The sequence below is a fragment of the Kogia breviceps genome, chromosome 18 (assembly GCF_026419965.1).
Source record: "Kogia breviceps isolate mKogBre1 chromosome 18, mKogBre1 haplotype 1, whole genome shotgun sequence".
Lineage (NCBI taxonomy): Eukaryota > Metazoa > Chordata > Mammalia > Artiodactyla > Physeteridae > Kogia > Kogia breviceps.
Window position 1 is genome coordinate 14,623,704 of NC_081327.1, and position 128,962 is coordinate 14,752,665.

The 128,962-nt window shown below is 52.6% G+C and overlaps 11 protein-coding genes and 1 pseudogene across 25 annotated transcripts in view; 4 read left to right on the forward strand and 8 right to left on the reverse strand.

The window, feature by feature from the left end:
- Positions 1-8,657: 8,657 nt before the first annotated feature.
- Positions 8,658-22,297, reverse strand: ARHGAP33 (Rho GTPase activating protein 33). 3 transcript variants are annotated; one of them, XM_059046245.2, is made up of 22 exons: positions 22,157-22,297; positions 20,048-20,145; positions 19,884-19,968; positions 19,450-19,530; positions 19,203-19,340; positions 18,679-18,771; positions 17,623-17,745; positions 17,458-17,535; positions 17,306-17,372; positions 17,163-17,222; positions 16,920-17,072; positions 16,734-16,836; positions 15,403-15,547; positions 15,243-15,325; positions 15,051-15,158; positions 13,504-13,649; positions 12,725-12,878; positions 12,496-12,641; positions 12,341-12,415; positions 10,611-11,288; positions 10,126-10,517; positions 8,658-10,041 (listed from the first exon to the last, which is right to left on the reverse strand). In XM_059046245.2, exons 1-22 carry the CDS (start codon positions 22,160-22,162, stop codon positions 9,262-9,264), a joined length of 3,792 nt encoding a protein of 1,263 aa, XP_058902228.2. In that variant the 5' UTR covers positions 22,163-22,297; the 3' UTR covers positions 8,658-9,261. The 3 variants fall into 3 exon arrangements, with proteins under 3 accessions (XP_058902228.2, XP_058902227.2, XP_066875112.1); XM_059046244.2 differs by having other exon boundaries at positions 8,658-10,517; XM_067019011.1 differs by lacking the exon at positions 18,679-18,771 and having other exon boundaries at positions 8,658-10,517.
- A 3,930-nt stretch (positions 22,298-26,227) lies between these two features.
- On the reverse strand, positions 26,228-36,164 carry PROSER3 (proline and serine rich 3). 5 transcript variants are annotated; one of them, XM_059046202.2, is made up of 12 exons: positions 35,948-36,164; positions 35,453-35,555; positions 34,914-35,083; positions 34,488-34,690; positions 33,380-33,507; positions 33,170-33,270; positions 32,427-32,509; positions 32,184-32,293; positions 27,842-28,023; positions 26,751-27,726; positions 26,569-26,650; positions 26,228-26,413 (listed from the first exon to the last, which is right to left on the reverse strand). In XM_059046202.2, exons 3-12 carry the CDS (start codon positions 34,917-34,919, stop codon positions 26,272-26,274), a joined length of 2,013 nt encoding a protein of 670 aa, XP_058902185.1. In that variant the 5' UTR covers positions 34,920-35,083; positions 35,453-35,555; positions 35,948-36,164; the 3' UTR covers positions 26,228-26,271. The 5 variants fall into 5 exon arrangements, with proteins under 5 accessions (XP_058902185.1, XP_058902183.1, XP_066875135.1 ...); XM_059046200.2 differs by having other exon boundaries at positions 32,184-32,326; XM_067019034.1 differs by lacking the exon at positions 35,453-35,555 and having other exon boundaries at positions 35,948-36,090.
- A 658-nt stretch (positions 36,165-36,822) lies between these two features.
- Positions 36,823-39,745, forward strand: HSPB6 (heat shock protein family B (small) member 6). 2 transcript variants are annotated; one of them, XM_059046235.2, is made up of 3 exons: positions 36,823-37,378; positions 38,376-38,531; positions 38,610-39,745. In XM_059046235.2, the coding sequence occupies exons 1-3, from the start codon at positions 37,181-37,183 to the stop codon at positions 38,781-38,783; spliced, it is 528 nt and encodes a 175-aa protein (XP_058902218.1). In that variant the 5' UTR covers positions 36,823-37,180; the 3' UTR covers positions 38,784-39,745. The 2 variants fall into 2 exon arrangements, with proteins under 2 accessions (XP_058902218.1, XP_058902219.1); XM_059046236.2 differs by having other exon boundaries at positions 36,863-37,378; positions 38,376-38,498.
- Positions 39,746-39,801: 56 nt separating this feature from the next.
- Positions 39,802-44,753, reverse strand: LIN37 (lin-37 DREAM MuvB core complex component). Of its 2 annotated transcripts, XM_059046228.2 has the most exons (9): positions 44,542-44,753; positions 41,902-41,977; positions 41,690-41,740; positions 41,342-41,371; positions 41,175-41,260; positions 40,923-41,089; positions 40,179-40,319; positions 40,017-40,090; positions 39,802-39,930 (listed from the first exon to the last, which is right to left on the reverse strand). In XM_059046228.2, exons 1-9 carry the CDS (start codon positions 44,573-44,575, stop codon positions 39,849-39,851), a joined length of 741 nt encoding a protein of 246 aa, XP_058902211.1. In that variant the 5' UTR covers positions 44,576-44,753; the 3' UTR covers positions 39,802-39,848. The 2 variants fall into 2 exon arrangements, with proteins under 2 accessions (XP_058902211.1, XP_058902212.1); XM_059046229.2 differs by lacking the exons at positions 41,342-41,371; positions 41,690-41,740.
- Positions 44,754-46,252: 1,499 nt separating this feature from the next.
- Positions 46,253-47,601, reverse strand: PSENEN (presenilin enhancer, gamma-secretase subunit). 2 transcript variants are annotated; one of them, XM_059046240.2, is made up of 4 exons: positions 47,512-47,601; positions 47,227-47,344; positions 46,706-46,810; positions 46,253-46,521 (listed from the first exon to the last, which is right to left on the reverse strand). In XM_059046240.2, exons 2-4 carry the CDS (start codon positions 47,285-47,287, stop codon positions 46,382-46,384), a joined length of 306 nt encoding a protein of 101 aa, XP_058902223.1. In that variant the 5' UTR covers positions 47,288-47,344; positions 47,512-47,601; the 3' UTR covers positions 46,253-46,381. The 2 variants fall into 2 exon arrangements, with proteins under 2 accessions (XP_058902223.1, XP_058902224.1); XM_059046241.2 differs by having other exon boundaries at positions 47,227-47,382.
- A 163-nt stretch (positions 47,602-47,764) lies between these two features.
- U2AF1L4 (U2 small nuclear RNA auxiliary factor 1 like 4) lies at positions 47,765-49,988 on the forward strand. 4 transcript variants are annotated; one of them, XM_059046230.2, is made up of 9 exons: positions 47,765-47,851; positions 47,996-48,083; positions 48,221-48,271; positions 48,478-48,544; positions 48,628-48,677; positions 48,752-48,850; positions 49,024-49,157; positions 49,268-49,363; positions 49,720-49,988. In XM_059046230.2, the coding sequence occupies exons 1-9, from the start codon at positions 47,808-47,810 to the stop codon at positions 49,802-49,804; spliced, it is 714 nt and encodes a 237-aa protein (XP_058902213.1). In that variant the 5' UTR covers positions 47,765-47,807; the 3' UTR covers positions 49,805-49,988. The 4 variants fall into 4 exon arrangements, with proteins under 4 accessions (XP_058902213.1, XP_058902215.1, XP_058902214.1 ...); XM_059046232.2 differs by lacking the exon at positions 49,268-49,363; XM_059046231.2 differs by lacking the exon at positions 48,221-48,271.
- A 661-nt stretch (positions 49,989-50,649) lies between these two features.
- Positions 50,650-52,692, forward strand: IGFLR1 (IGF like family receptor 1). The gene is given in 8 exon segments (XM_067019221.1): positions 50,650-50,914; positions 51,395-51,471; positions 51,473-51,572; positions 51,874-51,904; positions 51,907-52,044; positions 52,047-52,262; positions 52,347-52,616; positions 52,619-52,692. Coding segments are annotated over 8 exon segments (1,062 nt in total). The 5' UTR covers positions 50,650-50,758.
- Positions 52,693-53,118: 426 nt separating this feature from the next.
- Positions 53,119-73,371, reverse strand: KMT2B (lysine methyltransferase 2B). The gene is given in 38 exon segments (XM_059046199.2): positions 53,119-53,679; positions 53,770-53,899; positions 54,018-54,101; positions 54,219-54,326; positions 54,631-54,808; positions 54,913-54,987; positions 55,072-55,209; positions 58,172-58,281; positions 58,359-58,448; positions 58,535-58,728; positions 58,730-59,832; positions 59,915-60,142; positions 61,222-61,382; positions 61,484-61,562; positions 61,640-61,760; positions 62,007-62,165; positions 62,902-63,039; positions 63,120-63,211; positions 63,307-63,422; positions 64,024-64,097; positions 64,231-64,335; positions 64,423-64,512; positions 64,587-64,771; positions 64,944-65,057; positions 65,554-65,671; positions 66,145-66,240; positions 66,340-66,486; positions 66,608-66,721; positions 66,863-66,961; positions 67,242-67,336; positions 67,637-67,915; positions 68,143-68,198; positions 68,360-68,639; positions 68,924-69,074; positions 69,169-69,282; positions 69,518-71,538; positions 71,778-71,850; positions 72,988-73,371. Coding segments are annotated over 38 exon segments (8,160 nt in total). The 5' UTR covers positions 73,357-73,371; the 3' UTR covers positions 53,119-53,403.
- Positions 73,372-74,321: 950 nt separating this feature from the next.
- ZBTB32 (zinc finger and BTB domain containing 32) lies at positions 74,322-78,020 on the reverse strand. 3 transcript variants are annotated; one of them, XM_059046210.2, is made up of 6 exons: positions 77,984-78,020; positions 75,898-76,880; positions 75,568-75,641; positions 75,382-75,450; positions 75,094-75,258; positions 74,322-74,907 (listed from the first exon to the last, which is right to left on the reverse strand). In XM_059046210.2, exons 2-6 carry the CDS (start codon positions 76,779-76,781, stop codon positions 74,624-74,626), a joined length of 1,476 nt encoding a protein of 491 aa, XP_058902193.1. In that variant the 5' UTR covers positions 76,782-76,880; positions 77,984-78,020; the 3' UTR covers positions 74,322-74,623. The 3 variants fall into 3 exon arrangements, with proteins under 3 accessions (XP_058902193.1, XP_066875239.1, XP_066875240.1); XM_067019138.1 differs by lacking the exon at positions 77,984-78,020 and having other exon boundaries at positions 74,564-74,907; positions 75,898-76,954; XM_067019139.1 differs by lacking the exon at positions 77,984-78,020 and having other exon boundaries at positions 74,564-74,907; positions 75,568-75,704; positions 75,898-76,954.
- Positions 78,021-88,759: 10,739 nt separating this feature from the next.
- Positions 88,760-91,548, forward strand: LOC131745353 (tigger transposable element-derived protein 1-like; annotated as a pseudogene).
- Positions 91,549-99,616: 8,068 nt separating this feature from the next.
- UPK1A (uroplakin 1A) lies at positions 99,617-108,614 on the reverse strand. The gene is made up of 8 exons (XM_059046225.2): positions 108,606-108,614; positions 108,104-108,195; positions 106,390-106,590; positions 102,929-103,003; positions 102,688-102,795; positions 100,993-101,172; positions 99,741-99,824; positions 99,617-99,661 (listed from the first exon to the last, which is right to left on the reverse strand). The coding sequence occupies exons 2-8, from the start codon at positions 108,185-108,187 to the stop codon at positions 99,617-99,619; spliced, it is 777 nt and encodes a 258-aa protein (XP_058902208.2). The 5' UTR covers positions 108,188-108,195; positions 108,606-108,614.
- A 13,346-nt stretch (positions 108,615-121,960) lies between these two features.
- Positions 121,961-128,962, reverse strand: part of COX6B1 (cytochrome c oxidase subunit 6B1) — an 8,170-nt gene continuing 1,168 nt past the window's right edge. Inside the window, exons 2-4 of the mRNA XM_059046242.2 lie at positions 128,043-128,159; positions 126,757-126,857; positions 121,961-122,152 (exon numbers count right to left, since the gene is read on the reverse strand). Coding sequence (XP_058902225.1) covers positions 122,099-122,152; positions 126,757-126,857; positions 128,043-128,148 — 261 coding nt within the window. The 5' untranslated portion in view covers positions 128,149-128,159 and the 3' untranslated portion in view covers positions 121,961-122,098. The remainder of the gene's footprint in view (positions 122,153-126,756; positions 126,858-128,042; positions 128,160-128,962) is intronic.

A 128,962-nucleotide genomic window follows, 5' to 3' on the forward strand; every position in this document is an offset into this window, starting at 1 on the left:
TCTGGTGCCACACTGCAGGGTATCGACTCTGTCCCAAGGGCACTGGGGAGTAAGGAGGCTTTGAAGCGGGGGAGGGACAGAGTCAGGTTGGGCTTTAGTGAGAGTCCCTTGGCTGCAGCACGGCCAGTGGACCTTGAGCTTTCCACCTGAGAGCCCAGAGGAAGCTGGGGTGGGGAATCCTGGCAGGTGGGCAGAGCAGGGCAGGGTGTGGGGAAGGGAGGAGGGGGCTGCTGAAAAGAACAGTCAGGAGACTGAGCGGAAGGGCCGTGGAGCCGATAGGCTGGATTTGAGGGAGATATTCAGGGCCAGGCCCAGGGCTCTGGCTTAAAGAGGGGACAGTGGGTCCAGCTCTGAGATGGGCATCTGGGAGGAGATGCAGTTTGGGGGAGATACTGAGGCCAGTGTGGGACCCAGTGGGTGTGAGGGTCCCAGGGCACGTCCAGCGAGAGGTGTCCAGGACATTGTGGAGCCCCAGGTGTGGGGCAAAGAGGAGAGGCTGGGGCTGAGACAGAGGAAACCGCCCGTGGGCGTGGATGAAAAGCATGGAAAGACAGCCAAGGGCAGGGATCATAAAGGGCCCGCCAGCCTAAACAAGAAGGCGGTAACATTAGGGAGCCGTCAGTGGCTCTGGGGTGGCCATTGCTGTCTCTTCTACTGGGTCGCCTCAGGGCCGCAAGGGCGGCTCTCAGGGGAGGGCGGCTACTGCGCAAGCGCACAGGTGGCCAGAGACAGCTGGTGCGCATGAGCCTAGGATTCCCACTCAGATCGCCAGAACTAGGGCACGGGGTCACGTGGCAGCCACGTGGGGCTCACTGTCGGAGCCCAACGGTAGGTACAAAGCTGCAGGGACCGGGCCCTCAGCTGTCCACCAGGCCCCTTCCCCAGCCCACAAATCCCCGCCCTCAGACCTCCCCCTCCCTCATACTCCTCCCTTCTTTCCCGCCCCTCCTACGCCCTCAGACCCCACCCCTTTATCAGACCCTGTCTTCATTACGCGCTCCTTTCCCTCAGCCCACAGGTGCAGTCCTCAGACCCCTTCCTTCCCTCCGTCCCTTCTCATAATCCACCCCATCCTAGCACACAGATGCTTTCCTAAAACCTCAGCCCATGCCCCCAACCCTCAGACCCTCTCCCAGCCGACAGACCCCAGCCATTACCCTCAGACCCTGCCCTCAGACTGTCCTCCTCCCTTGGACGCCTCCCTCTCACAGCCCGTAGACCCCAGCCCCTCTCAGGTCTTAACCCTCAGACCCCTCTTCCTTCAGCCCCTAGGTAGTCTTCAGACCCTCTTCCCAAGCCCCCAGACTCCTTTCCCTGGCCCAAATCCTATCCGCGTAGCCCTTACACCCTCTCTCCCAGACGCAGCGCCCAGCCCTCAGATTTCCACAGATCCTCTTCACTCCCAGACTCCCTTGGACCCCTGACCTGTTCTGTAGCTGTCCCAGAGCCCACCCCTTTTCTCAGTCTGATGCCTCTCTCCAAAGCAGACGCCTCCCGAATTGCCTTTTTTTTTTTTTTTTTTTTTTTTTTTTTGTGGTATGCGGGCCTCTCACTGTTGTGGCCTCTCCCGTTGAGGAGCACAGGCTCCGGAAGCGCAGGCGCAGCGGCCATGGCTCACGGGCCCAGCCGCTCCGCGGCTCGCGGGATCCTCCCAGACCGGGGCACGAACCCGTGTCTCCTGCATCGGCAGGCGGACCCTCAACCACTGCGCCACCAGGGAAGCCCCTCGAATTGCCTTTTTTTTTCTCAGTCTGCCCCCCTGGACTCCCAGCCAGCTCTGTCTTTATTGGCCCCCCAGAGGTCTAGTCCTTCACTTCCTCAGGCCCTCATGAGACCCGCTAGCTGATCCCTGGCCAGGAGCTGAGTCCAGAGCCCACAAATGCCCTCACTGCGTTCTCGCTTCCCCGTGGAGCTGGGCTCCATTCGGGACCCAGGAGGCCAGGTGGGCCGTCTGCATCGCCTGGCTGTGGCCAGGGGCCCAGGCTGGGGCCTCACCCGGCTCCTGCAGAGAGAGGTGAGAGTTTGGCTGCTCGAACTGCCTGGGGGGACAAGATCAAGGGGCAGGATGAAGGGTGCGACTTCGGTTGGCCAGTCAACAATTGTGTAGCAGGCACCTATTGTGTGGCAAGGGTCTGTTGTCTGAGATGGGGATTTATGGGTAAACATGACCTTCTGGGTCATTGTGAATGAAATCTAATATGAGAATTTAAGAGGGTGATGAGAATGACGTAGAAAGGAGAGGTAAAGAGGATGGCCTTTCGGATAGGGTGATACTTGGGTCCCACAGTATGAGTCAGTCATGCAAACAGCTGGGGGAAGAGCACTTCAGAAAGATGGAATAGCCAGTGAAAAGGCCCTGAAGTCAAAACACACTAGGTATGTGTAAGTAGCAGCAAGGAACAAGGGGACTCAGGGAGAGACCTGAAGCTGAGGGGGCAGCAGGTACAGACAGGAAGGGGCCTTAAGAGGGGTGTGAATTTTGTTGGATTTTGTTCTGTGTGTGATTGGAAACCATCGGAGTTGTAGGCAGGAAATTAACACTATCAAATTTATACTTTCTGTTTTTCATTGATTTTTTTTTTTTTTTTTTGCGGGACGCGGGCCTCTCACTGTTGCGGCCTCTCCGATTGCAGAGCACAGGCTCCGGACGCGCAGGCGCAGCGGCCATGGCTCACGGGCCCAGCCGCTCCACGGCATGTGGGATCTTCCCGGACCGGAGCACGAACCCACGTCCCCTGCATCAGCAGGCGGACTCTCAACCACTGCGCCACAAGGGAAGCCCCAATTTTTGTAAGTTGATTGTGTATCTAGCCACTTTCTGAACTTGCTTAATAGTTGTAATTGTGTGTTGATTCTTGTACTTTTTTGTTTTATCTGCAGACAGTGACAGTTTGGTCTCAGCTATTCAATCTTTAAACTCCAATCTCTTTTTCCTGTCATAAGGTATTGGCCAGAACTCCCAAACCTTGTTGTCAATGGACATCTCTTTCCTCGTTCTTGATATTAAAGAGAAGAGCCTATGTTTCTGCACTAGGTACCATGCTTGCTCTTTGGGTTTTGGTTTGTAATTTTTATCAAGTAAGGAAGTTCCCATCTATTCTTAGTTTTCTGCGGTGGGTTTTTTTTCTCCCTAATCATAAGTAGGTATTGAATTTTATCGAGTGCTTTTTCTGCATCTACTGATGCAGTTATACGTGATTTTTGTCCTTTCATTCATAAATGCGTTTTGTTACATTGATAGATTTTCTTTTGTTGAATCATCCTTGCTTTCTGGGAATAAATCGATTGGGTTACCCTTTTTACTTTATTTAGGGGCTTTGCGTATACGATCATAAATTGAATTGATATATAGCTTCTTTTCTGATTCTGGAAACTCTTGTTTGGTTTTGGAGTTAAGGTCGTACTAGCCTCATAAAAATGAGCCTTGCCCTCTTTTTCTATTTTTCTGTTTTGGAACAACTTGTATAAGGTTATACGTGAAATGAAGTGATTATCGTAATGATTATATTGTGAAATGATTTGTGTTTTAAGATGATCCCTCTGCAGGGCATGACAAATGCAGAAAACTAGTTAGGATGCCATTGCAAAAGATGGTAGGCTACTGAGTAAAATAGTATGCGGTAAATGTGATATTCAGAGGTTCCTGAAGGACCACATTTCAAGGGATTTTGCGGCAGAGACCAAGCTAGGTTGGACCAAGTACATGATTAATTAGCTGTGTCTGCCAGTTACAGAGGAATGCAAGGACAAAGACACCATGGGTAGATAGAGTCTGATAGGAAGAGGCTCCCAGGGATGATGGATGCAGAGAAACAGGTCTTGGGACGTGATGGGTGTGGAGATGAAGGGTTGGGAGGGGGGCTCTGAGCAGGATGATGGTGAGTAGGGGATTGGCAAGGGCATGGAGGCTGAATCCAGAGGAGGTTACTACCTGGATTCAGCTCTTAAATGCAGTGTTCAAAAATAAACTTGAGAGATTTCCCGATAAAATCCAGAGAGTTTGCTTTTCTTGAATTTGGTGCTGACCGCATGGGACCTGTATTCATATAGTGAAGCAGAGCTGGGTGGAGGCTGCCTGCCCTAGACAGTGCACGAGGCTCCTATAAGCCCAAGTGCCCGTGAAGTCCACTTCCTCCTGGCCCCTGGGTACCTTGGTGTGATTTTGACACCTCTGGGATGGGGGATGGATACTGGCATGGCAGGTAGATGTCACCTTGTTCCAGTCCTGTGGACTTAATGGTGAGGACTGTGTTGAGATGGATTCCGAGGCAGAGTCCCCAGTGGCTGGAAGGTGGGCGTTCCAGGACATAGAGACGGAACCTGGAGTCAAGGATCACCCAGTCAAGGAGGGACTGTGGGGGCAGGGAATTGGGAGAGGACCTCTGCCCCCAGAGTAAGGGGCAGGGGTAATCCTCAGCCTTGCTGCCCCTCCGTTGTCCAGGTAGATGGTGAGACTCTGCTGGGCACACGGCGCCCTTCCTCGCGGTGCTGCTGGGCCACAGCTCTGCCGTGCAGCTCCCGCTGGCCTTTGGTGCCAGCCCCAACCAGTGAGTGGACAGGTGGTGATGCCCCACACTCCCAGCACCCTGAGTCTGAGTCCCAGGGAGCCTGAGAGCCAGGGCTGTCTTCCCCAGAGGCCTGGCCTCTCTCCCTCAGACCCCATTCCATCCCCTGATGACCCTCCCATCCCCAGTGACCAGCCCCCACCTTGTTCTCTCAGTTCGCCCCTTCTTGTCCTCCAGTGACTATTCCCACTCTCCCAGTGCCTCCCATGCTCTCCGCGATCCTCTCACCCTCTCAGACTCCACTGTGTTCCCAAGTGAGCCCCCCATCTTGATAGCCACCTCCCATGATCGTAGTGACCCCTTTATCCCTCGGTCCTCCCATCCTGCCACCTCCTGTCCCTGTTCCGTCCCTTTCCTAATCCATTACTGTTCTCATCGTTCTGCTGCAGCTGCTGCCTGGACGGCAGCACACCTGTGCATGCGGGTGCCTTCTCGGGCCGCAGCCTGGTGATGCTGCACGTGCTGCAGGCGAGGGGTGACCTGCATCTGCATGACCAGCAGGGTCGCACCCCTTGGGAGTGGGCAGAGCAAGGCGGTGCCAAGCAGAGCTGGGAGGTGAGCCGTGGCTGGGGTGGGGTGAGGGCGTCAGGGCGGGCACCCCATCCTGCTTCACCCCATGTGCCACCCCCTGTCCGGGTGCTGGAGCCGTTACAGCTCTGCCATGCCCACACATCAGCACTGGTGCATGGCAGTGAGTTGGCACCCACTGCACCCCTGGGCCAGTTGCAGCCCAGCTCTGGACGGAGCCTGTGTGGTGGTGTGCGGCTGATGCAGGCCGACAGGTAACAGCCCACATCCCGAAGCCTGCCCACCCACCACTCCCAGCTACCCTGGACTTACTCTCAGACGGCCCTTTACCCCAGGGCACGGAGGCCGGAGCAGATCAGGAGAACCCCCCAAATCCCAGCCTTAGGGTTGGGCCAGGTAAGCGGGAGATGTTGGAGGGAGTGGGGACCACTCCGTCCTCTTCCTTCCTCATGGCCCCGCTCCCCACCCCCAGCGGAGCAGCCTGTGGCCACTGGGGCCGGTAACAGGTGGACCCCAAGGAGCTGCAGCCGGCCCGGGGCGAGCCCGACCGCACCTACGAGAGCAGCTCCCACACCCTCATGGCCAAGTGAGAGAGAGAGACCCCTCCCACACCCCGCCTGGCTGTCCAGCAGAGCTCGGGGGAGAGTCCAGCTCTCCTCTCCCCTTACAGGAAAAACCCCTTTGTCTCAGCCCCACACTCTCTCCCCCTCCCCGTTTCTCCAGCCTCCTGTGGAGGGGCCACCCCGTGACCGTGATCGTGACCGTGACCGTGTGGCAGCTGAAGGCACCTGGAGCCCAGCCTGACGTGCTGTTGCCTGACCTTCAGCACTGCAGGTACGTCACCCCAGCCTTCCCCCCAGGCCAGCGCAGTCCTGCAGAGCAGTCTCCTGCCTGCCCTCCCGACTCAAGTGTTTCAGAAACAGAAGCCCAGGGAGTGTGGCAGTGGCCACGGTGACAGTCTTCGCCTCTGGGCCAGCATTTGGCATGAAGCCCTCCTACTGGAGTGACCCCTCCCCACAGGCAAGTGGGTACCCAGTTCTGCGCACTGTCTTGTAGGCCTCTGAGAGGAGGCGGGTGTAAGGAGGTGTACCATGGACAGGGTGCTGGTTCTACCACTGCCAGGCTGTGTGACCCGGGGTCTCGGTTTCCCCTCCGTCTGGTGGCTGAGGCAGATCGTCAGCCCCTGGTCCATGGTGATCTGTGCCCGAGGGCGGCCCCCTGCCCCGTGTGGGTTGGGACCTCCTCACGAGTGGCCTGCTCTCCGCCTGCCCAGCGCCCTGCACCACCCCAGCCTGTTGCTGCTGATGGCACTGAGCCCCTCGGCCGACCCGTCGGGGCTGTGCCTTCTCTTCGAACCCGTGTGGCCGGGACCGAGGGTGGGGGCCCTGCCCTGTGCCGACCTGCTGCCCGGCCACCTGTCGCTGCACGTGCTGGAGGCCCTGCTGTTCCTGCAGGCCTGCTGGTGTGCTCCTGGAGGCCTCAGCTCCCATGCTGTGCAGCTGATGCGTCCAGGCCTGGCGAAGGTGAGAAGCCTGGAGCACGGGCTCCCACGGCACCAACTCTGGCTGTGGCCAGGTGAGCGCCTGCCTCACTTGCCTGCCCCTGCGTCCCTGTCCGACAGCCACTGGCTCACCAGGTTCCTCGGCCTCCACAGGCCACAGCAGGGCTACCTGTGGGGAGGCCCAGGCCCAGGGCTGCCCCCACCTCCCGAACTGTGCCCGTGGTTGACACTTGCGCTCATCTGGCAGGGTAACATGCCTGCCGCCACCTTAGACCTCTACACCTCTACAACTTCTACATCCTGGCCCAGGAGGTCTTCACTGGTCAGCGAGTGACCCCGCTCCCTGCCCCAGTGAGGCCCCCCACCCGTTTGGGTCCCCCAATCATGCTTCCTCACAGGAGAGCTTCCCTGGGCTGGAAGAGAAGGGCCTGAACTGGAGGCCGGTGAAGGCTGAACCGGAGGCCGGTGAGAGCCCAGTCCTGGACCCCCTGGTGCCAGCCCCCTACCAGGCCCTGGTTCGGGCTGGGCTGGGTCTAGGGCCTGCTGACCGCTGGGGCAGCCTGCAGAGTACACAATACCTGCTGCAGAAGGCCATGGCTCAGGTATAGGGCAGGTTGGCCAGGGTGGGTGGTAGCCCTGGAACCTCAGGCAGGGCCGTGTCCCACACCCGGCCTCCTCTCTACAGGACTGAGCCTCTGAGGTGAGCTCCCCAATGCATTGGACCACAGTGTGCCCTTCACCCCAGGGTTCTCCACCAGGTTAGAGGGCAAGGAGGGGATGGTAGCAGGTGCTAAGCACAGGTCAGCTGTGCCCCCACCCCATTCCAACCAACTGGTCTGTTCCCCCAGAGCCAAGACTGCACTCAGGCCTGTGCCCCCTGTGATGTCCCCAGGCCCCTCCCCATCCCAGGTAGGAGCCAGGACAGGCATGTGGAGGACCAAGGGAGCTGTGGGGCACCTGGGCAACCATGCCAGCTCTCTGCCATCGCTCTCTGCAGGTCATGGGCCACAGCAAAGTCCAGAGGGGTGCAGCCTGGAACTTGGGCAGCAGCTTGACTCTAGGCAGCAGCTCGAGTCCCAGCCCCAGCCTCTGCCCAGGGCACAGCCCCACAGCCAGGGTCAGCCTGGACTGCTGCCTGGAACCCAGATCAACAGTATGGATACCCTGAGCCCTGTGCCACCATCCATTTGCTCACCTGTGACCCCTCCCTCCAGTTGTCACCAACCCCAATTTCCCTGGCTGCCTCTCCTCTGACCAGGGACCCCCTGGGACCCCCAACTGTCCCCTCGATGACCTGTGACCCCCAACCAACCCTGCTTCCCCCAGGGCCCTGCCCTGTACTCCAGCCTTCAGGATTCAGCCTCCCTGCTGGGGACTCAGAGCTCTGAGGAGCAGTTTGAGAGGAAGTTCTCAGCCAAGATCCAGGCCCTGCAGGGGCTGCGACGGCACACACACAGGGCTGCCCTGCTGGACCCCCAGCCCTGCGAGCCCACCCTCTGCCTACTGACCCACAGGGAGGCTTCCCACACTCTGGAGGCTGCTGGCAGGGAAGGCCACGAGGGTAGGTGAAGCAGAGGACCCTGAGCCCCGCCCCTGCCCCACCCCACCCTCCCAGGGCCATCCTGAGCTCCGTGGCCACCGGGTGGCAGCTCTAGTTTTTTACTCCTGCAGGCGCCCAGCCCTGAGCTGATTAGAGGAAGTCTCTTCTTCAGCCTGCAGAAGTGAGAAATGGGGCACTGGTGGGATGGCCACAGGCCCTTTCCTCATCCTTGAGATAACACTCAGTCCACCCCTACCCATCTGTCCCCCAGGATGGATCTGCTGGAGGAGATCATAGCAGAGCTACAAGGTGGATGCCAACTTGAAGACAGGCCCAGGCTCAATCCCACTCCTGACACAAACTGTGAGGGCACCCATGGACCCCTCTCTGCAGATATCGCCCCTCAGAGCGTCCCAGGAGTGACTCGCCACTTAGCACCTGCTGAAATGATAAAATGAGAAAGCAACCCATCTGTTACTGCCTCTTTATTCACTGAGCCTGGCCCCAGCATGACACTAGCAGCCACATTTTCACCATTTTTATTCATTAATTTTGTCAAATGGTTTAGTGGGGTATGTGGGGGGAGATGGCAGGAGCTGTCCCCCCACCCCCTGTGCACAGGACAGGACATGCTGGGAACTCCTGGAGAGAAAGGGAGGACAGGGAGTCAGCCTAACCCTCTCAGATTTGTGCAAGAGCCCCCAGAATGGAGGATGGTGGGGGGATGAGCATGCCCTTCAGCCCAGGGTAGGTAAGCTATGATAACAGGTTAGGGACCCACATCAGAGGCAAGTTACAAAGTTAGAAACCTGGGGTAGGGGTCAGGAGCTCAAGAGAATACAAAACAAGGGATTAGGGCTTTCCTGGTGGTGCAGTGGTTGGGAGTCCGCCTGCCAATGCAGGGGACACGGGTTCGTGCCCCGGTCCGGGAAGATCCCACATGCCGCGGAGCGGCTGGGCCCGTGAGCCATGGCCGCTGAGCCTGCGCGTCCGGAGCCTGTGCTCCGCAGCGGGAGAGGCCACAGCAGTGAGAGGCCCACGTACCGCAAAAAAAACAACAAGGGATTAGGCTGGACCAAGATCAGTGAGGGAGAAGAGAAAGGAGGAAGGTCTCTCCCAGCTCTGGCTCAACAGTAGCTTCGGGTCTGGCCCTCAGAGTGGAAGGACCAGCTGGGAGTGGGGTAGGGGGGTGGGGGACCAGCCCCCTCCCTTCCTTGCCCCCCATTCCTGTACAAGGACCCTCGGTGGTGCTCGCCCCCCCTCCCATAGGCTGGTGGGGCTGCCCTGTAGGGGAGAAAGTCTGGAGGGCCCCAGGGCCCAGGCACCCTGTGAGGGGTGTGGTGGCCCCAGGGGGCCCGCTGTTTCTGGGGGAGGCGGGGGGCTGGGGGACCAGGATCAGAGCGGCTTCTGGGGTGGGCCGGAGGGGAGGAGGAGCTGGAAGAGGCAGGTGAGGGACCCCTGGGCCCTAGGGCTAGGTTGACATAGAGGGGCTCAGGTCGGGTGGGGCGCCGGACAGGGTGCTGGGGGGCTGAGTAGCCAAGGTGGTCATGGGGAAAGCAGGAGTGGGGTGGTGGGTAACTGAGCAGGAAGTCGGGGGACCTATGGAGTGGTGGTGATTGGCCAAGCATGCCATACGAGGCATTGAGCCTATCTGGGGGCATGGAACGCAAGGGACTCCAGGACCGGGTGGGACCAGAGTAAGGGGACCCCTCGCCTGCCTCGATCTCATAGTACAGGTTCTCTCCTCTGTCCAGTGGTGCAGGGGGACCCAGGGGGCTCCTCCAGACTGGGGCCGGGGAGCTGGGCTGGAAGGATGGGGAGCCGAGGGGGTACAAGCCTGGTCTGGGGACCCCGAGGAAAGATGGTAGGCACTCCCGGGGGGCTGAGGAGAAGCCAGGGGTAGGAACCTGTGGGGGGACAGAACACAGTAAGTGGGCTGCCATCTCTGGCACATCCCTGCACCTCCCACCTGTCCTGAGCTGGGCACTGACCTGGGAAGGGCCCCTGGGTCCCCTCCTTGAGGTCCCCGTGGGCCGCTGGCTCCTCACCAGGCTCCCGTCGCTTTGTTGTCTCGGTAGGGAGGGTGGGGGTCCCAGAGCCCAAGCACCTGGGTGGGCTAGGGAGTGGGGGGATGGCCCACTCCCTGAGGTCCCTGGGGGCTCACTGCCCACCTCCAGGGACAGCGAGCCATGGAAAGGGGAGTGGGGAGCAGACGGGGTGCTCCCCTGCTCCTGCTGACTCTGTCTCTGAGCCACCTGCTGAGCCCGCTCAGCCAGGGCCAGGGCCATGAGGCGTGCTGGGTTTTTGGGAGGCGGGGGCGGGGCCCCCCCAGGGCGAAGGAGGGACAGGGGTGGGGGCAGCAGCGGTGAATCCATACCAGCACCTAGGAGAGGAGTGGGAAGAGGAGTCAGCAGGGTCTTGGGCACAGCCTCAGGGCTGTGAGGGTGCGGGGTCGGGTGGGCTGGACAGGACTCACCGTGCTGGCCTTGGGCTCCCCGGGGACCAGGCAGTGCCAGCTTGCTGCAGATCTCCTGTTGGCAGGTGTCGCTCAGCTGGGCCTCAGCTCCACGCAGCAGCAGGGGGATGAGATGGGGGCGCAGGGCTGGGCTGGGGCTGAGGGCTGGCGCTGGGGTGGCCGAGGCAGGTGTTCCCCCAGCCCCCAGCAGCTCCAGGACAGCGGGTGGCACCGATACAGCCAGGGGCTCTGAGATGTCCAGGGCAATGGGTGAGGCAGAGCTGGTGGGCCCACGGGGCGAGAGGGCCTGGGGGGTCACCCTGGGTGGAAAGGCAGAGGCGGGGGCCGGGGGTGCCGGGCTGGCAGGAGGTGCAGGGTCCCCTGGGGTGGGGCTGCTGCATCGAAAGGTAAGGGGATCAAAGTCAAGCCCCCGGAGCCCCTCCAGGCAGCGGGGTGGGCTGAAGTCCAGCTCGTCACCATCATCTAGCCAGGCTGAGGCTCGGTGTGAGGGGGAACCGGAGAGTGCCCCCAGCCCAGCTGCTGAGGACTCGGAGGAGGACTCGGAGGACTCGGAGGACTCAGAGGACTCGGAGGACTCAGAGGATGATAGGCTCTCGCAGGAGCCAGCAGGTGCTGGGCCCACAGGAAAAGTATCACTGCTGGAGTGGGGTCGCCGTAGCCTGTGCAGCCTCTGGAGGCCTGGAAGGGCAGTATGGGGGGGCAGTTAGGGGTCAGGGGTCAGAACTTTACATACCCATATACATCAGTGAGAACAGGACACACCACCCAGTAAGCTGGGGAAATAACATGAAGATGCACGTCCCCGGATAGGGTCACAATGGCTGGAAATCCAGGGAGAGCTGTTCAGACTCATGGGTGATAAAGGAAATAAATGGCAAGTCCATGAAGAGAATCTTTCCAGATCCAAAGGCAAGAATGAAGTCTGACGACCCCACTGGCTGTGAGCATGAGACCAGCAAGATCTCATACACAGTGGCTGGGAGTACAGCGTGGGGCGACCACGTCTGGGAAATACTTGGGCCTTGTCTTGTACAGTTGCACGTGAGCATACCGTACAGAATGCACCTCCACTCCCGGGCGAGCTCATCAGAGGCCCCAGATCCATCAGGAGGAGGATGAACAAGCAACTCCCAAGGGGATACCCACACATGGAACACTAGATTGACGGAGAGGAAGGAGGCTGAGCTATACTCAGCAGTGAGGACGGCAGCCTATAATGTAGTGGTGAGTGAATCCATATATAAAACAATACCGCTTTTAATGATACCCTTTAATTAAAGTTTCAAAACAACTAGAACTTCGCAGTATGTTATTGACGCCTGCACCTGTACGTGATTAAACTGTAAATGCAAAGGGATGAAGACTATCAAATTTAGAGGACACCTGTGCTGGGGAGGCAGCAGGTGGGAGGGGGAGGAGCTCGCAGGTAACGTAGTAGTGGCGCTCCTTTAGTTCTGGCCAGTGGGTTCATGGGCGTTCATTATACTATTTAATTTTTTTTTCAAAAGGGATGAATAAAAGACTGTTTGAAAGGACGCTGAATGGACCAGTGATCACAGTGCATCATGAAACAAGGGTGAAGCTTTATCCAACTTATCGTACCTATGGTCCAGATTAAAAACGAAAAAAACCCAAGACCCCCAAATCTGAAAACACCACTTGGAGGACAGCTCAGGGCCCCAGTCCCTCCCAGCTCCACCTGGGCATAGGCAGCGCTGCCCTGTGCTCACCAGCCCCGCTGGCCTGCGATGACAGAGACTCCTCACTCTTGGTAGACCTCAGTGTGACAGTGTCAGGTCGGCTGCCTGCAGGGAGAGGAAGAAGGGTCACGAGGGGCACTACGCAGTGCCTCTCTGACCACCACGCCAGCTGCCCGGCCTCTGACCTGAAGGCGGCGGTCGGGCACGGGTGCCCCCTAGCCAGGGAAGAGGCTTCTTTCGGGGGATGCTGGGGCCCCGGCCCAGGGCAAAGAAGGTCTTCCAGCTGCTACCCCCAGGCTTCCGCTGTTTCTCGCCTCTCTCCCCTTTCCTCCTGGAGTTTGGGTGAGACACAGGAGGCAGACTGAGAGCTGGGGCCCTCAGGCTGGCCCCTCCCCTTCCAGGCCTCCCACTCACCTTTCCACAGGTGAAGCTGGGGCCTTGGAAGTTGTGGGCTCACTGGGCATCCCCAGCCGGCCCTGGGTGCGAGCCTGGGCTTCCTCCAGCGTCAGCAGGCGAGTGGAGGGGCCGCTGCCCGCAAGGGACTTGGGCCTGGGGAGGAGGCAGCGGCCTGGGAAGTCGGGAAAGGGGGCAGCTGTCAGCCCTGGGACCATTCAAGGCCACAGGCAAAGCCAAGCGCTACAGCCCAAGCCCCGGCCCAGCAGCGTGCCCACCCGGGCTGGCAAGGCAGGGGGCCAGGCGGGAACGGGTGGGCAGCAGGCAGGTGAGGAGGAGGCGTGAGGCAGAACGAGCTGATGAGGAGGCAGCTCCCAGCAGCCAGCGAGGACAGCGGCTCTGGCTTCAGTTACCTCGAGCCAGAGGGCCCTCCGACGTGCTGAATCCTGACTGGGCTGGGGTCCCGGGCAGGGCGGGGAGTCTGGGTGGGGCCGGGGCGGGGTCAACTCTGGGGACCTCCCACCTCCTCCCAGGTGGACCCAAGGCCCCGAGCGCCCCCAGGAGCTACAAGGGGTGAAGGAAGAACGATGTCCGGGCCAAGAAGTGGGGATCCTGAGCGTAGGAGCTGAAATGAGAAGGGGGGGGAGGGGAGGGAGAGGCCGGGGCGGGGTCCTCAAGGAGCCAGAAGGGAGGTCCAGCTTCAGTGGGATAGGGATGGGGCTGGGAGCCCACCTGCCCTCCCGGTGCAGCCCGGACAATGAGGGGGCAGTAGTCAGGACATTGGGGGTGAATGGGCATACCTGCAGGGTCAAGGCCAGCAGAGGTGAAAGTGTCGCTGAACAGGACGTCCACGTGGGTGAGCAGGAATTCCACCACCACCGACTGCACCCGCACCTCCCGGAAGGCTGCTGCCCCCCCCAGCCCCACTGACTCCAGCTCCATGGACCTGGATGGGAGGAGGGGGAGGGTGGCCGGGTGCCTCAAGCCCCAGCTGGTGGGTTCTGGCCAGGCGAGGTAGGGAGCCTTGGAAGCAATGACTATCATTCAATGTCTCCAACCCTGTCAAACTAAAACTGCATTCTCAACCCTTCCCCAAACCTGGTCCCTCCCTGCCTAACCCATCTCGGTCAGTGTACTTCTTCTAGTGGCTCAGGCCAAACACCCTAGAATTGCCCTTGACCCCTCTTTCCCTCACACCCACATCCAATCTCAGCAGACCCTGTGGGCTCCACCCACAAAGTCTATCCAGAATCTAAACTCTGCTCCTCCACTGCCCCCACCCCGGCCCAGCCTCCATGCTCTCCCTCCTGGACCATCACACAGCCTCCTCCCTGGTCTCCCAGTCCCATCCCGCCCCTACAGTCTGCTCCCCACACACAGCCAGAAGGAGCTTGTGAACCCCTGAGTCAGACCAGGGCCCTCCTGCCTCAGAGCCCTCCTCTGGCTGCATCTCACTCCTGGTAAAAGCCAAAGTCCTCACTATGACCCACAACCCATAAGTCCCTCCCCTACCTGGTCCATCACCTCTCTGACCTTACCATCTCCTCCCCCTCAACTCCTCCCTCACTCACTCAGCTCCAGTACCACTGGCCCCTCTGCTGCTCCTCCAAAACACTAGGCCCTGACCCAGCCCCAGGACCTTTGCACTTGCTATTCCCTCTGCCTAGTTTGCTCCTCCTCACATATCCACATGGGTCCTTCCCTCACCTTCTGCAGGTATCAACTCAAATGTTACCTTCTCAATGGAGTCTTCCCCACCCATTTCATTTAAAATTGTAAACCTCTATATTACAGGTCTGTCTTTATTTTTTCCCCTGTAGTTCTTACACCTACCATGTACCTTCTATTTTATTTATTTACTTATCTGTTTCCCAAGAAGAACTGAACTCCTCCAGGACAGAGAACTTGCCTGTCTTGGTCACCATCAAATCCTCTGGGGCTTACCCTGCTGCTGGCCATGGAAGACTTCTTCCTGAAGCCTTCACTGCCAATCTAAACATTTCAAATGCCATGGCCCTGCAGATCTCCCTTCCCCACTTTGTAATCTTTCTCCTTGCCACTCATCACCATCAGACAGTGCTCTGTGTTTTTCTTGTAATGGTTCACTGTCATCTCCCGTGTGAGAATGTGAGCCCAGAGCACAGGTTGCTGCTCACTACTGTGTCTCCGGTGCTGAGAACAGGGGCTGGAGTACTGGCATCCAACACTTAAGAAATATGTGAAATGAACAAGAGAGCAAAAGCTGGGTGGGTTCCAGCTTTTTGGGGTGGGGTAGGGGTAGGGGGAGACTCAAGGCCCAGCCTGTGGGAGGGAGCTAGGGGGGCAGGCTGGTGAGCTGCCAGCTTACCGTAGCAGGTTGGGTGCCCAAACGATGGCCAGGTTGCGGGCATGCATGCTGGTGTTGGCACTGTGTCTCGCCATGCGGGCCAAGTGCCTCAGCAGGTACTCCAGGGTCCTGGGGGTGGAAGCGGAGGGGGACGCCTGAGCCTCAACTCCCTTGGGAGCCCACCACAGCCCTTTCCTGCCCCTCCTGGTTTACCTGTAGTGCGGCGGGGGCAGCTGCTGGATGACGTCATGGACCCGCACCAGGCGTTCCTCCTCCCCAGGCACTGACATGGCTTCCTGAGATTGTGCGGGCATGAATGAGGGGGGCCGCATGCCTCCCAGCACCCTCCAACCTTGCCAGCGCCCTCACTCACGCTGAACTTCCCGTAGAGCTGGTATGTGAGCAAGGGGTTCGGCAGCTCTCGGAAGTAGAGCTTGCAGAGGGAGGACACGCTGTGGATGTCCTGCAGGAAGGCGGGGCCAGACAGTTCAGGGATCCTCTCACTGTCAAACTCATGCCTGAGGCCACCAGGTCAAGGAGGAGGAAGATTCGGGTCAGAGCTAGCCCACCTGGCCGTGTCCTTTCCCCGCCCCCTAAAGTGTCCACAGGTGGATGCAATCCTCTTCCTGTGCTGGGCTCTTCAGAGGCTCTCAGAACCTTCCTGAGCCCCCTTCCCCCCAACAACCCTATGTGCCAAAGACAAGGGCACCCCACTTACAGAGAAGGACACTGAGGCTCAGGTGGGAGATGCCCTGCTTGTAGCTACCCAAGGCTATCTGCTTCCACAGTGTGACCGGGCTCTGTCCACAAAGTTGTGCCATTTTCCTGGCTCCAAGAGGTCCCACTGGGAAATGCAGCTGAAATCCCAGCGGCCCCTGCTCACAACCTGGCAGTGTCCCACCTTCTCAGGTAAAAGCTCTATGCACGTGACCTCAGCCTCATCTCTCACTACCCCAGGCTCCACCCTCCTGTCAGCTTGGAAGCCCATGCCTCACTGCTTCCCACCTCTTAGACTGTTGTTATGTACGCTGCCCCTCCTGGGCTCAGAACCCATCCTGTGGTTCTCCTCTTACTCCCAGTAAAAGCCCAAATCCTAACAGTCATCAAAAAGGCCCCGCATGCTCTGCGCCTAATCACTTCACAGACATCATCTCCTGCTGCTTTCCCCTCACGCTGGCTGTTCCCTCCAACGTGGATAAGCACAGGGCTTGCTCCCTCACCTCCTCCACAGCAAGCTCTCCCCCAGGAAGTCTTCTCCGCCCACCCTACTGAAACCGCAATACCCCTCCCTGATTTCTTATTATGATCTTCCTTAGGCCTGTCTTTTTTTCTCCATACCACTTGTCACCTATTGTGAACTCTCTCATTTCCTTGTCTGGCTCCTCCTCTAGCACGTGGGCCCCGCGAGGGCAGGAGTTTCTGGTTGTCTCCTGCACCACTGCGTCCCCAGTGCCCAGTGCTTGGCATGCGGCAGGTGTTCAGTGAAGGCCGGCCCCTCTGCTTTGAGTGCGTGCTCTGCTCTCACCTTTCAGACCTCAGCTGGGGTGTCATTTCCTCAAGGAAGCCTTCCCTGCCCCCACCCCGGTCCAACCCTGCCCTGTGCCCTCCCAATAACTGTGTCCCCAGCACATGGCACAGGGCCTGGAATAGAGATGATGCTCAATAAATGTTTGCAGAGGGAAGGGGTTGGTGGAGGGTCCTCACCGTAGCCTCTGGATGTTGGATGACACACCCGAGAGCCGATAGATTCCATCTACCACCCCATGGGCCTCGATGAACTCAGAGCAGCAGCGAAGCACCTGGGGCACTGGGAGAAACAGCGGGGTCAGGGCTGGGCAGGCTGCAGCCTTGGTGGGAGGATCTGGAAGGGCAGGTGGGCCCGGGCCTCACCATCCTGGCCTGAGTTGCTGAGGTGCTCTCCAAGGTCACAGCCAAACACCCTCTGCCGCAAGATGCCCCGCTGCCGCAGCCGCTGCCGGGAAGGGCGGGAGTGCATGAAGGTGCGGAGGAGGCCGGCCAGCTTCCCACGTGGCCGGGGCACAGCTGTGGGAGTAAAGGCGGGTCACACAGGGTCAGTGCAGCTCCCAGTCTGGTGGGGTGGGAGGCAGGGGCCTTGCCCCTCGTTTGCATTACCTGAGGTCAGAGAGGAGATACCCTGGGGAGCTGGGACACCACCCGGGGGACCATCGGCATCTGTGGGGCGAACAAGGGGTGGAAAGGATGGATGGCAGGCAAAGGATGCAGGAGGGCCTCCCCACTTTGCCCAGGACACTCACCCCCCTTTAGTCCTGGACCCGGCCTCTCTGTGAACAGCTCCACACACTCGCTGGGGAAGAATCCGACCTGAGGAGGGTTTCGGGTCAGTGACTGGGCCATCTGAGCTGGTGCGGTGCCCCGACCCCACCCGTCCACCCCAAGCCAGGCTCACCTGGAAGCCCCGCTTGCCCCGCCACCAGCTCCGATCCTCCGTGGGCGGCATGTCGATCACTGAGACAATGTCTCCCACCTGGGAGTGGGCAGGTGTGAGGAGGGAGGGTCAGAAGGCGCAGGGGAAGTGGGGACCCAGCTGGAGTCTGCTCCTCCACAGCCTCACCTCAAAGGACAGCTCGTCTGGTGCCTGGGCCGTGTACCGCTTCACCACGTGGGCAGCGGCCACCGCAGGAATATTGAGTGAGGCCTCCTCACTGAGGAGCAGTCGCCGGCCATGGTTGTCCAGCTGCGATGGAAGGGAATGTGGCAGGGAGAGGCCAGAGGAAGGCAATAATAAAGACAGAGAAGGTTCCTCCATGCCCAATGGAGGCCACCACCTGTCCCCCACCCAAAAGCCCCTGTCACTCAGAGCTATTGGTCAAACACCTACATTCTTGCACCTCCCCAAACAAAGCCCTTTCCATGTCCCAGGACTCCCCTGCCCGAAGTCTTTCTGATACACCCCTGCACCCTCGTCCTCCATAGCAGACACTGAACACCTGCTATCTGAAAACCTGCTGCTTGGGGCTTCCCTGGTGGCGCAGTGGTTAAGAGTCCGCCTGCCAATGCAGGGCACACGGGTTCGAGCCCTGGTCCGGGAATATTCCACATGCCACAGAGCAACTAGGCCCATGAGCTACAACTAGTGAGCCTGCGCTCTAGAGCCCGCGAGCCACAGCTACTGAAGCCCGTGTGCTACAACTATTGAAGCCCACGCTCCTAGAGCCTGCCCGTGGTCTGCAACAAGAGAAGCCACTACAATGAGAAGCCCGTGCATCGCAAAGAAGAGTAGCCCCCGCTCCCTGCAACTAGAGAAAGCCTACATGCAGCAACGAAGATCCAATGCAGCCAAAAATAAAATAAATTAATTAAAAAAAAGAAAACAACCCCACTGCTTTAAGCCACTCTTGGCCTGGCATTCTGTGAGCTACAGCCAAACCTATTTCTAACCAATATACCTTGAAATTCTCACATCCCTACAGCTCAACACCTGTGCGCGCACATGCGCGCACACGTTTTTCCCTCATAGGCAAGCGCCCACACAGACACTGAAATACCAGCGTCTCCTCCACTCCTACTCGTTTCTTTCCTGTGCCCACACACACCCTCCCAGACTGGTTCTTGCTCCCCAGACATCCCTCACTCACTCCCAGCTCCAAGCCCTCCTGCCCGGGCCCACCTCCATCCAGGTGAGCACGGGCCCACAGTTGAGGTTACTGTCCACCAGCCCTGACAGGGTCTCCAGGTACTGCAGCAGCAGCGGCACCAGCATCTGGGGGCAGGTTGTCAGAGTGGGCTATGTGAGAAGACCCCACCCAAGACAGCCCACTGCCCTCCTATACTGCCCTAGCTCGCCTCTGGCAGAGCCAAAATTCAACTGGTACGCATGGGTGCTGCTCCGCTCGCTCTGAAGTACTGAAATGCTGTCATATCAATTGGTTAAATAGACTATGCCGAGTCCCTGTGTGCCCCCATTGGTCTGGCCATTCTGACCCTTCCATGGAACCCCCGGGAACTCCCTATGATCCTACAACTAAAGGGAGTCTCCAGAACCCTGCTGCAGTTCTAAGGCCTCTGACTGGCTGGGACTCGGGCCATACCAGTGCTTAAATATTTATCTATTCCCCTGCCTTGGTGGTTTCACACATCTCTGATGAGGACACACCTTGGCTGAGGTAGGGGCTGGGACAACAAGTAGTATACCTGGGCAGCCCTGGCACCCTCTGGGGGTGGGGGAAGCTCTGGGAGGCAGGAAAACCTCCGGTCAAATATGCACCGGTGGAGGTGGGCATCCAGGGAACGGAAGTCATCATAACTGCGGAGAACTGGCCAGGAACGGCCCTGTGGGAGTGGGAAGCACAGGAGGGAGCAATAGTTCCATTACCCTGAGCTGAGGACTGTGGCAACCAGTCCGCCAGGCTCGATAAGAGGCAGGGGTGGGTGGCCTCACCTGACAGGTCACCTGCACCCCAAACACCAGTTCATTCTCTCCAGAGAAGCTGGGACCTTCACGCTCTGGAGATAGCAGGAGCTGTAGAGGGAAACAAAGGTCCAGGTGAGGGTCTCACATTTTTCCAATCCTGACCTCTCCAGATCGGCATTATCTAAGGATGGGTCTGTGTCCCCCTCCTAAGCCTCCCCAAAGGCAGGGCCTGATGATGTCTCAGTCAGAGTATAGAGTCCTGGCACAAAGCATACACCTAACAAAAAGTTGTTGCTGAATGAATAAAGGAACAAATGAATGAATAAACAACTCTCCCCTTCTGCCCTGCAGCTCCTGCCACGGAGCAGCCAGTCCCAAGGGTAGGTTTCAGGGGTAAAGTGGCTGATACTGCTTCAGGGTTGGGTGGGATCTTGCCTACCCACCTGGTGCAGCCCCCATACCTGAATGTGGCCGAAGTCAACATTCTCGTAGTGGAAATGGGCACAGTCAGCCAGCCGGGGAAAGGGACCTCGAGGAGCCGAGAGCCTGGGGGACAGGTGACAGGTCACTAGTAGCTCCTGCGCTTGGCTCCCCTCCTAAGTTGAGCCTCTCCCTCACCTCTCACCTCTTCCCAGCCTTGCCCTTCACACTGGGCCCCCCAGCTGGGGGCAGGGGCTGCACTGAGCCTTCCCCTGGGCCATCCAGGCTGTCAGTGCTGCGAGCCTGTAGAGCAGAAAGAAGAATCAGAGGCCCCCAGAGATGGGAGCAGAGAGACAACGGGAGCATTGTTATCTGTCAGCCTGGGCCCGCAGCCCCGAATTGCTCCATACACTGCCCTGAGCAGGGAGAAGAGGGGTAGGTCAGGGGGAGGTAAAGGCTGGGCTGAGGGTAGGTCTGCTTCTTCGTGTGTGGTCTGGGGTGAGGGGGCTGGCAGAGCAGGGCCCACGGGTGAATTAGGGAAAGAGCATGTTGGTACCATCTCTCCCCATTTAAAACCCTCCTGTAGCCCCAGCAGAGTATAGTCATCTCCCGTATGTGCCTCTCCACGCCTTTCATAGACATCTGGACAGTCACTGCTCCCATCTTATCAGTCTTCCTGCTTCCACCTCTCCCTTCCTGCCAGCTTCTTCACAGCAAGAGCCAGTATAACTTTCACAAAACACAAATCTGCCTCTGTCTCTCCACAGGTCATGAATCTTCAATGGCTCCCTGTTGTCTTTAAGATAAAGTCTAAATATTCTGGTCTGTTTACCTCTCCAGCCTCATCTCTTCCCATTGCCTCCGCTCTCAGAGCTCTCAAACTTCTAAGAGTCCAACAAAAGTACCGTCTTCTCATTTCCTTCTAGGGCTTTGCAAAGGCTGTTCCTGCTGCACGGAACACTCTTCCCCATCCTTTCCCTGTCCTTTCACTTATCCCTCAGGTCTCAACTCTCATGTTCCCACCTCTTGGAAGTTCTCCCTGACCCTTCAGGCTGTGTCAGGCCCCTCTTCTGGACTCCCGCATCCCCTGAGCCACCCCCATCCCAGGCTTGATGATGTTGCCTGAGCTTCCCTCATTACAGCCTTGAGCACTCTGAGGTGTCCCTGTCTGGTGACAGTCCAATGGAGGAGTCCATCTCCCCCATTGGACTGGGGCTGAGTCCCTAGTCCCCCAGCATTGCCCAGCACAGAGCTGGGCACAGAATTGATGCTCCTCACAGGTTGGGTTGTGCCTGATTCCTCCCTGGGTCCCAAGGCCCAGTGCCAGCACAGTCACACAGCGGGGGCTGGGTAAAATCTGATGAATAAATTAACCATCTGCCAGATGAGGATTCCTCAGACTGGGCTCTAGCCTCTCCCTCCTTCATATCCCTACAATGCCGACTTCATCCTTTGGGTCTCACTCTTGGGTGGGTCCCTCTCCAGCCCATGAAGCTCCCCAAGGCAGGACGGGATCTGACTTTCTCTGTGCCTGGAGCAAAGGGGCTACACAGAGGTCTCAGTGAATGTTAAGTAAGCGAATGAGGGAATGAATGGATGAATGAGCAGGAGCAGCACGGTGGGAGAGGGAGACGGTGGGGGAGGGGGGATGAGGCCAAGAAGATGGAAAGGACCCAAGGATCACATCGGGGTACAGTGCACGCTTGGGATTAGGGTGGAGTAAGGAGGAGGGTAGCAGCTGGAGAGGCTGAAGTAAAGGTTCAGGCTGATGGGGCATAAGGGAGGGTTGGTTGAGAGGGACTGGGAAGGGGTGAGAAAGACGAGAAGGAGAAGAAAAGGGTCAGGCTGAGGATGGAGCCGGGTGGGGGTGGGGCTCAAGAATGAGAAACCGGCTGATGGTAGGAGGAGGAGGAGGGGTCTAGGCCAGGGAGGGCTGGAGGCTGGGATGAGGACGCTGAGGATGGCGCTGGGATAGGGGCTGGTGAAGGACCCAGAGAGCCTCAGCAGGCCCCTGGGGGGGGCAATTGGAGGATGCCGGGTCCTTCCCTGGACCAGCCCTTTTTCCTCCCAAGTCTGGGTCTTCGGTCACCGTCACCCCCATCCAGGGCGTGGAAGGGATGCGCGCTGAGGGGGCGGGGCTCGGGTAGGAGCTAGGGCCCAAGACCAGGCCGGGGTACGAGAGGGACCGCGGTGAGGGGTGAGGGGCGGTGCAGGCCGCGGGCTCGGGCGGGGCCGGGGGCGGGGCGCGCGGGGCGTGGCCCCGCGCGGACAGACTGAATTCGCCGACAGATTGACGGCCGCGTGGGCGCCTCACCACCATGGTCGCGTAGCCTCCTCAGGCGCCGGCCGCACTGGACCCCTCGCTCGTCGTCCTCGTCGCCGATGCTGCCGCCATGGCGACACAAAGGGGAGGGCGCGAGCTGCGCGCGGGCGGCTGCAGGCCCCGCCCCTAACGGCTGCCCGTGGCTCCGGCACTAGCCTCACAGGGGCGGGAGCAATGGGGGACGCGGCGCAGCGTCTCATTGGCTCCACCCTTGGCCTTAGGACGACGCCCCGCCCACCTGGCGGATTTTCATTGGCTTGCGTCTCATTTCTGGCTCGGTCTCTCCGGTCCCGCCCCGCGAAGTTTGACAGCGCCACGCCTATGCCTGCTTTTCATTGGCCATCATTCCCCTCCTGAGACACACCCTCAGGTTCTTTATGCTTTGCTTCTAACATTTCTAACGCTAAGCAGTGGACCCTTCCCTTAGTCCACTGTCAGTGACCGCTCCTCTGCCACTCTCAATTGGCTTCTCCCATGGCCTCAAGCTTTTCTCCATCCCCTAAGCAGCGCTTCAAAGTCTCGATCCTCTGACCCCACTTTGCCAGTCCTTGACCCCTCCCCTGCCCACAGAATACTAACAACATTGGCCCCTGGATGTTTTTCACTGGCTCAGATGCTCTGCCTGGGACATAATCCTAGGCAATCTGAGACTTAGCCTCCCCCTACTCACTGAACATTTTCCTTGCCTCCTCCTCTACTGCTTCTTACAGGCTGGCCTCCAGCCTTGATTCCTTTTTCCTAGGAATAAATTTAGCCTGCATGCCTGAACATGACCACGCCTCCCATAAAGCCAGTCCCAATTGTTCCCGCTGTAGACTGAGGCTCAGAAAATACTCTGTAGGGACTTCCCTGGTGGCTCAGTGGTTAAATATCCGCCTGCCAATGCAGGGGATACAGGTTCGAGCCCTGGTACGGGAAGATCCCACATGCCGCGGAGCAACTAAGCCCGTGTGCCACAACTACTGAGCCTGCGCTCTAGAGCCCGCAAGCCACAACTACTAAACCTGCATGCCACAACTACTGAAGCCTGCACACCTAGAGCCTGTGCTCTACAACAAGGAAAGCCACTGCAATGAGAAGCTCGCTCACCGCAACCAGGAGTAACCCCCGCTTGCCGCAACTAGAGAAAGCCTGCGCGCAGCAACAAAGACCCAACACAGCCAAAAGTAAATAATAAATAAATTAGTTAATTAAAAATAAATAAATAAATACAGCTCTCTGATCCCTGAACCAGGTATGTACATTACAAGAAAAAGAAAACACTCTGTAACAACACCCTTTCCAAGAGAATTTGCCATTGGTCATGCCGTCAACAAGGCCCTCGAAGGTACATCCTTGATCCACCCATTCATTCATTCAAAAACTCTGCTTAATTTGTGGATATATCAGTAACCAAAACAGGGGAAAATATACCCTGCCCACATGGAGCTCAAAAGCTAGTGGAGAAAGACAGTTTACAAAATAAGTATTTTAAAATATAGAATATTAGAAGGTGATAAGTTCTATGGATAAAATTTAAGTCGAGATTGGGGAAAGGGAGTGCTGACGGAGGGGTAAATTTACAGCTACTTATTTCAGTTTATTGAACTTGCTGACCTCACTTCCATAACAGGGATTTCCCACATGAATTTCCCTCTGCCTGGAGTATTCTCTGCGCCCCCCCCCCCATTAAAACACGACTGCAAATTCTTTCACACTCCTCTCATGAAAAGGTAGGGTCTATCTCCATCTGGGCAGGATTGTGACAACTTCAACCAATAGAGAATAGGAATGAATAGGAATTGACACTATGTGATTTCCAAGGCTATGTAGTAAAAGGCAAAGGCATTCTTTGTCCACTAGAATGACTAGCTCTGGAGCCTTGAGGCATCATGTGAGAAGCGCAACTCTGCTGAGGTAGTCGTGCTCTGAGGAAGCATAAGCCCCATGGAGAGACCTTGTGTAGGCACTACAGTCTGTAGTTCCAGCTTAAAGTTATCTGAGCCCTGATGTCAGACTTGGGAGTGAAGAAGCTCCAGAGGTTCTGCCCCCAGCTGTCAAGCCACCTTTGTCTTCACAGTTGAACCCCTAGACATCATGGAGCAGAGACAAACTGTCCCCAACTGTACCCTGTCCAAATTTCTGACTCACAGAATCCATGAGCATAATAAAATGATTGTTTTATGCCACTACGTTTTGGGGTGGCTTGTAGCCCAGAAATAGTAATTAGGATGGCCCTTTGTTAGTTATTAATTCCTACCTGTCTCAGCTCAAATGTAACTTCCTTAGGAAAATTTCTAGGTCCCACTCACCCCCCAAGATCAGATTCTGCTACTATATTCTAGGTCCCACTCACCCCCTCCAAGATCAGATTCTGCTACTATAAACATCTTTTTTTCTCCTTATATCTAAGCAGCTATTTCCTTCTTTTGATTTTGTTTAAATGTATGGTTTGTTCAAAGAGACTGAAAACAAATATTTACCATGCCTGTGACATTACAGAAGCTACTTTTTACAGAAATCTATCCTATCTTGTTTTTTGTAAATACAAATACCAAAATAATTCTGATAGATTCTCTAACATTTTATTATAAAAATTTTCTAACATATAGCAAAGCTAAACAATTTTACACCCATATACCCACCACTTAGATCCTACCATTAGCATTTTACTATATTTGCTTTATCTCACATCTACCTATTACTCTATTCATCCATTAATCTAAGTTTTGGATGCATTTCAAAATAAATTAAAGACATTGTATACTGTCTCCTAAATACTTCAGCATGCATATCCTTCATTGGAGTTCAAGTTCAAGTTTTTCCTTTTGAGGTAAACCTTACATACCATGCAATTCATAAATTTCACTGAATTTTGACACCTTTGTAGTCAAAATCCTTATCCAGGATGGCAACTGGACTTTTCATATGGCATCCCAGGGCTCCAAAAGGAGGGGGACAGGGAGAGACGGAGAGAGAAGAGACACTGGGAGAAAAACAGGTGGAAGTTATATCATCTTTTCTAATCCAATTTAGAAAGTTAAAGTAATATCACTTCCTCTGCATTTTATTTGTGGAGGCAGTCACAAAGTTCAACCCAGTTTCAAGAAGGGACACAGACTCTACTTTTTTGATGGGAAATGTGTCGAAGTATTCACAGATAAAACAATAGGTTTTTCAATAGTCCGGACAGGTGATGATAGCCTAGACTGGGGCGAGGCAGTGGAATGGGGAGAAAGGCAGGGTTAAATTCTGGAGAGATTTTAAAGGTAGAGGTGATAGAACTTGCTGGTCAACTGACTGTGGGTGTGAGGGAACGAGAGGAGTCAATGACAGCTGTGAGGCTTCTGACCCGAGCAAGTAGAAGGATGGAGCTGAGAGCCAGGGAGGAGCAGGTTTAGGGGGAAGATTAAGATCTGTGGAGTTTGAGACATCTCTTAGACCTTTTTGTGTGGATGATGAGCAAGTAGCAGGGTACAAGAACCTGAGGTTCTAGGCTGAAGATAGAAATTTGTGGACTATCAGAAAAGAGATGGGGTTTAGAGCCCATGAAGCCAGATGAGAGCACCTGGGATTGACTGTAGATAGAAAAGTCAAGGCCAGGGCCCTGGGACACACTAAAGTGACAGGTGTGAGGCGTAATGAGAAGGCACAACCAGAGAGGTGAGGAGAGGGCTGGGGTTCTGGAAGCCAGGAAAAAAAGTGTTTCAAGGAGAGCGTAGGGATCAGAGCACCAAATGCTGCTGCTGGGTCAAACAGGATATGGACTGAGGCCTGACCATTGTCCAACACTCTGATGACTCTACAAGCTTCATACCCAGAGGACAGTTCCTTTGGTCTCATCTGAGACAGGAGGATCCACTCCTGAGTTGAAGGTCAGATAAGGTGAGTCCCAGTCTTTCCTGGAACCCCTCTCTTGCCCTCATAGGGGATGAAACCAGAAGAGACTTTGCTTCAGTGGTCAGAAACTAGGGTGAGGTGGGGCAGGGCAGAGCTAGGGTGTGTGTGGGGGGCATGGGAGCTATTTCCCTAAATTAGCATGACCCCTGGCCTTTCCAAAACAACTTCTCAGAGACAATCAGTAACCTGAAAAAAACATTTATTAGGAAAAATAGAATCTGTACAATTCAAAGTCGTCTGGCCTCAAGAGAGGCTCCTTCCCTCCTCAGCCACATCCTTGGGGACCCGGGAGGCGACCTGGCTGGGGGAGACCAAGACTCTGGGTCTTCAGTGTGGCCCAGCAGGCGGGATATCTGGGCATCCACTTTCCTGGAAAAAGGACAGGGGAGTAGAGGCTGAGGTTTTGCTCAGGATTGGGGTCTGGGGCTGTGTATGTTCTGGGAAACGGGCTCAGGAGAGGTGGGTACCAAACGGCGGTCTCAGAGGATTCGGGGGCTGGGTGTCTTAAATCCTGGCATGGTCACCTTTTCTGCAGCCGCAGCTCCGCCCTTTGAATCCTTAGCACCTGCAGTATAGGGTCGTCCTGGAACTCGCTGCCGTCGGAGTCTGGAGGGAAAAGAGTGAGATTCAGGGGGCCGGACTCGTAGCGTGCCGGACTGCCATCCAGATTCGAGGCAGCCACGAGCGTCGGTGCGCATCAGCTCACCTTCCGCAGCCTGCAGAAGTCTGGCAGCCTGGGAGAGGATGTCCTCTGGGGGGGCGTGGCCATCAGCGGATGAGGGAGTGGCCACAACTTCAAGAGCCCCCTCCTTGAATGGACAGGGCGGGGCCTTAACACAGGTGGCCGTCTCCTCAGCTGGAGGGGGCCGGACCTTGGGCGGCTTACACCGGACTTCAGCCAAGAAAGTGTCTCTGTCCTTCCTAGGCACCGATCCCACTAGGGGGAGCATGGCCTTGGCGTTCCGAGACTCGGCCTTAGACCGACCCTGCGGGGTCTCTGCCTGGGGACACCATGATTCAGATGGAGGGGCCGTGACCTCTGAACGAGGGCACAGAGTCTCGGTTTGAGGGCGTGTGGCCTTGACTTTCTGAGATTCAGCCTTGGGTGGAGGCGGGCCCTCTTGGCGAGGGGGCGTGTCCTCCAGGCTGTCTGGAAACAGCCGAGCCGCCACTACTTGGCCCAGCGCGCCTCTGAGCTGCGGGCCAGGGCCCTCGTCCGCTGCCGTGATTCGCCCAGCAGACTCCCGGAGTTGGGCTCTGCTTCTTCGAGGCTTGGAGCTCTGCCTCTCGAGCTCGCCTGGGCTGCATGGGGCAGGGGTGGGCGGGCCCTGGGGGGCGGCAGGGGGCGCGGGAGTGGAGGCAGAGGGCGCAGTGGTTGAGGCTGGAGGCGCAGGAGTGGAGGCTGGGGGCGCTGGGGTGGAGGCCGCGGCCGTGGGAGGGATGGCCCCAAAAGATACCCAGGGACCGGGCTGCGGGGCCCAGAAGAATCCATGGGGACTGGGGCCCCAAAAGATATGTGGAGAGAACCCTGGGGGAATAGGAGGCCTCTCCAAGTGGAAGCCTTCCCGGGGACCAGATGGAGCCACACTGCCCCAAAGTGGGATGCAGTTAGGCTGGGTTCCCAGGGAACCAAGGGTCTCTGCAGGGGCAGGAGAGGTCTGTAGACAGATGGGGATAGGAACCTAAGAGGGAGAGAAAGGGTAGAGGGTCCTCAGTCCCCCTCAGCCTCTCCCTCCCTCCAACTTCCCTTAGGATCCCCGCTCCAGCCCCCTCAGTCTCCTCCCTCCCCCATCTCACCGTAGGGGTGAGGGCAGGGGTCTGGGGCAGCACCCAGGTTCCATCACCCTGGCTTCCTCGAGCCTGTTCAAGCTTCCGCCGCTGCCGCCACTGGTACAGAATGTCATCCTCTGGCCGCAGAGGTGCCCGGGAGGAGACTGGGGATGGAGTAGGGATGGGGGCAGGGGCAGGTGCTGGGGTTGCTGTGGAGTAAGTAGAGGGAAGAGGGGTAAGGCAGGGCCTGGGGGGATGAGCAAGGACAGCCTAGCACACACCCCTCGACTGTACCAGAAGGTTAATCAGACAGGCTCTCCAGATAATGTCCCAACTCCCCTGCAGATTGGGAAGTGGGGAAAGGGGCAGAATCAGAGAAGAGAGCCCTCAAGGGCTTCTCAACCTGTCATCATTCAATTCTTCATTCATCAGCAAATATTTACTGAGCTCTTACTATTTGCCAGGCACTGTTCTGGACATGGTGGTTACAGCAGTGACCAAGGCGGATCCTCCAGAATCTGCCCACTTCTCCCCACTTTACTTCCCTCACCTGCCAAACCCAAAGCACCCTTCTTCCTATCCTCCCAAACTGTCCCTATCCACAGCCAGAGGGAGCCTGTGAACACCTGAGTCAGATCAGGGCCTTCCTGGGTTAGAATCTTCCTCAGGCTGCACCTCTCTCCTGGTAAAAAGCAAGTCTTTGCATTTGTGGTATCCTCTGCCTGAAAGGCTCTTCGTTCATGTAACCACAGGGTTCACTCCAAGTCTTTCCAATATTTGCTCAAGTATCACCTTCTTAGTGAAACCTTCCCTGACTACCCTATTCAAAACTGCAACAACTCCAGCCCTACTACTCTCCATTCTCTTTCCTGTTCCATTTTTCTCCTTAGCACTTTATCACCTTCTAACTACTAAATATTATACTTCTTTGCTTATTTATTGTTCATCTCTCCCTCCACATTGCCAACTACACAAGGGCCTTCTAACTACTAAATATCATACTTCTTTGCTTATTTATTGTTCATCTCTCCCTCCACAATGCCAGCTACACAAGGGCAGCAATTTTTGTCTATCTGGCCATTATCATATCCTCAGTGTCAAGACCAGGACCTAGTGTCAGTATTGGTGGCATAAATGCAAAGTGAACTGTTTATTGTGTTCCATCCCAGTGCCCAGCCCTGTGCTGAGTATAAAGCAGTGACTAAAGGCAGGGCCACTGGCTGTCCTCAATCCTGTGGGGCAAAGAGACACCATTCCCTACCACCCAGAGCATCATTTTGTCAGTTAGTATGTCTACCATTATCTCTCAGAAGCCCCACCTACTAATGCTGCACAGAGAAGGTGGGGGTACATCATGTGGGACCTCTTCTTCTCTCCCTTCTATATACTGTGATTCTACTTCCAAACCTGGCCACTTCCCTCTACTCTGCTCCTCAGGCTCTGGCCCAACCCAAACTACCAGAGTCTGTCTCTCACTAGATGTTGATAGCAGCCATAGGGAGCCAATAAAGATCCCGTGCCCTCCTTGCTCAGAACTCTCCCGTGGTTCCCTGGTAGATTATGACCAAATGCCTCACATGCTTATATAGCCTATGGAATCTGACCCCTGCCAATCTCTTCCACCTTATCCCACACTACTCTTACTCCTGGCTCTTGCCTTTCCTAGTTCATTGTCTGCATTGTGTTCCTTCCGACCTCAGGTCCTTTGTGCAGGCTAGAGGGCTATTGTCCCCACCTGCATCATTCAGGTCTCCACTTAGATAGCACCTCTTCCAGGAAGGCCTTCTCTGACATCCCAGCATCGCAATTCTCTCCTGCATGGCCCTCATTTCTGCTTATATTTCACATTTGTTTGTGGAGTTATGTAGCTATTCTTTGTCCCACACTCACTATCCTGTGTGAAATAATGAATACATTTAATCTGCAAAACAACTCATGAAGTAGGTAGTAGTTTTATCCCCATTTTAAAGATGAGGAAACTGAGGCTCAAGGAGGAGGAGTGAATAAAAAGAGAATAAAAAGAGAAGGAGCAAAGAATCAGACAGGGGAGTGCTTGGGCAGGATCACACAACATGCACAAACAACACTCTGTTCTCTCTGCTTGCCTGTCCCCACTCACGGGAGTCCTGTGAGACATGGAGAGCATCTGTCCTGTGCACCACTGCATCCCAGGACCTGGGCACAGAGTAAGGGTAACAACGATGACCGTAACAGTAACCCAGGTCCTTAATCCAATCTCTGAAATCTTGGGGGCAGAAATTTGAGAGTTCAACAGTTTACATGTTTTAGCAAAGTTACATGGTATGTACAGTGTTGACAGGGGTCTGGGTCAGTACACCAGACTCAAACACATTGGTATTTAGTTGAACAATATGAAATTACCATTATTCAACCATTTTTCACTTACAGACAAAAGTTTCATATGGTTCAATGTTATATATCCATAGAAAGAAGCATGAATATTTACTCCCTGACTTCAGACTATACTACAAAGCTACAGTAATCAAAACAGAATGGTACTGGCACAAAAACAGACAAGTAGATCAATGGAATAGAACAGAGAGCCCAGAAATAAACCCACACACTTATGGTCAATTAATCTACAACAAAGGAGACAAGAATATACAATGGGGAAAAGACAGTTTCTTCAATAAGTGGTGCTGGGAAAACTGGACAGCTACATATAAAAGAATGAGATTAGAATATATTCTCCCACTACATACAAAAAGAAACTCAAAATGGATTAAAGACCTAAATGTAAGAACTGAAGCGATAAAGCTCCTACAAGAAAACACAGGCATAGAATACTCTTTGACACAAATCATGGCAATATTTTTGTAGCTCTGTCTCCTAACGCAAAGGAAACAAAAGCAAAAATAAATGAATGGGATCTAATTAAACTTAAAAGCTTTTGTACAGCAAAGGAAACCACCAACCACACAAAAAGACAACCTACTGAATGGGAGAAAATATTTTCAAACAGTATGACTGATAAGGGATTAATGACCAAAATATATTAACAGCTTATACAACTCAACATCAAAAAACAAACAACCTGATTAAAAGATGGGCAGAAGGCCTGAAAAGACATTTTTCCAAAGAAGACATACAGAAGGCCAACAGGCACATTCAAAGATGCTCAACATTGCTACTCATCAGAGAAATGGAAATCAAAATCACGATGAGATATCACCTCATACCTGTCAGAATGGCTATCACTGAAAAGACCACAAATAACAAATGTTGGTGAAGATGTGGAGGAAAGGGAACCCCTGTACACTGTTTATGGGAATGTAAACTGGTGCAGCCACTGTGGAAAACAATATGACGGTTCCTCAAAAAACTAAAAATAGAACTACCATATGATCCAGCAATTCTACTCCTGGGTCTATATCTGAAGAAAATGAAAACAGTAATTCAAAAAGATACATGCACCCCAATGTTCATAGCAGCATTATTTACAATAACCAACATATGGAAGCAACCTAAGTAAGTGTCCATCAACAGACAAATGGATAAAGAAGATGTGGTGTATATATACAATGGAATCCTACTCATCCATTAAAAAGAATGAAATTCTACCATTTGCAACAACATGGATGGACCTGGAAGGTATTATGCTTAGTTAAATAAGTCAGAGAAAGGTGAATACCACATGTTATCACTTATATGTAGAATTGAAAGAATAAAATAAACGAATGAATATAACAAAACAGAAACTGACTCACAGATATAGGGAACAAACTAGTGGTTACCAGTGGGGAGAGGCAAGCAGAGGAGGGGCAGGATGGGGACAGGGGCTAAGAGGCACAAACTACTGTGTATAAAATAAATAAGCTACAAAGAAATATTGTGGAGCACAGGGAATATAGCCAATATTTTATAATAACTTTAAATGGAGTATAATCTGTAAAAATTTTGAATTACTATGTTGTACACCTGAAACTAATATAATATTGCAAATCAACTATACCTCAATAAAAAGAGTATGAATATTCACCCTAAATAAGATAGATATATGAATATTCTTCATATTGTTTACATCAAATTTTGTTGGCAAATCAGCTGTGGTGCCAAATCTGCAAAAAGCCTTCTGATTTGGGGGCTTTGTGTTCAGAACTGCAGACAGGATGCAGAGAGAGAACATGCATACTCCTGATAGCTACTGTTAACAGAGCCGTGCTAGGTGTTCCATGTATTCACCAACTCATTTAATCCTCACAACACCCATAGCAGAGGAGTACAATTATTTCCCCTGTTTTACAGCTGGGGAAACAAGGCCCAGAGAGGCCCAAGGTCACAGAGGTGGTAAGTCGAAAGGCTGGGATTTGCACCCAGACTGCCCTCACCCTTGCCTCCCAGAACCTACCTTGTGCCTTGGGGTCAGAGCCCTTGCTGGAGTCAGGAGTGAAGGTCATGGAGAAGGGAGAGAGGCCATCAGAGCTGATGGGGAATGAGGAGATGCCGGCATTGCTGGGGCTGAGGGAGGAGGAGGAAGAGATGGAGGTCTTGCTGTAGGGAGAGGCAGAAGTAAGGCAACGGGGGTCTCAGAGGCAGTGGCCCAAGCCTGGAGGGGTAGGAGTGGGGAGGGTGATGGGGACGGGGGAGGCACCTGCGTTTGAGCAGCCTGGCAGCTCTGCTTTGCAGGCTCAGTGTCTCCAAGTCCAGCAGGGATGAGTTCCACGTGTTGAGGCTCTGTAAGGTGAGAGGGGTCAGAGGCCAGTCCCCATCCCAAAGGCTACTGGGAAAGGGGCTCGGGACAGAGGGCCTGGATGCAGGTCTACATTCCACCTGGTGCCCTCACATGCTGGCTTAGAATCTGCTCTTCCTCCTCAGGAAAGAGAGACCAGGTTTTCCTCTGTGGATCCATATCCCTCAGTGCAGTCATTGTTATAGAAGGGTTGACCATGCCTTCCTGATCAGGCCTGGTTAGTCATAATGTTCTGTCCTCTGGTTCACAGTGATTGGCTCAAAGATGAGCGAATGAGAATATGCCCTGGGGTTTAGGATGGAGCTATTGGAAAAGCCTTCTCTTTCCACTGGAGTGATCAAGTACATTAGAAGCCTAGAGTTAATGGGGCCATCTTAGCTATTTTGAGGGGAAAGCCTACCTGAGATTGAGCCAAACAAAGAGGAACAGAGAGCCATGAGAGTCAAGTTCCTCCCAATATGGTTCAAACACCTGGATTCAGCTATGCCTGAAAGCAGCTTCCTTTGGATTTCTTGATTGCATTAGCCAGCAAGACCTCCCTTTTTTGTTTAAACTTCCTTGAATTGGGAGTTGACTCTAATTCTATCCCAGGGCTGGTGCTGCCAGTTCAGGCAAGTAGGGGAAGGAGTGGATGGGGATGTCACCTGCTTTATTTCCTGAAGGGGGGCCATAGTCTGTGATGTACTGGCCACCTTGGCACGAGTCAGGACTGCTGTGTTGGGTCTTCCTTCTGGTTCATTGGCTCCTGTTGAGAAGCTCCAATTGATTTAGGGGGGCGGGCAGGAGGAGTGGCTGCTGGGGGTATCGCTCAGGAGAGGTTATAGGCCAGGAGTAGATGAGACTGAAGCATGTACCTGCTGCAAGTTGACTGCTGGGGTCTGGTGATTCAGGCCACAGCCACCAAAAGTCAGCTGGGGTTGGGCCTGCAGACTTGCGTTCCTCTCGGCTTGTGGGCTGAGCCTGTCGGAACCGGTTTATGTACCTGTGAGCATCAGAGAATTGCAAGGTGGGTGGGATGAGGAAAGCCTAATATTTAATAATAACAATAATAATCACAATAGCCAATGTTTACCTAGCTCCATAGCAGCACTTGGGAGTTGTCCCTCAACATCAGTTCTCCTTTTTTATGGAGTAATGCAATTTTGGTTTTTTTTTGGTTTTTTTTTTGCCATGCTGTGCGGCATGTGGGATCTTAGTTCCCCAACCAGGGATTGAACTTGTGGCCCCTGCATTGGGAGTGCAGAGTCTTAACCACTGGACCACCAGGGAAGTCCCCCAGTAATGCAGTATTATATAAGATGATATAATCCAGGGCACATAGCCACTCTTCTATAAATACATTTACCAGGTGCCCCTGTAGCTTTATGGCCATGTAACTCTGTTCTTGACCAATAGGTACGAGGAGATGTGATTCTGGAAAGTGGATGTGGCTGGGAGCCATTATGGGCCATTAAGGAAAGGGTAACAGCCTAGGGAAGTGAAAGGGACAAGAGAGAAGGAAACTGTGCCTCTGACACCTCAATTAGGGGCTGCCATATCAGGCCTGGTTGCTTCTGTCTGGACTATTAGGTGAGGAAGAAATAAGTACTCTCTTGTTTAAGCCACAATTAATTTGGGACTCTGTGTTATAGCAGCTGAACTTGGATTCTACAAATCCAAGTGCTCACTATGTGACAGGCATTGTTATAGATGCTGTACAGACAGTAACTCATTGAAAATTTAAAACAGCCCTAGAGCATACATGCTATTAATATCCCCAATTTGCAGATGAGGAAACTGAGGCCAGGATCATATACAGAGTTGGTGACAAAGCTTGGATTTGAACCTTGCTCCAGATGGCTTGCTAACATGCATGAAGTGTGGTCCTAAAAGTGCAGATCTGGCTGTGATGATTATTATGGGATGTCTGCCCCCTCCCACTGATCCAAACCCTTCTTTTCCCCCAGGGCTACTGCTACTTACTTGGCCACCACAGAGTCCCCGCTGTCAGTCACGGTGGGTGGTGGAGAGGCTCCCATCTGTCCCTCAGTGGTGCTGGGTGGGGAAGGGGTCCCTGAACTGGATGGCCAGGACTCCTCAAACAGCTCAGGGGATTCGGGACCTGTGGCCAGACCCCTGGGAGCTTCTGGGAGCCTGGATCTCTGGGACCTGGATGAGCTCAAGGTCTAAGATAGAGGAAGCGAGGAGAAGAAAAAGTGAGGCTGAGGGTTTATCCCTGTAGGGTAACGAAGACACATACGAAGTCTCAGTCCGGAGGGGAGGAAACACATCCCACGACTGCCAACAACTCAAAGTGATTGGGGCTGTGATGAGGGATTTAGGCGGTAGAGGACAGGATAAGGGTAGGGCCATAGGGAAGAGAGGAGGGACTGTCTTTTGATCTCTCACCCCCATCTCTCATCATGTCTTCCTTCCCTCTAGTCGTCACTCCCTTGCTACTGGGCTGGAACACAGCACTCTCTGTTGGGTGTCCTCACCTTGGAGTGCCAGGCCAGTAGTGGCTTCGACCCAGGGGGCCGTCCCCAAAAGTACTGTCTTGGGTGGAGAAAACTGGCAAGCTGCAAGGGGAGAGGGGGGTTGGCAGGCAGAGCATAGTCACTGCAGCCCTGCTGGGAGGCTGTATGTGGGTGGGGTGAATGGGAGAATGGTAAGAGGGCAGAACCACACAACGATTCCCATGGATTCCTGGAAGAGATGGACTATAATTCCCATGAAGCACCACTGCACATTCAAGATAATGATACGGGAGGCACGATTCCCACCAGCCCTTGGAGCAGTCTCAAAAGAGAAGAACCCAGGAACTGTTGGTTGGTAGTTCTTAACCGTGGATCCAGTCTAGGAGGAATCTTTTAAAACTACATTTGCGTGATCCTCACCCCAGACCAAAAGAATCAGAATATCAGGAAGGGGGCTGGGCATGTACATACATCTTCTTCGCAGTGTCCCAGGTGATTCTGAAGTGGAGCTCACGTTAAGGGCCAAAGCTAAACCTTATCACGGTACATTTCCCATAAGTCCTTGGGACACTATCTGAGGAGAAAGGGGTAGATGGATTACAATCCCTATAGTCACTGGGCTCCGCCTAAGCACGAAAGGTAAAAAATAACACCCATGGGGTCTGGGGACAAATTCAAAATTAAGAATATTAATTCCCAAGATGCCCCTGAGAATTGTCAGGTTAGAGGGAAAAAATAAAGCCCTAGGGGCCACTTAGCGGTACGTAAGACGCTATGGAACCCCCGGGATGGTGAAGTCCAAGGCGGGAGCCGGTTAAGGCTGTGGAGCATCTTGGGAGTTGTAGTTCCAGTGCGGCTGAGAACGAGAGACTCCGCACCCTAGAAAACCTGATCCTAGGTTGCGTTGCTCTCACCCTTGGTCCTCCCCAGGCCTCTTGCGATCCCCGGAAGAGGGATCGGTCTCACCTGCGGTCCATCCCGCAGCTACTTCGCCGATTCCGCCTGCTCTGCTCGGTCACCGGACTCACTCGGAGCGCATCTTTGTCGCTTAGCAATGCCCTATCAGCCCCGCCCCTCTCTGGGACTGCAGGCGCGGGAAGAGAGCGGCCTCCGAGGCAACGAATGATAGGAAAATAAAAGTAATTGGACGGTGGCCAAAGGGAGGTGTCTCACAATTGGTTGGCTGTAACGTGAATGAGAGAGCATGTTTAATTGGAGAACCGTAGCGAGCTGCAGTAATTGGCAGGTCTGTGGACCAATGGAAAGGAGCTGAGGCTGGGCTCGCGGTCTGGAGGGGTTCCAATGTACTCTCGCTTTCCTGTACTCGTGTATTCTGGCCACTCCCCCTCTTGCTGCGTAAATCTCATCCAGATTTCAGTCCAACTACGGCTTTTCCCGTTGCAGGGGCAGTAAGGCCGTCTATGCCCTCTCTAACCGCCGTCCCTCCATCAGTCCAGCAGCCTACCAGTCCCACCCGGTCATCTAACCACTTCCGTCTTGCTCCAGGAGCAGCTGGTTGCGCCAAATGCCAGGCCTGAGCTCCTGGCCGAGGTGGCTGGATCAAAATGAGCTATTTTGGGCCCCGGCGCGCTGCCCCAGGGGGGCCAGCCTGGACTGTTCTTGCCCGCACCCCCTGGCCGCTGCTCACCTGGCAGACCCCGCTGCCCTGTGCACCCGAGGCTGAGTCAGACGCACAGAATTAGGCCCGGCTTCCCGGGAGGCTGGGACCAGGGCCCTGCTGAGATGGGAATAGGGTCTGTTCTGTGTCCTCCTGACAGCCTGGCCCAGCTACCGCATTCCCTGTACCCAGGAATCTGCTCCTAAGACCGCCATCTGCGTCATCTTCAGAGCGCCTTCGGGGCGGGGGTGGATTAAAGGGACTGGGAATTCTTTGGTGGGTGTCTCAGGCCGTGGGTCCCAAACGCCACGCTTGCACCCCACTCTGGCAAGGCTCCGCCTCCTCAGCTTTAGTTTTCCTTTCGGAAAACTGGGGAATGATACCTCCCTGGCATTCAGCAGGCGCTTAATAAATGGCCAAGTCATTGTTGGGCTGTCTAAATAAGGCTCTATTAATGGCCGGCTCTGGCCGCAGTCCCAACGTCCCCGGGCGGCCCGCCGAGGGGCGGACACAGAGCGTACTATAAAGCAGCGGCGGCACCCGCTGGGGCACTGCGAAGCCTAGGGCGGCGGCGGAGCACGATGGAGATCCCGGTGCCTGTGCAGCCGTCTTGGCTGCGCCGCGGCTCGGCCCCGTTGCCCGGGCTTTCGGCACCCGGGCGCCTCTTCGACCAGCGCTTCGGCGAGGGGCTGCTGGAGGCCGAGCTGGCTGCGCTCTGCCCCGCCGCGCTGGCCCCCTACTACTTGCGCGCACCCAGCGTGGCGCTGCCTACCGCCCAGGTGCCAGGCCTGGGGGAGGGGCGGTAACCCGTCTACTTCCAAGGCTGGGGTCCCCGGTCACCCTGAGGGGGGTGAAGGAATGTCCCTTGACTTTGAGCGGGCCAGAGAGTCCGGCCCCTCAGAGGGGCTTCCGGAGTTCCCTGAGTATGGATTCTCGGAGGTCAGATTACTGAAAGGGGTGGGAGGTCCCCGTCAGTCTGAGGAGGGTCTCAGCTCCAGAGGAGTGGAAGGGCTGGGTCACTAATTGGGGTGGGGGCGGTCACTCTGAGGAAAGTCTTGGTGATTCTGAAGGAGGCTGGGGACCCAGGGAATCTGGGAAAAGGGGGGAGCCCAGTCATTCTGAAGGGCGTGGGGTTCCCAGTGCCTCCCGAGGGGAGGGAATATTTTGTTATTCTTGAGGAAGAGAGTTTGGAGACTGTGGTGACTGTATGTCTCCTGGAGAGGTAGAGGGGAGGGAGGGTCCTGTGACTTGAGAAAGGGGGGTCTGGCCACTCAGAAGTTGGGGAGGAGTACTGGTAACTACTGAGGGCTCAAGCAATCCCGTGACTCGAGTGGGAGGGTAGAAAGGGGACTCTGGAGACTCTGGGGGAGGAGGCATCTTGGCGATTCCTGGCGGGGGTGGCGCAGTAAGGGCCCCTGGGGCTCTGAGGGGAAGGGGGCTGAGCAGTCAGTGTTAGAAGGACACGCTGACTACGGCGTTGCTGACACTGGGGGAGAGGGCAGGCCTTGCCCCGTGAGGACGGAGGTCCCTGACCTCGCAGGGTACGGGGGCCTCATCACTCTGGATGAGAGGGGAATCCCAGTGGCTACAAGGGGAGGGATGATCCCAGTTAGTCTGGGCGAAGAGGTCCTCGGTGGCTACGTGTAGGAAAGGGGACGCCCCAGTTCCAGAGGCCAGGAACAGCTGCAGCACCGGAACCAACGGAGAACCAAGGGGAGGGGCCTTTCTGGGTCTCCGGAGCCTCGCCCCGCCCGATGACTATCGGGCTGTGCGCAGGTATCGACCGACCCCGGGCATTTCTCGGTGCTGCTGGATGTGAAGCACTTCTCACCGGAGGAAATCGCCGTGAAGGTGGTTGGCGACCACGTGGAGGTGCACGCGCGCCACGAGGAGCGCCCGGTGAGCCCGCTGGCGGGGGCCGGGCCTGAACGAGTACGCGGGATCCGCAGGCCGGAGGGGTGGGGCATCTACAGGGAATGGGCAGAGCCCCTCAAGCCTCTTTCCCTCCAGGATGAGCACGGATACATCGCGCGCGAGTTTCACCGCCGCTACCGCTTGCCGCCTGGCGTGGACCCTGCGGCCGTGACGTCCGCGCTGTCCCCTGAAGGCGTCCTTTCCATCCAGGCCGCACCTGCTCCGGCCCAGGCTCCACTGCCATCGCCGCCAGCGGCTGTCGCCAAGTAGGAGCCAGGGCACGCGAACCCTGGGAGCCGCCTCAGGCCCCTCCACCGCACTTTTAGACCTGACTCCGCCCAGCCAGATGTCCCGAGCGCGCCAAGACTACCCGCCCACCCAATCTGGGATCTGCCTTGAACCTTCCAACCTAGACGCAGCCTTGATAACGTAGACCTTTCCACTGACACTGCCTCTCTCACTTTGCACTGACACTGCCTCTCTCACACAGTCTCCTGTTTTCAAACCTCCGGACACCTCTCCGGCTTCCAGCCCCTACAAGCACAATCCCTCAGCCTACAGTCTCCCATCCCCACTGACCCCGCTTGGCGTAGAACCCCACTCCAAACTCCCTATTTCCTTCTGACTTCTCTAGGAAAACATCTCCACACCTCGTTTCAATCCACCCCCACCCAAGATTGTGGTGTAGACAGACCTGCCCCCACCCTAGGCCTAGGCCAGTCAAGCATAAGCCCCCGCTTCCCCTCAAATGTCCCAGACTCTGCACAGACCTCCCACCCTGGACCTTCCTGGCCTGGTCCCCCAAACTCTGGGTCCTTCCCCTCATTCCAACCAAATACTCCACTTCTCCTCACTCTCTCCCCGCAACCCATCTTCTAACTTGAAACCTCAGCCAGCCACCCCCAGACTCTTGAACCCCTTTTCTGACCCCCACCCTTGTACACCTATTCTAGGCCAACCAGGACCCTCAACCTCACACTGTACAGATACACCCCCCATCTCCTAAGACTCTGCACGGATGTCCTAGGCCCCTATGCCCAGCTCTAACCAGAACCCCCCAGTCACTGTTTTGACCCCCAAGTCTCCAACAACATACCTGCCTTCCACACCCCTCCCCTTATTCTCCAAGATCCAACCAAGCAGCCATTTTCGATTCCCCACAATCTTTCTCTCGCCTCAAATTCCATGATGCCCCGTCCCCTCGCTCCCCCAATAAATGTGCTAGAGCTGTGCCAACTGCTTTATGTCTGATCCGGGAAGGATGGGCTGGAGAAAGCAGAGGCCAGTGTGGAGGAGGGGAATGTTTATTGCGGTGGGGGTAGGGACAGGGGAACATCACTGTCGCTCGTACATCTCCCGTAGGATCTTCATGCTTTCTGAGTAACGAAGCTGGTTCCGATGGGATGCCTCCTTCCACCTGCAGTTGGGGTGGGGGGAAGGCAGAGGGAGGACTCAGCAGCTGGAGCACAGGCCACAGGGAACAAGCAGTTGAGGGATGCTCACCTCTGGCGGATGCGTTTCCAGCGCTGCATGTTTCGGTAGATGAGTGTGGAGGGTGAGGGCTCAGGCTCAGAGGGCTGCATGGACAGAGAGGCCAGGCTGGGTGGCCACGCCCAAGCCCCACAACTCCTGCCCCATTGCCCCAGGCTGGCCTTGCACACCCACCTCATCATCAGGGGTACCCTGGGTCTCAGGCTGCAGTGGGGATGGAATTCGGGATCTACAGGCATCTCCGGGTGGTCCGGCAGCTGTGGGTGGAGGCAGCTTATACACATCACGACTCTTGCTGTTGGTGACCTCTGAACCCTGAGGATACAGGACCCCATACCAAGCCCAAGAGAGTCAGAGAAGAGGGCCAGGGGCACACATTTCACACCTCCTTCCTTTCCCAGTGACAAAAGACATGAGGGTCTCACCAGGGACCTGTACTTAGGAGTCATGTCTGTCTGCTTCAAGGATCCCTGTTTTCTCCTATCCAACCCAGGGATCCCCTCAATTACTCCTGCCCAGCACACAGACCTCCATCTATGGAGACTTCCATTCCCAGCCCAAGGGGTCCCCATCTGCTCCCCTAGGCCAGGTGGCTACAACTGTTTGCACTAAGGACTCCTGCCCAGTCCCCCAGCTCTTGGGAACCCCTGATCTTGGAGGTCACATCTATTTGCTCAGAGTAACCCTGCCCCCTCTCCCTCCCAGATCAGATAGCCACGTCTGTCTGCTCTGGGGCACTCCAACCATTCCCCTGGCCTAAGGGTTCCTATCTGTGTGCCTCACTGGATCCAGGAGTTACCTGAGAGACACAGAGACCTGTGCTTGTCTATCCCATTAGCTTGGGGGGAAGGTACCTTGTGACTGTCTACCCACTGCCCTCCCTGGCTGCTGGGGGAGGGGCCCCACCACCCATCCCACCTCCTCATCCTCAGGCAGTGGGGGCAGCGGTGAACTGGGTGAGCGTTCACGCTCACGCACTGTGGGGCTGTTGCGCATCCAGGCTCGGCAGATCGGGTACAGCGGTGTGTTCTCACTGAACTGAGCCAAGTCCACGCTCCGGTCAAACAGCTTGATCACGTACGAGTCTAGGGTGGTGAGAGTGGGAGGGGTATGAATATCGTCACGTAGACCCCCATCACTGCCTGCCCGCCAGGGCCACCGCCTACTCACTGGATCGCTGTGGCCCTCCCTCGGCCAGCCCCTCATCCATCTCCCTCCTCTTCTTCCTCCGCTGATGGGGGAATCGGGCAGATGGCCTGTGTGGGGAGGGAGAATTTCAGGACCGGGGTGGGGACTGAGGACCTCTCATCAGCTGGCTGGGGCCCCTGCCACCTTACCGTTTGCCGCTGGCCGTGATGGAGCAATCCCTGTGGGGAGAGACAGGGCGTCAGCAGGCTTACCCTTGAACAAATGCCTGCTCAAAATCCCCCAAAGGGCACCCTGGGGGTACTGTGATCAAGCTCATATAGACGCCACCAACTCCTCAGGCCTTATGTTCCCCCCACGCCGGGGCTCGAGGTGGCATCATCAGGGGACCTAAGCTTCTGCTGCCCCAGGGCCTTTGTACATGGACAGTGGTTAGGAGTGTGGTGGCGAAAGCATGGGGCAGGGTGGTCAAGGCTTGGATGAGGAAAGAAGTTATCTACCACAAACCCTCAAACACAGATCCCATCAATAAAACTTACTTGTTGTGGGTGTCTGAGGGGGTCTTCCCAGCTTCCTCATCCAGACGCTCCCTGGTAGCAGAGGAGAACTGTAGGCTCAGGGTTCCAAGGGCCCAGGGTGGGAAGGCACCCAGTGGCCTCATCCATTGGGCCCCTTCCTCCCTAAGCCAGCCTCTGGGGTCCCACCCAGGGCCCCCGAATCCCTATGACCCCATGCTGGGCCGGGTCCCAACCTGTCCATGTGACTCTTCTCCAGCAGACACTGCAGAACAGCATCCAGTTGGTTCCGGGCCTTGGCCATCTCCAACTCTGGGGAAGAGGGTACCGAGAAGGAGTCACTTCCCAGGCCCACGGCAGGTGGGCAGCCACTGGGCCAGGGAAGGGTATGTGTATCCAATCCTTTGGTCGGGCTCAGGCATGCTGGGAGGGTACAGTGGGCAGAGACTACTGAAATGATGAGTAAGAGCTCTGGCTTCCAGGGCTGACCCACATGCTCATGTGTGACCTAAGGTGAATCACCTTACCTCACTGAGCCTGTTTCTTCATCTTGAAAATGGGTCTCTGAATGATACCTACCTGCTAGGACTGTTTTGAGGTTTAAACAAACCTATGTTGTATATGAATCTCTTAGCAGGATGCAATAATAATGAGTAACACATATAGAGTGCTTATTACGTGCCAAGCACTGTTCCAAGCACATCATACATATTAACCCATTGAGTTTTCACAATAACTCTGGCAGGTAAATATGATGTTTATCCCCATTTTACAGATGATGAAACTGAAGCACAGAGATGTTAGGCTACTTGCCCAAAGTCACACAGCTAGGAAATCGCAAGGCTGAGGATTTGCACCCAGGTCATCTGGCTCCACAGCTGAAGTTATAAGGCACAGACTCAAACTCGGTGCAGAATCCAGCCGCCAGATGTGCTTTGTTTGGCTGAGGTAGTTGTGTTATTTTAAATCTGAGTTAAAGCTGAATAAGATGACTACATTTAATAACTGGGAAATTTCATCTCACATACCCATTTTTGGCTTTTTTTTTCCCCAGGAAATGAGATCTGGGCCCACCTTCCTGCATGCCACAGCCCCTGCCTGGCCCTGTCAGCCTGTGTGTTTGCCTCTCTTCATCACAGAACATAAATAGGTGATGATGTTATAAATATTCTCCTCTTACTCTGGTGGGGTGTTCGCTCTTCTCTTCCAACTAGTAGGAGCTCTGACCCAGCGTTCAGAGCCTGGAAGGACACTTGGGGACATGCTTTGCCAGCCCTGAGACTTCCTGAAGAGACCAGGAGACATGACTCAGAGGAGAGACAGGTGGGGATGCAGGGCTGGGGGCAGCTGAGATTCTAGCAAAGAGCCTTGGTTAGGAGCCAAGGTATGGATCATGCCCACCTCTCTTTCCCTAGTCCTTGCTTCTCTCCTGAACCTCAGATCTTGGGAGCCTATGGACTCCTGGACACTTTCCCCTTGACATCCCCCAGGCTCCTACCCCCTACTGGGTCCCACACTGGCCTCAGTGTCTCTCTAAACTTATCCATTTTCCTGGTCCCCCTTCTCAGGGGTATCCACACTGTCACCCCATCCCTCCCTGAGCCTCAACACGGTCACTTCTCTCCCTCCCCCGCCCACCCCACGGCCTGTCCACTTGGTCCCCTGAGTGTCTCTCCCCCCTCCCCCCTCCCTCGTTTGCCCACCCAGGTCCTTTCCCTCCCTCCCCCCTGGGCTCCCAGCCTCAGTCTCCCCTTCTAATGAACCCTCCACAAGGTGGCCAGGGGAATCTTCCTAAACCCAAACCTGACCCTGATCCTTCCCTGCTTAGAACCCTCCACGACTCTGCAGTGCCCCCCTGGGGCAGAGTCTGAGTGTTTCAGCCTGGTGTTCACAGGCCTCCATGACCATGCCTACTCCTTCCTCACCACCATCATTTTGTTGAGGTCAGGCCCCCTTTACTTTTCCACCCACAATTTTTGGGACATTTTTTGGCATCTGGGGGGCCGTCTTGTAAAACTCCCTCCTTGGTTCAAAACCCTCCCTTGGCTCCCCATTTCCCTCAGAGCAAAAGCCAAAGACCTGCCCCCCCCACCCCTTTACTCTCATCTCCTCACACTTTCTACATCACTTGCTCTGCTCCAGCCACACTGGCCTCCGTGCTGGCCCTTGAACACTCCAGACAAGGCTTTCACCTCTCCGCTGTTTCAAAGCTATTTCCTTTGTCAAATTTGCTGTTCCCTCACTTATCCTCATCGCTCTCTCCCTCACCTTGCCTCACTCCTGATCTCCCTACCTTCTCCTGTTTCGTTTTATTACCACTTGTAGCATTTAACATCTCACGTCATTTTACTATTATTTTGTTGTCTGGATTCCATGCCTCTCCCACAATCCTTAACGTGCCAGTCCTGGGTTCCCATCAAGCTTGGCCCCAACCCGAAATGACTTCCTCTCTCTCAGATTCAGTTTCCTCATCTAACACATTTCCCACTTCTAGTATTACTGCGATACAGTGACTACGAGGATTAAAAGCTTTCCTGTACTTCAGGTGTTCAGCAAACGCTGGACTCATGACCACTGCGATAAATGGGGAAACGGAGAAAAGAGTCCTTCTTTGAGTCACACGGCTCGGGATCCCCATGTCTTACTGCACCACACCACTACCTGAGCCACAACCATTCAATCTCAAAGCTATACTGAACACAGACCGGGAGGGTATCAAGGTGGCAGGAATCGCTCGATGCCTGACAGCGATAGTCAGATGGGCTGCGGGGAGAAGTCGCGTAGTCCGCCTTATCGCGATAATGCTGTCTATAGGGACTCCCACACCCTGATCAGTCCGGTGCTCCCCTACAGGCCCCCGACCTCGGGGTCCTCACCTGATTTCTCCACTTTCACCTTCACCGGGAACATGGTTGGGGTCTGGGGTCTGGCTAGCTGGGTCAGAGAAGCCCCAAAGAGCCTAGGGTCACAAGTCAAGGCCGGAGGCAGACGGGGAGAAGTCAAAGGTAAGCTTCGTGTGTGGGCAGTCCTCCGCCCTGAGCAGTGTCCGGCCGCGACGGCCGCGGAGGCCGCCACCTCCACCAGTTCCCCTTCTGTGGGCGGGCCCTTCGGCAGTCCCTTGTTTCCATTAGTCAATTCAACCGTCAATCTCGTACCCCGGCCAATTCACAGCTGCCGCTGTCGGTTCCCAGCTCTAAGTCCCACCTTTCTGGGTCCAGGTTTCCGGAAACAAACCAAAGATACCCCAGAGCGCTTCCTGGGAGGTGTAGTTCTAGCTCCCGAGACTCAGCCGAAGTAAGGGAGCGTGCGCCGCGCGAGGCACGGTGGGAGACCAAGGATCAGAGCTTCGCAGGGCTGCTTGGCACTTATAGTATTAGAAGCTTTGAGTAACACCAGTTTCGCTATTGAACAGGAGTTATTTAACCGTGGGAGTCTCTCTTGGTCCCTAAGAGGAAAACAGTTCTGGGGGTAGGCTGGGTTCCCTCTTAACTAAGAACTCACTAGGTGCCAGCTACCTGTTAAACTCTTTTCAGGTGCAGCCTCATTCACTTAGGAAATATTAAGTACCTGAGCCAGGTACTCTCCTAGGTACTGGGGACACCGCAGTGAACAAAATGGACAAAAATCCTTGCCCTAATGAGCTTATATTTTAGAGGATGGAAGACGAACAATAAACAAGTAGAACATTTTAAATGAAATGTAAGAGGAGAAAGGATATAGCCTGAAAGAGACATAGGGAGTGTAGTGGCCCGAGCGCGGGTTGGAAAAGAATTTCCAGACACAAGGCAGAAAGTAAGGAAGATAGAGTTTATTAAAGAGAAGGGTCGCTGCAAGAACAGCAGGCTAACTTCCTGGTAGCCAGGGAAAGTCAACCCCCTTTGTGGACTAGCAGCCAACTTTTATAGCCTCAAGACAAAGAAAAATCCTGCGGGCAGGATGGCATTAGGTGATTGGTCAGGAAGCTACAAGGTTACTACATGGTGAATATTTTACCTAATATGGAGTGGGGGGGGGGGTGTCCGGTTTAGATTAGGAGAGCCCATGGCAACAGTTGCTATGGAGGCTCGGTTAATTGCAGAGTTTTTGTCCTGTGTCCTTGATGTAGGGCTCCACAGGGGGTGTCAAGGTGGGGATTGAAATTTTAAATAGGAGGGTCAAGGAAACCTCTGATAAATCTCTTGAATACATGGCTATTGCTGCAGACGATCTCCTTCAGAAAATGAGGAACTTCCACTTACCACATGTGCCTTGGCATAGATAAGTTCTAGGGGGTAGCATTGTGATCCACACTTCTGATAAGAATAATGAGGGCAAGTGGGGAAGTAATGTTTTCAAATTCACATACTACCTGTACAGGATAACAGTCCCTAGTAATGGAAGTATTATTCCTTTCTTGGCTCCAGATCTGTACAATAGGGTTCCCAAGCAAGAAATTTCCTATTTTTGATGGGTTATGAGTAGTATACAGTGAACTAATGCACATCATGTATGAAGCACTAAGCCTAGCACAAAGTAAGCAATCAATAAATGTTTCAGAATATTAATCATTTTATGCTTCAACCTCCAAAAGATCCCAGGAAATCAATATTGAGAATTAGGGTCCTTTATTAGGGGATGTCAGCAGAGAACACAGGAGATAGGAACAAATCTTAGGGGCTTGAGAGTGGGCTTGGAGTAGAGGAGCCCATCCTGGTCCTCAGGCCTGTGCAGAAGTTGTCAGGGGGTACCCAGGGGTATGGTGAAGGAGAGGTAGTCCCCAAGGGCGCCCCAACGTGGCCGGTAGATCTGGAAGATAGTGATCCAAGTTGTGAGTACAATCACCCAGAAGAGGAAGCCCACAGCTGAGCGCCAGACATCTGTAAGAGGGAACAGGAGGGGAAAGGTTGGCCTCCACCTGCTCTCTGGTCTCCCCGAGACCGGCTCTCTCTTCTCTTCCACAGAGTCCCAGAATTCTGGAACCTCCATAGTCCCTTCCCAGAGGCTCCCAGAGTCCCCCTCCCCACACCCGATGGCCTCCCTTCAGCTGTGCCCTGAACTCACAGCCTTTGATTTGGCTCTGTTCCGTGTATGCCGGGACAAGGAAGGCCTCTCGGAAGAACCAGAAGATGTTGACCAACCAGAGAAAAGGCAGGAAAGCAAACCCACCTAAAGAGAAGAAAATAACCTGGGACTTAAGGCAATGAGGATCCTCCCAACACCCACGTAGATGACCAACTTGGAAGGTCCTCTCCCATACCCAAATTCAAATGGAGATCTCTGCTATCAGGGATTCAAGAATCCTGACTCCTCCCCGGGATCCGGGAATCTGACTCCAACCATCTTTTTGGCAGGACCAGGAGCCCAGGCCTCCGATTCCCCTCCTCTCTTGGGACCCAGAAATTGAGGCCCCAGTCTCCTCCTTCCTCAGGGCCCAGGCCCTTCCTCTCTTGGGACCCAGGAGTCGGCGTCCCCAGCCACTTCATCCTTTAGACCCCAAAATCCAGGCCCCCAGACCCTCTTCCCCTAGGCGCTCTAGTCCCGTCCCCTCTCTTCTCCGGGGACCCTAAGATATCAGCCCTTACCCAGGTAGTACTTCCGGCACAGGTTCAACTTCTCCTCGTTGGACACCCGCTCCAAGTTCATAGTTGCGTTGGGGCCGGGTCTTCCGAGGGTCTTCAGGCCAAGACCCAAGCCCTGACCCTAAGTGACAGATGCAAGGATCACAAACAACCACGCCCCTATTACGACAAAAGAGAAATTGAAGGGTGGGTTTTCTGAAAGAAGGGTACCCCCGACCCCACCAGCAAGCCGACTGGGTTGAAACGCTCTTTATGTTTATTGGGGTACGGAGACGACCCGTAACTCACCAGCGAAGTCTTACTTCCCCCGGTTTGGACCCCTTTGCCACTTTCAACTACGGACTTTTGCGCGAGATGCCGCAAGCGTCTCTGGACCTTGTAGTCTTTTTGGTCAGGTACCGCTGCACGCATGCGCTTTCAGGCAACTCCAGTGGGTGAGTCCATGGGGAGGGTGCGAGCCTCCATCACGCAAGCGCACTAGGGAGTTTCTGAGTGTCCGGAGGCCGCGAAGAACTACATTTCCCAATGCCCTTAAGCAACGGAAGTGACGCAATAACAGACATAGTTGGAGGGTTCGGGTAAAAATGGCCGAATATTTAGCTTCGATATTTGGGACTGAGAAGGACAAGTGAGAACGGGCGCAGGGAGTGGCCCCTCGGGAGCCCGAGGACGAGGCACTTGGTCCCCTGGTGGCTGGGCGGCGTGGGACGGTGTTTCTGGGGTGTCCGGCTCCCCGGCCCTCGGTTCACCTCTGTCTCTGCACCTCTTCCAGGGTTAACTGCTCTTTTTACTTTAAGATCGGGGCCTGCCGGCACGGGGACCGGTGCTCCCGGCTTCACAACAAACCGACTTTCAGCCAGGTGAGACCCGGCACGGAGCCTGGGGGGTTAAGCTCCTGTCCTTTCCCTTCTGTTGTCCATCATCACGAGGTCCCGCCTTTTTCGGATTTCTAGGGCCCACCCTACCGCCCAGCTTTTTTCTTGTCGGACCTCTGCAGGTTCCTCTCCCAACCTTCAGGCCCTTCTCCCAGGAACTTGGCCACGCCCCCGTACGTAAAGACCACACCCCTGGGCTGTCCCTCACTGCTAGGTACCCGCTCTTCTGGTTTTCTGAGGGACAAGCGTTGCTGATGCACTCAAGATGCTTATGCTTTTTGTCTGGTGCAAGGTCTCACCCCCAACCTTCATACCCAATCCCTTTGCATATAGCCCCGCCGTCTGATCTCAGGCCCCGCCCCCTTTAAATTCTGTTCAGACCATAGTGCTGCTCAACCTGTACCGGAATCCACAGAACACCGCCCAAACCGCAGACGGATCGCACTGTGAGTGAGGGACCTGTCTTGGGGGCAGGGCGGACAGCTCCCAGCAGTCCACGCCCTGATTCCACCCTGCCCTCCTCCACCAGGTCACGTGAGCGACGTGGAGGTGCAAGAACACTATGATAACTTCTTCGAGGTGAGGGTTGGCAGGGGTGGGTTCAGTTTCCTGTGGGCCAGCAGCTCAGCTGAGTTCCTCTTGGTCTTCCACAGGAAGTGTTCACGGAACTGCAGGAGAAGTACGGGGAGATTGAAGAGATGAATGTGTGCGACAACCTGGGGGATCACCTCGTGGGCAATGTTTATGTCAAGGTGCCTGCTGTCTCCCCATTTGAGCCTAGAGGTGGAGGCATTTCAATGCCTAACGGCCACCGCTGAAGCCTCACAGCTTGAGGTCCATCACTAAATCCACTCCAGACCCTGAGCTGCTAGCTAATCCCCTGATTTCTGAGTTTGATTGCTGACCCTGACCGACTTTCCCTTAGTTTCGGCGCGAGGAGGATGCAGAGCGGGCAGTGGCTGAACTCAACAACCGCTGGTTCAACGGGCAGGCTGTGCATGCCGAGCTGTCTCCCGTCACTGACTTCCGGGAGTCGTGCTGTCGGCAGTATGAGATGGGGTATGGTAGTGCAGGGGTAGGATGGGCACCTGGAGTCCCAGATTTATGTGTATGAGTTGAGGGGGCTGTCAGTGACAATGGCCTCATCCGTCCATCCATGCTTTACCCAGGGAATGTACCCGGGGTGGTTTCTGCAACTTCATGCACCTGCGACCTATCTCCCGCAACCTCCGGCGGCAGCTCTATGGGCGGGGACCCAGGCGCAGGTACCTCAGGACCAGCCTGCCAAGACTTCTCGTATCCCAAGGCCCCTGTATCCTGAGATGAATCTGATCCTGTGCCCCAATAAGTGTCTCAAGCCTTTTGTGCCCCAAGACTAGCCCTGAGCCCCATCTGAAGACCAGCACCTAAGTCCCAACCCCCAAACCAGCCTGAACCCCAAACCCAAGTCCATCCTGGATCTCCAATCCTGAGGTCAGCCCCTGTGCACCTAGCCTGAGGCCACCCCCAGGAACTCTACTTACTTCATCAACTGCCATGCCTTATCCCAGAGCAGAGAGGCAGAACTGGGGTATCTGCACACCATTCCCTTGGCTTTAACCCTCCTCTCTCCTGTCCCCAGGTCACCTCCAAGGCCCCATACTGGCCACCGTCCCCGAGAAAGAAATCGACGACGGTCCCCAGACCACCGGCATGGCCGTTTCTGAGATGCTGACCTCCTTGCCCTCCACCCCTGGCAGGCACATATGTTCCTGGCCAGGACCCCTCCTCAAAGCTCCCTTAACTCCCTAGTGCCATCTTTTCCAGGCTCCGGGTCTCCATGATGTAATGCCTTCAACACAGGGAACTTCTATCGCCCCGCCCCTAATAAAGTTCTATATTGAGGGTTTAGAGCTTCGTTGTTAGCTTGAGCCTGGCTGTGGGCTGGTTTCCTTCCACCCCCACATCTGCTGATGAAAAGGGGAAGTAGGGCTGGGCTCTGGCCACAACCTCAGCCAAGGAACTTCCAACAACAGGTGGGAAAGCAGCATGCCCAGGGTCCTAGAAACCCCCAAGTGGGACTGGTTGGGTGGGGCTGCCTTTGTGCTGAAACTTCAGCACCGTCCATCAGAGGATTCTCAAGGGGGAGATGCTTGCTTGTGGCAGGTTGGAGGATTCCCAGTCTGGAGGAGATTGGGGTTAGGAGCTAAGGTAAGATTGCTGGGAGTTGGGTGGGAGTCTCCAGTGGGTGATGGCTGGGTCCTCCATGCCCACTGCCCTGAGATGGGAATAGGTAGTACCTGATACTTAAGCTTATTCTGTGCCAGGTGCCAGGTGTTCTAAATGCTTTACTTCCAGTAATGGTTTTACTTCTCCACAATAACCTTCTAAGACAGGTACTGTTATTATCCCATTTTACAGATGGGAAAAGAGAGGGCAAGAAGATGGCGGAGATGGGATACAAATCCACGCAGTCCGGCTCCAGAGTCCTCGCTGTAGCCATCTTGAGGCCTTGTGGCCTCTCTGATAACGGGCCAGGAGCTGGTCTGGGGGCTGGAGAGTAGATTCCTGGCTTCCAAAGGGGACTGGGGATCCTATGCCACCACATCCACTGCTTCCTTCTTCTGCCCCGGTTTCCTGGCAAGTGCGGCAGAGGCGCTGTGGCAGGAAGTCCTGTGGTCATGGCCCCCCAGAAGGCAGGCTCCGCCAGGATGGGGCCCCTATGCCTCCCCCTGACTACCGTGGCCTCTCAGCACTGCAGCCGCCTCGAGTACTGGAACCCTGACGACCTGTGCTGTGGCAGCTGCCTGCAGCGCTTCGGGCCACCCCCTGCTCGGGTAAGTAGCGGGGACTGGGCGTTTGCATATGTTCAGGCGGAGTTAAGGGGTGATAGGGAAGGGGAAAGGGGCGAGGTCTGTGGCGTATGGCCCGTGAGTCTTGCTTCGGGGTGGGGGCGGTGGGCCGTACGTAGACAAAGTGGGGATGGGGGGCTGAGCCTGCGAAGAAAAGGACAGTGTGAGTTAAAGAGGGTCATGGTTAAGGGGTGTGGCCGGTTAGACAGGCGGGAACCGGGAGGCGAGGAAGAGGTGGGCGGGGGAATGAAAGGGGCGGGGCCTGTGTAGAGAAGGTTGAGAAACTGGCAGGGCTAGTGGTGGGGGGGGCGGTGAGAGGGGAATAGAGATGGGCACGTCCGCTGATAGGTTGGGTGAGTACAGTGCAAGGGGCGGGGACTGCTGGGATAGGACAAAGGGGAAAGCACGTAGCTAGCGCAGAGGAGCAGGTTTGGCGGTTGCACATGAGACGCTGTGTCCCACCAGACTGAATTTTCGGAAAACTGCGGGCCCGACGATGCGGGCAATCACGTAACGCATCCCTTCAAAGAGTGTCCTCCTGGGCAACCCCAACAGCGAGGAGCTATGTAGCCCTTGTGGTGGCGGAGCAACGGCCCCCACTTCCTTGGGGAGCCGCGGCGGAACCCGGAGGCGCGGCACACAGGTGCTGGTTGGGCTCCAGAGGGCCTGGGCAAGGTGCAGCCTGCCGGCGTGGGGCGGGGGCTGGGGGCGTGGCTTGGGGTCGGATGGGCGGGGTCTGTATCAAGGAAAGGGAGGGTGTAACCTAACTGAAGAGGATAGGGATGGGGGCACAGTATTAATAGTATCAGGGGTTAAAGGAGTCGGAGTGGGGGGGTGGGAGGGCTGGATCAGGCGGAGATGTGGCCCCATTGAGGGATTTAAGGATGGGAAGTTTGTGCTGAGGAGGCAGGAGTAGGGTATGCTTCCCACTTTATTTCCAGAAGCCGGTCCCTAACAAGGAGCCCTGCCCCCTGACAGTGGAAAGCTGAGCGTCCTTAGTTCCCAGGAGCCCAGCTCACCGGCGATTCCCAGTCTCCTGTGGACATCTGAGCACAAAGTCCCCCAGCAGGCCTGGCCGAGTTGGAGTTTTGACCTGTCCCTGGTGCTGGTTCTGCTGCGACCTCAGCAGTAATCCTCCTGCTCGCCCTGCAAAGGCACCGCCGTCGCCTCCACCAGGGGAAAGCGGTCCAACACCCCTATCCTGGCTTGGTTTGCAACGACCTCAACACCCACACCCTATTCTCCTCGCACTCGTCCCCTCCAGGCTCCCTGGAGGCTTCAGAGGCAGGGGACTCAGGGAAGGAGGTCCCTCTGCCTCCACTCCTAGGCAGGGGTTAGTTGAGGATACGCGAAGGAGAGGGGGAGGTGGGCTGGAAGCTTGCGCTTCCTCCCCTTCACCCCTCCCTTTGTCTCCTAGAGCTGCCAAGTCTGGAATCACAGCCACTGTCTCGCCTCCTGGATGAGCTGGAAGTGCTGGAGGAGCTGATCGTGCTGCTGGATGCTGAGCCTGGGCCAGGTTGGGGGAGAGCCTGTGGCAGCACTCAACACCTGGCTGCAAAATATGGACTGCCTGCTGCCTGGTCCACTTCCGCCTACTCCCTGCGGCCCAGTCGCTGGCCTCGGCGGGCCCTGATGGAGATGGTGGTGGCAAGGGAGCCCTCTGCCTCTCTGGGCCAGCTTGGCGCACACCTGCCCAGAGAGGGCGGGCAGATGCACTGCGGGTGCTGTCCAAGCTTGGCTGAGCTGGGGCCTGCCCGGCCTAGTACCCGATAAAAATAAAGTTTCCATTGCAGTAAGTGCCTGCTGTCCCTGGGCCTCATCATGGGTCCTCTTAAAATAGTCTTAATTGGGCCAAAACCCAACAGACATCCTCTCACTCCCCTCCCCATTCAGGGAATGGGCCAATCCCACCACACATACAAGACCAGATGTGGGTTACCTCTGGGCAAACAGGGTCCCCTCTGAGAAATGGCCCTGCTACCCTTGGGAGGGTTCATCTATAGGGACCCATCTGAGTTCTAACTTGGAATAGGTGTTACATTTATGCTCTGAGCCTTAAGAGACCCCCACAGTTTACTTCTAATTCTGAATGATGCCCTCTCGCCTTCCCTGGCTCAGGATGAGTGTGGGGCGCAGAGGAACAGAAGCTCCTACCTGCCCCCTGCACCATACAAATGGAAGACCACCTCTCCAAACATTGACAGACTTTATTGTGGGGGTTTCCCGCCTGGGATCCCACCCTCTTAAATAAAAAAGTGCATAGAAAAGAAGGGATTTAGAAACTTTTGTACAATATCTACATCCTGGGCCCCCAGGGAAAGAAGGGGGCGATTGCTGGGTGGGCTGGAGGGGTGGAGGCAGGGCCCTTGCCACCTGCATGCCCACATCCACCCTGAACATGAGGGTGGGGTGAGATGCTCTGGGAGGGACGAGGGGCAAGATGGCAGCAGGGGGCGTGGCAGGCAGCCACAGCTTCAGTTAAGGAACCGACGGCAGCGCTTGGCGCCACAGTTGCAGGGCAGCTTGTTGCTGGCATCCTCAATGGGGAACTTGTAGTCATAGGTGAGCTCCTCGCCACGCAGGATGCGGCGCAGGGCGAAGATGACGATGTGCTTCTGGCCCTCCACGTGGATGACTCGAGAGAAGCAATTGGGCTCACACGAGTGGTTGATGAAGCGGGCGGCATTGCCATGCATGGTGGCATCCACCACGTCAAAGTCATCCATGCGGAACATGTAGCACCCAATGCCCTACAGGGATAGGGTGGGGCAGTCAGGGGCTCTGTTCCCATGGACCACACCTTTTCACCCATCTCATTCCCATGGCCTGACAGAGCCTACCTTCCCATCATAGAACTTCTCCCGCTTGTCAGTCAGCACAGAGCGAATGACAATACCAGAGTACTCAATGACCATCTCACCGGCATCGATGTTGCGTTTACAGAACAGGCCCCGCCCGTGGATGGCAGATCTGCAGGGTTGCATGGGCAAGGGGGAGGTCAGGGGGCAGGGGGCCAGAACCAAGGTAGTCCCACACTAGGGCACCTGTCCATCCACCCAAGGGGCATCCTCCCCCCAACCCCACTGACCTGTAGACACCCACAGCCTCTTTGGATGTCTTCTTGAGGTGGCGAAAGCGCATGGCCATGGGCAGCTCCAGACTGGTGGCGCGTCTGGTGGGGGACGGCAGTGTCACACAGGTTGGTACCCAGGAATGACCTCTCTTGCCTCAATCACCTTCTTTTGGACCTTTCCAGACCATCCCCAGTACCCTGGGCTGCCCTCCATACCTGGTTGACCTGAGCTGCACCTCATCCTCTTCCTCGTCACAGGTGGCTCCCTCAGGGAGCACCCGGTGCTGGGAGGCCAGGAAGTTGAACATGTCAAAGGTGCACTTCCTGCAGGTGGAAGGGAGAAAAGGAAGGAGGTTCACAGCCATTCTTTCAAGAAGATGCTACCCATCTATTCTTTGGCCTGGGCCTGCCGCTGGTAGGGTAGGAGCAATACTGCTACTACTGAAGACACAGCAAAAGGGGAACAGATGAGGTTCATTCTTCTGATGTGAACTCTAGGAATAACTTCTGGAGTGGCCTAGTATCTTCTCCTCAGACCTCAGTTTCTAATCTGTACAGACTTAATTCCCACCCTTGAGAACTCCTATAGGGCTACCCCGACTCAGGCACCACACCCCAGACCTCTCACCGGAGATAGACCTCAGCGCGGGCTGCCCCATGGGGATTCAGGGGTGGCTCCTCCTGGCCCTCTCCCTGCTGGTGGTAGCGGAATTTATAGTGCTGGCAGCGCTGAGCTCCGGGCAGTTGCTCTGCCAGGAAGATGACAGCATCGTGGTGGATGCCCAGGAGCCTTGCCCCACTCATTCCTGGGGAGAGTCAAAAGTGAGGACACGTAACTCATGTCGGAGGCCCATCCTGCCAACAGGGAGTCATCCCGGCCCCCAGCATCCCCGTGAAACCCCTCAGTTACCACTAAAGGAGAGATGTCTGAGCCGGGCATGCCCTCGGGCCTCTTGCACCTTCTCAATCAGAATTCTCCATGCCCCTGGGGAGAGGGCAGGGCCAGAGGTGTCAGGACGGTGTTCTACGGGACACCTTCCCTCCCTGTCAATGCTACTCCCAAACTCACCCTCCAAGCTCTCGGCCTCCACGCTGAACCCATCCTCACTGCTGATCTCGAAACGCAGGTGTGGGCCAGCCCGTTTAGGGGCCTGGTTCTCTTTGTCCTCTGGGGATGGAGGCTCTTCCTCAGAGCTTGAAGCCTCACCTGGTCCCAAGGAGCAGATGAGAGTTGGTGAGGGTCACCCCTCCTGGACTCAAAATCCCCTGGTTCCCCTCTGCCCTTCCTTCCTCCCCACATATAAGCACAGTTGCTGGGTCTGAGGGCCTTCCTCCTGCAATATGTGCCCAGTGAACCCTATAGAATGGACATTATTTTTTCTAAAGGGCCTACAGTCCCTTTACTGCAGGACATGCTTATGGCTCACTCAAACTCAGTCTACCATAAAAGCCGATCTACTCCTCGTTTTTCTGCATCTCACCCAAAATTTAAAATACTGGAAAACAACTATATTTTGCATATGTATTTTTCTTATGTGCACCACATTTCTGTAAAGATTACCAATATATTATTATAAAGGCCCATACTCACAGAATCAAGTATATGTACACTATGAGGGATTTCTCAGGGGCTAAAAATTTTAAAGCTAGACAGATAGGACTAGCTGACACAGGTGAGGTGGATTTGAGAGTAAAGGGGGGGGTCAAGGACAATTATTGAGGTGTGGAGCCTGAACAACTGGAAGGATAAAATGGTCACTGACTGAGATGGTAAAGGTGAGGGAGAAACGAGTTTGGGGTGAAGGTCGAGAACTCAGTTTGGAACATGTTGAGCCTGAGATTCCTCTTAGAAAACCTCCCCTTTCAACTTGCTTGTGGAGATGGTGAACAGGCAGCAGGACGTAAGAGCCTGGCTAGTGATTTGGGGGCTATCAGAATTAGAGATGGGGTTTAGAGCCAGGAAGCTAGATAAGAGCACTCGGGAGTGAGTAGAGATTAGAGAAGTCAAGGCCAGGGCCCTGGGACACACCAAAGCTGACAGGCTGGGGCAGTGAGGAGGAACAGCCAGAGGTGAAGAAAGGGCTGGGGTGCTGGAGGCCAGGAAGGGAAGTGCTTCAAGGAGGGAGGGATCAGCACACCAAATGCTGCTACTGGCTCAAGCAGGATGTGGACTGAGGCCTGACCACTGTACCTGGGTTGAGTGGGGTGGGGGGCATACATTTGAGTGGAGCATACTTTAGGAGGGGCAGGAGTCACATGGCCATACTTTCTCCCCACAGAACTGCTCTGGGCCAACCTGCCTATATGCCCTTCCAGCCCTAAGCAAGACTCTAAACCTATCTCTTGCTGTGTGTCCCACATCATCCCTGGGCCTCACAATGCCCTAGGGTCCATCTCTGACTTCTGCCACCTTTCCCCATCCTCACTTCCATTCTGTTCCCTAAGCACAACCACAGAGGCCTCGCCTGGGCACACTCTCACTTTCTTCTTTCTCATGGTGCTCATCCTAAGCTAGAATGTGCTTGTTAATTACGCATCTGTTTCCTCTAGCAAAATGTGCTCTGGTCCCTATGGGCAGAGACCAGTCATGGTCACTGCCATATCCTCATGCCATCTCCAACCCCTGTAAGTAGCTTTTCAGTTAAACAGTCTCAGTCTACTTCATTCCACTTCCATATTCAGCAGCTTAGCTCTACATAATGAGAAAATCCACACATCTGGACAGGACTTGGGGCCACAAGGAATTCCGAGCCTCAGGCTGCTCAATTATCAGCTTACTTGGCTGTAGCCTACTCCCTCTCCCACTGCCCTCCATGACCAACAGAGCACTGCCCTTCCAGCTTCACTGAGTCCATCAGCCAGAACTGCTCCACGTGCCCCCATCCTGCATACTGATGTCTCGTATCTCTGCAAGTACAGGCATAACTCGGAGATACTGAGGGTTCAATTCCAGACCACGGCAACAGAGTGAATATTGCAATAAAGCGAGTCACACAAATCTTTTAGTTTCCCAATGCATATACAAGTTACGTTCATACTATACTGTAGTCTGGTAAGTGTGCAACAGCATTATATCTAAAAAAACAATGTACATACCTTAATTAAAAAATACTTTATTGCTAAAAAAATGCTAAACATCATGTGAGCCTTCAGGAAGTTGTAATCTTTTTGCGAGAGTAACAGCAAAGATCACTGATCACAGATCACCGTAACAAATAATGAAACAGTTTGAAGTATTAAGAAAATTACCAAAAGTGTGATACAGAGACACAAAGTGACCAAATACTGTTGGAAACATGACGCTGCTAGACTTGCTCCATGCAGGGTTTCCAAAAACCTTCAATTTGTAAAAAATGTGACAAAGGAAAGGGCAATAAAACGAGGTATGCCTGTACACCTTCCTCATGTCCTTCCCTCCATCTCAGGGGTCTCTTACGCAAACTATGTCTCCTCCCACCTCCTTTTCCATCCACGAGTCCCCTTCACCCCCATTCTTGCTTTTGCTGTCACAGCCCTCACTCACACCAAACCCCTCTGAGCTGCTCCCCCCAACCCCCAACCCCCACCCCAGGCTCTTAACTGAGTTTTTTGGCAAGCTTTTTGGTTGCTGTTCTGGCTTCCTTGTCGAACACTGTCTTCGGTTCTGGACTCTGATACAACATCCTCCCTACCCTGTGCCTCCTGCCCAGACAGTACACCAATCCTAGACCTCACTTGCCTGGTGTTCTCTGTGGCAGTTGGGACTGCTGACCGCTCCCTTCCCTGAGCCTCTGGGACACCACCCTCCTCTGATCTCCTTCCCACTGTTCTTGTCTGGGTCCTAGGTGGGCTCCATCCTCTGTGGATGATCCCCAAAACTTCATCTCTGGCTTTACTAGGTACCTAACCTCTGACCCTGGTGCACTAGCACCTGAAGCCCTTCCTTGGGCTCTTGGGCACACTGAACAGGCATGTGTCTGTTTCTGACACAGGCCATAAGCTCCCAAGGGTGTCTCTGTAACTCTAACACCCAGCCTCAGGCTCATACCCAGTTAGGTGTGCAATGTGCAACACCCAGTGCGTTTTTTCTTTTTTTTTTTTTTAAGTGGACCAATTCTGTATTTCTGAGTTACTCAGCTGAGCCAAGCACGGGGAAGGATGCAGTGTGAGAGGGAAAGGCTGGCCCCTACCTGAGTAGTGGTGCCACTGGGACTCAAGCAGCAGGTCAGGGGGACCATCGGGGGCCCGGGGAGGACCACCTTCTGGAAGTGGCAGCAGAGGGGACCGGTCCTGGAGGGGCCTGTGAGGAGAGACCTGTCAGAAGGAGGAAGCGACAGAGGTTCCAGAGCCTCCAGGGAAAGGAGGCTGGCGACTCACCTCGGGCTTTCCCCCCAAGTGGGCTCCCCAGGATCATCCAGGTCGAGAACTCCTCGCACAGTGGGCGTTTTCATCCTCACTCGGCTAAACCTGGTGCGGAGCGGACTGTGAGAAGGCTGAGCTGCCTTCTCCTGCCCACCTTTCTCCCACTCTGCAGCCTGGGCACGCTCACTCACCCGCTGCCACAAAGCCCTGGACCCTGTGGGGGGTCCTCCGAGGACTCTCCATCTTCCTCCAGCCGAGGAGTTTTGCTTGGGGGAGGTGCTGGTGGGGAACGGCCAGAGAAGGTGGACACCCTTTTGACGCGGATGGCCTGGCGGGGCGGGCTGGGGGGCCCACTGCTCAACACCAGCGTCAGTGGAGGGGGGGGGTGGGGGAGGGGCAGGGCGGACCACCCCTACTACTGGCAATACACCCAGCAGGGGTCCTGGGGGCAGAGTCCAGGAAGCAGGGGCCGTGGGGGGGATGGGAGGGGGCAGAGGTGGTTGCTTCACTGGGGGTGAGACAGGTTCACCCTCCCCTGCCATCTTTACAAACACTTGCCCCAGCTTGTTGACCAGGATGATCTTGGATGTGGCAGGTTTGGGGGGCTCGGGGGCAGGGCCCAGGCTCAATACCCGGACCCCTGGGGCCCCAGGGAGCCAGGCAAACGTCCGGGTGGGGTCAGCTGGGCTAGGGGGCAGGCCCTGAGGGGGCTGGCTGCCATTGGCCAAGGGAGGTGCTGGGGGGAGTGGCTCCTCTCTAGGCCCAGCGCCCCCCTCCCCAGGGCCCCCTAGGTTCTTCAACACAAAATCCACGATTTCTGACGGCAAGTCCTCGGGAGGTCGAGCCCTGTCCCCTGCAGCCCCGATGACCCCAGCCCGGCCTGCTCCTGGCCCTGAAGGTGGAGTCCCCTGGCCCCGAGGCTGCTGGACTGCCTCGGCCTCGCTGTCGGTGCCATCATCCACTCCGTCCAGCTGTTCAATGCGGGGGGCTCCAGGGAGGGCTCCAGGGGCCAGGGCAGGGCCAGACACCACAGTCACAGGGAAGTGGACGTAGCGGGGGGTGGGGCTGGCCTCCTCCTCCGAGCTGTCCCCTGGGCCCCCGTGGCTGCTCCCCACTGCCCCTGCAGCCACAATCTCTTCCTGGAAGGGCTCAGTCCCCAGCAGGCTGGCCGCAAAGTCCAGGTCAGCAGCACTCAGTCCTGACACCACCTCCATGTCCTCAAAGTCTGGGCCCAGGTCTTCAGGGGGTGGTGGAGGAGATGGGGCCCGGCCAGGGGGAGCCAGCTCCCCTGAGGTAGGTGTGAGGGCTCTAACGACTGAGGTAGGAGGGGGCACCCTGAGCTGAGGAGAGGTTCTGAGAGGGGGAGAGGCCCGCCGTGATGGTGGCAGCCTGGAAGCCAGGGGGCTGGGACGACGGGAGCGTCTGGGGGGAGCTGGGAAGTCCGGGTCTCCCACCGTAGGGATGTGGTGGGTCAGAGAAGATGGACTTCCTGTAGGGGGAAGGGTCAGGGTCAGCCAGGAGCTCCGCCTCACCCTGCCCCACCCCTCTCCCAGACACTCCCAGGTACTCACCAGGGGAGGGCAGGGGTCCAAAGGAGACACCCCCCAAGGGCCTCCGGGATGGTGAGTAGTTGGGCACTTTGATTCGAGCCCCCGAGAAGGAGCGGGGGGCTGGAGGAGGGGCGCTGCTTGGATCCGGCCGAAGTGGGGGGTCCTGGTTCTCAACAGGTGAGTGGTGCTCAGGAGCTCTAGGGATAAGGGCACCTGTATCTGGTGGGGGGTCCACATGATCTGGGGGCTCTAAAGAGGCAAGAGAATGGCATCATGGGTGGCAGGGGCTCTTTGTGAAAGCCTCCCCTCACATACCCTTCATTCTTTTGAACCAACCGCACCTTCTCTGCCTGGTCCCTGAGCTGGGGACAAGGTGCATGGGTTCCCAGTCATCACCCAGGTCCCAAATCCCTCTGTGGCTTCTGCAAAACCTCCATACACACCTGGGTCAGAGTTCCTTTGTGACCCCTCCTCACCCATCCTTTGCCATCTCCCCACTTCCTGGCTGCCTACTGCTCTCTGATTCAGGCCCCACACAGGGCACTGCCCTCTCTCCAGCACAGCCAGTCCTACCTGCTCTGCACATCCCTACCACATCAAATGCACCCACCCCGTCCTGGCGCTTGTAGCTCCCCATTACCTGGCTCCACCCAATCTGTGCAAGCTGATCTCTGCTGCCTTCTCCCAACACTTCCTTGTTTCCAGCCAGGATGGCTGTACCCTCCTCCCCTCTCTACCCTGTGTCATGCTCCAACCCAGAACAAACACCTTACCCACAAGCGCAACCCAAATCTCCTCCTCCTCCCATTCGGCCCACAAGGACCTCTCCTTCTACCTATCTCCAAGCCCATTCTTTGCTTCATGCCGTCCAGCAGTCAGCTGCATCTCTCAGTGCTAGCACAGATGGGAAGGTGCCAGTTTGGGAAATCAGCAGATTTAGGTCTGAATCCTGGCTCTACCACTAGGTCACTGTGGAGAGCTACTGCCCTCTTTGAGCTGTACAGAGGAGCTTATACCTTTCTCAAAGGGCTGCGGGGAGCATTACATGAGCACACAGCCCCAAGTCAGGTGGCCATAAATGCTCCCTACATTTGTGCACAAGCAGGTAGCATGGCGCTCTCCCTTCAGAGTCCTGGGAGAAGCTGAGCACAGCCCCCGCACACTATGTGCAGCCATTAAGTCATCTCAAGCTACTGCCATTACAACAGGTGGCACAATGGCAAGCACCCTGGGGTTTCCTTAGGGCACAAGGAGAATAAGGGTTGGTGGGTAACTGTTTGGGGAGGGCAGCACTCAGGGAAGAACATGAAGGAGTTCCACGGCTGTACCTGAGGAAGGGGCGGGGCTGTGCACAATGGTCTGGTTCTCCTCTGCTGCCTCCAGGTGAACCGGCTCTTCCCTCGGCCCCCATGGCCGATACTCCAGAATTCGACACCGATACCAGCAGCGCCGCCGAGCATCTACTGTGCTCCAGTATAGACGGGAGCACCTGAGGGGTGGGCGTGTGGGACAAGAGGGTCAGGACAACTTAGGAAACAAGATCCAGTCCTGGAGACCCCCAGCCCCACCAATGTCCCTTGGGCTGCTCACTGGTAGCCAATGGGGAAGAGCCGTCCCTCGCAGTCTGAGAGGTCAGACAGAGTGCCCAAGGAGTCGATTCGGATGGAGCCTATGGTGCAGAGGAGAGGTCAGGAGGGTGGGCCCAGGCAGGGTCAGGAAGACCAGGGTGGACAGCAAGCTGCTTACCAATGAGCACATTGATGGCATCAGGTTCAAGCCCCGTCAAGAACTTTCGCTTGAAGTTGATACCCTCAAAGTCCACATAGACTCGGCGGAGAACATCAAAACCATCAGGGGTCACGATCTCCTGGGAGGGGGGGGTGGCAAATGGGGTTGCTGGATTGGTGGGGGGTGAGGGGGTTGCGAGGGAAGGCTCCGGAGGCAGAGACTGCTCAGTCAGGAGCTTGACTAAAGGACTGGGGGTGGGGGGTAAGGGAACAAGGAAGAGACACTGAGAGGCAGCTGGGGTCAGGCCTGAGGGGCTACAGAACTCCCTAAGTGGAAGAGGAAGAGAGTGCAGTGGGGAGCTGTCTCCCCCAGGGTGCAGGCCCACCTTGCCATCCAGCAGGTCTGTGTGTTTCTGGCAGAAAACTTTCTTGTCATCCTGGAAGATGCAGTAGCTGGCCCGGGCACACATGAAGTGGAAGTTGCTGAGGCAGGAGGAAAGGCAGCAGCCCACCGTGGCTCCAGGCTTCAGGCAGAGCTCACAGCGCTGTGGGGGGAAGGGGCTGCTAAAGGAGGAAGCCAGTGACGCGAGCCAGGGTCTGACACTCAGCATTGTTGTCCTCGAGACTCTGCTTGGGCCCCTGCCTAGCCCAGCACCTCACCAAGCAAAGGCACTCACCAAACATTACCTCTCCCCTAGCTGCATCCAGGGCCAGGTACACATCAAAACCATTTCAGACTGTTTGAAACAGAATTGCAGTAGAAAGAAAAATAACAAGAGCTAAGGCTCAGAGTGGCATTTACCTTACCATCTTCCTCGTGCTGTTCTAGCATGGAACCTGTATTATTTCACATAATCTTCACATCTGCCCTCTGTGGTACATCTATCATCCTTCTTTCTGAGGATGAGCTGGAGAAGTTCTACAGTACCTGGCTCAGGTTCGAAACTGGTAAGGGGGATTCTAACTCAGGCTACACCTCACCTCATAGGAATATAGTAAGAGCTAAATGCCACACTGTATGGAAAGCATCCAGCACACGTTTAATCAACAAGATTCAACAGACTAACTTTCAGTCTCCCAGGCTTCAGGCCCATATTATGGCCAGAGAGCACAAATAGGAAAAGGGCTGCTGTCACTGCAGCACCACAGTGCTGGGACAACCAAGAAAGGTACCTAGGACCAGCAGTGGAAAGACAAGCTGTGGCAGAGACTAAACAAGAGCTGTCTCCGAGTGGAGGAGGGCCCCGAGGACTGCCCACCTCTCCAGGCCCGTGCCCTCACCATCTGCCTCCCTCGAGCCACAGCAGCGTGCACGTTCTTGAGGGAGCCGTCGTTTTCTTCGAACACTTCGGCTGACCAGATGGCACAGTTGACGTGTGTCCACTCATTCTGCCCGATGTACAGAAGCCGCCCCGCCTCCTGGGGACAGAGGAGGGTGGCAGGAGGGGAGGCCCCAGAGACCAGACCCCACAGTCTGGGCTTCATGCAGTAGCCCTCACCTTAGAGTCTGCATCTCCATATTTGAGGCACAGCGCACACTGACGGGGGTCCTCCAGGTGTGAGAAAGCAGCTGAATCCTTGCCCTGGAAAGCTGGATAGGGTATGGGAAGGAAGGTCCAAGAATAAGGACCTGGAGCCTGGCCCACGAACCAGGGGATCTGGTTTCCAGCCCCAATTTCCCAGTACCTGTTGAGGGATCCCCTGGAGGCTGCCCTGATTCTGGGGTCTCTGGTTCCTGCTGCCTCCACTGAGCGTAGACATGGTCCAGGGAAGGGGGCAACACGGCATTGGGGAGGACTCCGCTGTGGACAAGCAGGGTCAGCCTCTGACACGTCTCTTAACGGGGAGTGGGGGCTGCACTGGGGCCCACCCACAGAATCAGCCTGAACATGCCATGACACCCTCTGTCCTCCCTCTACGTGGAATTTCTCTGTCTCCCAAACAAGCCAGGCCCTCTCATGCCATCTTTGGCCCACGAAACACTGTTCCTCATGCCCGGAATACTTTTCCTCCACTTCTCAGCTTGGATGTCATCTCTCCAGGAAGCCTCAGGCCCTAGGCTCCTAGGCAGGTACCTCCTCTGGGCTCCCACAGCCCCTGGGTCTCCCCATCAGCGCCCTGACTGTCTGGGTCTTCAGTGCCTGCCCAACCTCCCAAACATGGCTCGCCCACTGCTGTCCCCAACGACGCCTTGCATAAAGTAGAACCGAAGTAAGAGTTAACTACACAATCTGAGTCTCTGCTCGTCTAAAACCACTGGGGACTCTCATGCTGGTTCCACCACCCTCCAGACCCTAACCCTGCTCCTCCTCTATTCTCAGCCCAGCTTCACCCTGGATTCCTAGGTGCCCTTGCCTTTGCCCTCACTCCCTGGTTCCCCTCCTGCTACCCAGCCTTGCTCACTTGGGCAGCCTGGTACTCCGTCGCCAGTACTTGGGGTCGTGGGCGTCGAACCAGCCGAACGCAGACTCTAGCAGCTGGGGAGCAGGTTAACAGGATGAGAAGAATTGGCTTCCCCAGGAGAGCTGGCAGGGGCAGGGTCTGAAGGACCCACTCTCTCCTCCCCACTACCACACTAGCTACCCTCCAGGCATCCCCCAAAGAGCTCACCTTCAGTAGGAGCCCCTTTGTCTGGCTTCCAGCCCGGCGCTCCAGCGTCTCTCCTTCTTCTGAGTGCCTCATCACGATGCCCACCACATCCTCCATGAAGCTGTGCTGTAAGGGGGTTTGTCAGGACTCGAGCCTCGACCCCAACCCTCTCCTCCTGGCGCACACACCTGTTCCTCTCAGTGTCCCACTCACCACGGACTTGTAGTGGCCTTCCTCAAAGCGCTGGCTCACAGCATGCAGATCACAGGGCCCTGGGTGCAGCTGCTTTCCATCCTGCCCACACTGCAAAGAGGGGAAGTCAGCAGGGCTCGTGCTGGGCCTAGGCCCACCCCGTCCTGCCACCTGGGCCCCCAGACCTGGGTGCACAGCAGCAGGGGGCCTGCCACCTTGGAGCTCAGCAGGCCCTGGAGCACCTGGCGCAGGCCCCCCTGCAGGGCCCCACTCAGGGCCTCTCGCCAGCGGGGGTGCGTGGCCCCAGCACATGGCCCACAGGTGTACAGCACCGAGTCTGGTAACCCCGAAAGGATCTCATAGTCTTCATCTAGAACAGCCAGGGCAGGAAAGGAAAAAATAGTTTAGGGAGATGTGAGGGCTCTCAGCAGCCCCCAGATCACCAAGAACATTCAGCCCTGTCCCCTGAGGGCCTGTGGTGGAGGGTAGAACAGGGATCCCCAAAGGACTGAGGCCACCCCCCAGGTAATCCACCCACTCACCTGAGAGCCCCTCACACTTCGCGTGCACCCAGTGGTCACACTGGGCGCACTGCATCATCTTGCTCTCGTAGTCGTTGTCTTCATAGCAGCGTGTGCAGATAGGGCAGTAGTTTCCTGTAGCGAGAGGGAAAAAGAGACAAGTCAGAGGAGCTGGTGCCACTAGCTGCCCCTCAGATTCCCTGTCCAGAGGCCAGCCATCCCTTGACTGCTGCATGAGCTGCCTCTACCATGCCTCACTTGGGTCCCTACCATTCCCCAAAAGCTGGCTGAGGATAAGGCTGCTTTTCTAACTCTGCAGTCTCAAGGCCTCACAAAGGAAAGAGCTTTGCTAAACATGCTGCCTGAGTAAATGAGGAAGCCCAGGTCTTCAAAGATCTCAGTGGAGACTTGAGGTTCCAGGAGGTATCTCAGGGACCACCACAAGGGTGGGTTCCAAGCCCTCCACTCCTACTGCCCTCAGTGGGAGAGTACTCTGCGTGGAAGGAAAGGCTCCATAGTCAGAAGAGAGTAGAAAGTCACTAGAGAAGAGTATCTGTTCCAACTGCTTGTCTAGGAACCTGGCCCACTCCCCGGTGGCCCCCGGGGCCCCGGTCCCCTGCCAGGTCCCCACCTTTCTCATAGAGCTGGGTGCACCTGGGGCAGAGGCTGTAATCTCCCGACCACTCGACGTCCCAGTTCTTGCCTGGAGTCGCCCCACAGCTCTTACAGCGCACGCAGGCTGAGCAGATCTGGGAGGGCAGGGCAACATTAGGGGGAAAGCCAGACACCGGGCTGGAGCAGTGCGAAGGGGGGATGGGCAAAGAGGAGGCAGGAGACAGATGAGGAAGGATGGGTAAGAGGAGAAAAGGTGTGCAGCAGACGTGAAGAGGAGGAGGAAGGAAGAAGGAAAGAAGCAGGGCAGGAGAGAAATGAAGTGGGGAGATTGGTAGAGTGAGACGGAAGAGGTTAGGCTAGAGCAGGAGGGGGCTGTGAGCTGGGGGCCATGAAATGCATGAGCCTGTAAAACCATTACATACAAATTCTGCCCATAAATCTTGTCTACGTGAAATTCTTGAAGAGAATGTGTGATGTTTATCAAACTCTCAGAAGGACCTCCACCCTTCCCCTCCTCCTGAGAAGCCCTGGCCTAGAGCAAGTCTGGGGGTGGTGTGCGGCATTAATTGGAACTCCAAAGTAAGGGGTGGGGGGCCTCATCTCTCACCCAGTGGCGCCGTTTGCGTGTGGCCCGGGTTGGGTAGCTGGGCCCCAGGCAGGCTGGGTGGTAAGCATGGCGGCAGCGCTCGCACTCCAGGAGGTGCTGTTGGATGGTGGAGAAAGACAGCAATGGCAGAACCTACCGGCACAGGGACACCCCTTCTCTTTCATGCCTCCATTGCCATGGCCCTCGGGCCCAAACCTTGGATCCCCGGCCTTTGCGCCCACAAACATGGCAGAACTTGCAGCGGCGGCAGCACCAAGTGTCATGATGTTGGGGCAGGGGCCGCTCGGCCTCCTCCAGGCAGAATGGGTGGAAAGGGTCACAGCAGACTTGGCAGAACACCAGCTGGGGTGGGGAGACGGAACGACGAGCCGAGTGTGAGGCCAGGAGGCCAGGGAATGTGACCCTGTGGAGAGGGCCCAAGAAACCAGACTTGGGGGGCTGTGAAAAAAGGCAGGGGTCCAACCTCATGCAGGCCTTTGCTGGCACACAGCAAGCACACCATCGGTGGTCCCCCTGGCACGGAGGTGAGTACACTCAGGCCGCCCATCAGCCACACGTTCTCCAGATCACAATCCTCCTGAGGGAAGAGAAGACAAGGGGTCAGAGGGCAGCCAAGAACACAAGCGAGATCCAACCTTAAAGCCCTGGTTTCTCACTCACAATCAACAAGTTTCTTCCCACCGTAGTCCCCACCACCCTCCCCTGCTCCATGCCATACCTTAAAATCCACACGAACCCGGTGCACGCCATCAGGGGACTTCTGTTTTCCAGTCCAGCCATTGGGAAAAGAGACAAAAGGGCCAGGGGCCAAAGCATCCTAGGGAGGATGGTGGTGCTCAGAGTGCTGCCAGCCCCACCCTTTACCAACTTTTCTCCTCACCGCCCTCTCCTCCAGCCTACCCAACCCTGCCTTTTGCCCAGATCCTACTTGGCCTTCCAGAAGGATAGGCCTGCTTCACCCCCTCAGGACCTGTCCTCTGGTGTGGACACACCACGGCACTCAGGTGAGCCTGTTACCCTGACTTGCCAGAAAGCTCCTTGGGATGGAGCCATGCCTTCCACAGGACTCGGGGTTCTTGGTGTGGGGCTATGCTGACCTTGTCCAGGCGCCTTCGGGCCTTGAGCTGCAACACAGGCTGCAAGGTGGGTTTGCGGGGCCGACTCTGCTCTTCTGGTTCTGGTACTGGCAGCTCTAGGCAGGACACATGAGCGATGAGGTTTCCCCCTCTTCTCTGCCCCATTCCCCCTCCTCTACAACCCCCAATTGTTACCTGGATCCCCAGGGCCTTCTTTAACTAGACAAGGTCCACTAGGATGACTTGGGCCTTGTTCAGCAGGCTACTGAAAACCCCCTGCACCCATCCTCCCTGTCCACTAAAACCACCCCCCTTCTCTACACTGAGACCAGCAAAGCCCTGGGTCTGAGAGTCCTGACCCTTCCACACAAAAGACACAGGACTGATCGACAGAGGAAGCAACAAACAATTCGCACCATTCTCTCGGGGGGTCCGACGCCGAGGAGCAGGGGGACCCCCGGGCTCTGAGTCATCCGAGTCCTCGAAGATATCATAGGAGGGTCGCTGTTTGACGCAGCGCCGGGCTGACTTGCGCTGCAGTAGGAGGGAGTCCTGCTCCTCGGGCCCCGGGGGGGCCACCACCTCCTCCCGGGGCCCCCCAGCTCCCGCCCCCCGGCGTGGGCCTGGAGGACCAGGGGAGGCCTCAGGAGATTCATCGGAATCCCAGGGCAACAGCGTCTTCACTATCGTCCGGCCTGTGGGAACAGGGGACTTAGTAGGATCTGAGCTCAGCCAGGGACAGGGGACACTGGGATGGAGAAAAGCCAGAAAAAAGTGGGGCAGAAGCGAACAAGCACACAATGGAAAAGAAAAGAAAGATGGTGGACTGCAAAGCTATGGGGAAGAGAGCAAAGACATGGTTTCCTCCGTACCACGAATCTCAGTAAGACTGTATAAAGAAATGTTCCTCAAACCTCGTTACCTTTTTTGGCCAGCCGTTCCATCTTCCGAGCCTCTATCTTGTCACACTTCCGGTATCTGGGGAGGGGAGCAGCACGTCACCAGGGTAGGGGACTGGTGGTCTGGGGGAAGAGAGGAAGCTCTCCACAAGGATGCCAATCCCACTGCTCTGCTGGGGCAGGAGGCCTGGGTAACTGACAACCATGGGTGGGAATGGAGGCTGCACCCCAGCTACTCACACACAGCACTGCTTCTTGGTGTTGGGGCCCCCAAACTTGGGCTTGTCCAGGCAGTTGACACAGGACCCACAGTCCTGCACACGCAGGCAGCCACGACACTGTCCACACCGTGCCATCCGCATCTTCTTGCCATGATGGGAGGGCAGTGAGCGCCGGGGTGCATGTGCCAGGGTCCCTCCAGAACCCGCAGGCTCTGAGTCTCCCCCAGGCCCTGCTGGCTCCACCTTTCCCCGCCGGGACCGAGATGGGACGCTCTCAGTCTCAGATGCTGACGATGTATCTAGTGCAGCGGAGAGGCCGGGATGGAGCCACAAAGCCACCAGGAGTTCTACCTCATTTCCCTAACCTCCCCTAGATCCCATTCAACTGGCCTTCTGGTCCCCACTTTCCTACAGTGCTCCCATCCCAGGTGCTCCCAAATCCACTCTAAGACCTAGCACTCCAACCCACTTGCCACCTGGCCCCAAGCACCCGACTCAGCTGCCGTTCTCCCAGGTTCTTGATGCCTTCACTTGCCCCCAAACTTGACACAGCTGTCAAATTTCCCAACACGCCCACCCCTACCCTCCGTGGCGAGGTCCTGCCGATCCCGGAGAGGGAGAGCACTGAGGCGGGGGACATCTTCGGGTACCATGGCCCGGGCCTGACCCAGGGCCACAGCAGCATGACGGCAGACATGTTTGATGCGGGGGCCTTGCACAGGGGACTCGGGGCCCTGGGGGGAGGAGAAAGCAGGAACACATGTGGAGCGCTGCCCCTTGTGGCCCCGCAACCAGCCTTCTTCAGAGGGCCTTCTTCCCACTCCATACCGACGGTCTCTCTCTCTTAGTTTCCATCGATTCATCTTCAGACCTGACAGAACCTCTGTCTGGGATGTGCTTGACAGCCCCCACGACCTCCTCCATCTGCCCTCCAGGGCTTGACTGGTGGGGGAATAAACAGGGTCAGAGGCTAGAGAGCAAGAAAAAAATGGGGCCAGGAGACTAGCACTAGGGAGGGATGGGGCCAGGGAAGGAACACAGGAAGCTGGGGGACAGGGGAAAGACTGGCTCTGAAGGTTCCCTGCAATGCTGGAGGGTGTCTAGGGAGGGAACGAGGTTCAGGGGTTGCAGAGAATTGAGGCTGGGTGCAGGGGCCTGGCCCGAGTACCACGCTCACCGGCATCAAAGATGCCACCTTCTGCTGCTGCTGCTGGTCGATCTTGATTAGCTGCACCTTGGCTCTCTTGAGGAGACTGAACATTTTCTCCTCCACACCAGACAGTGGTAAGGAACCCAGGCCTGCAGTCCGGGCCTTTTCCAGTGGTGGCGGCTGCTGCGGTGGCGGCGGCTGCAGCTGTAACTGCGGCTGTAGTTGTGACTGCTGTGGTGGTAGTGCTGGAGGCAACAACTGTGTGTGCAAGGCCTGTACGGGCTGCTGCAGCTGAGCCTGAGGCTGCTGCCCACTGCTTGGAGCTGGAGCCCCAGGAGGCGGTACCTCGGCTTTAACAGGAGTGGCGACCACAGGGGCAAATCGAGGCAAGCTGAGGTGGTTCGTGCGGCCCACTGCCCGTGGCTCAGGCTCAGCTGGAGAGTCATCGGCAGGAGGCGGCTCTGGCTCAGGGGCTTCAGGGGCCCCAAGAGGAGGAGTAGTAAGCACCGATTCGTAGATCTTCAGGTGGGCTTCGCTTGGGGTAAACTGAGGGGCCCGAAGGAGCAGGGGCCTCCGGGACGGAGTGACAGGTGCAGGAAGCGGGGGTGGGGCTGGTGGAGGAGCAGGGGGAGGAGGGGGCAGTTCCCGGGTCAGTGAGGTCCAGCGAAATGTGGGTTCCCTTAGGATGGACCGTCTCTTCTCAGGGAGTGGGGCTGGGGTAGGTGGAGGAGTTGGAGCACGCGGTGGAGACGGGGCTGGTGCTGGTTCCTGGGGGGCGAGTGGGGAGGTGGCAACAGGAGGCCGTAGAGTAGGTGAGACCTCCACCTTTGAGGGTTTGGGCGGGTCTTCATCCATAAACCGCCGGGGCGTCTTGATGACACGGGAAGAGCGGGCACTCACCACAGGCATAATAAACTGCCGGATGTTCTTCAGAAAGGTGGTACTTTTGGGGGCCACAGTGGGGCTGTCTTCCAGAGGGCCTCCTGTGGTGGTGCTGGGGACTGGAGTGGGAGGAGAGGTGCTCTCTGGCCCTGCCCGAGCAGCTTCCCGCTCTGCCCGCTGGCTGGGAGTCAGGGGAGGCCGGCCCCTCTTCCTGGAGCATGTAGCTGGGACCACGGGAGGAGGGGATTCTTCCTGCTCCTCTGGGGCAGGAGGCGGTGGAGGGGATGGTGGGGGTGGAGGAGACACTGGGGGTGGTGGAGGGCAAAGCGGTGATGGAGGAGATGTTGAGCGGGGTGGGAGGGAAGGAGGAGGTGGAGGGGCTGGAGGAGTCATGGGTGGTGACGGCAGCTTTGCCTCTTCCTTTTCCTCAGCTAGCGCCATCTCCTCCTCGGCTACAGCTCGCTCTTCCTTCTCTTCCTCCTCCTCCTCGTCCTTCTCTTCTTTCTCCCCCTCTCCGTCCTCCTCCACCTTCTGCTCCTTCCTCCAGCAGGGGCCCTCTCCCTGTCCAGATCCAACTCTTCCTTGAGGGGCATCCTGCCAGCTTTCCTCATGTTGATCTTGACCCTGACCTGATTCAAGTCCCAAGGACAATTGTCCCATCTTCACTTTTTTGGCCTTTGAAACAAACTTGATCACGAGGGGGAGCCCGCCTCGGCCTCGGCCCCTGCCTCCACGGCCTCCTCGCCCAGACTGTCCTCCACGTTTGGGGGTCCCAGGTCCTGGGCCGGGCCCCTCCTTGCACTTCCAGCTGCCAGTTCGGTGTTTTACTGGAACAATAGGAGGTGGGGGCTCAGGTTTGGGGATTGTCACAGCTGCTTCTGCCACCACTACTGCTTGTTGCTTCTTCCTGCAGGGGCCTGCTGACCGTCCTGGGGGCCGCCCCCGAGACCGACGGGGGGTGGAGGACTCACATGCCCGGCTCCGGGGGGCTGGGGGTGCCTGGGCCCGCCGGAGAAGTTCAGTCAGTGCCTGCACCATCCGTTCTGTGCCCTCCTCACCCCGTTTCCGGGCAGGAGTCTTTGGGGGGGCAGGAGCCACATCTGCTAGGCGAGGAGGCGGAAGGGGGGTCGTCTTATGCTTGCGGCCCCGACCTCGGGGGGCTCGACCTAAAAGGAGAATAGGTGTGGGGAGATGGGTCAAGGTAGCCCTGCAGACTCAGGAAGACTCCAGGAGGGCAGGGACTAAGTCTTGTCTGTTTCCCCGACAGCCCAGCCTAGCTTGAGCTTTGAACACAGAACACACTTGGTAACTGATGAAGACTCTAGTTGAGCAGGGAAGAGCTGACACAAAAAGCAAGAATAACATTCCTGTAAAGCTATAGAGGTAGAGTTTCCCCGTCACTCACCTCGCTGGGATCGGAGCGCAGAGCGCAGGGAACTGGGGGCCACATCTTCATCTGAATGAAAACCCTGAAACTCCTGATTTAGGGGACCAGGGGTGGAGGGGAGAAACAGCAGTCAGTGCCAAAGGCCTCGTTTCATGTGAGACTCAGGTTCCGAGGAATATCCCCAGCTTCCCCCTTAACATATCCCTATTTACAAAAGAACTAAAAAGACTGGAAAGTGAGGGGAAAACAAAAGACAGTCCCCTCCTAGGGATGGAGGCAGAGAGTATTTTGAACCTGCACCCCATTCCAGACCACACCAACACAGCCATCAGTGGTTCACTGGTCCAAAGGGAACAGAAGAGGGTCTCCTCAGATCAGGCAGTAGGCACTACCCTCAGATTCCCTCATCCTCCAACTGAGAAAAAAGTGGAACCTCTGCTTATACCCTCTCGGGGTGTAGTTTCTTCCTCAATGAAAGTAAGAATTGGGGCACCCAAGCAGGGTGTGTGTTTGTGTGTGTGTGTATGTGTGTGTGTGTGTGTGTGTGTATATCAAGCGGTTTATCATATTATAATCTGCCCTGAGTCCTCAGGTGGCTACAAACTGCCCTAAGTAATAAAACGCACACCTTCCTGCCTTTTCTGAGAGACTGGTGATAAATCCTGAATTGAACTCAGACCTGCTAGAGTGCCCAGTCTCATCCTGCGTTCCATTTCTCTTCAACCTGTGCCCCCAAGAGAAAGACCTCCACCATTTTACCCTCTCTCCACTTTAAGTCAGAAAAAGAATTGGGGCGCTGGTGAAATCAGGGATGTGCCGGAGGTTATGCAGCCGGGTGGGGCAGCCTGCAGGTAAGAGCCCTAGCCTGGGTCCACTCGAGCCATGCTGCTGCTGTCAACCACCGGTTGGGCTTGCAGTCCCCACAGCTTCCTAGCCCAAACCTCTCCTGCCCTGGATTTGCCAACTACCAAGAAGGATCAGCCCAAGACACTTCAGCAGGACCTGCCTCAGGCCCAAGTGCCCAGCTGCAGCCCGGGCTTCTCTATCCACTTTCAGAGGCCTCTTCCTCCGACAGCTCCGTGCAGCCTACCTCCTCCCATGCCTATTTCCAGGGCCCTTTCCCTCCTCAGGAGGCCTGAGGACCACGCTTCACCACGCCACCCCTCGGGGCCACCCGGACCCCTGGAAGCCCCCCGCCCGGCGCTGGGGACGCCTCCGACTGCCTCACCTCATCGTCGGACTCCCCGTCACTGCTCTCCTCCTCCAGCAGGCAGTCCCGGCTCAGGCCCCAGCCCCAGCCCCGGCCCCGGCCCCGGCCCCGACCCCGCTGAATGCGCGGGCCGGCCCACAGGCGGCGGAGCCGGCGCAGGCCCCGGCGGAGCCCCAGCAAACGGAGCAGGGCCGTGTCCTCCCCGGGCTCGGCTCCGCCCGGCCCCGCCGCGCCGCCGCCGCGCCGCAGAGCTACCCGCACTCTTTCGGCCCCGCTGCCCCGTCCGCCACGGCCCCCGCCCCCGCCAGAGCCCCGCGGGCGGCCCGGGAAGCGGCCCCGCGCGGAGCCAGGCCCGGGGCAACTGCCGCCGCCCGCCGCCGCCGCCATCTTGGCACCGTGAGAGGGGCCGGGGAGGCGGGGGGAGGGGCGGCCCGTAAGCAGGGCCGAGGGGGGAGGGGAGCAGAGGAGGGGCGGGGCGGCGGCGGCTCACGACAACAACCAGCGCCGCCGCGGGGTCGGATGGAGCCGGGGGCTGGGCCGGCCGCGCGCGGAGCACCACGGGAGCGGGAGTCCGAGGCCGGCGGGCCGTCACCCTTAGACCGCATCTGAAGAGCATAGACCCCCGCGTCGCGGCGGGAGAGGATGAGGCGCAGGGGCCTCTGGGAAGTGTAGTTCGAGCGCCTCCCTCCTTCCCGGCGAGCTAGGGCCGCGAGAGCTGGGACTATGGGGTCCTGACCCGACCCAGAAAGCGATCTCCGGGGCCGTCGGGAGATGTGGTTCTTGCCCCAGACTCCTCCCATTGTTCTTGTCGAGGCCAGTTGCCCGTGTGAACTACCACTCCCAGAGTGCGGTGGGCCTCGGACCCTGGGAACACCAGAGACACTGGAAAATGAAGTTCGCTACTGTGGGAGGCGTGGGCTGGGTAAGGGGCGGCGGCAAAAGATTAGTCTCAGTTCGGAGCTCGACCCGCCAGCCGTTTCGTACAGCCTGGAAGGAAGATGCCCGAGAGACTGCGGCCTTTCGGCTCTTGTGCTCTAGGAAAGGAGGGTGGCCGAAAGCAGGGCGGAGCACGCGTTCCTCTCGAGTCCTCGGCTGGGGGCCCAGACTCAGACTCCGCGCGCAGTTGCTTGCTGTGGAAGGGACGGGTAACTTGGGTTCTGACAGCCTCCCCCAACAGGGCTCGCTGCTAAGTCGGCCTGGACGCCGAGTCCTCGCGGCCCGCTGCCTCCGGGGGAGGAGAGGGAGCCCCGGGAGACGGAGGAGGTGGCCGCCGCGCTGAACCACCAGGGGCCGCTACAGGACTAGGGGCAAGGCTGTCCCCCGCCCGCAGGCCAAAGTCCGGACTCGGCTTTCTGGTCCCGAGAGGAGGGCACAGGAAACTCTTTATTTTGGTGATGAACTGCCGGTCCCCGCACAGTTAACCGTCACTCGTGCACACTTCACTGCCCTCACCCCACACGGGCTCGCTGGCCCAGGTTTCTGTGGCCTGTGGTCATCTGGGAGAGGGCTCTTGGCGCCCTTCCTGCGACGCTTCTTGGAGCAGAGTTTGCTAGGCTGCCGTAGCCGCGGTGCGAGGTCAGAAGCCTAGCAGGCCCGCCGGCCCATCTTTCATTCTGTACGCTTGGCTGAAGCCAAAGAAGTTACTGACACCCTGTCAGGTGGTTGAGGAAGGGGGCCTACAGGGAGAGGTCGAGGCCCGAGATGGCCTCGAGGAGGAGGAGGAGGAGTAGAGGAAGGTGGAGCGAATGGTCCATCCCGGCGGGAGCTGGCTGGGCGAGTGGCCGCGCATGTGCGTCTGCATGGAGGCCAGGCTGGGGCAGCCGGCCTGGCACACAGGGCAGCGGTAGGGTGCGGCCCCGTGCGTCCGCAGGTGCTTGGTCATGGCTGAGAAGTCCCGGGAGCGCTGGGGACAGAGGCTACAGGAGAAGGGCTTCTCTCCTAGGGCAGGTGGAGGGGAAGACCCATGAAGGAAAGAAGACAGGAGCGAAGGCTGGCCTAGGGGTAGATTGGGGCAACTGGGCAAGGTCGTTGCGGGGGAGCCAGACAGTCAGAGAGGGACTTAGGAGTGGGCCCACTTAAGTTTGGAAGGAGGTAGACAATTCACACAGGGCAGGGCGCCCATACCTGTGTGGACACGGTAGTGCGTCTCCATCTGATGTTTGAGTGAAAACCTCTTTCCACAGACAGAACAAGAATAGGGCCGAGACCGAGCAGGAGGGGGTGGGGGAGGGTGTTGGTGAGATGGGTGGCTTGCTGTGCCCACATGACCCACACAAGTTGCAAGTTCACCTGTGGGGACAAAAGGCAAAGGAGGGCAGGGCTGGGAATCCCAGAGCTGGATCACTGGAACACTCAGGCAAGATGTCAGGGGCTACAGTGGGACTGAGGCAAAAGTGCCCTCACCCTACTCACCTGTGTGCCTCTGATCAGACTCTTCCATCTCCCCAGGGCTGAGCTGTGTAGGGCCCTGGGGGAGGGAACCTGAAGGGAGCAGAGTGAAGTAGGGGCTCTGCTCAGGCTGGACTCCTGGAGCCCCAGCCTCAGCCCCAGCTGAGAGAACATGTTACAGGGTGCATGGAGGGCAAGTGAGGGGCTTACCTGGGGTGGGGCTGCAGGAGGCCAACTGGTTCTGGCTCCAGGGGCCTTTGTGGAGGTTCAGGGACAGTGGGATCCTGGGAGTGGGATGGGGAAGAGTTACAGCTTTGGCTACACCAGGGATCCTGGCCAATTCCTTTCTGGAGAGGGAGGTGTCATGAGTCCTCAGGGGCTGGGCTTTGGCTTTCCCTGTGGTGGGAGCTTCTTTTCCTTTCCCCAGCTCAGGTAATGTATAGTAGAGATAAGAGATGTGGTGCCCTTCCGCCCTTCACTGCTGCCTCTCCTGAGCCACTCCCTCCCAGCCGGAGGTCTTCCATAGGCCCTTCAACTCACCTCTGGTCCCGAGGCCAAACCTCCTGCTGGGCTGCAGTCATGGGGGTGCTATCAGAGAAGGGAGTGCCATATCTGGGCGGCAACAACAGGATGCTCCACAGGGCAGGCTGGCACTCCCCCAACCAAGGGGCCTCAGCCCACCAGGGCCTAGGGGTGATGCCGGTTTGGAGGGAACCTGGTGGGGGAAGGGGGCCAGGGAACTCCCGCAGACTTTCCTCAGAGCCCCCTGGACTGTCCCTCACCCACATGATCACTTCTTGCTTCCCATCTCCTCCGCGGCCAACAGGGGATTGGTTGAGTTTCTCCTCTGGTCTCATCCGCTCCCCTTGATCCTCCAGAGTTGCCTCTGCCATCTCAGGGCTCTCTCTTGGTGGCCTGTGCCTGTGCAACGTCTCCTGTTCTTTCCCACCAGCTCTAACAAACTTCTGTGGTCTCTGCTTCTCTCCAAAGCCCCCCACTCCTCTCATAGAATCCCTTGTGAGTTTCTCTGGCTCCTCCTGTTGTTCCTTCAGCCCTGGACCCATCTCTTCTCTGGCCGTATCTCTTCGAGCCCTCATGCATGCCTCTTCCAGGGACTGCACCCCTAACGCTCTGGCTGCCTCCTCAAGGGGCCCCAGTTCCCCAGGTTGCAGCTGTAGGCTCTCCCCATAAACAAAGTGCAGAAGTTGGGCAAAGGTGGAAGGGCTGATACCTTTCACCAGAGCCCAGCGACCCCTGCGACCCAGTTGCTGGCTCACACCTGCCAGCACCAGGCTGTGGGCAGGGAACTCCTGGCTCCCCACTGTGATCAGGGTATCACATAGTGCTGGTCGGAGCCTGGCTGCTAGCCGTACCAGCCGATCAGAGCCATAGGGACTAGGCAGTCTTGTTGGGGATATGGGCATTGTGCCTTGGCTGGGTACCAATCTCAGAGGTTCTGAGAGAAGGGCCACAGTGTGGGGTCCATGGTGAAAAGGGGAGGGAGGAACAGCATATTCTCAAGCCTGTGGAGGTGAGGGGAGAAAGAGTGAGTTGCTGGTTCTGAATCAGAGCTCTCTGTCCTGAATGGAGCAGATAAACTGACCCGAGAGAGGACCTGAGCTTATCCAGAATCATAGCAGGGGCCAGGGGTGGGGGTGGGGTGGTGGTAGAATGGAAATTAGACCAAATTCAGGACTTAAAGAGCAAGGACCAGACAGTTAAGAACTATCTCAAGTAGTGGATTTAAGACTAGTATAGATGGGTTCTGCCAGTTGGCAATGTCTGACTTAAAGGATCGCAAACACTGATACTTCTGCTTCTCCAAGCTCCTCTGCAGGGAAAGACCTCTGAGTAGGTCAGGCTCTCCTCATTCCAGACAAGAAGATCACCATAAAACCCAGTCAGCCCTGGAAGTTAGGGATGGAGCAAGACACAGCTTCATGGGTGAGTTTAGAAAGCTAGTGTGTCCTCCCCCTGCAAGCCCATCATGTGGACCTGAGGGTCCCAAGAGGAAGAAAGGGCAGCAAGACAGGGGTCGTAACTGCAGGAGGGCAGGCTCTAAGGCATCAATCAATCATCTCCCTGAGGATGAAACTTCTAGAACCCATCCTCAGAGAAGGAACTGGAAGAGACCAAAGACTCCCACGCAGTGAGATAAGGGAACAGGTCAGAAGCCACAGGAGAGAAGGCTCCTCACCCGAAGATGGAGAGACTTTGGAGAAGGCTTTGACCCTTGAGGAAGCCATAGAAAGGGAAATGGGAACTATAGAGGGAGAGGCTATTTCCTCTCAAGATTAGGATAAGGAGACGGTTCAATTTTGTTTTTCATAAGCCAAAAGTGAAGAACAGAACGACAGAACTGAACAAGGCAGAACTTTATCACACCTCAAAACCACCACATTGGCTTTTAAGAAAACTGGGAACCCAAATATAAAGAGACGCACCTAAGTGTCACAGTGCCCAGCAGGCATATTCCTAGGTGTGGGCTCACCATGAGTATGGACCCCATAGGAGGGAGGATTACTAGTTGGACACTTCACGGAGAGGGCTACAGGCTGGCAGGAAGTGGACAGAAAGAGGGGTGTAGTGGGAGGAAAGTCTCAGCTGGGGAGAAGCAGCCACTCACCGGTTGTAGCTTCCTCCTGGACACCGCATGCTCTGAACTGCTGTTGGGGCTCCTGGGCACCCCCACCCTGGAGCTAGCCCCGCCCCTGACCTCACAGTCATCCATTGGGTGTCCCAAGTATCAGTCTGCCACAGTCCCCCAAGGGGTGTGGTTTTATACCCCTGGCTGTGCTTCACCCCTCCAGGAGAGACCACTCCTCCCCTCCAGAGTCCTGGCATTCTGCCTCCTAACCTCCTGTCTCCTTATTTCATTTGTGAACTCCTAGAGTCAAAGAAGTGTATCTAAAGCAATAAGAACTTTGGAATAATCAGACCTGCGTTTGAGTCTCATCTCTGCCATTTACTAGTTGAGTCACCTTGGGCGAGTCACCTCTCTGAGCCTCAGTTAACTCATCCATGAAATAAGGATAACCTCTGCTTACCTCATTTGGAGGTGGGGTGACGATGAAATGACATGATGTGTGTGAAAGTGGTTTCTTGGTACATAGCATCATTAAAATAGTATTAGTTCTGTTTCTTAGAGGTGTCAGTAGATCTCTAGCAGTTGGAAGCTCTTTCTCCTATCTCAAAAATAAAAAGGACTGAAACATTGCATTTTAAGGAGAGAGTGAAGGAGGGCCAAAAGCATGCCTCCTCCTCCCTCTCTCTGACTTGGTAGTAGGAAGCCTCAACTGCTCTGTGGGAATGACCCCTGTCATCTGGGCCGTCACTGGGGACTGGGTGTGTGAGTGACTCAGATCCTCCCATCAGGCTCTGATGGGGGCAACCCCAGGAAGGGCCTGTGGTGGTCTTCGAAGAGAAAAACTCCTTTTCTTGGGTTGATGACAAATGACATTTCTCTGAAATCAGGACTCCGAGGTTTCTTTGACTTCCTGCCTAGGTGGTGAAGGTCCTCAGAGATTTCCCCTCTTTTCACACTTTAGCACTCCTTAACCTGGGGAAAAGATGAGGTCTGAGAGACTCAAATTTCTTTCTCTGTGTCTTACTATTTCATTATTCCTCGTCCTGTGGCAGAATTTTCATTCACAGAACAAGTGCTGCTAAATCGCTTATGATATGTGCCTAATAAATAACTGGAAGGTTAACAAGTTAGGCACTGGTAGGCTGCTCTGGTGACAAGACACAGTCTGGTTCCCCCTAGGCTTCTCTCTTAGATTCTGGTCCCCTCCTAGACTCAAATATTATGTCTCTAAAACTCCTGTTTCACCTTTTGGCTCCAGGACCCCCAAATGTTCAGACCATCTTTCTACTCTCTCTCCAGACCTAACATGCCTTCCCTTTACCTCTCATTCTAGCTTGGGTGCAAACGGATGTTAATCCCTCCTAGATCAGACAAGGGTGTGCCAATGGGTGGGGCTAGTGGAGGGGCAATAATAGTGTGGGGAGAGGGGAAGATGAGTCAGAGTGAAAGGGAAAATGCAAATGGGCAAGCTGTATTCATTTGCTACTCTGGTCGTTAAATAGTTTCCATTTCTGAGCTTTCTAACTCCTCACGCCATCACACCCAGGGACTCATTAGATACCCATATAAAAGACACTTGACTTGGACACAGAAATGCACCAATCCCTGACATGTAGGTATACAGAGGGAAACATCCTTCCTCCAATACAGAAATACACACTCCCTGAGGATATGGAATAAGTGGGGAAAGCCATGAAGGAGAAACCCCAAGTGTAGGTACAGGGGTCTGGAAGATTACATCATCACCCAGTGGAGTAGGGTCCCCTCACCTCCCAGGCCTACATCATGTGCCCATGACTCGGCTTCCCCACTGGTGGTTGCCCACTGATGTTCAAAAGAGTTGGAGGCTGTGCTCAAAGGGCAGCATCCTCTTATGCAGTTGACAAGGAGTGGCAACAGGCTTTCAGGAAACCTAAAAGTGAGGGCAAGGGGCAAGGGGACTCCCCATTCAGTGAACAAAAGCCCCCAAGATTGGGAAACCCCATCTTTCCTCCCACTTGGTGTCTACCTCCATCTAAGGATATCCCTTTAGAGACTGCCTCCTTAGAGGTATCTCTAGGGCTCTCTACACCTCAGCCCTTCTTCCTTCCTACATTCTTGACTGCACAGTCCAAACCACCTTGCACTACGCAGTGGTAGCAGAAGCAAATAGCACTCTGACTTGGAAGGGTAGGGAACACTGATGACTCTTTCTCTCTCTTTTTTTCTTTTTTTGGCTGCACGGCATGCAAAACTTCCCTGACCAGAGATCGAACCCATGCCCCCTGCATTGGAAGCCCGGAGTCCTAACCACTGGACCACCAGGGAAGTCTGTGTTTCTCTTCTTGAAAGGACTCTCCTCCCCAGCCTCAGAAACCTTGCTCACCTTCCACTTCCCAGGCTGACTCAGTAGGAATCTCCTGCAGTTGTCTCTCTGGGGTGGAGCCAGGAAACCACAGGTCATGAGGACACAACCCTGCATCCTCGGAGAGGGGACTGTAGGTGGGAGAGGTTAGGTAGGATATAATTGGAAGAAAAGAATGTGGGAAAAGGAGGTATGATTTTTGCCTCTCAGTCCTTTCTAATACTCATATTACTAAATAAAGTTTGAAATCTGATATCTTTTATTCTTACTGATTGACTTGACCATAGCCCCTTCAGACACAACCCAGCTTGCTGTAAAAATGTCAACACAGCAATACAAGTATAGAGTCTCTTCAAATATTATAATTAAAATTAAACCATCAGAATATGCCAATTAGTGGGATGATTATTTGTTTTATGAAAATATTCTCCCTTGGTCTCACGTATTGAGGTATTGAGTACCTCCAAAAGCCAAGTTAAACAAGATTCAATTCAGAAAAGTTCTATGAACTTTCCACTCTTCCCAGGAACACATCACTTTCGGCAAAATTAAGGTGGTTAAACTCCTCGCAGCATTTTATATAGATTAAGACCAATTATCCAAACCTTATATAAATCTTCAAATGTTCACTCTTTTTAGTTAAGTACGTCCAGCCCATACCAGAGGAGAGGCACCACAGAATGAATGAGTTTCTTTCTTCTCTTAAATCTATGTTCTACATAGCCCAAGATCTGGATATAGTAATAGGCAGGTGAGCTGAATCTAGGTCTTAGAGACCCTATCATAGCACACCTTTTGTGGATTACGTGGCAAAAAACCAGATGAGAAGTAAAAACAACTTAGGTTCCACTGCATCCTCACAGTGGACTGCCTTTTTCTTCAGCTCTAACATGGGGCTAACTCTTCTGAGACCCTCAACTTCCTCATAGGGACTATTTTCAAGACCAGTATTGAATATCCATATTGCCTCAAATCCAGACAGAGGGCCCCACTCTGACCTCTAGTTGTGTCCCTCCCCATGGGCTGAGGAGTCCAAGGGTATCTAGGAAGTACCCCCCTGGAACCTGTGCCCCCCAATTCTAGACCGTGCTCTGGGAACTCAGAACCCTGGACCTCCTGGCCCAAATAGCCCACTTCCCGGGTTTACATTGGCCTCAGCCCCAGGCCTATACTCTTCCGAGTGGGCTATGTGATTGATGTAATTGTGTGGCCCTGATTGAGTGGGAGGGGCACGTAGACTGAACTTGGACATGCAGGCTAGTATGTGAGACACCTTGAAGTATGCGCCAACACCAGATGTGGGGATAAGAGGGGAAATCTCCATTTCTAGTCTTGCCTAAGCCCCATAAATGATATGGGAGCCTGCTTTATTTTAGTGGTTCTTAACCTCTCAGGGGGTCACTATGCTTTTTAAAATTGTAAGTCGTGGAATCGACTCTTTACATCAGGAAATTGTAGATTCTCATGCCATTTTGCATATTAATGACAGGAGAGTCACAGACTGCTCTGAAACTCACCCTTGGACAGGCTTCACTCATCCTTGTGGCTGCTTTTACCGTCCCCCCGCCAACACACATACAGTTTTTTGGATTATTTCCAGGAGCTCATAGACTCCCCCCTTGCACCTCCACCCTTGGTTTAAGAACTCTGGGTGATAAAAGGATCTTCAGTAAAGACAACCTGGGTGATTTCCTAAAGAGCAGGATATCTCACACACCTCCTATGCTCCAGTACAACGTCCATCTTCCCCAAGCAGCTGCCCCATGCTTAGAGCCTGATGTCTTCTGGGAATGACCAGAAACAGTTTGCAGAAGAATGGGAACAGGGACTAAAAGGCCCCAGACATGACTCAATCCTGGTTCTGTCTAGAGCCACCACAAAACAATAATACTTCATGTAGGGCAAACAACCTGCTGGGATTCAGAGACACTCTCCCCACCCCAGAACCTCCAGAAGACCACGGCCCTAACCTCCTGGCCACGTTTTTCAACCTGGACCCAGTCCTGGAAAATCTTACACGAGCACCCCAACCCGGAAGCCAGAGTCCCCCAAAAGTCTTGCAGCCACATGTTCCCGTTACAACCAGGATGCAATGACTCTTGACAACTTCCCATTGGGCTTTCGACTTCATCAACACTCACTCTCAGCCCAGGAGGGATCCAAAGACTCCAGAAAACCTCTCAAGTTCTCACTAGTTTCATTTCTTGGTCAAAGACTCCCAAGAACCTCTGGAGAGTTGCAGACCTCTCCAGTCATCAGATCCAGTCTCAGTCCAGAGACCCCGGACAACCCCTCATAGTTCAGAGGCCATACTTCATGGCCAATGACCCCACACAGAGCTCCAAGTGCCTCCACCTGCCCCACAACACACTTCCAAATCAGGCTGTCTCAGGGACCGGGGACATTCCCACCTGGTCTCTGCCCAGCTGGGCCCAACGGTGCCCAGGAGGCCTCATTTCCAGCCTCTCCAGGGCAGAGGGAGTCCCCAGAGCCTAACGCCCTCACCCCCACTTCCCGATCCTCATCCTCAGGGCGACCACTCAAGCCCCCATACCTCAGCTTTGCCTGGGCCAGGCCCAAGCCCGAAAAAAAGAAAGAAAATCCATGGCACTCACCGGCTTGGGCCCTGTTCCTCTCCTCACTCCGCCTCACATACACTCAGGGAACATACACTCAGGGCAGCACAAGCCCGAGTGGCCGTTAGAAAGTGGAGCGGCGCGACGCTCGGAGCTCGAGGCCGGGCCGCGTGCACAGCTCGCTGGTCGCCCTGGATCCCGAGGCAGATGCTGATTGGCCGCAGTGCTGGCCACACCCTCTTTCCTGGCTCCCACCGGCTGAGGGGATCTCAACAGCCTGGGAGGCACCTAGGACAGCTCCACTCCTCACCACCCCCGCCCCTCCCCCTCCCCGCCCTCAGGTCCCCAACTCTGCCTCGCGACCTCCGCTGATTGGCTGCGGAGCCGAGCTCGCGCCCACCTGGCTGGCGCCGTGGAGGGACAAGGCCTTAAATCTGATTGGTCCGTGGACTTAGGCTTCAGGCCTCTAAGGCTGAGATCTCATCCACCAGCCGGTCCTCAATGCTTTCTGGCTGCGGAAATTGCTCTGTCCCACCCTCTTTATGAAGAGACTAAGGCCTGAACCTCCTTCACCTGCATAGCTTTGGAGGATCCCTCCGCAAGTGCTCAGGAATACCACTGCTTTCCTGCTTCTATCTTTCCATCCTGTGTAGTCCTCGTTGCAAACCCTTTCACCTTTCTCTCAACCCCTTACAATCTGTGAAGTGACTGGGATTGGATAGGAGACCATCAGGCTTTGGGTGCCTGTGGGCAGCTCCCCTTTCCCGCCTCTTGCCTTGCACCACCATCAATTGGCTGCAGAACGCACCCTGCCTCACCCGGAAGTATGCGGGGACAGGGAAGACACAAGAGAGAGCAGTGCCTTGACCCCCCTCATTGGCCTAGATGCTCGCGCTTCAAATACACGATGACGCCTCAACTGTCTGCTGAGTCAGGATTAACTGCGTACCTCATGTACCAGCCCCCACCACACCGTAAAGAGAATGACCCATTACGCTGCCCCACCATTAACTGACCCGGGGTTAGAACCCGGCCAGCGGGCTTTCTGACTAGGCAGGGCTTTGCTGCTGACACACCGTACCAATCTGTGGCTGGCCGACCACCTCCCTTCTTCCCCCGGCCCCGCTGCCATTACACCGTCGATCAGCTGGCCCCACTCCTAAGTGGCTTAGCCTGGACACATCCAATCAGGCGCGAGGGCGCTTTAAGAAGGCGGGCATTGCTCCACCGCTTCCACTTCTGATTGGTCCCGAGGCTTGCTTCTTCGCCTTTGATTGATCAGGGGACCTGAAGGAGGGAGTCCAGCCCAATGGTTTCGGGCGGCGATTAGAATTCTGTCCCTTTGCTTCTGTTCAGCTTCGGGGTTCTGGCGACTGTTGTCTGGCGTCTCCTTCCCCACAGCCAGTGGGGAAATGGGGATGAAGAGTGGGGTGGGGGCAGGAGCTGGAAGGGGCGCTGCTGAGGACGGCGTGACTCGACTCAGGAGCTTAGGACAGTGGAAACCGAGACCACCTAAGGCGAGTGCCTGGCACGCGGGAGATAACCCTTCAAATAGCAGGGGAAAGACGGGCGCTGTAGTAGTAGTAACAACAGCCCTTTCCATGTACCACGCTTTGTGCATCATCTCACTGAATCCTTCTAAATAGCTCTGTGAGGGAGTCTATTACTAGCCGGGCTAAACGTTGAGAGTCAGAGGTGAAGTCACTTGTCTCAGGTTCCACAGTGAGTATGGGCATTGCTGGGACTCCGACATTGTTCTGGTGAGAGTCCAACATCTGAGCTACACTATAATTAAGTAGGATTGATCTTATATAGATGTGGAATGGGGTCTGATGTGGTCACATGACCTTGGTTTACTTCATCATATAAATGAGTTTTTTTGCTTGTTTGTTTTTCTTTTTTTAGACTTGAATCCCATCCTGAAGGCTCAGCACTCAGCATATATTTTCAGCTCCTCAAACTCTGGGGCAAATGCATCTGCATTCTAGAAAAGGATATTTTAAAAATCAGCATCATAATATCTTTGCCACTTTTTGGCCACTGACACCAAACCAGCCCAGTTTTAAGTGTTTTACATGCATCCTCTGACTGAATCCTCATAAGCTGTATCAGATGTTTAATGTTATTTTTCTCACTTCACAGATAAGTATATTGAGGCTGACAGAAGAACTTGATTTCCCTAAGATCTCACCGGAAGTAATTGTCAGAGCTGGAATTTGAATTAGGCCTGTTGCAGTTTGACTCCAGAGCCTAAGCTCCTAACCACTGATATACAACGCCTCGCATCCTAACAGCTACAGTTTCCAGAGCGTGGGCACACGTGGTCCTGGGGAATCCTCGTAGCCACTCTAGGAAGAGGAATTGATGACAACACCCATTAGAACAGACAACAGAGGCTCATGGAGGTGAAGACACTCAGCTCACATAGCTGGTCGATGGCTGAGCAAGGAGTAGAATGAATGATACCTAATATGCTGCATCCACACCCCACATTCTTAATCACTCCTCACACTGCTCCCTTCCCATTTGACAAAGGAAGAAACTGAGGCGCTGAGGAGAAGTCCAAGCTGGAATTCAGACCCAGGTCTATCAGACCCAAGAGATCACTCCCTGAACCACATTACCTCCAGGAAGTACGTGTCTGGTAGATCCTGTGTTGGGTCAGGTGAGAAGTCCTCATACCCAGCCAGCCTTGTCTGCAAGCAATGAGGTCATCTGGTCCCAATTTGGGCCCTAAAGGTGGTTGGGAGAGTATTTCACAGCCTCAGAGCCTTTGGGGGCTTCTCACTGAGAAGCCTTAATCATAATTGCTACAATTTATTGTGCACTTTTTATGAGCCAGGCTAGGTGGAAAACATTCTGCGTGTATCATCTCACTGAATCCTTATAATAATTCTAGGATATAGGGGTTGTTATTGTCCCCAATTTACAGGTGAGGAAACTGAGACCCAGGGCAGGATGTAACATTTCTATGTTTACAGAGCTAGTGAATGGTGGAGCCTGTATTGGAACTCAGAGAGCCTTACTCGAGAGCCCTCAATTCCAGCTACTACCCAGTGTGTACAAGCATGAGAAGATGGAGTGAGGGACCCTGGGTTCTGGCAGGATGGAGTCAGAACGGTTGTTGGTTTCATTCTGGAGGTTGGACTGTAAGATTTGAAAAGTAAGCTGTCTGAGAGGAGTAGAGAAATAACTATGGCTTATGGGATAACTACGCCATGCCAGGCCCTATGTTAACTATACTTTAATATATGTTAAGAAGCCTTGTGGTTAAGAAGCTGGACATTGGATCCAGTCTGCCTGGATTCATGTCCTGGCCTTGCTACTTGCTGGTTGTGAGACCTTTGGCCGGTTACTTAACCTCTCTTGGCCTCAAGTTCCTCATCTGTAATGTGGGGATAATGATAATAAATACCTCTCAGGACTGTCAAGAGGATTTTAAATGAACTAATAGAACAGTGGCATCTCTTCTCTTCTCCAGTGTTCTGAAACTGAGTTGTTTCCTTGCAATCAACATCACTTGCCTTGACTCTGCTGTAGGTACTGAAAATTAAGGCTAGATATTTGCACTGGGAAAGTCTGGGGGAAGTGTGTTCCCAGAAGAGGTAGCAAGAGCAAAGGCCTCGAGACAGGAGTGAACTTAGTATGTCTGAGGTACAGCAAGAAGTCCAACTGGAGCCAGGCAGATGACTAAGACTCAGGAGCTCAGCCCAACTGCACATGTGCTCATAACAGGCATCAAAATGACTCTGTACTTTTCAGAGCATAACGGACTTTACCCAAGCTTTGATTTCTGGAGAAACCCAAAGCCATGATTACTTTTTTTAAAAAAAAATAATTAATTAATTAATTTCTATTTGGCTACGTTGGGTCTTCGTTGCTGTGCGCAGGCTTTCTCTAATTGTGGCGAGCGGGGGCTACTCTTTGTTGCGGTGCTCGGGCTTCTCATTGCGGTGGCTTCTCTTGTTGTGGAGCATGGGCTCTAGGCGTGCGAGCTTCAGTAGTTGTGGCACAAGGGCTCATAGTTGTGGCTCGCGGGCTTAGTTGCTCCGCGGCATGTGGCATCTTCCCAGGCCAGGGCTCGAACCCATGTCCCCTGCACTGGCAGGTGGATTCTTAACCACTGCACCACCAGGGAAGTCCGCCATGATTACTTTTGAGGCTCAGTGTCCAAGCACAGGGATTTAGAGATGTTGCTTAGAACTCAGGTCGTCTTGAACCAGGGCTCATGGGTAGGGGTCAGAAGACATGCATTCACTCAAATATTTATTAAACTCCAAGAGCATATGCCATCTGTGCCAAGCCCAGGGAAGACTTAGCCCCTTCAAAATCTTTAAATTAAAAGATTTAACCTTATAGAAAGGAATTAGACCTTAAAACATATCCTTCCAGAACGAAGTGGAGAGTGTAGCAACTAAAGCCCAGAGGGGGCACTTAAGCCAGGGCTGGGGGAGGGAGAAGGGTGAGGGAAGGCTTTTCAGAGAAGGTGGTCACCCCTAAGTGTATATTTTTGGAGGACCTACTATGTGCTAGGCATGATGCTTAGTCCAAAACATAATGGCAAACAAGAAGAGACCGAATGTATTAGTCTGCTAGGGCTGCTGTAACAAAATACCAAAGGCTGGGTGGCTTAAACAATACAAACTTATTTCTCACAGTTCCGGAGGCTGGAAGTTCAAAATCAAGGTGCCAGCTGGGTTCGTTTCTCCTGAGACCTCTTTCTTTGGCTTGTAGGTAGCTGCCTTCTCACTGTGTCCTCATATGGCCTTTCTTCTATGCACGCACACTACTGGTGTCTCTTCCTTTTCTGATAAGGTGCCGTAAACTGAATGTTTGTGCCGCCCCCTTCCACACCCCCAACTACACCAGATTCATAGGTTGAAACCTCATCCTCAATGTGAGGATATTTGGAGATAGGGCCTTTGGGAGGTAATTAGGTCATAAGGTGGAGCACTTATGAATGGGATTAACGCCCTTATAAAAGGCTTCAGAGAGAGCTCCCTTGCCCCTTCTGCCATGTGATTTTACAGTGAGAAGACGGCCATCTATAAACCAGAAAGTGGGCCCTCACCAGATACCAAATCTGCCAGTGCCTTGATCTCGGACTTCCCAGCTTCCAGAACTGTGAGAATAAATTTCTGTTGTTTATAATCTACCCAGTCTTTGGTATTCTTTTACAGCAGCCCAAACAGACTAAGACAGAAGTACATCAGTCCTTAAACAATACAAACTTATTTATCAGTCCTATTGGATTAGGTTCGTGCTCTTAGGACCTCATTTAACTTAATTCCCTCCTTAAAGGCCCTGTTTTCAAATACAGTTACATTGAGCGTAAGTCTTCAATACATGAATCTGGGGAATTTGGACTTATTGACAATTCAGTCTATAACACTAAATGTCTACCACTGAGGGATTAAACAGCCTGGTAGGGGAGATGCATATTATTAACAACATGTGGAGGGAGCAGAGCAGAATGGTTAAGATGTCAGCTCTGGAATCAGACAGACGGTTTGGGTCCTGCCTCTGTCATTTACCAACTATGTGACCTTGAGAGAGTTTCTTCCACTTTTTGTGCCTTGAGAGAATCAAATGAGCAGATACCCTTGACGTCCTTAGGACAGCCCCTGGCACTGAGTAAGTGCTCATTAAATGTTGGCTATTGTTATTAATTACAAGTAAAATTAAAATTGTGCTAAATGCTCTGAAGGAAAACCACAAGATAGATTAAGAAAGTAAAACTCTCATCTGGCCAGTGTTTTCAAGAAAGACTTCCTGGAGGAAGTGATGCTTGTACTTAGGTCTGAAAAATGAGTACTCATTAACCAGACTAGGGAGCGAGGAGAGGTTTCCAGGCAGTAGGAAAGTGGGTTCCAGAGCTCTGGGGTGAGGCGAAACATGGCCCAGAATCCAATGTCTCAGAGCAGAGCAAGGAGGTACAGGGGAAGCAGGGGAGAGAGAGACCTGGTGTAGTTGGCAAGGCCTTGCCTTGCCAGGAGTGCTGGCATTCTCCTAAGAACCATGCAGAATCACAGAAGGAAGTGTCTATTTTTTTTTTTTAACAGAGACTGGTTTGATGAACCTCTATGTACAATACTTATCAGCCAGATGCAAGAGCTATCAACATTCTGCCTTTCTTATTTCATCAGTACTCCCTCAGTCTTTTTCTTTTAAATATTTTTCTCCTTGAACACATTCTACTTGACAATGAAAGCAATTGGGACAGAAATCTGTTGAGAAGGGGAAAAATACAAACACACTTTATTAGGGAGAAAAGGTACACACATAGTTGGTTTTATCTAGTGATAATGCATACTTTTTAAATGACACGTTTTGTGAAATGCTTTGAAAATGCCTTAAAATTTTTTTTAGCACCAACCAGTAGCATTAACAGTACAGGAATACCTTGTTTTATTGTGCTTTGCTTTATTGTGCTTTGCAGATACTGCATTTTTTACAGATCAAAGGTTTGTGGCAACCCTACGTTGAGCAAGTCTATCAGTGCCATTTTTCCAATAGCATTTGTTCACTTCATATTTCTGTGGCATGTTTTGGTAATTCTTGCAATATTTCAAACTTTTTCATTGTTATATTTTATGGTGATTTGTGATCAGTGATATTTGATGTTACTATTGTAATTGTTTTGGGGTGCCAAAAACCGTGCCCGTATAAGACAGCAAACTTAATCAATGTTGTGGGATAACTGGTGTAATTTCTCCACTAATCAGCATTTGCCCCTTCTCTCTCCCTTTCCTAGGGCCTCCCTATTTCTTGAAACACAACAATATTGAAATTAGGCCAATTAATAACCCTACAATGGCCTCTACATGTTCAAGTGAAAAAAAATCACATGGGAATTCCCTGGTGGTCCAGCGGTTAGGATTCTGCACTCTCCCTGCCGAGGGCCCGGGTTCAATCCCTGGTGGGGGAACTAAGATCCCACAGGCCATGCTGCGTGGTCAAAAAAAAGAAAGAATTACATGTCTGTCATTTTATATCAAAAGCTGGAAATCATTAAGCTTAGTGAGAAAGGCTAGGCCTCTTGTGCCAAATAGCCATGTTGTCACTGCAAAGGAAAAGTTCTTGAAGGAAATTAAAAGGGCTACTCCAGTGAACACATGAATGATGAGAAAGTGAAACAGCCTTATTGTTGATATGGAGAAAGTTTGAGTGGTCTGGACAGAAGATCAAACCAGCCACAACATTCCCTTCAGCCAAAGCCTAATCCAGAGCAAATCCCTAACTCTCTTCAATTCTGTGAAGGCTGAGAGAGCTGAGGAAGCTGCAGCAAAAAAATGTTTAAAGCTATCAGAGATTGGTTGGTGAAGTTTAAGGAAAGAAGCCATCTCCATAATATAAAAGTGCAAGGTGAAGCAGCAAGTGCTGATGTAGAAGCTGCAGCAAGTTATCCAGAAGATCTAGCTAAGATAATGAAGGTGGCTACACGAAACAACAGATTTTCAATGCAGATGAAACAGCCTTCTATTAGAAGAAGATGCCACCTAGGACTTTCATAGCTAGAGAGAAGAAGTCAATGTCCGGCTTCAAAGCTTCAGAGGACAGGCTGACTCGCTTGTTAGGGGCAAATGCAGCTGGTGACTTTAAGTTGAAGTCAGTGCTCATTCACCATTCTGAAAATACTAGGTCCCTTAACAATTTTGTTAAATCTACTCAGCCTGTGCTCTATAAATGGATGCTGTAAACAGATGTGCTGGATGACAGCACATCTATTTACATGGTTTACTGAATATTTTAAGCTCACTGTTGAGACCTACTCTTTCAGAAAAAACCATTCTTTTCAAAATATTACTGCTCTTTGACAATGCACCTGGTCATCCAAGAGCTCTGATGGAGATGTACAGTGAGATTAATGTTGTTTTTATGCCTGTTAACACAACATCCATTCTGCAGCCCATGGACCAAGTAACATTTCGATTTTCAAGTCTTATTATTTAAGAAATACATTTTGTAAGGCTATGCTTCCGTGGATAGTGATTCTTCTGATAGATCTAGGCAAAGTAAATTGAAAACCTTCTGGAAAGGATTTGCTGTTCTAGATGCCATTAAGAACATTGTGATTCATGGGACAAGGTCAAAATATCAACATTAACAGGACTTTGGAAGAAGTTGATTCCAACCTTTATGGATGACTGTGAGGGTTTCAAGACTTCAGTGGTGGAAGTAACTGCAGATGTGGTGGAAATAGCAAAAGATCTAGAATTAGAAGTGCAGCCTGAAAAGGTGACTGAACTTCAGCAACCTCATGATAACCTTTTCATGTATGAGGAGTTGCTTCTTATGGATGAGCAAATAAAGTGTTTTTTGAGATGGAATCTGCTCCTGGTGAAGATGTTCTGAAGATTATTGAAATGACAAAGATTTAGAATATTACAAAAACTTAGTTGATAAAGCAGCAGCAAGGTTTGAGAGGATTGACTCCAATTTTGAAAGAAGTTTTACTGTAGGTAGAATGCTATTAAACAGCATTGCCTGCTACAGAGAAATTCTTCTTGAAAGGAAGAGTCAATTGATGCAGCAAATTTTATTGTCTTATTTTAATAAATTGCCACAGTCACTCCAACCTTCAGCAACGACCACTTTGATCAGTCAGCAGCCATCAACATCAAGGCAACACCCTCCCATCAGCAAAAAGATTACAACTCGTGGAAGGCTCAAGTGATGGTTAGCGTTTTTTAACAATAATGTATTTTTAAATTAAGGTATATATATTGTATTTTTATACATAATGCTATTGTACACTTACTAGAGGACAGTATAGTGTGAATATAACATTTATATACGCTAGGAAACCAAAAAATTCTGGTGACATGCTTTATTGCAATATTCACTTTGTTGTGGTGGTCTGCATCTGAACCTGCAATATCTCTGAGACATGCCTGCATTTTAAGAGAATGTTTTTAGAAGATTGAAATTGACCGGGGTTTTATTACATACTCGGCTTGAGGATTAGTATGGTAAACATTCTAAATACAAGTATCTATGGTCAAAATAGGGCTTTTACCCATGAAATATCTTGATCATTAAGTAAAAAGCATATGATGTGGCTCACGGTGTCTGTTAACCTCATTCCTTCCTGATCAGAAAATTTGCCTTTGCTGAATAAAAGGCTTGGTACTTTGGCATGGAAATGTACAATAAACTCATCTATTTTGATTTGATTGATAATCTCTTTCTTGAGGAAGGTCAGGAGAGTCTAATGAGGAACAGCACTTGTGCTCATGATTGCAAATCTCCAAAAAATGTCAGTGATTGCACCTGTTATTTCTAGACCAATCCTCTGTAAGTCCTGGGGGTATCTCAGTTGCCATCAGGCAGGGATGTGATCAATAGATGTAATGCTTGCACTAGCAAGTTGATCTTTTGTATATTAACTTTGTATCCTGCAACTTTGCTATAATTGCTTATTAGTTCCAGGAGGTTTTTTGTCAATTCTTTTAGATTTTTTACATAGACAATTATGTCATCTGAAAACAGACAGTTTTATTTCTTCCTTCTCAATCTGTGTACATTTTATTTCTTTTTCTTGTCTTATTCCATTAGCTAGGACTTCCAGTATGATGTTGAAAAGGAGTGGTGAGATGAGACATCCTTGGCAATTTTATCTTAGGTACAGCAAGAGGAACTTGACTACTAGGGACCTTCTTTTTTTAAAAATTTATTTTATTCATTTATTTATTTATTTATGGCTACGTTGGGTCTTCATTGCTGCATGTGGGCTTCTCTCTAGTTGCGGCGAGTGGAGGCTACTCTTCATTGTGGTGTGCCGGCTTCTCATTGTGGTGGCTTCTCTTGTTGCTGAGCACAGGCTGTAGATGCGCGGGCTTCAGTAGTGGTAGCATGTGGGCTCTGTAATTGTGGCTCATGGGCTCTAGAGCACAGTCTCAGTAGTTGTGGTGCACTGGCTTAGTTGTTCCACGGCATGTGGGATCTTCCTGGACCAGGGATCGAACCCGTGTCCCCTGCATTGGCAGGCAGATTCTCAACCACTGTGCCACCGGGAAGTCCCTAGGGACCTTCTTTTAATTATGTGTCCAACAGTACCTAAGTGGAACTCCAGGAAGACCACTTTCTTAGCTTTTTACTTTTTTTTTTTTTTTTTTTTGGCCACACTGCATGGCTTGTGGGATCTTAGTCCCCCAACCAGGGATTGAACCCAGGCCCTTAGCAGTGAGCGTGCGGAGTCCTAACCACTGGACAGCCAGGGAATTCACAGCTTTTTACCTTTTATATTTTATTTATTTCCATTCCAGTGCCCATGGCATCTGAGGAGGCCATCTGAGAGATATCTAAGGGAAACTTGATGTCTTTAATAGATCGCCTTCTTGGGTTTTGAAACATGAATTAAGTCAAAACATTGTCTCAAACTTCTGTGATATATGAAATTTGGAAAAAGGTACTTATTCACAGGACAACTCTTTGATTACTGGAGGAACGGCTCAAGGTCCGGGCTACTGTTGGCGTTAACTATTTCCTATCTAGCTTCCTTCTGCAAACTGTAAGCTGTTTGAGGATATCACAACTGTGGAATACTTTCAAATAAAGGCATTTGATACTTCTGCTGGGGACTGCTGGCACCTTTTTATCATCCTGGTTAGATTGTTAAAATAGCCTCCATAATTCTCCTCCCTTCTGCACACCTCCCATACTCAGTCTGGCCTTAACCATTGACTTGCTTCACCTGATGGGACAATAGCACATGTGGCAAAAGCAGAACATTGAAAATTGTTTACGCACCTTGGGACTTGTCTTTTCTTGCTGCTCTTGGGAATCCTGCAAGCACCACCATGTGAATGTGCTTGGGCTAGCCTTCTTTAGACACATGGCCCAATCAGAGCCCTCACCCCAACTACCTACACCAACTTCCAGCCAGCCACACATGTGAGGGAGGCCACCCTAGACCAACAAGCCCCCAGCCACCTCATAGCTGACTGCAGCTACACGGGTACGCCCAGGTGAGAAAAACCGAAGAGCTGCCTGGCTGACTGAGCTCAGTCCAAATGGTCCCACAGAATCAGGAGCTAAAAATTAATCATTATTTTAAGTCACTGTGTTTTGGTGTGTTAACAAAATTAACCAGTATACCCTGGGCTAGAGTGGTTTCTAGGCAACAAATATACTTGCTTTGGCTCTGGGTACGTTTGTTCTCTACATCTGTGTCTCTATTTCTGCCCTGCAAACCGGTTTAGCTGTACCATTTTTCTAGGTTCCACATGTATGCGTTAATATATGATATTTGTTTTTCTCTTTCTGACTTACTTCACTCTAGCATACATTCAGTTTTGCACGTTGCAGTTTTCTCAGTGAACAATCTATCTTGGAGTTGGTTTCATATCAGCAAATATAAATGTAGCTCCCTTGAAACTTAGCTGCAGAGTATTCTATGGTGTGAGAAAATGAATTGTATAACTAGTTCTCTTCTGATGTGATTCAGGCTGTTTCTCAGTTATTGCTTTTCTGTTACCCTTGTACATGGGTCTTTGCACACTCTCGGGAGTGTATATGCAGGATAGATTCCCAGAGGTGGAATCGGGTGGGTCAAGGGGGTGTGGGTTTTACATTTCCGTGAAAAAGTGAACTTGCTCTCATGGAAGGAGCGTAAGCAACAGTGTATGTAGTCAGAGGTGTGTGCCTGCTTGATTGCTATAATATACATTAGTTTATTCTTTCCATTCTGTGATCTCCAGTGGTGAAAGAGAGGTTGGTTCAGTGGGACAGGAGGGGGGGACTTCCCTGGTGGTCCAGCTGTTAGGACTCTTCGCTTCCATTGCAGGGGGGCACAGGTTTGATCCCTGGTCGGGGAACTAAGATCCCGCAAGCTGTGTGGCACGGCCAAAATTTTAAAAAATAAAAGGGGGGACAGGAGGGAGAGATAGGCTTGGGGAAGTAGCAAGGAGACAAGCCACAGGGCCCCTCAGTGCCAGGCCAAGCAGCTGGACTTTGTGCTGAGGGTACTGGGGAGCCACGGAGGGTTAGAGGCCAGATCCAGCTCTGGACAGACATGGTCCTGTAGAGGTGCAGTAAGAACAGCCGTCGAATGGCTGCCTCTCTCTTGGGTGGTCCTGGGAGCCTCACTCACCTGGCCCTCATCTCTTTGCTCCTCTCTCACCCACAGGAGTGGGCCTCTGAGTGAAAAGGCCAGGGCAGACAAACCCGTCCTGCCAGCTGAGACCTGCCTTGGCCAGGCCTCACTGCTGCTATTCCAGCTGAGCAAATATGTGGCCAGATGAAGCCAGAGAAGGGAGTGGCAGGTGTAGGACAGAGGCCGAAGGCCCCCTACCTGCTGTCCAGAGGCCAGCGTGACTCCAAGACCCCAGCATCTGACAAGCCCTGACCTGTTCTAACAGCTCAGGTAAAGTCTGAAAATGTTTAGCAAGGTAATTCTTTTCTCAGTACACGTCTCATGTCCTACAGTGAAGTTTTTATTAATATTTATGATTTTTTCTTCTTTAAAAAGATTATCAGGGCTTCCCTGGTGGCACAGTGGTTGAGAGTCTGCCTGCCAATGCAGGGGACACGGGTTCGTGCCCCGGTCCGGGAAGATCCCACATGCCGCGGAGCGGCTGGGCCCGTGAGCCATGGCCGCTGAGCCTGCGCGTCCGGAGCCGGTGCTCCGCAACGAGAGAGGCCACAACGGTGAGAGGCCCGCGTATCGCAAAAAAAAAAAAAAAAAAAGATTATCAATCATTACTCATTCATCCATCCATCTCTCTGTCATTCATCTAGTTTATTTATACAGTTACTACCAGAAGGTGACAAGACAAGAGCAACTTGTTTGTCGTTGTCTGCAGTGGGCGCTGGAGAGGGGGTGGGGCAGGCGTCTGGGTTTCCCAGCTCTAGTCTCTCTGAAGTTGTTCAGTGGTGAGCTGCCTTTAAGTTTCCTTTGCCAGTCACTTATTTGGATCTTACTTGAAACAGAAAGGCCTACAGAGGGACACCCATTTCTTCTGCTTCAGGAACTGTCTACTGGAAATTGGATCACATCCCATTCAGCCAGGCAAATTTGAGCTCCATTGTTAAATTGCAATAGCCAATGTGAGATTGATGGCTAGAGAGGAGTATCTGTCTTCAGGAGACTGTAGTTGTATGATCAGAACTAGCTCTGAGTAGGAGTGTTAAGAAAAATCAACTGAGTAAATCTGAAGATCTCATTGGTTTTATTCAACAAGTCATGAATTAGGCAGCATCCCATCTAGTAAGTAGAAAGGAGCTCTCTTAATATTTATTTTTATTGGAGGACAAAAGCAAGAGTCATCATAGAATATTTGGAAAATACCAAAATGCCCAAGGAATGAAATAAAAATCCCCCTCAAGTGTCTCTTCTTCCTTGATAACCAAGGCTAACCTTTGGGAGACTGTGTTTCACAACTTTAACACAAACACACACATACTTGAATTTTTATCAGAAAAGCAATCATACTTGGCATGCCTTTTTGTAATCTTCTTTTTTCACTTAACAACTTTTCAGGTATTCTCCCACGACATTAAATATTCTTTTGCAGTCTGACGTTTAAGGAAAAATTTGATTTTAGGCATATCAATCCACTAACTCCACAAACGTTCTTGAAGGACCCCCAGGCAAAAAACGTTACATTAACTCTAACATATGCTGAGCCCGTGGGTTGAACATCTCTCAGCGAAAGCACCAAGCATTTTCAAGTATGATTTGACTTTTTAAACCACAGATATGTGAGTCACTTCGATGAACTGGCTACTGTACATCGAGGTGGTGGAGCCCCAAACCTTTGAAACTGGGGCTCACCAGACACAGTAGCAGCCTTACCCGGCGGTCTATTTCTGCATTTGGTTCTGATTGCACAGAATTTAGAAAATTCCTGATTCATAGTAAAGAGGTCTATGGGTTCCGGAGCTCTTAGAATGTATTGGACCCTAAGCTATGCGGTAGGGGCTGCTAGAACCCCCTTTTATAGAGGGGCACATGGAGGCTCAGAGTGTGGTGGAGGCGTGGTGGGAACCCGGTACCGCCTCTCTGCCTTTCTCAGAGAATCTAAGTCATGGGCTAGGTCACTGTGAACTTGCTCCCGAGGACACACCTGCATTTAAAAGTAGATTGGGATGAAATCCCCCCTTTCCTTGACATGTTTACAACGTGGTCAAATATGTGCTCAGGGATGGGGGAGAAGTTTCATTCCAGGGCCTGCAGAAAAGCCTGTTAGGCCAGTTAACCTGGAGGGACTCTTGTGTGTTAAAATGTGGTACGTGTAACAACTACACGGCATTTAAAAAAATTCTGGCTTGAAAAGCAAAGCTGTACATTGTTTAGTATCTTAGAAACCCCTTTACTAGTTTTTGTTTTTGAAAAGTAATAGATTATCTTTACGAACATCTTTTTCAAACATTATAAAGATATATACGGTGTGAAAATTCCTCCTCTGGGCCCTCCGCCCCATACCCCTTCTCAGTGGGTCCTTCATGAGAAATATGTATATAGAATTTTTATAAAAATGAAAGCACTTATGCTGGTTATGCTCCTTGCCTCATTTACTTACAACAGAGCCTGATGATCGAGGACACAGCTATACTCTGGAATACACTGCAACAGTCAAAAGAAAAAGACATGAATTCACATATACTGACATGGAAAGATGGCCAAAATATACACTTAAGTGAAGGAAACAAGTTGCAAAGCAATATTTAAAGCATTATTCTATTACATGTGTGTGCTCATGTAAGTGTATATAGATATGTCAATATAAACTTTTGAGAAGCCAAAAAGGACATTTCTCATGTATTAATAGCAGTTATCTACAGATTTGGGGGGCAGTTTACTGGCGCGCGGAACATGGCACACTTCCATTTGTAAATTTGTATAATCTTTTAAGGGAAGAGTTATAAATGATTTTTGATTTTAAAAAGTATTTTCCCTAATTCTTCTAAAAATTATTTTCCAAAGCTTGACCCATTTATTTTAAAAGATAAGACCTACCCTTCATATGTATCTACAGAGATAAAAGTACTGTATGTGGTTTGCAAGTGTTTCTACTTGCATTTCTTGGCGATTTTTTTCATGTTAAAACCTTATTTTTTACTACTGTGTGTGGTGTTCTAGAGAATAGACATAGCATAGCTAATTTAACCAGTCCCCTACTGATGTTCATTTCGGTTACTGTAACGAACATCCTTATACTTGCTTTCTAATTATTTATACCATTATGACATCTTTTTATATCAGTTCACATAGATCTATCTTCTTTTTAGCAGCCACAGAGAATTCCAGTCCAAGGATATAACACGAGTTGTACATCCCACCCCCTGCTGATGGAGGTGAGGTTGTTTCCAATTTTTCACCCTAATAGATTTGACCAATACAGACTTTTTTAAAGTATATTTTCAAAAGCTGACATCTGAATTCAGCATTTGCAGACCATCTGCAGACCAGTAGAGTAAATGAGGACCCTGAGGAACCTCATTTGATGGGGAAGGAAGACAAACTCTCCTCACAGGGCCTAATTGCTGTAAAATGGCCAGAGCATGAGCCTGCTTCAGAGAGGACAAAAGAGCAGTGATGAGATTCTTAAACTGTTTGCTCTCATGCACCCCTTAGAGAACCTACTGGAAGCTTTAGTCCCTAGTAGGAGGGTGTCTGTCACCTGTACTGGCCCAGCATCCCCGCACTCTGATTTTCCTTTGGTAAACAACCCCCTTTCCTAACACCACCCCTGGATGCATCCTAAGCGGGAACGTTAATCCATAACGCCTGCCCTTCCCCAACCAGAGGGTGGGTCTAGAACCTAAATCAAGTCAGTGAGATTTAATCCCTGACCTTGGCAAAAGTAATTGGGAAAGAGGCCCTTTCTCGCTGCTCTGTTGCTTAGCTATAAAGATGTAAGTCTGGTGTCACCAGAGAAATCCTGCCTGAGAATGAAGCAGGTTTCCTGGAAACCTAGACTGAACCCCTGGATCCAGACATGCCTGAAGCTAGCCTTACTGACTCAGTTACATGAGCCAATACTTTCTATTTTGTGTTTAAGTCAGTGCCAATTGGGTTTCTCCCACTTCCATTGGAAGAGTTCTGGTTCATTCAAGCAGGTTTCCTGGAAACCTAGACTGAACCCCTGGATCCAGACATGCCTGAAGCTAGCCTTACTGACTCAGTTACATGAGCCAATACTTTCTATTTTGTGTTTCAGTCAGTGCCAGTTGGGTTTCTCCCACTTCCATTGGAAGAGTTCTGGTTCATTCGCCTCGGCCTCCGAAGAAAACAAATTAACTCATTCAAGCAGTATTTATTGAATATCCATGCTCAGCCCTGTACCAGGCAATACTGGGGATATTAAAGTAACCATAACAGAATTTGTCCCTCCCCTCATGGCAGTCCCAGTCTACCAGAGCTTAAATAGACAACCACAAACTATTCGGCGATGATGACGACATCCAGCATGAAGGAGGAGCTCAGGGAGCTACAAGAGAGGCATCCACGAGTGGGGTGGTAAGATCAGGGAAGGGCCCCATCCCCCCTCCCAGGACAGGACTTAGGTTGACACTGAAAGATGGGCCAGGAATCAGACAAGAGAGATGGGAGTAAGGTCTAAGGGTCCGTGCACACATGTCCAGGGGTTTCAGGGCACCCCAACTCCCAGCAGGGCTCAGAAACCTGGTAAAACACCTTTGGAGTGGAGGGAGGGAAGGGTGGAGGAGGTGGGAAAGGGAGAGGTGAGGCGGCCATCTCAACGGGAGGAGGAGGCGCTGAGTGTGCACGTGGACTTCCCTTGCTCCTCACAACGTGGTGTAGAAATGCATGGCTATGAGCATCACAGGAAGCTGCAGAGGAAGAGTCAGGTGAGGGGCGCCCCAGCCTCACAGCCGCATCCCACCCAGCCCATAGGCTCCCGCCTCTCACCGTCCACATCAGGATGGCAAACCCAAACCATGAGATGCCCCACGTGTAGCTGTCGATGGCGTGGCCAATGTGTTCGAAGCAGCCCTGGGCAGGGGAACATGAGGGTCTGAGAAAATGCCTGGGGAGGCTGCCTGCTGAAAGCAAGTCACCGGGCGCCCTTGGGAAAGTCACTTCCTGCCTCGAGCCTTGGTTTTCTTACCTGTGGGACCATGAGGAAGTGGGTTTCTCACCCTGGGGATCACGGCAGTGTCTCCCTCCCAGGGTGGTTTAAGGGAGCCCGGGATGTGATGTTAACCCAGGCCCTGCACAAGCAGGTGCTGCCCCGATGGTGCCTATGACAGTCTGAGGGTGATTTTGTTTTGGGCTGGCTTTCCATGCTGCCTCCAAGTTCCAAGGGTTTAAAATACGCCTTTCGGATCAGTCCAGTTCCCCTCATTTGGAGGTAAGGCTGAGTGGGCCCAGAGCCCCACACCTGTCGCCTTCATGTAGACCCCTGCTTGGCCCAACTTGGAAGCAGCCAAGAACAAAGGTTCAGGGTGTGTGCCCTGGAGTCAGGCAGGACGGAGCTGGGGGCCAGCTCTGCCGCTTGTTGGCTATGGGGCCTAGCTATGATTCTGACCCTCTGAGCCTCAGTTTTGCTATCTGTGAAATGGCGATCTTTGACAGCACTGCCCTCCGAAAGCAGTCGTGGTGATTCTGTGAGATGATGCTTGTAAGCTCTCTGCAGAGAGCCAGGGCTCAAGGAAGGGCTGTCTGACTCTGGTGGCAGTGATGGTTTGCATGCAGGCTCCCCTCTCTGTGACACCTGATCTAAGGCATGACGGTGTAGGGCCCCCAGGCAGCCAAGGGGACCGGTTCTCCTCCTCTGGTTTCTCTCTCTGCCTCTGCACTCCCTTTGCAGGAGTTCAGGCACCTGCTTGGGGCCTGTGTGCCTGAAATCACATCCCAACTCCATCCGTCACTAGTGAGGTTCATCATCTGTAAAATGAGATAATTATAGGGCTTCCCTGGTGGCGCAGCGGTTGAGAGTCCGCCTGCCGATGCAGGGGACGCGGGTTCGTGCCCCGGTCCGGGAAGATCCCACGTGCCGCGGAGCGGCTGGGCCCGTGAGCCGTGGCTGCTGAGCCTGCGCGTCCGGAGCCTGTGCTCCGCAACGGGAGAGGCCACAGCAGACAGTGGGAGGGAGAAAGAGACAGAAGAACCAGAGAGGGCCAGAGAGACGGACAGACACAGCAGGGGGGAGGAGACACACCTTGGTGAACAGGTAGTCCAAGTGGCCCAGGCGGCAGCCTTCTTCATTGAGGGGGATGAAGTTGCCAGTCCGTCGACAGCACAGCGGGGGCCAGGGGAACACCACCTCTGGGGTGGCGGCCCGGAAGGCTGATGTGAAGTTCACCCAGTCCATGGGACCTGACGTGCCACAGCACTCTTGCTGGAGAGAAAGGCAGGGGTCAGGAGGACTCCGGCTCAGAGAGGACAGCCGCTCCCCTGAGGTCACACAGCGAGGAAGGATAAGGTTGGCTTGCACTTCCCCACATCCTGGGCCTCCTCAAAGAGGGGCAGCAGTGTCTGTGTGTGAGCAAAGGAGCAGAAGGTACTTGTCCCAGCACCCCGAGGCTGATGGGGGATTTGGCTCAAACCCACACTCATGATTTATTTTAAAATTCTTTTGAAAAAAAAATTCATTGGAAAAAAAATTTTTTTTTTAATTAGCTGGCAACAAAAGCTGAGGTAGGGGCTTCCCTGGTGGCGCAGTGGTTAAGAGTCCGCCTGCTGATGCAGGGGACACGGATTCATGCCCTGGTCCGGGAAGATCCCACATGCCGTGAAGCGGCTGGGCCCGTGAGCCATGGCCGCTGAGCCTGCGCGTCCGGAGCCTGTGCTCCGCAACGGGAGAGGCCACAACAGTGAGAGGCCCGCGTACCGCAAAAAAAAAAAAAAAAAAAAGAATGTGCCTTCTGGAAGCTGGCAGCCTAGGTTTGAGTCCTTTTGGTTCTGTGACCTACCAGCTGTGTGACCTCGTGCAAACCCTCAGCTTCCTGCCTTGGTTTCCTCACCGCTAAAGAGCTGATCTTCTTTATGGACTAGTTGTAAGGATTAAACAAGCTTGAAAATGCTTTGAATGGCGCTAAACAAAAGATAGTGTTCTTTAATGTTTGTTGTTGTTATTTTTTTAACTGAACAATTCTTTTTTTTTTTTTTTTTTGGCTGCTGCCTCGCCACTATGCAGATCTCAGTCTCCCAGCTAGGGATCAAACTCGTGTCCCCTGTGGTGGAAGCACGGAGTCCTAACCACTGGACCACCATCTGTTATTATTATTACTATTGTTACTATTAAGACAGCAGGTATGGACTTCCCTGATGTTCCAGTGGTTAAGAATCCACCTGCCAATGGCAGGGGACATGGGTTTGAGCCCTGGTCCAGGAAGATCCCATGTGCTGCGGAGCAACTAAGCCCGTGCACCACAACTACTGAGCCTGCGCTCTAGAGCCCGCGAGTCACAACTACTGAAGTTCGCGGGCCTAGAACCCATGCTCCGCAACAAGAGAAGCTACTGCAATGAGAAGCCCGTGCACCGCAACGAAGAGTAACCCCTGCTCGCTGCAACTAGAGAAAAGCCCTCGCACAGCAGCGAAGACCCAACGCAGCCAAAAAAAAAAAGACAGCATGTGCAGTGGTTAAGAGCAGGGGCCCTGGATCTAGGTTTGGATCCCAGCTCTGCCCCTTACCAACCATATGACCCTGGGCAAGTGACTTTCCCTCTCCGGGGCCTGTTTTCATCCTGAAAACGGCAAGGACCAGAGCCCCTCCCTCATAAGAACCACATGAGTGGATATCATCTACCAGTGGGCATAATGGGAGCCCTAATGGGAGCCATAATGGGAGACCTGGTCAGAGCCTCAGCTCTTCCAGCCCTCCCCACCCATCCTGCCTACCCTTGCCCACCTCAATCATGATGCGATCCCAGAGGCGAGTGAGTTCCCGGCCCTGGTCCGAGTCTGCACTGTAGAAGGTCAGCATTTGCTTGGTGATCAGGGATGGGCTGGACACCATCTGCAGCGGGCCGGGAAGAACAGGGTCCAGCGGGGCCGGGTGGGGAGAGAGATCGACCTCCACTGCCGGCCCAAGACCCTCACCAAACCGCCCCTGGAGGTCATGCCCCTGCCCTGTCCTCCCCCCGGCTCACGTAGTCATGGTGGGTGTAGGACGTGATGCAGGAGGCGCACTCAAAGCAGTAGGTCGTGAGCATGAGCACCAGGTACTGCGGAGAGACGGAGGGAGGGTGACGGGGGCGGCCCTGCCGGGGATGGAGCCCGGTGCTGGTGGCGCGAGCACCGAGTCCTAACCACTGGACAGCCAGGGAATTCCCAGAAACACAATGTTTTAAAAAGTACAGGACATGGGCTTCCCTGGTGGCGCAGTGGTTGAGAGTCCGCCTACCGATGCAGGGGACGCAGGTTCGTGCCCCGGTCCAGGAAGATCCCACATGCCGCGGAGCGGCTGGGCCCGTGAGCCGTGGCCGCTGGGCCTGTGTGTCCGGAGCCTGTGCTCCACAATGGGAGAGGCCGCAGCAGTGAGAGGCCCACGTACCGCAAAAAAAAAAAAAAAAAAAAAAAAAGTATAGGACATGGATAAAGATGTGGCCCATATATACAATGGAATATTACTCAGCCATGAAAAGGGATGGAACTGCGTTATTTGTAGTGAGGTGGATGGACCTAGAGACTGTCCTACAGAGTGAAGTAAGTCAGAAAGAGAAAAACAAATACCGTATGCTAACGCATATATATGGAATCTAAAAAAAGAAAAAAGGTCATGAAGAACCTAGAGGCAAGACGGGAATAAAGATGCAGACCTACTAGAGAAAGGACTTGCTGGGACAAGGTGAGAGAGTGGCATGGAAATATACACATTGCCAAATGTGAAACCGATAGTTAGTGGGAAGCAGCCGCATAGCACAGGGAGATCAGCTCGGTGCTTTGTGACCACCTAGAGGGGTGGGATAGGGAGGGTGGGAGGGAGACGCAAGAGGGAGGGGATATGGGGATATATGTATAGCTGATTCACTTTGTTATACAACGGAAACGAACACACCACTGTCAAGCAATTATACTCCAATAAAGATGTTAAAAAAAAAGTATAGGACAAAGTGAATGGAAATATCTGCATGGGTGATATACAGGTGTTCACCGTGCAAGTCTTCACCTTTTCTGTATGTTTGAATTTTTTTAAAATAAAACGTTACAGGACAATGCAATCAACAAAAATATGTAAGGTATTCCCTTAACTGTTAACTGTTGGCTTGGATGCAGTAAAATGAATGCCTACTGTAGAAAAGAAAAAAATAAAGACATCCCTGAGACAACCAGGGACATCTGAACACAGATTGGGTATTGGAAGATAGATAGGAAGGGACTGGGGTGAATTTTGCACCATGTGCCCGCAGTACAGTGATTGGGGAAAACAAAACAAAACCAAAAAACCCAAACCTGAAAAAGCTCTTTAATTGGTGTTTAATGAAAATTATTTTTCTGGTCCTCAGCTGTCCACTCCCCTCACCCTTAAAGCAACAGGGCGTGGGGTGTGGATGTGCCAGCTCCACTGCCCAGACGAGATGATGTGGTCACACATGCCTGGCTGCTTTAAAGCCACGTCCTTATCGCTCAGAGAAACGTGCACACAAGTATTTACAGGGAAATGACTTGGTGTCCGGAATGTGCTTCAAAATACCCCAGGAAAGGGCTTCCCTGGTGGCGCAGTGGTTGAGAGTCCGCCTGCCGATGCAGGGGACAAGGGTTCGTGCCCCGGTCCGGGAGGATCCCACGTGCCGCGGAGCGGCTGGGCCCGTGAGCCACGGCCGCTGAGCCTGCGCGTCCGGAGCCTGTGCTCCGCAACGGGAGAGGCCACAGCAGTGAGAGGCCCGCGTACCGCAAAAAAAAAAAAAAAAAAAAAAAAAAAAAAAAAAAAAAACCAGGAAAGAAAAATGTGGGCAGGCAGAGGGTAGGGGTAGAGGGGACGATGTGTGGGTGATATTGTGGAAACCAGGTGATAGGTATGCAGGGTACATCGAGCTATTCACTCTAGTCTGTTTGAAATTTCCTGTAGCAATTAAAAAAAAATCTGTGTCTTAGTTAATGACAAACTAATAGGAGAGACAGACACAGACCTTTTTTCTTTAACTAGTTGGGTGGACTTTTAGGACTTTGGTTAAATTGTTCTGCCAGAGAACTAAATGCAGGAAAGAAAGAAAAAAAAAAAGAAGAAAAGGAAAGGAAAAGAGCCTTTCCATGGCTCCACCTTACTCATAGAGAAACCAAAGTCTTTACCAAGGCCTGCAGGTCCACCTGATAGGCCCACCTCCGCTCTCTCCCCTCTCTCCCCTCAAGGCCAGCAAACCTCCCCCTGCTGCTGTTCTCCTCCCCTGTCCGGCCTCAGTTCCTCTCACTCACTCACTCACGCCCACTTGGTTCCAGCCACACTGAACTCCTGTCCCCTCTGGCTTCAGGGCCTTTGCTCTTGCTGTTCTCTCCACCTGGAATGCTCTTTCTGTAGATACTCATGAAGCTCACTCCCTTACCAATCCCCCGCCCCAGGTCTTCACTTTCTCTGCCTGCAAGATCTTCCCTTTCCCATCCCCAGCTCCAGCTCTCCCTTGCCTGGTCACTGTCTCCCCCATGAGAGTCTCCTCGCCCACGGCAAGGGCTTTTATGGTTTGCTCACAAAATAGCCTAGTGCCTAGCGCGGGGTTTGGCGCATGGTTCTTGCTGTATAAACATTTGTGGATCGGATAAGCAGCTGCTCCTGGGAATCCAAAAAGCCCTCAACTGGGGAAAACCCAGTGTTGGCTCTGTGTCAGTGGGGCCAGGATTGGAATCCCTGGTCTCCCTATCATCTGGGCTGTGGGCCTCTTTGAACCTCAGTTTCTTCATCTGGTAAATGGGCAGAGAAGCACTAACTTCAGACGGATTCTGGGAGGATTGAAGGAGCTCATTTTCTAAACTGCTTAGTCTAGCGTCAGAACATGAGAGGTACTTGGGGAGTGTGGGTTATTGCTGTGGGCGGAGATTAGGAGCCTAGGCTCAAGCACTGAAGTGCTCAGGTTTAAATCCTGGCTCTGTCACTCACTTGCTGTGCCACCCGGGGTAAGTGGATTCACTTCTCTGAGCCTCAGTTTCAACTCTGTCAAATGGGCCAGGAAGATGATGAAGATGATGACGGTACCTCACGGTGGGCTGTGAGGAACAAGTGAACTAATCTATGTGAAGCATGTAGAATGTAGTGGGCGCTCACTAAACGGTTGCTGTGCTATTATTGTGATCGTCACTGTTATCAACAGAGCTCCCGAGCACAGACCCTGGAGACCAACCAGCTGAGGTTCAGATCCCAGTCCTGCTACTTAAGAGCCATCCTCCCAGGCAGAGCTTCCTTCCCCGCCTCCCCTGTGCCCCAGTTTTCTTTGCAAAATGGGGGTAACAGCTGAGCCTAGGTTATTAGGTTATGGGCAGATTAAATGACCTGATTGCCACGAGGCCCAAGTGCGGTGCCACGCGGAACTCACACTAGTAGCTGCGGTGTGGCTGTTATTGTGACTCTGCGAGAATGACTTTTGTGCCCAGCCGTCCCCACCCCTTCCTCCTGGGGCCTCACCGTGAGCATCATGGCCCGGTGGCGGCAGAGCGCTGCGCCCACACCAAAGCTGGCCACCACGAAGAAGGAGAAGCCGCAGAAGATGGCGATCCAGGCACCGGCGAAGACATCATCCTTGCCCGAGACGCCCATCAGTGGGTACACGCGGTACTGGTCGGCGGTCACCCATACCGTTTCAGCGAACAGGGCCAGGCCTGACAGCTGGACAGGGCAGCCGGTTAGCAAGGCCTGCACAGGGCCAGCAGCCCCGGCTCCATGAGGCTCCGTGAGAAGGGCCTTCTCCATTCTGTGCCTCTACTGCCCTCTTGGTAAAGTGGGCACGTAGTAAGAATGGCAAAGTTGTCACCTTCCATGAGCAGGGATGAAGAGGGCTGGAGGCCATGAGGGAAGGGAGGACCCAGCCAGATCCCCGCCCCCACCCTCACCCCAGCAGCCCGTGGCTTCAAGGATACAAAGAGACGCTACGTGCAAAGCCTGGCGCTCATGACGGGCACCGAGGAGATGCTAGGTTAGCTCGCCTCCCCGGAAGAGTGCTGCTATTCCCTGAGGAGGGGAGTCTGGCCGTGGCCAGAACTATTACAAAAGCATCAACCTTGTGATCCAGCAATTCCACTTGCAGGAATCAATCCTCCAGATACACCTGCCCAGGCAGGACAATCACACACCCACAAGGTTATTCCCCGCAGCACCGTCGGTAAAGGAGCCAGGATGCCACGCAATGGAGGGCTGGGCAGTTGTGGGAAAGGGCAGGGAGGCTGTCTGAGGACTCGTGTGGACAGAGAATGTGTGCAGGAGGAAATGGCAGGCACGGAGCAGGGTGTGGAATGAGCTACGTCTGGGGCAAGAGAGGGGAGAAAATAGGTATATAGGTTCCTATTTGCTTGTATTTGCTTAAAGAAATATTGGAGAAAATAAAAATCTGGTTACCTACCTGTTGGGATGGGGAACAAGGAGAGAGGAAGACTGCTCAGTGAATACCTTTGCCAACAGTCAAACTAGCTCTCATAGAGTATTTACTGTGTGCGTTGGTCCTTGAAACTGCTTTCTGTGTGATAATCATCGTTGTTACCAGCTCTCCTGCACTACCGCTCTTATGGCCAACACAGACAGCAAGCACGTGGGCCAAATTCTGGCCTAAGCACAAATCCAATAACTCATTTTATCCTCTCAGCATTCCCGTTTTATCCCCATCTTACAGATGAGAACACTGAGGCCCAGAGAGGTTACATCACTGGCCCCAAGTCCCACAATAGAAAGTGACAGAGCTGGGATTTGAACCCAGGCTGTCTGGTTCCAGAGCCATGTACAGGTATCACGTAATTAAAAGATGTTATTATACATTACTATTGGTCTCCTGTGCACCAATCAGGCACCTTATGTCCATAATCATGTTAATAATGAGAGCTGGCACTGGTCAAGCACTTTTTTTTGAGCTGGGGGCCATACATGGATTAATCCATACAACAATGCCCACAGTGAGGACATAATTTATAGATGGGGAAACAGGCACAGAGAAGTAAAGTTACTTACTCAAGGTCACACAGCTGGGGAGAGGCAGAGCTGGGATTCGAATCCGGGCTGTTCTGACTTGAGAGCCAGGCGACACTGGCCATGAGGTGAGTCCTGAGCCCTCAGCTGTCCCACTCCCAGGCTCAGGACCGCCCCCCTCCTCTTCACCCGCCCACTGAGCTCCCAGCACCAGGGAATGTCTCACCAGAATAATGATGTTTCCCACGACCAGCAGACCCACCACAACTGGAGACCCCTTCTCTGTTGTTGCTGCTGCCGCAGAAGCCATAGTCTTGCCTGGGACACACGAGCCGGGATGAGGCCAGGCAGGGGCCGGGAGAGGACCCACTGTCCCATTCCACACCCCAGCTGCCAGGGGCTGCTGCCAGCTCTCTGATGGGCCCAAGCCGGTACCAGGTGTGCCCAGCCTCCCACAACCCCAGCAGTGGGCCATTTTACAGAGGAGGAGGGAGTTCCCTGGTGGTCCAGTGGTTAGGACTCCGCGCTCCCACTGCAGGGGACATGGGTTCAATCCCTGGTTGGGGAACCAAGATCCCGCAAGCTGAGTGGCTTAGCCAAATAAAAAAGAAGAAACGAAGCCTTGGGTGGGGCAGTCACTGGCCAGAGCTCAGGGCTGCCCCCCACCCCTAGCCTCAGACCTCCCCAGCTCTCCCTGCCCATCCAGACCCCCAGAGCCCCGTCCTCACCTTCTCTGCCTGAAGCGTCTCTGGCCAGGCCCTCCCACAGTGGCTCCCTATATATGCCCAGGCCCCTCCTTGGGTCAGTTTCCTGGAAGGGGGGAGGGTGTCTGGAGGAGGGGACAAGAGGTCAAGCCGGAAGATCAGTATGGGAGAACAGTTTTATGAGACCCCTCCCCCCAAGTGATTTACAGACCTGAAGTTCCAGATTGTGCTAATATCTGGCCACATGAGCAGGGCGACCTGCAGTGGCCTCTGGTTCCCAGTCTGTCATGGTGGTGGAGGGGGGCGGGGTGGAGAGGGCGAGTGCACCACCTGATGTCTCTCCTCAGGACTAGGGCCTTCCTGGGAGGAGGGAGAGATCCAAGTCAAACTCACAAGTGAGGGCACTTTCCTGGTGGCACAGTGGTTAAGAATCCACCTACCAAGGCAGGGCACAAGGGTTCGAGCCCTGGTCCAGGAAGATCCCACGTGCTGTGGAGCAGCTAAGCCCGTGCGCCACAACTACTGAGCTCGCGCTCTAGAGACCGCGAGCCACAACTACTGAAGCCCATGGACCTAGAGCCCGTGCTCTGCAACAAGAGAAACCACCGCAATGAGAAGCCCGCGCACCGCAAGGAAGAGTAGCCGCCCCCGCCCCCGCTCGCCAGAACTAGAAGAAAGGAAGCCCGGGAGAAGGAACGAAGACCCAAAACAGCCAAAAATAAATACATAAATAAATGAATAATTTTTAAAAAAACCCAACAAACAAAAAACCCACACGCGTGTCCGCAATCCCAGAATTGCATCCTCTACTGGTGGCTCCACCTCTCCAAGGCTGGGAGCCCAAGGGGAGGTCTAGGCAGGGACCCCAGCAGGCGAGGGCAGCTGGATGAGGCAGGGAGGTGGGAGGAGAGGAGGCAAGTGGGAGGGTTGCTCGGGATGCTGGTGCTCGGTCTCTGCACTGAGGCGGAGGATGGAAGGAGATGGGTGTGTGACGGGATTTTGAGATGAGTGTTCAACGAGCAAGCGGGGAGAGGAGTGTGCAAGCAAAAGGGAGGGGCACCCTGAATGGGTTTGGTGGGAGGCCCCCCCCCGACCATCACCACACACGCGCGGACAAAGCAAGGTCACAGCGAGGTGGAGCCATGGGTGGAAATGTCTTCAGTTTGCGGAATCGAAGAGACCTCGGTTCAAATCCCAGTTCCGCCTACTCCGTGCCGCGCGACCTGGCGTGTGCATTTGCCCATCTGCAGAATGGGTACCATCAGACCACTTTCCTGGGCTGCGGTGGGAACTGAGGGCGGGGATATCTGCAAAGGTTGTCTTCGGGCCTGGTGTGCAGTGGGCAGCCGCGCCTCACCAGCAGCGCTCCGGAGCGGCCCACGGGCTCTCCGGTGGCGCCCCCTAGTGGCCAAAGGCTGATTCTGCAGGCGAAAAGGGTGACTTGGGCCCGTCCTTCCCCAGAACTTTTCAACCCGGAGAGCTAGGGCATTTGCTTGGTTTTCTCTCTGTGCTTTGGCTTTCCCCAGTAAGAAATGGGCAAACAAATGGAACTTAAAATTCAATCGTCAAGATACTGGCTTGGTAATAAGACTCATGAGATGTTTTCCGATTAAAATGGATAATTTGATTTTTAGTCAATCCACTATACATTTAAAATAGTTTTTCTCTGTTGATTTACATCTATATTAAGGACTAATGAGAACATTGAAATAATAACGTATATAACCTGTCAAATACATTTTATAAGTTTTAGCTAAAGTAACTTGCAAAATAATAGGACCATGCTAATAATATGAAATATTTTTATTTTCAAATAGTTGATAACTATAAGCAATTGGAAGTTATAGAAAATGTCTGGTAAAAGCAAAAAGTTTTCATCAATGGAGGCATATGTCACCTGTCGTAAAAGGGATTCATTTTGTTCTGAAACAAGAACCCAGTGTGTTTTGATGTCAAACTTGAATTTTCACTATCCCTTCTTACTGTTATATAAGCTAGTCTTCAAAACAATAAAATCTTAAGTGCAACTTACTCAGATGCTCAGAAAGCTGATGATAAAAATCACAACGCCAAGATCTCCTAAAGAGGACATACGCCTATGCTATGATCCGGCCATTTGTCCCTGGAAATTCCCCCACTTCCGTCTACCAAAGGCTGTGAGTGTATTCATAGCAGCCCCACACTGGAAATCACCCAAGTGTCCCTTAACAGGAGGATGGATAAGTCCATGACGGTACGTGCATATAACGGATACTATTCAGCAACAAAAGGGAACGAACTATGGATACATGCAACCACTGGGATGAATCGCAGAAGCATTACGCTAAATGAAAAAAGCCACTCAAAAGACTACCGCTGCAGGGCTTCCCTGGTGGCGTAGTGGTTGAGAATCCGCCTGCTGATGCAGGGGACGCGGGTTCGTGCCCTGGTCTGGGAAGATCCCACATGCCGCGGAGCGGCTGGGCCCGTGAGCCATGGCCGCTGAGCCTGCTCGTCCGGAGCCTGTGCTCTGTAATGGGAGAGGCCACAACAGTGAGAGGCCCGCCTAGCACCAAAAAAAAAAAAAAAAAGACTACCGCTGTATGACTCTAGATAGGAAGTTCTAGAACAGGCAAAACCAATCTAGAATGATAAAAGTCAGGGAGTGGTTACCCTTGGGAGCATGTGACTGGGCGGGGGAACAGGAAGGGGGCTTCTCTTTCTTGATTTGGACGCTGGTTACACAGAGGTACTCAGATTGTGAAAATTCATCAAGCGGTACCCTCACGATAAGTGCACTTTTCTGTATTTTTTTGTATTCCAATGCCTTATTCTAAAGAGGGTAGATCTTTTCAAAAGAAACATATTCAATGTGTTAAAAGTGGTGTTTTCTTTCTTTCTTTTTTTTTTTTTTTGTGGTATGCGGGCCTCTCACTGTTGTGGCCTCTCCCGTTGCGGAGCACAGGCTCCGGACGCGCAGGCTCAGCGGCCATGGCTCACGGGCTTAGTTGCTCCGCGGCATGTGGGATCTTCCCGGACCGGGACACGAACCCGTGTCTCCTGCATCGGCAGGCGGACTCTCAACCACTGCGCCACCAGGGAAGCCCCAAAAGTGGTGTTTTCGAAAGAGGGCACATGAGATAATTTTAGGCATTCCATGGACATGAGAAGAAATGGCATGAAATGATACAAAATTCATATGAAGAGAAGATGAGCCATTTCTAACCAGTTCTTCAGGCGGTGCCATGGAGAGAGGCATGCTACTGTGATGCTACTGTGTCCTAAACACCTCTCCTTTCTTGCTTAGAGCAGGTTTCAACAGGCCTCAGTGTCTCACTAGAATTTAATAGTAACATATTTTCATTGTATCTATTTTTAAGATGTTTTGTTTTCCATGGGCAGTGGTGAAAGGAAAGTTTTCTCAGACTATTTTATTATAAAATATTTCAACTATAAAAGAAAACGTAGGGATAATGTAACCTACACCTACATCCTTACATCCCAGCTTTTGTCAAATCTAAGTATTTTCTGTATTCACTGCAGATTGTTTTCTTAAGGTGCATACATTGCAGATGGCATTTGAAGCCACCTGATCCCGCCCCAGAGACAACTTCACTACTAAATTTGGGACTCCGACTTCCCTGGTGGAGCGGTGCTTAAGAATCCTCCTGCCAATGCAGGGGACATCGGTTTGATCCCTGGTCTGGGAAGATCCCACATGCCACGGAGCAACTAAGCCCGTGTGCCACAACTACTGAGCCTGCGCTCTAGAGCCCGTGAGCCACAACTACTGAGCCCGTGTGCCACACTACTGAAGCCTGCGCGCCTAGAGCCTGTGCTCCGCAACAAGAGAAGCCACCGCAACGAGAAGGCCGCGCACCGCAATGAAGAGTAGCTCCAGCTCGCCGCAACTAGAGAAAGGACGCACACAGCAATGAAGACTCAACACAGCCAAAAATAAATAAATAATAAATAAATAGATAGATAGATAGATAGATAAATCTGGGACTCATCCTCCTCCACACCCTTCCCTTGTCGTCCTTTTCAGATCACAGGTGTCCTGGATTGCGTTAATCCCACACCCTCAGTTTATAGTTCATTATCCCCCACAAGATACTTCTTGATTAAAATTTTTAAGTGAATGGTGTTTTTTTTAAAATTAATTTATTTTATTTTGGGCTGCATTGGGTCTTTGTTGATGCACGCGGGCTTTTTCTCTAGTTGCGGCGAGTGGGGGCTACTCTTCGTTGAGGTGCGTGGGCTTCACATTGCGGTGGCTTCTCTTGCTGCGGAGCACGGGCTCTAGGCGCGCGGGCTTCAGTAGTTGTGGCACGCGGGCTTAGTTGCTCCACGGCATGTGGGATCTTCCCGGACCAGGGCCTGAACCCATGTCCCCTGCATTGGCAGGCGGCTTCTTAACCACTGCGCCAACAGGGAAGCCCTCTTGATTTAAATTTAATGTATTTCCTCATATCTCCATATCCTAGTCTCTTTCGGTGCCCCCTCCCCCCACTGGCAAACATTCTAATATTCTCATATATATCTTTTTTTGTTGAGTGGGTTCTTGTAAAATGGATACCAGTGTTTCCTGCTCATGTTTTTTCTAATTGACATACCCACGATTGTGTTAAATAGCTCATCCTATTCTTACTTTTCTTGCTGAGCACTCCACTTTTATTAAGGTCTATCCATGTGACTCTGGGCCCATTGAGTCCATGGCTTCTGACAGTTGCTTGGGGCCCGTCTGGTGTGTATCCTCCACAGTTTACTGTCTCCTCCCCAGAGAGGGCAGTCAGGCTACTTCCAACTCCCTCACCACACTACTCCCACTGGTAATAATGCTGCAATGAACCCGCTCACGCTTGGCCCGGTAGAGACTTGTGTGTGTCTTTCTTAGGGAGCAGAATTGCTGGGTCCTGGATACGTATGTGGCAGTTTGCTTTCCACAAAGGCCGTCCCCTTCCACACTCCAACCAACAGTTCACAAGGGTTCTTGTATCCTTTCCTCAGCACCCACCCTTGATATTACTCAGCTTTCTAGTTTTTGACAAGAGTAATTCAGTGTAAAGTGGTAGCTGCCGTTATTTCAATTCTCACTTGTTTTATTACTGATGATTTTGAGCATCTTTTCGTATGTTTGTTAGCATTTTGGGTTTCTACTCCTATGCACGCGTTCATATTTTTAATATATATGCATATATTCATTGACAATGTATAGAATAGTTTTAGATTTTTTGGTAAACTTTACATAAATTGTATCTTATGGTACATGCAATTGAGTTTTTCCACCTCAACGTTATGTTTTTGAGATTTATCCATCACATATGTGGCTCTACTTCATCCACTCTTTTGCAAGAATATGTCATAGTTTGTTTCCTTTCCAAATGAATTCATTTTATCAAAGAGGATATAGAAAAGTGCCATCAATGGCAGCTCAGAGGTATGCAGACTTAGCAATGCTCTGAAACCTGAAGTTTGGGTGCCAAGGTAATAGAGAAAGGCTGAAATCTCAGGTGCTCCTTTGGGCCAGCTGAGCAAAGGAGGGCCTGAAATTCACGGGTAGGGGTGTGAGAGGTGGGCATCACTCCCAAGAAAGGGAAGCTTCAGAGCTGGGTGGGGCCAGTGTGAAGTGTGGCTGGAGGAGAAGAGAGGAAGGGAGGGAGAGGGAGAGGGACAGAGAGAAGTCAGGGGAGACTAGGACGTGGTGTGAGGTGGTGAAGCAAGGAGGAAAGCACTAGGGTGGGACAGTCAAAAGGCCTTCTTATTTCTTTCTCAGATTTATTGAGCACCAAGTATGTGATCAGGCCTGAACTAAGCATTAAGGGTCTGATGCACATACTGAATTTTCTCATGCCCAGCCCTGTGGCGCGCAATGCTGGGAACACAGTGGCGATCAGGCTGGCTCTGTCCCTGTCCTCACAAGCTCACGGAAGGATGGGGGGGACAGACACTCACCAGAGAGTGACAACTCAGCATGGTCAGGGGGATGCTGAAGTGACCAAGGCATTGAGGGTGGAAGCACAGGCTGAAGGGTCAGGGCCACCACGGGGAAAACAAAGGAGAATGTGCGAGCCCAGAGGAAGTGCCTGAGCCAGCCCAGGGTGTAAAGGAAGGCTTCCTGGAGGAAGGGACGTTGGAGGAGGAGACTGAGGCTGGCAGGTAAGTAAAAGGCAGGAAAGAACATTCCTGACAGAGGGAGCATGACATATACATACAGGGAATATTGTTCAGCCTTAGAGAAGTAGGAAATCCTGCAATACATGACAACATGGATGAACGTGTAGGACATGGTGCTAAAGTGAAATAAGCCACAGAAGAACAAATAGGGCATAATTCCACTTATAAGAGGTAACAAAAATAGTCAAACTCATTAAAGCAGAGAGTAGAATCGTGGTTGCCGGGGGCTGGGAGGGGAGGGAAATGGGGGAATTACTAATCAATGGGTATAAAGTTTCACTTATGTAAGATCAATAAATTCTAAAGGTCTGCTGTATAACATTGTGCTTACAGTTAACCATACTATACTGTACACTTAGAAATCTGTTAAGGGGGGCTTCCCTGGTGGCACAGTGGTTGAGAATCTGCCTGCTAATGCAGGGGACACGGGTTCGAGCCCTGGTCTGGGAAGATCCCACATGCCGCGGAGCAACTGAGCCCGTGAGCCACAACTACTGAGTCTGCGTGTCTGGAGCCTGTGCTCTGCAACAGGAGAGGCCACGATAGTGAGAGGCCCATGCACCGCGATGAAGAGTGGCCCACACTTGCCACAACTAGAGAAAGCCCTCACACAGAAACGAAGACTCAACACAGCAAAAATAAATAAATTAATTAATAAACTCCTATCCTCAACATTAAAAAACAAAAAAAAGAAAGCATCAAAGGGACTCGGATCCTAGTAACCACATCACAGACAGTAGGAAGTCTGCGCATGAGCCACTGGGGGTGCCTCACCTGTGGTTCCCCCACAGCTGGCCCTCAGCACCTCCAGTACCCTGCGCGCCTCATCCACACACATTCCCACCTCATGACCAGCTCCCTGTGCACACCCTTGAGGGCTGTGAGAGTGAGCCTCTGCAGACGGCTGCTGAGCGCATGCTCAGTAGAAAGTCAGCCAACTCTGGGGGATTAGGAGAAAGCGCATGAACTTGGGCATGCAGCACAGTCCTAGGGAATGCAAACAGGAGGTTGTCAGCATTCAGTCTGGCTTTGCAGGATTGATAGAAGGCATACAGTCTTAAGAATTCTCCCTCAAGAGGGAAGAACAAATGATGGAGCAGGTGTAACCATAGAAAAGTCCTGAGAAAGTCTCAGAATCCCTACCAGGGCTGATGGAAGGTATTGCTCATCTGAAGCCTTACCGGCTTAAGGAGGTGACCAATTCTTCAAAAGCAAAGGAATCAATGCAAGACTTCAAGGAATGTGAAAAATCAAGGAAACATGACACCACCAAAGGAACACAATAATTTTCCAGTAACCAACCCCAGTGAAATGGAGATCTGTGGTTTTCCTGATATGGAATTTTAAATAATTATTTTAGGGATGCTTTTCTTGAGCTACAAGAAAAAACAAAAAGACAATTCAATGAAATCAAGAAAACGATACAGAAAATGAAAAGTTTAACAGAGACATAGAAATTATAAAAGAGAACCAAACAGAAGTTCTGGAGCTGAAGAATATAATGAATACACTGAAAAATGGAGTAGAAAACATCAACATAGCTTTGATCAAGTAGAAGAAAGAATCTGTGAAGTAGAAGAAAGTTCAATTGAAATTTCCAGACAGAAGAGAACAAAGAAAAAATAATGAAAATGAGTGAAGAAAGGCTGTGTGAACTATTGGATGCCATTAAGAGAAATAAATTATGCATTATTGGAGTCCCAAAAGGAGAAGGGACAGAGAAAGGGGGAGAAAGCTTATTAAAAGAAAAAATGGCTGAGAACTTTGCAAATCTGAAGAGCAATTTGGACATTCAAATTCATTAATCTCATAAGCTTCCCCCCAATTTTTTAAAAAATATTTTATTCCAGTATAGTTTATTTTTTAAATAAACTATTTAAAAAATAGTTTGGCTGCGTTGGGTCTTCGTTGCTGTGCTCGGCTTTCTCTAGTTGTGGTGAGTGGGGGCTAGTCTTCGTTGCGGTGCGTGGGCTTCTCATTGCGGTGGCTTCTCGTTGCAGAGCACAGGCTCTAGGCACGCGGGGTTCAGTAGTTGTGGTGCACGGGCTTAGTTGCTCCGTGACATGTGGGATTTTCCAGGACCAGGTATCGAACCCGTGTCCCCTGCATTAGCAGGCAGATTCTTAATCAATGCGCCACCAGGGACGTCCCTCCCCCAAAATTTCAACTAAAACACACACACACACACACACACACACACGTCTCCAAGACACAATAAAACTGTCTAAAATGAAAAACAAGGCAGGATGTTAAAAGCAGCAAGAAAAAATATCCTTACCTACAAAGAAACTCTCACAAGGCTATCAGTGGATTTCTCAGTGGAAACCTTACAGCCCAGGGGAGAGTAAGAGAATATATTCAAAGTGCTGAAAGAGAAAACTGCCAACCAAGAATACTTACCTGGAAAAGTTGTCCTTTAGAAATGAAGGCGAGAGAAAGACTTTTCAAACAAACAAAAGGTGAGGGAATTTATCATCACTAGAACTGCCTTACAAGAAATGCTGAAAGGAGTTCTACAAGCTGAAATGAAAGGATGCTAACTAGTAACATAAAAAGATGAAAATATAAAACACACTGGTCAAGGGAAGTATATAGTCAAATTCAAATACTCTAATACTACAATATAGTGGTGTGTTAATCACCTAACTCTAGTATGAAGATTAAAGGACAAAAGTATCAAAATTAACAATAGCTAACATAATTTGTTAATGGACACACAATATAAAGAGATGTTAATTGTGACATCAAAAATATAAAATGGGGGTGTACAAGGGATAGTATTTGTAAGTGATTTGAAGTTAGCAACTTTACTGAATTTGTTTATCAGTTCTAATACTTTTTTGGTGAAGTCTTTAGGATTTTCTACATATAAGATCATATCATGTTCAGACAGAGACCATTTTACTTCTTCCTTTCTGACTTGAATGACTTTTATTTCTTTTTCTTGCATAATGCTTTGGCTGGGACTTTCAGTACTGTGTTAATAGGAGTGTTGAGAGTGAGCACCCTTGTTTTGTTTCTGATCTTAGATGAAAAGCTTTCAACCTTTCATCATTATGACATTAACTATGGGCTTGCCATATACGGCCTTTATTATGTTAAGGTATGTTCTTCCTATGTGGGGTTATGCTGAGTGGAACACGATGAGGGTATACTATATCCAAATTCGTATCATCACATGGATTTATTGTACCAAATTTCTCCTATTAAATCCCTTTCCACTTAACATGCCTTGAAAGGTTTCTGTTTTCTGCACTGAACCCTCTCCTATACAGATACACTAAAGGGACACCCACAGCCACATGGACTGGCAGGGGAATAGAAGCCCCAGTTTCCTCACTTGCAAAATAGGGGTCATAATCATACATGGCTTATTGAGTTGCTGGAAGATCTGCGATAAAGCAGGTTAGGTGTCCAGTGGGGTAGCTTCAGAGTAGTTTTATAGCCTGCAGCTATACCCTAAGGAGGAGTGAGGTGGAAAGTCCTGTACTCAACTGAAACAAGGGAGCTGGGTGAGAAATGGTATTGAAGCAGTCTCTGCAAGAGAAGGAGGTGGGTGAGAAAATGCCTCACGGCAGCTCTTTGCAAGACTGTTTATCCCCTTTTGTTTCGGGAGGAATCACCAGGAGTTCTGCTGTGGTTCGGGTCAGACCACAACTAAGTACTGCTTACGTGGCTCGTGTGGAGATGTGCAAGGTTGTCGTGGTGGAACCATTCCCCATAGTATCATCCCACAGGTCATCTGCCAGATCTTTCCAGAGGAGACGGCTAGTGGCCCCAACTAATGGGGCAACCTGGCATCAGGTACCTCCTGATGGGAAGCAATAAGGAAGATACACACAGGAAGGGTTCTTGCAAAAAATACTTAATCTGCACCTAATCAAGCCTTTAGAGCTAACTTCCAGTTTATAAGAACTACAGATAGTGGAAGAAGCTAAATGACACCATGAGGAAACAATTGGACAGATCCAGAATGGGGAACACTTTACAAGACAGCTGGCCTGGCCTCTTAAAAAATTCCACTCTTACGAGAGTGGGTGTGGTGGGGGTGACGCTATTCTAGAACTGAAAAACTACTAGACCTAAAGATCAAATGCAGGTGAACCTTGATTGGATCCTGGTATAAAAAATAAACAACAGGACTTCCCTCATGACGCAGTGGTTAAGAATCCGCCTGCCAATGCAGGGGACAAGGGTGTGATCCCTGGTCTGGGAAGATCCCACATGCCACAGAGCAACTAAGCCCATGCACCACAACTACTGAGCCTGCACTCTAGGGCCCGCGACCCACAGCTACTGAAGCCCACGCGTCTAGAGCCCGTGCTCTGCAACAAGAGAAGCCATTGCAATGAGAAGCCCGCGCACCACAATGAAGAGTAGTCCCCGGGCTTCCCTGGTGGCGCAGTGGTTGAGAATCCGCCTGCCGATGCAGGAGACACGGGTTCGTGCCCTGGTCCGGGAAGATCCCACATGCCGTGGAGCAACTAAGCCCGTGAGCCATGGCCACTAGGCCTGCGCGTCCGGAGCCTGTGCTCCGCAATGGGAGAGGCCACAACAGTGAGAGGCCCGCATACCGCAAAAAAAAAAAAAAAGAGTAGTCCCCGCTCACCGTAACTAGAGAAAGCCCGCGCACAGCAATGAAGACCCAACACAGTCAGAAATAAATAAATAAATAATAAACTAAATTTAAAAAAATAACAGTAAAAAGATTTTGGGGTATGATTTGGGAAATATGAATATGAGATGTTAGGCAATTCGTGTTAGTTTTTCTCAGGAGTGACAACTGTATTGAAGAAACATGGCATTTTTGTTTTGTTTTTTTTTGTTTGGTTTTTTGTTTTGTTTTTTTTTTTGCGGTACGCGGGCCTCTCACTGTTGCGGCCTCTCCCGTTGCGGAGCACAGGCTCCGGACACGCAGGCTCAGCGGCCATGGCTCACGGGCCCAGCCGCTCCGCGGCATGTGGGATCTTCCCGGACCGGGACACGAACCCGTGTCTCCTGCATGGGCAGGCGGGCTCTCAACCACTGCGCCACCAGGGAAGCCCAACATGGCATTTTTGAATGATACAAGCTTAAGTACTTATGAGTGAAGTCAGCATGTTTGGAAAGCACTTTTAAATGATTCAGGAAAAAATTACATGTACACATATACAAACTAGATATGACATAATAGTAACAACTTTTAAACTAGGTGGTGGGTATAAGGGCAATTATTGTACTATCTGTCCACTTTTTCTGTATGCTTGAAAATTTTCATAATAAAATGATGAAAGAGGGAATATATATATATATATATATATTTTAAAAATCCCTGTCCTCACAGAAATTACATTCTAGTGGTGGGGGGACAATTATCAAGGATGAATAAATAAAATACAGGAATATTAGTGTAAATACTTAAGAAACCAAAGGGGTGAGGGCTGCAAAGTGTGTGTGTGGAGTCGAATTGGTAGGTCGAGGGGCCAGGGAAGGGCACACTAAGTTGTATTGGGGCAAGAGCTGCACGCAGGAGCGAGTGAGCTGCGTGGCTAAGCCTCGCAGACAGAGCAAGCAGCACTTGCACAGGCCTTGAGGCTGGAGCGAGCCTGGTGCGTTGACCTTCTCATTAGCTCACAGGGTTCCTGTCACAATGAAGAGGTCGGTGTGGGAGGAACTGCATGAGCAAACGAGCAGTGGGAGAGCAAAGAGGTACTGGGAGAACCATATCAAATCCTTATCAAATCCAATAGACAAGATAAATGCTTCTAGATGTACAGGCTATCTCTGTAACTGCCAATGGTGGCAGCCTCTGGGCAGGACTGGGTGACTGGGGTCAAAGGAAGGCCTATATCCTTTCACTGGACTTCCTGTTTCATTTGAAATTTTCACCATGTTTCTTTCCTATTCCTGACACATGCCAGAAGCTTCTACAGTCCCTCAAAGCCCCTAAGCATGCACTAGGCTCCTGTTTACAGCGGCCCCTCCTCATGGGCGGCCATTGCAGAAGAGCCCTCCCTAGGGCCATTTTCCCTCATTACAAGAATCATCTCTCTGCTCTTTTGAACATACTTCAGATAAATTTGTTACACAACCATCTGAGTGGTCTTGAGGAAACACCAATTTGGCCACAACACGGTACTCTAGCTGGTCACACTGTGTCAGGAGTTCCCTGTTGACAAGTTTGTGGTGGATGCTATTTTGTACTGTTATTGTGTAGCAATTCCTTTGGGGACATCAAGAAAGAACATTTCTTAACTTGGCCTACTTAAATGACTTCTAATTGTCACCATGATCAACATGATTAAGAGGAGGCCTAGAAAATGAGGAGAAATTACACATTGCACAGAAGACTGCTTATTAGATGATATTAAGAATGTATTAACTTGGGCTTCCCTGGTGGCGCAGTGGTTGGGAGTCCGCCTGCTGATGCAGGGGACACAGGTTTGTGCCCCGGTCCGGGAGGATCCCGCATGCCGTGGAGCGGCTGGGCCCGTGAGCCATGGCCGCTGGGCCTGCGCGTCCGGAGCCTGTGCTCTGCAGCGGGAGAGGCCACAGCGGTGAGAGGCCCACGTACCACAAAAAAATTAAAAAAAAAAAAAAAAAAAAAAAGAATGTATTAACTTTTAGATGTAATTATATTATGTTTAAAATAAACCTGTATCTTAAAGAGATACATATACTTACTTATTTCTGGATAAAATATGATCTCCAGTATTTGCTTTAAAATTTCCTAGAGGGGTAATTCCTTGGTGGTCCAGTGGTTAGGACTCAGCGCTTTCACTGCCGAGGGCTCGGGTTCAATCCCTGGTTGGGGAACTAAGATCCCACAAGCCACGTGGCATGGCCAAATAAATAAATAAGTAAAAATAAAATAAAATAAAATAACCTAGAGGGAGAGGGGTGTTCACTTGTCGATAATTGTTGAAGCTAGGTGATGGGTACATAGGAGTTTTTATTATACTATTTTCATGCGGTTCAAAACATAAGTTTTTAAAAATTATACAGATAATAAAGGAGAACATACAGATAAATTTTAGCACATACAAGAACTTGAGGTTACTTTGTATAATCACTCACTCTATTGTCTGGTAAAGAAGAGGTGGTCAAAGTTTATTAAAAGAAAAATTTAAAACAAGAAAAAAGAAAAAAAAAACACCCTGAATTCAGTCTCTCTTACTGGTCAAGGTACTAATTCTGCCCCAGCTTCTGGCCCCATCATCCAGCTCTTTTACACATACACAGCCTTACACTCTTCCAACGAGTATTTATTATTAGTTAAGCCATGATTCAGGACCCCAGGGTGGGGATCACTATGTTCCCAGGTCCCCCTTCACCACCCTGGGGAGAAGGACGGAGGACAGAGAAGGTGGGGCGGAGCCAGTTCAGATCTTCCCAGGAAACGTGCCTTCTGTCCGGCGGTCGTCCCAGGCCGACACCTGTGGAAAGATGGCCGGTGTTACTCCCTTCCTCCACAGGGAAACCAGATGGGTGAACTTCTTTGTCTTCCCCACTTTGCCTACCTGTTCGGTCAACAAGTAACCCCAGGACCTGCTATGTGCCAGTACCAGCAACTGTTCCAGGAGCTGGGGAACCAGTAGTGACCCAGAAGGACACAAATCACTGTCCTGAATGAGCTGACATGAACTGACCCACTGAGGGGACAAGGGGTGGGGCTGGCGGTGGGGCTGGCGGTGGAGGAATAATAACAGGCAGACTCACTGCAGAGCTGTCTGTGGGGAGATGTGTGTAAAGACCTTCAAAAGTGTGACCAGGCCCTGCTTCAGGAACCCCAGAGTCAACCCTCAACGATGTCTGTCAGAACAGAAGAAAGAAGGAATACTGGGCAGCTGTGAAAAAAAATGAGGCTATCTATGCTCCAGCAGGAATGCATCTCTAACGATCAAATGCACCATCAAGTGCAAAAAGGTCCAAACCGGCTACAGAGCGTGATCCTACTATCGCTCACAGATGTATGCATACATATACAGAACGATGGACAGGCCCATATCGAACTGTTAACACTCGCCCGAGGAAACACTCTGCAACTTGTGGACCCTCTTACAGGCAGTCAGAGCACATTTATTTTTATATACACACACATTCACATCTACGTGCTATACATTAGAGGCAATGGATAAATGCATGGACAAGGAAGACAATCTGAATCCCTGCTCCATCGCTTCCCAGCTGTAATTTCCTCATGCAAATTACTCAACCTTTCAGGGCCTCAGTTTCCAATTTTGTAAAACTGGAAATTAAAAATTTTTTAAAAAATTTCTTTTTTTTTTTTAAGCATGTTTGCCCATATATGATATAAAGCACTTACAAAGTAGCTGGCCCATAGCAAGTGCCTGTTTTATTTACACACATACATCACACATCACAAATACTCTTTACTTAAATTTGGCCATACTATACAGATTTTCCGCCCTCCCATACTATAGATTGTCCTGCAACTTGCTTTCTCCTTGAGTCTTAGAGCTCTTTCTGTATTCTGTCACATAGATCAACATGAATATACCATCACATATAACTTGTTTCTGAATGTTCCCCATTACAAACAACTCTGCAATGGATGTCCTTGTATACAAACATTTTTATAGGATGTGTAGACGTGAAACTGCCACATCTAGAGTATGATTTTTTTTTTCATTTTGAAAGATCCTGTCTCAGGATTGACCTTATCAGTGATTGGACCTGGGCTTCCCTGGTGGCGCAGTGGTTAAGAACCCGCCTGCCAATGCAGGGGATACAGGTTCGAGCCCTGGTCCAGGAAGATCCCACATGCCACGGAGCAGCTAAGCCCGTGCGCCACAACTACTGAGCCTGCGCTCTGGAGTGCGCCAGCCACAACTACTGAGCCCGCATGCCACAACTACCGAAGCCCGCGCACCTAGAGCCCATGCTCCACAACAAGAGAAGCCACTGCAGTGAGAAGCGCACGCACTGCAACGAAGAGTAGCCCCCGCTTGCCGCAACTAGAGAAAGCCCACACACAGCAACAAAGACCCAATGCAACCAAAAATAAATAATAAATAAATAAAATTTTTAAAAAGTGATTGGACCAATCTATAGAACCACCAACACTTAGTACTATCGTCCACTCCCCATCCCTTTTAAATTAAAGGATCAGGCTGGTCTGATCCATTGGCTAATTAATCTTTGTCCAATAATCCCACTTCATGGAAAGGAAACTAAGGAAACCATTCAAATAGAAGGCAAAACATTTCCTGCAATGGAACTGTACACTGCAGTATCATTTAAAATAGTGAAAAAACTATTAAAGACAATGGCTACCCAATAATTGAGCAGGTTGTACTGACATGAAAATAGGTAAACAATGCAAGTAAAAAAAACCAAGGATAAATAGCATCTACAGTATGATCCATATCTATATTTTAAAAGTATATAGGGACTTCCCTGGTGGCGCAGTGGTTAAGAATCTGCCTGCCAATGCAGGGGACATGGGTTTGATCCCTGGTCCGGGAAGATCCCAAATGCCGCGGAGCAACTAAGCCCATGCGCCACAACTACTGAGCCTGCGTGCCTAGAGCCCATGCTCTGCAACAAGGGAAGCCACCGCAATGAGAAGCCTGTGCATCACAACGAAGAGTAGCCCCCGCTCGCTGCAACTAGAGAAAGCCCATGTGCAGCAACGAAGACCCAACGCAGCCAAAGATAAATAAGTAAAATAAAATAAATTAAAAAGAAAAAAGTATATAAACATACACCAACACCTACTCACACATTAGCACACAGAAAAGGAAGTGGAAGATTTATACCAAATTTCTAAGGGAAGTTAACTTTGGACTCAGATGGGGGTGACTTAGAGGAGTTTTTCACTTTTTACATTATAAAAGTCTCTCACTTTGAGGGTTTACTGTATTTTTTATAAAGAAACTAAAGACTCTTTTCAATAGGAAAATAAAAGGGAGTTCCTTGGTGGCCTAGGGGTTAGGATTCAGGGCTTTCACTGCTGTGGCCCAGGTTCAATCCCTGGTCAGGGAACTGAGATCCTGAAAGCCTTGTGATGTGGGAAGAAAAAAAAAAAAAAGAAAGAAAGAAAGAAAAAGGAAAAGAAAAGATGATTGGAAAAAATGTTTTAAATGCTCATATAGAAAAAGTGCTGGACTCCCAGCCCCCCTCCTCCCCAAATACACATACTGGGATTAGAGGTTAATTTTTAAAAATACACAGGAAACACCTGAAAGATGTTACAGTATTATTAGCCAGGTCAGGAGGATGAGAAACAATTTTTTGCCCCTTCCTCGATTTCTTAAGTTTCTGTGAAGTGGTTATATTGCTTATAAAAAAACAAAAATGAACAATAGCAATAACAAAACACTCATTTTTACTTCATCAAATTTCTGGAATAAAGAAGCCAGGGCTGCTGGGTGTGTTCACATCCAGCCCTCAGAAGGCAGAGACAGCAGGCACCCGAGGGGAGGAACCACAGAATCTAACGCTCCCCAGGTAAGGGCAGGTCCCGGGCCCAGAGGCTGGGTGTGGGGCAGCACCGGGACTGGAAGCGTGTTTCCTAGCACCCTGTCCAGCACTCACTTAATGCAGGCGCTGAGGCTGGAGGGCGGATATTATGGGATCATGATGTCATGGTACCCAAGATCAAGCAGGGACAAGGAGAAATCCTGGGAGGGGAGAGGGTACTCAGACACTTGAGAGAGTGTGGCCACAGAGGTGGGAGGCAAACCAAGCAAGCTGAGGAAGAGTGCATTAAGGCAATCTGTTCTCAAGAAACAAGCCCCAAAGATGTACATCAAAATTAGAACACAATCTCCATCAAAGGGGACCAGTTAAATAAAAGCATTTGTAAGGTGAGGACTTCCCTGGCGGTCCAGTGGTTGAGACTCCGCACTTCCACTGCAGAGAGCACAGGTTCGATCCCTGGTTGGGGAACTAAGATCTCACATGCTGTGCAGCACAGCCAAAAAATTTTTTAAAAGAAAACAAAAAAACAAAAATGAATGAGGTAGATCTATACGCACTGTCATAAAAAAAGACTCAAGACACATTGGAAAGTCAAAGCAAGTCACAGAACAGACTATATAGTATGACCCATGCATACACAGAAAGTTCCACAGGCTTATGTATAATAAATGTATATAGAGAAAGATGAATCAGTTAACAGTAGTAACCTCAGGGGAGGGGCACTGGGGAGCGAAAGTGGACGTCTACTTTTCATTTTACTGTACTGCTCAGTACTGTACTGTACTGTTTTATTTTTTTAAATGAGTACTATTAGTTTTGTAATAATATCACATTTTGATTTTAAGACATACGATTTTTTTCATTTTAACATCTCTGAAAATAGCATGCTTGTTACATCCATTTCTGGCATTAAAAAAAAAGATTTAAACATCTCTCAGTGTTTCTTGTAGTCGATGGGGTCTTTGACTTGATGAAATAAAGTAATATTTTATTTAAAAAAAGAGGGTATGGCAGAATATTAAATAGTAACAACGGGTCTGGTCAGATCAGGCCTAAAAGGACTGCCTTATCGCATCCCTGTTTTCTAGAAATGCGTGCTGAAGTAGATACGGGTGAAATGACATGTCTTGGATTTGCTTCAGAATACTTCAGCAAAGGAAAGAGGAAAAAGAAAAGGAAATGGAGGAAATGTGGAGAAATCTTGAAACTATTCAGTTTGGGTGATGGGTATATTTGGGGGGGGGGCGGTCACTGAATTATTCTCTCTACTTTTATGTATATTTGGAAATGCTCATATGAAAAAAGGACAGGATTCCAAAAAATGGTGAGCTCCACAGGGACAGGGCATTTATTTGTAGTGTCTGGGTGAGAAAGATCTGGTTGCCTTGGCTGAGAGCCTGGCTGGTTGAGAGTACCGGCGAAAGGAGGAAAGGGAGGTGATTCTAGGAAGAAGAAAGGCCACATCCATGGCCAGTGTGATGCCTTGTCCTCCCTTTGCCTCGCACAGATGAGCTCCCAAGAAGTCACCCCACGCCCCTCTGCCAGGACCCCACCCCCACCCCAGCACCCCAAGGGCCCAGGAGGAGGCACATACCCAGGATATGGGGCAGAGGGACTTGTACACACGCCGGTACCATTCACACACGGAGACGTCACCCCCTTTAGCAGTCATTGCCTTCTCACAGCGGTGGAAGTCTGTGAAGAACGGGGATCAGGGTCAGCCCAGACCAAGGGCTGGAACACATTTTTTGATCAAAATTCACAGAAATCGTGTTTACTTCACAACCAGTTACACAAATCCCCCCTTCCCCCAAGTTTCACAAAGAAAGCATACACTTACAAGTGTAGTATTCAAAAGGGCTAGACACACCTCACTAAGCTGATTTTGCAACCCCTAAAGAACGACTGTTCTACTTGAAAATTCTGGGGTCAGGAACGATAAGGCGACCTGAGAGGTGTGCGTGGGGATTATGGAAGTCCAGAACCAGGGCAGGGGAAGGGGACGGTGGTCTCGATGCTAAGATGCTGGCATCCTGGAGAGGAAGACAGGAGGGGGATAATCTGGTTTTCAATAGTAGGAAATTAATTCAAAAATTACCCCAAGTATTACACTCCTGGGCACATTCCCTAGAGAGAAAAGCATTCACATAGACATCAAATCACATTTATAAGCATGTTCGTAGCAGCAGCATTCATAAGAGCCCCAAACTGGAAACCATGCAAGTGTCCATGAATAACATGTGGAAAACTGTACAGCAATAAAAATGAGCAAAACACATGCCACAGCATAGAGGAATCTTCAAAACTGTTGAATGAAGACATCCAAACATAAGACAACACATACAGTATTTATAAAGATCACAAAGAGGCAAAGCTCACAGTGGTGATAAAACTAAAGTGTGACTGCCCTGAGTTTGTGGGGTTACACCTCTCCTGGGGAGAGTAGAGTGTTGTTTTCAAGACAGGGCGCGCAGTAGGCATGGGAGCCCAGAGGGCTGGCAGTATCTAGTTTTCTATCCAGATTAGTTACATGGGGGATGCACTTAAGAATTATTCATTTAGCTGTATATTACGTTTTATGTACTTCTTGTATGTATGTCATATTCCATAAATACACACACACACACACACACACACATCTTGGGGGAAAAAAAAAAAATCACTGTGGGAACCAAAGTTTGTGACCCTGGGCCAGATCTTAAGCACAGGTGGTGATGAGGGGCACAGGCCCTGAGATGTCAGATGATCAGAATAAAAGAGCAGAGGGCTGGGATGCATAGGTCCCCTGCGAGGAGCCAAGAGGCAAGCGACTTGAGGTGTGCGACCAGGGGAAGGTCAACACTGCGCCCCGCGCCCCCCGCCCCCCCATGTCCTGCTCACCCAGGTAGTTCTGCCAGCAGTTCCTCGTCTGGTTCTGGTTGGGGAAGCGGCTGTCAAAAGGAGCAGTCTGGTAGTTCTTGATTTTGGTCTTGATGTCCTCGGCCATAGTGCTGACTCCTGGAGGCAGAGAATGGGTGCTGGCAGGGGTTCTGGGGCTGGCAAGGGGCTGTCAGTCCACCCAGGCCCGGTGAGCAACAAGCCAACGCCCCTCCCTCTCAGTACACACAGAGTGAAGGCAGGGCAAGAACACATTAAGGGTGGAAGTCACAGCAGGGTGTCTGGGGGAGTCAACTCCTTGGTAAAATCAGGCTTTATTTGTCCCAACATAACACCAGCTGACATTCACTGAGTGCTTACTATAAGCAAGGAAGCTTTATTCCTACAGTCACTCTAAAAGGCAGAAACTATTACTATCACTGCTTCACAGACAAGAGACAGGGTGTTAAAGACTTCCCAAGGTCAATCAACACACATGTGGTGGAGTTGCACTCTATCACTAACTTAACCTACACTGCAAAGGTTCTTAATGTCTACTGGTGCCATGAACTCCTCAGGGGTCTAATGAACCCTTTCTCAGAATATGTTTAAATGCATTTAAAGGGAACTTCCCTGGTGGTCCAGTGGTTAAGAATCTGCCTTCCAATGCAGGGGACGGGGATTCGATCCCTGCTCGGGGAACTAAGATCCCACCTGCCCCGGGGGCAACTAAGCCAGCACACCACAGCTAGAGAGAAGCCTGTGAGCCTCAAGGAAGATCCCGTGTGCCGCAACTAAGACCCGACGCAGCCAAAAAGAAAATAAATAAATAAAAATTTAAGAATGCATTTAAAAATTGCATAGGATCACAAAGAAAACCAGTTACTTGTAGCTGAGGATTTATTAACTACCACAATTTCAAAATAATCATGCCTGAAAATATG

Excerpts from the sequence above, each read along its gene's own strand:
- LIN37 (XM_059046228.2), bottom strand. The coding sequence starts at position 44,575 with ATGTTCCCGGTGAAGGTGAAAGTGGAGAAATCAG. Across the intron at positions 41,261-41,341 it reads ATCACGGCCAGCGGCAAACG|GCCATCTGCCCGATTCCCCC; the intron begins GTAAGGTGGCAG and ends CTCCCCACACAG. Across the intron at positions 40,320-40,922 it reads CACTGCCTGAGGATGAGGAG|GGTTCAGAGGTCACCAACAG; the intron begins GTGGGATGGGTG and ends CTGTATCCTCAG.
- UPK1A (XM_059046225.2), bottom strand. The coding sequence starts at position 108,187 with ATGGCTTCTGCGGCAGCAGCAACAACAGAGAAGGGGTCTCCAGTTGTG. Across the intron at positions 102,796-102,928 it reads CCTACACCCACCATGACTAC|ATGGTGTCCAGCCCATCCCT; the intron begins GTGAGCCGGGGG and ends GGCCCGCTGCAG. Across the intron at positions 99,662-99,740 it reads TTGCCATCCTGATGTGGACG|CTTCCTGTGATGCTCATAGC; the intron begins GTGAGAGGCGGG and ends CTTCCTCTGCAG.
- PSENEN (XM_059046240.2), bottom strand. The coding sequence starts at position 47,287 with ATGAACTTGGAGCGGGTGTCCAACGAGGAGAAGTTGAACCTGTGCCGG. Across the intron at positions 46,811-47,226 it reads GTGCCGGAAGTACTACCTGG|GTGGGTTTGCTTTCCTGCCT; the intron begins GTAAGGGCTGAT and ends TCTTCTCTTTAG. Across the intron at positions 46,522-46,705 it reads ACAGAGCCAAATCAAAGGCT|ATGTCTGGCGCTCAGCTGTG; the intron begins GTGAGTTCAGGG and ends TCCCTCTTACAG.
- PROSER3 (XM_059046200.2), bottom strand. Across the intron at positions 33,508-34,487 it reads GGGGACTCTGTGGTGGCCAA|GTACATAAACCGGTTCCGAC; the intron begins GTAAGTAGCAGT and ends TGATGCTCACAG. Across the intron at positions 32,510-33,169 it reads CCCTTCAGGAAATAAAGCAG|AGCCTCAACACGTGGAACTC; the intron begins GTGACATCCCCA and ends CTCACCTTACAG.
- ZBTB32 (XM_067019139.1), bottom strand. The coding sequence starts at position 76,781 with ATGCCCATATCCCCAACAAGACTGCCTAGTCCCTATGGCTCTGATCGG. Across the intron at positions 75,705-75,897 it reads GTTTGGCCTCGGGACCAGAG|AAAGGAATTGGCCAGGATCC; the intron begins GTGAGTTGAAGG and ends CTCCCTCTCCAG. Across the intron at positions 75,451-75,567 it reads CTCCTGCAGCCCCACCCCAG|GTTCCCTCCCCCAGGGCCCT; the intron begins GTAAGCCCCTCA and ends TGCTCCCTTCAG.
- U2AF1L4 (XM_059046230.2), top strand. The coding sequence starts at position 47,808 with ATGGCCGAATATTTAGCTTCGATATTTGGGACTGAGAAGGACAA. Across the intron at positions 48,272-48,477 it reads AGGAACTTGGCCACGCCCCC|ACCATAGTGCTGCTCAACCT; the intron begins GTACGTAAAGAC and ends AATTCTGTTCAG. Across the intron at positions 49,364-49,719 it reads GGGCGGGGACCCAGGCGCAG|GTCACCTCCAAGGCCCCATA; the intron begins GTACCTCAGGAC and ends TCCTGTCCCCAG.
- ARHGAP33 (XM_059046244.2), bottom strand. Across the intron at positions 15,326-15,402 it reads AGCTCTACGGGAAGTTCAGC|GAAGCCATGTCAGTGCCTGG; the intron begins GTGAGTGAGGGC and ends GCACAATCTCAG. Across the intron at positions 10,518-10,610 it reads GGGAGCCCAAGGCCAGCACG|GTGCTGGTATGGATTCACCG; the intron begins GTGAGTCCTGTC and ends CTCCTCTCCTAG.
- HSPB6 (XM_059046235.2), top strand. The coding sequence starts at position 37,181 with ATGGAGATCCCGGTGCCTGTGCAGCCGTCTTGGCTGCGCCGCGGCTCG. Across the intron at positions 37,379-38,375 it reads TGGCGCTGCCTACCGCCCAG|GTATCGACCGACCCCGGGCA; the intron begins GTGCCAGGCCTG and ends GGCTGTGCGCAG. Across the intron at positions 38,532-38,609 it reads CGGGGGCCGGGCCTGAACGA|GATGAGCACGGATACATCGC; the intron begins GTACGCGGGATC and ends CTTTCCCTCCAG.